We start from the raw sequence: 144,179 nt of genomic DNA on the forward strand, positions 1-144,179 counted from the left end.
TATATGTGTGTGTGCGTTAGTTTTCTTATATATATATATATATATATATAAATATATATATATATATGTATATATATATATATATATATATATATATATATATATATATATATATATATATATATATATATATATATATATACGTCTGATTGAACACGACAGAGTTATTCTTTTTCCCAATTTTTCTGGATATCTTTTCCATTCGCCAAGCGGTCTTTTTTTTTTTATTTCAGCTGGCGTTTGGTATAGAATTGCGCCCAAACGTTGTCATTCAACCATATTCTTCTCAAGCCCTATCTATTCATAAAAATCGGAAAAAGGAATAACTCTGTCGTATTCAATCAGATGTGCCTGAATAATGACTTGCTGGCAAACCACACACACACACACACACACACACACACACACACACACACACACACACACATATATATATATATTTATATATATTTATATATATATATATATATATATGGAAAGAGAGAGAGATTATTATGTGGAAAATGAGAAAGGGGGATAGCGATATTCAACAACTGAATAAGTTGAAGATATCAAAAGAGTCGATAATGTATTGGATAAGTAGAGGTAAGAAAAAGAAAAATGTCAAGAAGATACGAAGATGAAGGTGACGAGGACGGGGTCCGAGGTGATGGATGTGGGTGGGGCACTGGACGAAAATTGATTGTGTGGATAAATTATAAAATTACCGACATTATATGACGATACATTCGCACAGGCAACAGTGAATGAAACTTGCAGAAACAGGGAAGAAGAAAAAAGAATGAAGATGAGTATGTAAAGAGGTAGGATGGGGAGGAGGAAAGAAGAAGGAAAACCAAGGAAACGTAGAAGAAGAACTAGAATGGGTAATAGAAGGCGAGAGAAAAAAGAAATACATATATATATATATATATATATATATATATATATATATATATATATATATATATACAGTTTGACATCATAGACTTTTATCCTTCGATATCCGAAGAAATTTTTAACATTGTCCTAGAATTTGCCGAGGCATACACTGATATATCCTCAGAAGAAATCAACATCATTAAAAAATGTAGAAAATCAGTTCTAATAAATAACAATAACCAATGGATAAAAACTAAAATGAAAAATTCGTTCGATTTGGCGATGGGCATATTTATATATATATATATAAAAAAAGGAAGGAAAAGCTCTACCTTAAACCACTAACCTAGTTCTAAAACAGATCCTTTGTTCGATAAAATGCATGCCCATTGGCTGATAGGAAGGGGCGCAGTGGATACTAGAAAGCTGATTGGCTAACTAGAAATCCTCAACATATATAAAAACAAGAAGCAACCACAGAATTCGCGCATAAGCCTGACGAATCCTATAGTGGATTAAACGCAGAATATTCAGTGTAGCTTAATCGCCATATATATTTTATAAATTACTAACTAGCTCTGCCTACGTATTGAGCACTTTTGAAGTAAATACTTAAAGTTTACGCATAAATCTATATTTTCGTATATTAAATTTATGTGAGTAAATGAAGTAATCACGTTATTAGTAAAGTTAAATATGAAAGAAAAAGAAGGGAAAGAATGATGATAACACTGCTGATGTTGTTGTTGTTGTTGTTGTTGTTGCTGTTGCTGCTGCTGCTGCTGCTGCTGCTGATGATGATGATGATGATGATGATGATGATGATGATGATGATGATGATATAAGAAACAGAAGGAAAGGAAAAGACGAATACGAATAATAATAACAAGAAAAAGAAGACGAATAGAACTACTACTACTACTACTACAGAAGAAGAAGAAGAAGAAGAAGAAGAAGAGGAAGAAGACAGGAAACTTCTAGGTAAACGTAAGTTTAGAAGAAAGAGAAATAGCTGAACAGAAAGTCAGAGACGTACGGAAATCAAGAGAAGCGAAGACAGCGAAAAAAAGGAAGAGGAGATAAAAAGAAACACATGAAAGGAGAAAGTATTTAAAAGGGGAGGTAACTGGTGGCGGACAAAGAAAGGTGACGATGCAAAATACGACAGTTATAGAGAAAAAGGCTGTGACAAGATATAAAGAACATAACCTAGAGAAGAGAGAAAGAGAGAAAGAGAAAGTGTGTGAGAGAGCGTGTGAGAGAGAGACATAGAGAGACAGAGAGAGAGACAGACAGAGAGAGACAGAGAGAGAGACAGACAGAGAGAAAAAGTAAAAAAGAAGTAACCAAAGAAATCGAAAACAGTTTGGGTCTCTCGATTCACAAATTCTAATCGATAAATAAATAAGGCAAATCCGCACAATAACTTGGCGTTTCATACAAAGAAAAAGAAAAGAAAATTATCGACTGATAAAATCTCATTAATTAGACGCGGCGGTTGACACATGATTGTGCAATCAATTCCGGGCAAATTGTCGAGTTGTGCGTGCCAATAATGGACAATCGTTAATTAAGCGAATCTTAAGCAGGAATTAATTACTAGCGCCCCACAATTAACGGAAGCCGTTACATGACAAATCACTATTTAACCCTAAACCACACAATACTTTTATTGTCGCATGATGAGTCATTCACAGGGAAATCATTCGGTTTCGATCTGTTGAGATATTAGCATCATTACCGACATTAAGCTATCCATGCATCTATCCATCTCTCTCTACTATCTCTCTTACTCTCTCTCTCTCTCTCTCTCTCTCTCTCTCTCTCTAATGAGGGGAGGGAGAGTTGTATGTTTTCGTTTCGATTCTAGCTGATGGCACCCAAGTCATATAGATTTTTGTCATTCATTCATTATATATATATATATTTATATATATATATATATATATATATATATATATATACACACACACACACATATATACAGTAGCGGGACAAAATTTTAAAACCTAATATTTGTTAGAAATAACAATTGTGAAAAGCTGAAATTTTGACAACTGGTACTCGTTATCATCCATAATAACATACTAAAATTTGAATCATTTTCAAAGGATAGAAAAAGAATTATAACAATTAGTTATTTATTTTCAAAATAGGAACGTCGAAAAGTAATGGACAAAATTGAGAAATACAATGTAAACAGTATGCAATATTCAAACTTTTTGAATTTCTCTAAATAATAAGTCTTACTTAGTCATTTGTAAACGTTGCATCAGCCGGCACCATGGCGAAACGAAGAAACTTGATTTCTCTGTGAGACAACCTATTGTTAAGCTACACAAGGAAAAGCACACCATTAGAGAGATTTCAGAGAAAGTGAAACGTTCCAAGAGTTTTGTAGGCAGGGTTGTTAAACCCTACAATGATACTGGCAACATAGTGCTTTTAAAACCGGCAGACTCCGCAAAACTTCGGCAAGAGAAGATCGAATAATGCAGCACGTGTCATTAAAGGACCGTTTTAAGTCTTGCACAGGAAGTAAAAGGGTTATGAATAGTACCTCATGTGTTAACGTGTCAAGACAGACTGTTGCTTGACGACTGCAAGAAATAAGGCTGTTTAATTGAACCCCAGGGAAGAAACCACTTGTTAGTTCGAAGAATAAGAAGGGATTAGAGTTTGCAAACACGTATGTAATTTGGACATATGAAAATTGGCCAAAAGTATTTTTTAGTGGTGAAAGTAAGTTTAATTTATTTGAAAATGATGGAAAAAATAATGTAAAGAAACGTATTTGGTGAAAGATTAAGTGTAAAGTGTACTAAGAAAACTGTCAAGTTTGGGGGCGGAAGCGCCACGGTATTTGAAATGTTTTTTAGCCAAGGTACAACGCCTCTTGTCCGGTTACAAACTCGTGTAAACGCGCAGATCTATAAAAACATTGTTCAAAGTCATGTTGTGCCAATCATAGAGAATACAGGTTTCGATAGGGCTACCTTTATGCAAGATAACGCCTCATGTCACAAGGCAAAGGTGGTAATGAGTTACCTTAGCGAGTAAGATTTCGAAATTATGGATTGGCCACTGCAAAATCCTGACTAAATCCAATAGGAAATCTTTAGAAGACCTTAGGAGTGAAAGTTATGGAAAGAAATCCCATTAACGCGGACGATTTGTAGGTGAAGCTTCAAGAAGAATGGTGTAAAATTTGTATCAAGGATTGTCAAGAACTAATAAATCCATTAAAATTAATTTCTCAAACACATACATTTTCTTGATATAAGATGAATGTAAAATATACAAAAAACTTCGATGATTTCTTTGATGAGGCTTCCTCAGAGTCTTAAAAGGTCATCTATTCAGTGTAATCAAATATACATTTATTTTATTTCTTGCGTCCCCTACGTAGGGAATGTCCGGTAAATGCTTTTTAGTGTGCTTCCCAGAGTCGTGCACATGATGACAGACACATGTCTCAAATTCCCTACACAACTTCAGATATGAGTATTTATTGCATTCCAGTGGTTATCATCATCAAGTAGTCCATATTCCTTCCATGCATCGCTGAATGTATGCATAATTTAACCATTTGTAGTTTGGATGTCATTAAACCTTAACGAACCTCTGACATGTTGTAGAAACAATCTCAAAGAAAGGCAGAAAGGCATCAGTATCATTGTTTACTATCACATCTATCCTAGTTCATTTTGTTCTAATTACAGGAGCATTAGCTTCCTCGATATATGGATGAATGTATTTACTGTTTTACTTTTGAAAAGGTTCCAGAATCTTGCGATCATAGTACACGCTCGACCAAATGTGACTTCAGTCTCGGAAGTGACTATGTTGACCAAATTTTCAAGCTGGCGCATCATAAAGCCATATGTTGTTCCTGTGGTGATTTTTATCATCCAGTGCTTTCACAGTTCAACAAGTTCGGGTATGAGCATCGGGGATCTTTGAGGCGAAGATCAGTGTTCAAAACAGATATGCATTCTTCCAAACTTTCTTCGATTACATTATTGACTATATGCTTAATCACACCCTCCAAGGCTAACAGGAAGTTGCAGTTTGACAGGAAGTTTGTGCGTCAGATCTGAATCATGCAGATGACATCATGCTTATGGGTTCGACTGGAGATAAGGTGCAAATTGCACTGAAGCTGGCGTTCTTTCGCGTTGCGTATCAACAGATCGAAGCCCAACGTTCTCCTTTCCTTGGTGTTTCCATATGATTGGAAATCGTTGTCTCTGAATGGTGTTGTATTTGAGGACGTGATGTAATTTGTGTACTACGGTTCCACCATTAATTTACAAACTAGGGATGTGTAAATTGACAGCTGACTGATAATAAATACTATAAGATCTACTGAGAGCATTTTAACGGAAGCCCAGGAACAAGCCACTTGCACTAGGTTAATTAAACACTACATCATCAAAACTGCCGAATAACCGATGTGCAGGATGTGTCATGATATAGAAGAAACATTAGCGCAGATCATATTAGGCAAGCTCAGCATCAATATTAAATATTTGCTCAGCATTAATATTAAATATTAGCTCAACATTAATATAAATTATTAGCTCAACATTAATATAAATATTAGCTCAACATTAATATAAATATTAGCTCAACATTAATATAAAATATTAACTCAGCATTAATATTAAATATTAGCTCAACATTTATATTAAATATTAACTCAGCATTAATATTAAATATTAGCTCAACATTAATATAAATTATTAGCTCAACATTAATATAAAATATTAGCTCAACATTAATATTAAATATTAACTCAACATTAATATTAAATATTAACTCAACATTAATATTAAATATTAGCTCAACATTAATATAAAATATTAGCTCAACATTAATATAAAATATTAGCTCAATATTAATACAAAATATTAGCTCAACATTAATATTAAATATTAGCTCAACATTAATATTAAATATTAGCTCAACATTAATATAAATTTTTAGCTCAACATTAATACAAAATATTAGCTCAACATTTATATTAAATATTAACTCAACATTAATATTAAATATTAGCTCAACATTAATATAAATTATTAGCTCAACATTAATATAAAATATTAGCTCAACATTAATACAAAATATTAGCTCAACATTAATATTAAATATTAGCTCAACATTAATATTAAATATTAGCTCAACATTAATATAAATTTTTAGCTCAACATTAATACAAAATATTAGCTCAACATTAATATTAAATATTAACTCAACATTAATATTAAATATTAGCTCAACATTAATATAAAATATTAACTCAACATTAATATTAAATATTAGCTCAACACTAATATTAAATATGAGCTCAACATTATTATAAAAAAACAGAGACATGACAAAGTCATTCATTTCCTAGACTGGAGTATAGGAAACACTATTAATTGAGCGGCAATGAGAAATCTTGTGAACATAAAACAGAAATTTTACACGAAAACGACAGTGTCAAATTTCTTTGGGGCATACGCATAAAAACTGATAAAGTCCCTTAAAATTTCAAACCGGACATGCATTTTCTAAACAAAAACAAGAGAACTTGTTTAATCATTGGCATAACCTGCCCTTTCGATATGAGAGTGCAAGAGAAAGAACATGAAAAATAAATATCAAAATCTAAAATGGGAATTAAACTACGTAAAGAAATCAAGGTGATTTCCGTTGTAATTGGAACGATTGGGATCATAACGAAACGCCACCATAAATGGCTTAAACAGATTGACGAGAAAAGTTATTCTCCAATTCTGCAAACGGTAGGAACGTCGAAAGTGTTAATGTACAACTTGAATGTCTAAAGTCAAAGGAATTGACCTGAGGTTCAAAGAAAAAAATCCAACTAAAACCTCTAAAAATAAGACTCTTATGAAATAATAATAATAATAATAATAATAATAATAATAATAATAATAATAATAACAATAATAATAATAATAAAAATAAATAAATAAATAAATAATAAAAAATAAATAAAAAATAGATAAAGTAAAAAATACATAAAAAATAAAAACATAAAAATAAAAAATGAAAAAACAAACAAAAAACATCATAAAGTTAAGAATGTTATGAAACAATAATATCAACACCTCAAACTGAACGACAGTCAAGGTGATTCCCATTGAAATTAGCAGCTTCGAAACATAACAAAAAAAGCCACCATAAATGACTTAATCAGACTGATATGACAATTTCTTTTACAATTTTGCATAAGGCTTGCCCGTTGGCAACGGCGATAATGTTAATACAGCTTAAATGTCTAAAGTCAAAGGAATTGGCGTGATGTTTAAGAAAGAAAATCCAACTATAAACATCCAAAAGTTGAGACTACTACTACTACTACTACTACTATAATATTATTATTACCAATAATAATAATAATAATAATAATAATATATGCCGCATTGATTTTTGCTTTCGACAATTAACACTTATAATCTATATATCTATAAAAGTGAAAGTGTCTGTGTGTCTGTGTGTCTGTCTATCTATTTGTGTACATTTCCCTACGCAACATCTCTGTCAATTTTCAATCTACAGACTCGAAATTTGATATACAGGGTAGTGAGATTTGGGAAAATCTTTGTAATCGGTTTTCGGCCAGAAATGTGGCTGTTAAGGGGTCAAACTTCAACGATTTGATCTTTGAAAACTCTACTAAACTCATCCGCCAATTTTGGGTCTAAACACTTGAAATTTTAGATATAGGTACCTTAGACATGGCTCTAACTTAGTAGTTTGATTTGAGCCCAAAACGATAAATGTTAAGAGGTCACAGTATGGGTCAAAGTTTAAAAAATGTACCGCTTTTTTTTTTTTTTTTGCGCTCAGCATACATCTGCAAACACCCGGGCAACGCCGGGCTGAAATGCTAGTAAGAAATAATGATTGTTGGTTGGTTGTTTTTGTTTTACGGCATATCAAGACTTTTCGGGTTATTTAATGCCGAATCCAAAGATTTTGAAGAAAAATTTTTAATAAAATATATTTGTTGTTTTCAAGTTGGTTTCTATTTAACCCATATTTGGGACTCTAACAGGTACTACCACTCCGGGTCAGAGTGGACCTGGGAGCAATGGTAATTAAAGGGTGGCTCCACACTCCCCAAAGCCCGCAAGATGGGGACTCACCACTGGATATAGTTTAAGGTCATATCCAGGACCAAAGAGATAATGATAATAACATTATTGAATACTTGTAATTATATGAACTACAGCAGTGCTTTATACAGGGAAAGAAAGTTAACTGTGATTGTTCACTTTGTATGATGGTGGTACTGGATACAATTGCGAGGTTGTTAGCTGCAGTGCACTGTGGTCGGCGCGTACAAATTAGTAACACTAATAAGGTTGTCTATAATAGACAACTTTGAGTATTTTCTTGTATCCCCCGGTTTAAAATTTGAGCAGTAATTAAGCGATTAATAGTTTTAAACAGTGTATTAATAATGTCAATTATTATGTACATAAATACACACTAATAAAAGTCGAAGTTTATTTTTGCCTAATTTTACCGAGGAAAAAGAGAGAAGTACAAATAAAATTGTTTGAAAAGTGAATAAACCATGGCTCTTAATGATTATAGAAAACCAACTATGAATTGTCCTGACACAACGATATTATTGCATTCAACACTTTAGAGCTAGCATTAAAATTCTAGACATCAATACGAACTTTTTAATCAGGGGAAAAAGCTCTATTCCAGATGTAAGCATCAACAATAATTTTCAAAGTATTGAATGTAATCGATGATTGGTTATCTTTACCATTACCGTTTCAACTTCACTCCCGGTTCTTCCTTCGTTATTACTTTTTTAAGGTATCTTTTGTTTATTCATTTGTTAGGTGAAAGTACAGAATCGATAAAGGAACCATCTCTCCCTATGTGAACAAGGGCTTTTCTAATTAATACCGTTGTTGTTATTATTATTAAAAAAAAAACTTCAACCATGGACCCGCCAAATGAAAAAACGGATCACAATAAAAGCAAACAGGAATTATCCTTGCTGTTCATTGAAATCTGCATAAGAGAAAAATGCTGCCTAAATATACTAATATATATATATATATGTGTGTGTGTGTGTGTGTGTGTGTGTGTGTGTGTGTGTGTGTGTGATCCATATACAGTACTGTTTCGTTGTATCACAACTCATCAGTCCGGCTAGACATACACCTTTTCCAGCCGTGGATCGAACCTAGGGAGAGAGAAAGGAAGAGAAAGAGAAAGAGAGAGAGAGAGAGAGAGAGAGAGAGAGAGCTATTGTTTTCTTTTTCCTTAAAAACAAGGATTCCACATACAAGAGAATTTATCGTAAGCAGTCACACTAGACGTATAAATAACAATACCTCTTTCCTCGATACCACAGAAAATGGTATGATGAAGGAGGGAAAGCGCTAACCAGACTTCGACTTGGTGTTTGCAAAAAGAAGTCAACGGCAATCGACTGTTGCGATAGCGCAAAATCATTTGGAAATATTATCGAAAGAGGTGAAGAATGCTGGAAATCTGAAGAGACATTGTCACCGAGACTCCAGGAAACACTACAGGTTATTATTAGAAATCCGCTATGATGTCTTGTGTAAGACCTAATAATAATGATAATAATAATAATAATAATAATAATAATAATAATAATAAATAATAATATAAAATACATAATAATAAAATAATAATAACACAATAATTATAAACGCAATAATAATAACAATAACAATAATAATATCAAAATAATATTAATAACAATAATAATAATGACAATAATAATAAAAATAACAATAAAAATTAAAATAATCAGAGTAATAATAACGACAATATTAACAACAAAAATAATAATACAAATCACAGCAATAATAATTATAACAACAAAAACAAAAACAAAAACAAAAATGATAATAATAAATAATAATGATAATAATGATAAAAAATGACTAAATAACAATAATAAATAATAATAATCACAATAAAATAATAACACCAAATAATAATAAAAATGACAATAATTATAACAATGAGAATAATAGTATGACAATAATATTAATAAAAACAATAATAACAACAAGAATAATAATAATACAAAAAAGAACAATAATAATTATAACAACAAAAGCAAAAACAAAAATGGTAATAATAATAAATAATAACATAAAATAATAATAATAAATAACAGTAATGACAATAAAATAATAATGACACTAACAATAATAATAACAATTATAATAATAATAAAAATCGCAATAATAAAAACAATAACAATAATATTATACCAATAATATAAATAGCAACAATGATAAAAACAACAATAATAATTATAACAACAAAAACAATAGCAAAATTAATAATAATAAATAATTATAAAATTATAATAAAATAAAAATCACAATAAAATAAAAATAACACCACAATATTAATAATAATAATAATAATAATAATCACAATAATAATAACAATAATAATAATAACAATGATAATAATCATATCACAATAATAATTATAACAACAATAATAATAACAATAATAATAACTCATAATAATCAAAGTAATAATAACAACAATAATTACAGCAACAATAATAATACAAATCACAATAATAATAGTTATAACAAGAATACTAATAATAATAATTATTATTATTATAAAAACAATAACAACAATAATAATAATAATAATAATAATAATAATAATAATAATAATAATAATAATAAATAATAATAATAATAATAATCGTCATAGGTCTTTAAATGACTTACAATTTTCCAGAAAAAAATTTAAATGTTGGAAAATTAAAATGAAAAAAATCATGAAATAATAACAACTATCTAAACAGCAGGCGAATATTGATTCATAAAAGAAATACAAAATACAAAAATAAAATCATGCAAAAGTTGGAAATTTTTAATAAAATGATAAATGAACAACGTTAGAAAGTTATAGATAAAAAAGAACGTAGCATTTGTCAACAAATGCTGCCATTACAAAAGACCGCCATTTTGCTTCTACTTTTTTTTTTTTTTACAGTGTCGCCTTGACTGCGCATGTCAGCAGCGCCATTCTCCTAGGTGTTTTTATATTATCGTCTGCTCGCTGCCAAAAGAGACACAATGGCGCTGTGTTTTATTGTCTGCTGGCGGCCATCTCTGCAGGGACGATCCTCGCGCGTCAACGTAACTATTTTGCATCTCGGCCTTCTTTGAAATCGTAATTTCTATTCCTTATTAAATATGTTAGCCCAGCTTGACTTTTTATTGTTTTTTTTTAGTTCATTTGTTTCATTCGCCTATTTAATTCTTTAGTTTCTTTTTTCCTATTTTATTTATTTTTTTTTTTTATTTCTTGGTTATATTTCGTTGATTTGATTAAATTCTGTATAAAAGAGTGACATTTCTTGCCGCATTGTTTTAGTCATTCAATTATCTTCTTGTGCCGTACAAAAATTATGAACCATAGATGCGTATGTTTTATTCATGCATGGCTTCCGTATTTAAAACATAGTGTGTAACGGGTTGGCCCCTTAACTCTTTGTGGGGTGAGAATCGCATGGGAAAGTTTGTAAGGATTTTTTTTTTAATTGAAGACTCGAAAAACACAAAAGAATTCTTCATTTGGTGTTACAATATAGACACCATACTTTTATCACCGTCTGTGTACCGTACCGTAACGAAGCGGCACTCACTATAAGCCGGTTAGACTGACTGAAGGAGAAAATTTCATAGGAGTATCAAATTAACAGACGGTTCCCATTCACTTGTATACCACCGCCAGGAGAGATAACATTAGGTTTTTGCAGAAAGTTGTTGACATTCTCCTATATGCAACGCCTGGTATTTCCAAACGACAACCCATCTGGCACTCACCAGGTTCGACATTGCTTAACTTGAATGTTCTATCAGGAACCGGCGGATCAACACGATTATACCGTTATATACCGTGTGGGCCCTGAAGTGTAAGTGTATGGAGGCTGCATGCAAATATCGTGTGCGCAGTGACGTCACGGTAAAAAATTTAAAAAAACTATAAAAGAAACGTGCACAAAGCGACGGTCACGTTAGAAACGGGGGTGACGTCACAACCGTAACGAGAAGTCACGTGTGGTTAGAGAATGAGGAATAAAAATATTTTCATAAATTTGAAACAGGAGTTGAAGTTATCGCCTATTCTTTGTCTCCTTTGCGACTGAACCGAAAACGTGTTGGGTTCCGGGTGTCTACGTGTTAGCGCGCGTGTAGACGTGCGTATCGTTGTACAGGATCGCCCACTTACAAGTAGCCCGGCATCTCTAATCTTTCTCTTAACGACCACTTTACACCACCACAAGTCAAAATGTAATTGGCGGTACATGCCACACGTCTCAAAGATCACTGACCTGCTTACGGAAGGGAGAACGATGAGCAAAGGGTTATGGCCACCACATTCCCCGGACTTGTCATAATGTGATTTTTATCTTGAAGAGGGTGGATTTTGAAACAGAAAGTTTATGCAAACAATCCTCACAGTTTAGACCAACTGACGGAGAACATTACCAACGCTATTAAGAAAATCACCAGAGAAGATCTACAGGCAGTATTTGGAAACGTTGTTCAACGTGCCCAGAAATGCATAGGTGTCAACGAAGAGCACTTAGAGCATCTTTTATAACATTACATGGTTATTTAAACAGTGCTACAGGTAATTTAAACTATAAAAGAATGTTCTTCCTCTCTAATACATTTTTTGGGCTACTTTTAAGTGGGCCACCCTGTGAAAATGTCCAGAATCAATCTCTTTCTGTCTAATACATCTATTTCCGTCCTCATTTCCTGTTGTCTGTATGACTTTCTCTGTCTCTCAGTTTTTCTGTCTGTCTGTATGTCCGTCTGTCTGTCTGTCTGTCTGTCTGTCTGTCTGTCTGTCTGTCTCTCTCTCTCTCTCTCTCTCTCTCTCTCTCTCTCTCTCTCTCTCTCTCTCTCCGTAAAAACGCGATACATTAGTAGTCGTGCGAGATTGTTCAGTGGAAGAGGCTTAGACTTCTTAAACTTGGGTCCTGATTTCGAATCTCGCTAGATTCAGCCACTCTGATGAGTCGTAGACGACGAAACACGTGTCAGTGGATAATTATATTTTAAAAATAATACATATGCCGCTTCCTATTTGGGGATACCAAATTGGCCAAAGGGAAAATTATTCCCAACTCGCTTTTAGGTAAAAATGCACTTTCACATAAATAATTGAATTCAGTCAAAAAAGTATCGCTAACTAAAGCAAAATGTGTGCAAAAAGAAGCCATTTTTATGACATTGAATTTTTTTTTTGGTACATATAAAAATAAACACTTTTCAAATATATATAAACATACAAATAGAATACTTTTCAAATACATATAAACATATGCACAAAAATTCACAAATATACATTTTTGTTTTGTTTTAACAAATGTTTGCCAAAAAAAGATACAAAAAAGAAATAATTGACAAATAGGATGTTTACAAAAAAGTTTTAAAAAGTGACTTTTTTTTGTAACAAAAACTGGAAACATTATGTTAGGTATTAGTTGGTTAATTTGGTTAGTAAGGTAGAAATGGTCACAGTTTAACGTCGTGCCCGGGACAATTTACAATTTTTTTTTTTTTTTTTTTTGTGATTTTGACTGTTCATGCTTCTCCTTTTGGGTTTCTGAAAAGAGATTTATTCATAATTAGATTCCAAAAAGTTCTGTTATAAAATGTCTTAATGTTATTCTTTTTATAGATTTAGTGAAAATGTCGGCTATATTATTTTCAGACGTCACATAAGTAAGAGTAATAGATTTTTTCCTTATTTCAACCCTTATAAAATGATATCTGATATCAATATGCTTCGACCTTTGATGAATCATAGAATTATTTGCTAATAAGATACTGCTCTGATTATCACAATGAATTACTATAGGTTTTTTACTTTGATCTGGTTTTAAAATAGATTTTAGAAGAGTGTTCAGAAAAATTGCCTCCTGCGCGGAATGAGTAAGAGTCACATATTCTGCTTCACAAGTAGAAAGGGCAACAATTTGTTGCTTTTTAGTTTTCCAGATCATAGGTCCAGTCTTTAACAGTCTGAAACAATACCTCGCTATACTTTTTCTATCGTCAGAGTTAGCCCAATCTGAATCTGAAAATCCTTCTAAATTTAGAGGATATGTAGACTTTTTAAATCTTAAAGATTGTTCCTTGGTTCCTTTTAGGTAACGAAGGATTTGTTTTGCACGATTAAGGTTTTTAATTGTCGGTTTCGTAAAGTTTTGAGATAGCTTTGTTACAGTGTAACTTATGTCAGGCCTTGTTGCGGTCATCAAGTAGATGAGGCTCCCTACCATTTCCCTGTATATTCGATTATCTATGGATTTTGTTTCAGTCCCTATATTTTTATTTATGTCCATTTCGACGTTGAACGTGGCTTACAATCTTGCATTCCGAACTTGAGCAGAATTTTTTCAATGTATCGTGATTGGTTCATAGTTATAGTTTCATTTTCACAGGTAAATTTTATACCAAGGAACCATGACAGTCGTCCAAGATCGGTCATTTTAAATTTTTTATTCAATTCATTTTTAACATCTTTTAAAGTGTTGTCACAGTTTGAGGCGAGTAATATATCGTCAACCCAAAAAACCAAAATCAACAATTTATTACCTACATTTTTGGTATACATGCACGCGTCTACAGGACATTGTTTGAATTCCTGTTATATTAAATAATTATGGAGTGTTAAATTCCAATTGTGCGCACTTTGTTTTAGTCCATATAACGATTTATTTAATTTCCACACCCAATTTTTATTTTTCATTTTAAATCCCTCTGGAGGGTAAATGTAGATTTCACAGTCAATCGGAGCCTTTAAATAAGCATTTTTTACATCCATTTGATGTATTGTTAACTTGTATTGTACGGCAAGTTGTAATAAAATTCTAATTGTTGTTAAATTTGTCGTTGGTGAAAATGTTGCAAAATATTCTACTCCAGAAATTTGTGAAAAACCTTTTGCCACAAATCTTGCTTTAAAAGTTTCACTGCCAGAAGCTGATTTTTAGGAAAAAACCCCAGCGTGAAGAAATTATATTTTTATCTGTTGGTTTTGCCACTATTTCGTATGTGTTATTTTCAGATAAAGCTTTCAATTCGAATACCATAGCTTGTTCCCATTCTTGGTGATTTTCTGAATTAATCGCTTCATTATAATTTTCCGGTGCGCTGTTCAACGAATAACAGTAATCCACGACGTAATCTTGTATCTTTTCAATTTGTAAGAAGTCTGGCCTTTTTCGCTCCCTTATTGGGTATTGATGTGTCTGGTTAATATTTTCGTCAGAAGTTCTACTGTAATTGTCGTCGTTATTAATATTTTCATTGTGATCGATTAAGATGCTAGCTAATATTTCATGTTTTTCATCCACTGGATCGTCATTTTTTAAATTTAATGTATCGTTGAATTTTACACATCTAACCCTTTTTATGGCATTTTGAGTTGGGAAGTAGATTAAGTATGGCGGAATATTTTTATCGTAACCTTCGAAAGTACCTTTTCCGCTTTTAGTATTTAGTTTACTGGTGTTTTCTATAAATCCAAAACAATCAGAACCAAATATATGCATTCTGTTCATTTTAGGTTTTACACCGCAAAACACTTCATACGGCGGTTTTCCTAGCCTCTTATTGAACGATCTATTTCTGATATATTCTGCTGCCATTAAAGCGTATGTCCATAAACTATGCGCTAATTTCGATTCGATAAGTAGGCATCTTGTCATCTTAAAATGTGTTCGCCATGTCCTTTCAGCGGTGCCATTTTGGAAGGGGGAATACGGCGCTGATTTCTCGTGTTTAATACGGTGGTTAATTAATAGAAGTTCAAGGTCTTTACTAGTAAATTCAGTCCCATTGTCTGAGCCAATACATTTTACTGAACCGTACGGGGAAACATCAGTTAAATATTTCTTAGTGGCAAGGATAGTGTCGGATTTGTTTTTTTTAGAAAATAAACCATAATTAAACCGGAAAAATCATCAATAAAGTTCAAAACGTACCTTAGATTATTTCTCCCCATCGGGCTGATCGGACCTGCTAAGTCACAGTGCACAAGTGACAGAATTTTCGTAGCTTTGTTTAACAGTTGTAAATGGTTTAAAATCAGCTGGAAGTTCCTTGAGGGTCATTGATATCAACAAGCTATCGATTATTATTTCACCTGAGAGTTTTAAGGCATTGGCGGTTGTTTCTGCCCTTATAACGTAGTCGGTAATCGTGTCATCCTCGTTACGTTTCAGAGACGTTAATTCTGTATATAGGGATATTATTTTCGGTTTCCCTTTTGATGGCGGCGTAGTTCAGATCAGTAACGAAGATGGCGGCCAAGAATCAAATGTGGTCCGTGGCGTAGTTAACGGCGAACTGATTGAATCCAAAATTCGAAAATTTTTATAATAATTTTGATACGTTTTCATTGGTTGAAAAAAAATGGAAAGAAAAGAACGATATCAAACTTTCCAGAACGCTCGGAAAAATGTAAACAGAAAAAAAAGAATCGAACGTAAAGAAACGAAATAAAACGGAAATGAATTAGTAAATGGTACCCAAAAATGGAACAAATGACGATGTGAAACTGTCCACAAAGATCGAAAAAAAATGTAAACAGAAAAAGAAAAATCTTAGGGAACGAAGCGAAACGAAACGAAATAAAACGGAAACGGTATAATGTATGGTTTAAAAAAAATGGAAAGAGTGTGAAACTGCGAAAAAAAGTAATCGATATATTTGTCTTCGTGTAAAAATGTGACCCACGTAAAACTAAGCGCCGTTTTAGGTGTAAAATTGATATTTTAGATAACGAAATACGATAATTACGATGGTATAATTAATTTGACTGGAAAATTAATATCTAACTATGGGAGCAGAAAGAGAAAAAAAAAACGCTATCAAACTTACCAGAAAGTTCGTAAGAACGTAAACAGAAAAAGAAAAATCGAACTGAACGAAACCAAATAAAACGGAAATAAATATATAAAAATAACGATGTCAAACTTTCCACAAAGATAGGAAAAATGTCAACAGAAAAATAGAACGGAACGAAACGAAATGTAACGAAAATCATATAATATATGGTTTCCAGAGAAAATAAAGAAATAAAATAAAAATAAAATGGAAAGAATGTGTTTGTAATTTGTTTGTATAAGTGTAAACATGTGTAAAACGTGTAAGTAATTTATTTATATTTCCACGTGTATAAATGTGAACAACGTATAAATAATCCATGTAATTTATTTTTGTTTGTCTTTTTGTTTTTTTTTAGTGTGAAAAAATCCGGCTGTATTAGAAAGAAATAAACGATGTTAAACTTGCGGAAGAAAGAGGAAAAACGGAAAGAGAGAAGAAAGTAATAAACAAAATGTAAAGCTCGTAGAAACAGAAACTGGGGATATAAAAATAAAAATAAATAAATAAAAATGCAAAGAAACGGCGGTGAACTTGCCGAAAAAGAGAGGAAGCACGGAAAGAGAAAAGAAATAAATTTGAGAAAGTGAAAGATCGGGAAAGCGAAAAAACAGAGGGAAGATACATGGACCCCCCCCAAAAAAAAAACCTCAAAGAAAACGATGTTGTAATTGCCGAAGAATGCGAAATAAAACGGAATTGAAGTATCATAATTTTTTATGCACTCTAAGGAAATTTTAAGTTTTTTGGTTTGTGTCTATTTTTTATTTGTAACCAACATAAAAGTAAGCGTGGTGCGTTTCATCTTAATTGCAGTCCAGTTTTTATGTAAACCTAAATCGGCACTCGTCCTTATTTGTCTCCTGTGAATGGTAACGGACGGTGTAAATGAGTGGCGGTGGAAGTATGAATTTTTTTAGAGAGAGATGACTTAACTACTTCCACTGATCGTAACCGGTTTTGGCAGTGAACTCTCACCAGAGATAATATAGGAAGCTCCGATCTGCGAGTTAGTGGATAGCTAATATGCCTATAGCACACCTCAGATATCGTGATGCATTTTGTGCACAGTACATCTGCATAAAATGTTTAGATTCTTAATCCTATTATCGTCAAAGTCAGACGGGAAAAATGAGTTCATTTTATATATATAATATATATATATAATATGTATATATATATATATATAGAGAGAGAGAGAGAGAAAGAAAGATAGAATAGAAAGAAGATAGAAGATAGATAGAAGAAGATAGATAGATAGATAGATAGATAGATAGAAGAATAGATAGAAGAAGAATAGATAGAATAGAGAAGAGAAGAGATTGCCGGTAAAGGTGACTATTGCTTTGAACATATTCGAATAAAAAAGACAATTAAAAGAGTCGTTTTGGCATCGGAAAATATGCACAATTTTTTATGATTCCGATACCCCTAAATGTTCCGATTTTTTCGATGCTCGATTCTGATGCCAATTAATCGGTCCAACACTAATATATATATATATATATATATATATATATATATTTATATATATATTTATATATATATATATATATATATATATATATATAAACCTTAGTTTATGAAGGAAACAAATTTCTATAAATCCATTAAAATTAATTTCTCAAACACATACATTTTCTTGATCTAAGATGAATGTAAAATATACAAAAACATCGACGATTTCTTTGATGAGGCTTCCTCAGTGTCTTAAAAGGTCATCCATTCAGTGTAATCAAATATACATTTATTTTATTTTATTTCTTGCGTCCCCTACGTAGGAAATGTCCGGTAAATGCTTTTTAGTGTGCTTCCCAGAGTCGTGCACATGATGACAGACACATATCTCAAATTCCCTACACAACTTCATTTATTGCATTCCAGTGGTTATCATCATCAAGTAGTCCATATTCCTTCCATGCATCGCTGAATGTATGCATAATTTAACCATTTGTAGTTTGGATGTCATTAAACCTTAACGAACCTCTGACATGTTGTAGAAACAATCTCAAAGAAAGGCACAAAGGCATCAGTATTATTGTTTACTATCACATCTATCCTAGTTCATTTTGTTCTAATTACAGGAGCATTAGCTTCCTTGATATATGGATGAATATATTTACTGTTCTACTTTTGAAAAGGTGCCAGAATCTTGCGATCATAGTACACGCTCGACCAAAGTTTAAAAGAATTACTTAAACCAACATTTGAAGTATTATACATTATAATTTATTTCGTTTCGCCAATGAACGCGAGATTAAAAAAATGTAACACAATGGCTAGTAGATTTTTTGTTGTTTCTTTTTTAAACAACTACCAGCCATTAAATCATATTTGATAAACCGCACGTTGATTAAGAATATGGAATAAATTATAATGTATACAAGCGGGAATGTTGGTTCCGGTTGTTCTTTTTAATTTTTATTCTTGTACAGTATTACATAAGGTTCTATCTATCTATCTATTTATCTCTTTTCTCACTCACTCCAAGTATATATATATATATATATATATACGTATTTATGTGTGTATATTCCTTTTAATCTCTCTGCTTTTGTTTCACTTTTTAGCATATATATATATATATATTTATATATATATATATAGAGAGAGAGAGAGAGAGAAATAAAAAGGAACAAACCCTATTATGTGTTCATCAAGGTTTCGTCTTTATTTCGTCCAGAGAAAGTCTCGAAATAAAGACGAAACCTTGATGAACACATAATACGGTTTGTTCCTTTTTATTTCTCTATTTTGTCGGAAAAATATTTCCATTATTTTCATCATATATATATATATATATATATATATATATATATATATATATATATATATATATATATATATATATATATATATATATATATATATATATAGGAATATATAAATATTCCTTTCTCTCTCTCTCTCTCTCTCTCTCTCTCTCCCTCTCTAGCTATTCTAATATATATATATATATATATATATATATATATATATATATATATATAAACGGCTACATGTCTGTCTGTCTGTCTGTCTGCCTATAGTAGAGAGGTGCTAGGGGCCTCAAATGGTTGAATATTTCATTTGCAACTATTTATTTTGATACTTTTACAGTATTATGTAACAGAGCGCATATGGGCGCGTGTGAGAAAATCAGCAGCAGCTAAAGGATAGCTAGCTAGCGAAAATATTAGCAGCAGTTGTTAAAACACGTATGCAAATTAGCAAGTGGGTGGAGAGCTTGCGTCATAAGAAAAGAAAAATAGATTACGTGGTCGGGAAAAGAAGCAAGTTGCGGGCAGCGGAAGATGGACGTGTGAATACGAAGGCGAGACAGTGCTGGGTAATACCAGCGTGAAACGGCGGGGACAGAGCTTTTTAAAAAGCACATGTATGTGCGAAAAGACTTTTAAAAATAATGAAAACGCATAGTTTTGGAAGAACCACGAATAAATGCATTTTATTTGCACTTTAAAAAAATGCTGAGTTGGAGCTTTTATTTCTTTCCTGATTTATTTGTTTTGTTCCTTTGCAACATTGTCAGACGGCGTGTGGGCCCGAGAGGTTTGAAATATAACGAACACAGTTACAAATATGCTTCGCAAAAAACATAATACAAAAAGATTTTAAAACAAATTCATCAATTTCTTACAGGAAAAAAATGAAAGAAAATATTTCATTTTAAAAGTTAAAGACATTTTTAAAAAAATTATCAGAACCTTCTAAAATTTATGATATTTCTCTCAATAATTTTAGCAGCCTTCTTTCAATAACTCTTAGCAACTTATTGTAAACATCTGATGTTCGATTTGCAATTTTAGAGGCTGGTAAATTGTCGTAGGTTAACTCTCTCACACCATAGAAAACACCACCTATGATAATTAATACATATAATTAGTGACCGCCAGCCGATCGAAAACTGTTTTTTCTAAAGCTTATTAAAATCTATGAAAATCCGTTATTTTTGAACAATTTTGATTTAATCAGAAAAACAAAACCCTGAAGTTTATTATGTTAAAAGCAGAATAATATCATTCTTTTCTACAATTTTTAATAGAATTTTAAGTTTTAAATTTTTCAACAAAAACGTTTAACCAATCTTGAACAGAATGTAAATAAAACATAAATATTGTTTTTTTAAGGTTTTCGACTCAATTAAACCAACTTTTTTATGTCTAAATAAAATGATTGTCTATGAGAATATGCAAATTTCCTTATATTTTAATAAATTCAAATAATTCAATTTTTTATCATGAACTCATACATTTTACCTACTGCCGCCATCTTGGATTGTAGGTGTAGGAACCCAGTCGCGCCTAAATATTTATTTAAACATTTTCATGATTTTTAATGTAACTAGACAAGCAAATACATTTTTTTTTAAATAATTGAATTAAATTAATTTACAAACGCCAGTTATGGTAAAATATATTATTTTTAGCTTTACAATTTTTTCCTTCATAATAATTGATCAATCTAGCTTTAAATTTTTCCTAATACTTATTAAGATTAAAGAAAAACTGCTTTTTTTCTATTTTTACATCAAACATAAATTTTTGACATTATATTTCTCGCCGTAAATTATATTTCTCGCTGTAAATCTTTGACATTATATTTCTCGCTGTTATTATCACTTTTAGTCAGTTTTTAATTTAATGATTATTTTTTGATTTTTTAAAAAAATTTTAATCAATAATAACCAATGAGCCACACTCTTTTTCCATTAACTAGCTTATACTGTATTTTCCACTATTCTTTATTGCATAAATCAAGTTGACAAAGACTTTCATTATAATTTAGTGGTCCTTGAAAGGGCCGTTTCTTGGTACCCCTCTAGGAGGATACATCTTGCTTGTATGTCACAACCATCATCCACAGAAATCCATGTCTTCATAGTTAATTTTTCAAGAAGGGGGATAAAAACTTTTTGTAAATCGTAACGGGCTACCGTATATTGAAAAAAATCTCACGTAAAACAATACTTTATAATTAATGTTATGATTTCCACAACTTATTTTTTTAATCTTTTTTTTTTTTTTTTGGTATCGATTCTTTAAAGCATTTTTTATGTTCTTGTACATGGAAAGTTTACACATTCTAAAATAAAATTTTTAGTCTATTTTTAAAGATGTAGAAGTATGAATAGTTAAGCGTTTTCGTAAAAAAACATTTTATCCTCATCTGAAAAATGATTATTGATAACATATTCAATAAATCTTATGCTTCAAAACGCAAAAATAAAAAAAAAATTAAACACATTCCAATTTCGGATTTCAATCTTCGATATCGAAGCCACCCTGTGAATTTTTTTTGTTTTTTGTTTTTCTACACACATTCACCCTCTTACCACAAAATGTGCGCTTAAGGGAATGCTTGGACTTCAAGGTGTCGAACAAGGGACAAATGTGGCATGAAGTCCCCAAAAATATATTTATACAACGAATATGGAAAAAGGTTAAATCCATATAAAGTGCATTCTTTACTTATTAATCGGTGAAAATGTTATATTTATTGGATAATTACCTGATTTTTGGTAGATTTTTAAAGACAGACTCTGTTACGAAAATCTAAAACATTCCATAAATTTGACGGTCAGTACATATAATCAGTCAATAAATTACATAACAAAACTACATTCAATTCATTTAAGTTACATATCCACATTTGAATTATATTATTAACAGCCATATTTATTTCAAAAAGGATATAAATCATATCATATCTTTTTTAAATATATTAACGGCTATATGACGTAAAAAAGCTTATTCTTTTCACAGCGCTATAACGTTTTTTTTTTTTTAATTTCCAACGATTTGTTTCGTTCTGAAATAGAACTAAGTTTTCACAACAGTATAATTTCAAATACTGCAACGCCTGTTTTTTCGTTCTGAAATAGAACAAAGTCATACTTTTCACAACAAATATATTTTCAAATATTATACTGTTATCTTATTTTGTTCAATTTACTCATCCAGAAGAAGGTTTACAATAAAGACGAGACGTTGATGGACAAATAACTTGGTTTGCTCCTTTTTCATCTCTCTGCCTCGTCAAAATACTACTATATTCTCATCATATATATATATATTATTTTTAAAATATAATTATCCACTGACACGTGTTTCGTCGTCTATGACTCATCGAAGTGGCTGAATCTAGCGAGACTCGAAATCGAGACCCCATGATAAGAAGCCTAAACCTCTACCACGCGGCTGCCTCGCCTGACTACTAAATGTATCGCGCTTTTATGTAGATGTTTTTATTTGTTTTTGTTAGCGATAATTTCTTGAATGAATTCAAGTATTTATACGAAAGTGCATTTTTACCTAAATGCTTGTTGGGAATCCTCTTCCCATTGACCAATCTGGTACGTCTTAATGGGTTTATATATATATATATATATATATATAATTATTTTTTTACTATAATAATTAAATACCTACAGACACTAGTGTTTCATCCTTTCGGGATTCTTCAGTGCAGGGTGTCACAATTACTACCAGTCGAACGATTCGAACCCCGCGACACGAGACATCTCTGGCTCGATTAGCGGACGCCGTATCCATTCGGCTACCATTAATCGTGTGAAATAGCGTTGAATTTTAAACATTTTAATTTAAATGTTCATTACGTCAGACAGACAGTGATCAAATCGTTATACGACGATCTACGCATAAGAGCTAAATTGACCGACTTTTATTCAACAGAAAGTGCTCAACGATAAGAAACGTATTTCTTAAAGGGGCTGTCATAATTATTTTTTTACTATAATAATTAAATACCTACAGACACTAGTGTTTCATCCTTTCGGGATTCTTCAGTGCAGGGTGTCACAATTACTACCAGTCGAACGATTCGAACCCCGCGACACGAGACATCTCTGGCTCGATTAGCGGAGGCCGTATCCATTCGGCTACCATTAATCGTGTGAAATAGCGTTGAATTTTAAACATTTTAATTTAAATGTTCATTACGTCAGACAGACAGTGATCAAATCGTTATACGACGATCTACGCATAAGAGCAAAATTGACCGACTTTTATTCAACAGAAAGTGCTCAACGATAAGAAACGTATTTCTTAAAGGGGCTGTCATAATTATTTTTTTACTATAATAATTAAATACCTACAGACACTAGTGTTTCATCCTTTCGGGATTCTTCAGTGCAGGGTGTCACAATTACTACCAGTCGAACGATTCGAACCCCGCGACATCTCTGGCTCGATTAGCGGAGGCCGTATCCATTCGGCTACCATTAATCGTGTGAAATAGCGTTGAATTTTAAACATTTTAATTTAAATGTTCATTACGTCAGACAGACAGTGATCAAATCGTTATACGACGATCTACGCATAAGAGCTAAATTGACCGACTTTTATTCAACAGAAAGTGCTCAACGATAAGAAACGTATTTCTTAAAGGGGCTGTCATAATTATTTTTTTACTATAATAATTAAATACCTACAGACACTAGTGTTTCATCCTTTCGGGATTCTTCAGTGCAGGGTGTCACAAGTACTACCAGTCGAACGATTCGAACCCCGCGACATCTCTGGCTCGATTAGCGGAGGCCGTATCCATTCGGCTACCATTAATCGTGTGAAATAGCGTTGAATTTTAAACATTTTAATTTAAATGTTCATTACGTCAGACAGACAGTGATCAAATCGTTATACGACGATCTACGCATAAGAGCTAAATTGACCGACTTTTATTCAACAGAAAGTGCTCAACGATAAGAAACGTATTTCTTAAAGGGGCTGTCATAATTATTTTTTTACTATAATAATTAAATACCTACAGACACTAGTGTTTCATCCTTTCGGGATTCTTCAGTGCAGGGTGTCACAATTACTACCAGTCGAACGATTCGAACCCCGCGACATCTCTGGCTCGATTAGCGGAGGCCGTATCCATTCGGCTACCATTAATCGTGTGAAATAGCGTTGAATTTTAAACATTTTAATTTAAATGTTCATTACGTCAGACAGACAGTGATCAAATCGTTATACGACGATCTACGCATAAGAGCTAATATATATATATATATATATATATATATATATATATATATATATATATATATATATATATATATATATATATATATATATATATATATATATATATATATTATATATATATATATATATATATATATATATATATATATATATATATATATATATATATATATAGTAGAACCCCGCAATACGGTGGCCTCGAGGTTTTTTCAGATTATGATATGGAATACGATGTTTTTCCGGACCCTAGTTAGTGGTTACAGTATTTTCCCCGCCTTACGATGTTATTTATAATGTTATTTTATTATATGCATGTGTATTATATATTGTACTGTATTTTGTTACTATGTTTTGATTTTTACTGCATACAATTTTGTTTAGGCCCCTGCATACGGCGATTTCATAAATTCCGAATTGATGATGTCGTATCCAGGGGTTCTACTGTACATATATACTAGATTTATGCTTGGTTAAAAACTGGTTATAAAGTCATTTGCAGAAATGTTGCTTTAGAAAATGATAGTAACTTTTGGGATTCATTTTAACTCCGTCTTTAACTTTAAATGGAACCACGATCTCATTACAACAATCCCAGCTAATATCATGATCCCACCGCCGCCTTTTTGGATTTAAACAATTTTCTTTCCGTTATTTGTTTGCAAACTGACCCTCAAGCCAATCTATCGGGCCCGTCGAGGGTCGTCTTTGATTCGTCTGTAAATAGCACTTTACTGAAAACAGTTTTTGCAATCATCTGTCCGCATGTTTTTTTACGTTAAAATGAGTTTCTTTATAATCGATTTCTTAGTTCAGCAAACCTCCTTAATGTTTTACACCTTGTTTTACTTGAAACCAGGGGAGCCCTGGTGGTCTCAAATATGAACGAACTTGACGTGTTTGCATTTCATATTAATTCTCCTTTGACATGTTATAGATCGTTTTCTTTTTTTTTTTTTTTTACACAGTGATCACCACTTATCAAGGCCCGGAAGCCACTCAGGGATAAGGGTTATTGCAAGTACATTACGTTAGTGAGGAGATTTGCTGAAATGTTTACTTAAGGGGGCGGTTCATTAGGAATTTGTTAACATTGGACTTGAAGACATCCAAGTTGTAGTCCGGAGGGAAGCAGGCAGACGGAACAGAGTTCCACAGGCGTGCAGTTCTAAGAAAGAAGCTTTGTTCATGGAATCTGCGTTTTGATTTAGGCACAGATATAGAGTGGGGGAAATTTTTCACAGTGGATTCAGCTAGACGGGTGTTTTTCGTGAAAAATTGGCGAGGGGGGACCAGAGATTGGAGTTCAGACGAGCATCTGCCATGGAAATAACGATAAAACAAGGACAGGCTCGCAACGTCTCTTATGTGGGAGAGAGGTTGCAGGGTAGAGAAAAGGGCATCCCCCACTAAGCCACGAAGTCTATTTTGTACTCTGTCAAGGCAGGATAGGCTGTTTTTAGCAGCTCCTGCCCAGATATGGCAACAGTATTCCATCCTTGGAAGTACTTGGCTTTTATATAGATAGAGAATTGCATCCGTAGTGAGATATCTTCTGGAGCGGTAGAAGGATCCCACCATCTTTCCAGCGACCTTGGCAACAGACTTGATGTACGTGTTCCATTTCAGATCAGGAGTAAAGGTCAAACCCAGAAGCTTGTCAAAACAAAATCTTCTTTGTTAAATTCCAGAAATCGGCCTTCGACATTTTTTTTCTTTGATTGAATTCCCATTTAATATATTTTCTTGGTTGTTCGATGATCCCTTTCTTTTTTTAAAATCCTTGGAAATTTGAAGCAAAGACTTTCCTTTGCTATTTTTCTTTTAGATAATATAGTTCTTTTTATTCGTTGTAAGTTCTTTTTGTCGAGCCATGGTACTAAATTCTAGTTCTCGCAAATAATCTCTTGACATTGCAAATTGCAATAATTACTGAAAACTACGAAATATCAATCTGAAATTAAAAACTGGAGCTTAATTGCTTTCATGCTTACTCGCTATAAATAATAGTACAAATTATTTTATTTGATAAAACATTTCTATGAATTTTACATAAAATATTTGAAAATGCTCTTCTTCATATAATATCTAGACGCACTTTATATGTGTGTGCGTGTGTATGTGTATGTGTAGGTATATATGTGAGTGTGTTTATGTATGTATGTGGGTATGTGTGTGTAACGTTAATTGTAGAACTCCAGTAGAGTGCTCGATCATGAAGAAAATTTTAAAAAACGAGTGCATAAAATTTATTTATACCTGTTTTACAAAAGATCGGAATAACATCAGTACCGTCGGTTACAAATGAACCCTATCATTTGTCTCATTTACATACTCTCCTGTTTATGTCTCTTCCATCTTTCCCTTATTCTTCATTTCTTTCTCTCTCTCTCTCTCTCTCTTTATTATTTTCTCTCTCTGTCTCTTTGTTTCTATTTCTCTATCTCCTTCCCTCTCTCTTCCCTCTCTCTCCCTCTCCATATATATATATATATATATATATATATATATATATATATATATATATATATATAATAAACCAAACTATCCATTCATGTGAAATCACCTTTTTCTTCACCATATTCCCTCTGCTTCACTTTTTGTTATCAAGTAAGATCTTTGATTTAATTGCAGTTTGTATGCATGTTTAAAAAGGATGTGTCCTACATAGTATCAGACCTGACCGAATGACAACTTGTAGGCATAGACTGATTCATACCATCCAAAAAATTCCAACAAAAACCTTACAGCCAGCCATGGTTCTCCCCAGAATGTGTTGCTGCCATCGCGCACAGAAATCACTTTTTCCATAGCTACCAACGTAATAGATGCACTGAGACTAAAGCTGCCTTCAGGACTGCCAGCAACCACTGCAAAAGAATAATAAAAAATGCAAGAGAGCTATATGCTCAGTCTGTTAAATCCAAAGTAGCTGAGTAGTGGTTTCAACCAGTTTTGGTAAATAGCAAACAGAATCATGAACAGAAGCGTGCGTTCTATCCCAACCGTCATCAATGGACCTGAGGTCATCTTGTCAGCATCACACAAGGCGAAACTATTTGCCAAGAACTTTGCAGCTAATTCTACCCTATGCGATGAAGGCCATCAACTCCCCGTATTTCCTCCTATAACGGACAACACGCTCTGCAACATAAAATATCTGTGCGTGATGTCGCCAAGCTAATCAAGAACCTTGATTCCAGTAAAGCAACTGGGCTTGACGGCATTCCAATCATTGTGCTGAAAAAGCTTCAACTAGAACTTGCCCCCATACTTACAAAGCTCTTTAAGCGTTGCCTTAAAGAGAAGTGCTTCCCAACACCCTGGAAAACCTCATCAGTATGCCCTGTATTTAAGAACTCAGGTGATAAGTCCTCTCCCTCTCAGTGCATACCAATAAGTCTCCTGTGTGTTATGAGTAAGCTGCTGGAATCTATATTAAATAGAGAAGTAGTCAACCACCTCAGCAGAAATAATCTTCTTAGTGACACGCAATATGGTTTCCGTTCTGCTAGATCTACATCAGATGTGCTAACTGTTATATCTCATAGGATTAGCGAATCTCTTGACAAAGGCTTCCTTTCTAGGGCAATTGCTCTTGACATATCAAAGGCCTTCAATAAGGTATGGCATAAGGGCCTAGTTCACAAGATGTCCAGCTACGGTATAACTGGAAATGTTTCCTCGATCATAAAATCATTTCTCTCCGATAGGCTCATAAGAGTAGTAGTTGATGGGCAGAAATCAGAGGCCATCAATTTTAATGCTGGAGTCCCTCAGGGGTCCATCCTAGGCCCAACTCTCTTCCTGATCTACATCAATGATCTCCCAAAACACATACTAAAATCATTCGTTGACATCTATGCTGATGACACGACCATTTACGACAACACATCAAAGGCCGTAAATGACAAACTTCTCTCAGATTCTCTCTCCTCTGATCTTGAGTGCGTGGTACAATGGGGGAGGAGGTTGCTGGTTACTATTAATGCATCTAAAACCAAGCTCCTATCTTTACACCATCAACGGTCTGATCTCCATCTGGCATCAATTGATATGGGTGGCTCTCGTCTTGGGGAAGCTCCATGTTTTGATAAGCTTCTGGGTTTGACCTTTACCCCTGATCTGAAATGGAATACGTACATCAAGTCAGTTGCCAAGATCGCTGGAAAAATGGTAGGATCCTTCTACCGCTCCTGAAGATATCTCACCCCTGATGCAATTCTCTATCTATATAAAAGCCAAGTACGTCCAAGGATGGAGTACTGCTGCCACATCTGGGCAGGAGCTGCTAAAAACAGCCTATCCTGCCTTGACAGAGTACAAAATACTCTTCCTGGCTTAGTGGGTGATGCCCTTTTCTCCTCTCTGCAACCTCTCTCCCACAGGAGAGACGGTGCGAACCTGTCTTTGTTTTATCGTTACTACCATGGCAGGTGCTCGTCTGAGCTCCGATCTCTGCCCCCCCTCGCCAATTTTTCACGAAAAACACCCATCTAGCTGAAACCACTCTCAAAAATTTTTCCCACTCCTTATCTGTGCCAAAGTTAAAATGTAGATTCCATGAACAAAGCTTCTTTCTTAGAACTGCACGCCTGTAGAACTCTGTTCCGGTTTTCTGTTTCCCACCTGGCTACAACCTGGATGTCTTCGAGTCCAATATGAACAAATTCCTGATGAACCGCCTCCTTAAGTAAAACACTTTATCAGATCTCCAAAACTAACGTACTGTACACACAATAACCCTTATCCCCGAGTGGCTGCCGGGACTTGATAAGTGGTGACTACCTTGTAAAAAAAAAGTGCAAAATCCGATCCCGCATTTTGCTAATTCCTACCCTCTGATGAGAAGGAAAGTATTTTTTTCGAAACTTCGCGGATTAAGGACTATCCACTTATTAAGTGTTTCCTTTTCAGATTAAATATGTTTTTATCTCTTTTTCAAAGTGTTTTTTAACATGTTTTATTAACTATTTGCTCTTATATATATATATATATATATATATATATATATATAGAGAGAGAGAGAGAGAGAGAGAGAGAGAGAGAGAGAGAAAAGGAGCGAGAGAGATAGAGACAAAGAAACAGACAGAGAAAATAATAGATAAATATAGGATGAAGAGAGCACTGTAGTGGAAACCAATTGTAATATATATATATATATATATATATATATATATATATATATATATATATATATATATATACTAGCATGGGCGCCCGGCGTTTCCCGGGTGTTTGGATGTGTGTGTTGAGCAAAAATAAAAAGTGGTAGTAGGAAGGCAGGCTCAAACCCGTACCGTAAGGGAGAAAAGAACAGGGGGAAAAAACCTGATGTCCATGCTGTTACGACCACCGCCAAACCGGAAGTGACGTAGGTTTTAATTAAGGCTAGACAATAGAAAGGAGGGGATGAATTTTAAAAATATCGGCAAAAAAAGAGACCCCCTGTAGAAAAGTGTCCAGTTGAAGGTGAAGATATTAATGTTTTTAGCCAATCTTTCGATATTTGTCGTGTGAAAGGTCGAACTTCAAAACGATATTGATCTTGGTAAAATCTGTCGCCTCTGTCGAAGGTTTTAGGCAGACATGCAAACATACATACATACATTTATATATTGGTAGCTCAAATTTTCAACCCAAACCGATTAAAAAGCTTGCCCTATCTCTGAATACCCTTTATGTAAAAATTCAAATGTTTTGACCAGAAATTGTTTGAGTAATTTGGTAGAGACTGTAGAGGTATTTTTTAAACTTTAACCCCTATTATGACCCCTTTAACATTTATTGTTTTGTGCTCAAATTTAGTTATTAAGTTAGATCCATGTTCAAGGAACCGATATCTAAAATTTCAAGTGTTTATACCCAAAATTGGCGGAGGAGTTTGATAGAGTTCTTAACGGTCAAATCGTTGAACTTTGGCTCCTTAACAGCGAAATTTCTCGCCGAAAACCGATCACAAAGATTTTCCATAATCTCAGTACCCTGTATATCAAATTTCGAGTCTGTAGACTGAAAATTGACAGAGTTATTGCGTAGGGAAATGTACATAGACACACAGACAGACACACAGGCACGTTCACTTAAACATCTTTCGATGATTAATTACATTACGATCAGACCTAGAAAAGTGAAAAGGAATAGAGAATACCTCTGAAGTGATTAGAGTTCATAGGCCAGAAGATGAGATGTTGCTATATTTATGAATCCAAGCTTAAATTTGGTTCGCACTGTAGTGTATTATTTATACGTAAAATAGGCCTCCACGCAAAACGTTTTATTTTTTCTTTGATTAAACATCACATGTTGGGAAATATTATTATTCTAATATGTTGTGCACAAGATTGAGTATTATATTCTGAAAGAGAAAAGAAACAAAATTAAAAGTAAGTGTTTAGTGTTAAATTCACACTTCCTTTATAGTGATTCATCTGGAATTTTAATTCACACAACACATTCTAAGCTGAAAAAAAAATTAACATGAGTGTCTAATATATTTTTTACGATATAATCACGGATTATCAAGGCCTGAAGACCACTCAAGGATAAGGGTTATCTACATAAAGTAGTAACATAATGATTAACTATTTTTCACAGCGGAAAGAAATAAAACAAGTCGGGAAATTGGATTTAAAAAGCCAGCGCTTTAGAGGAAGTGTACTCTGACCTGCATAAAATACCTGGACACCATGATCGGCATTTTCTGGTAGGGGCGCTTCAGGCTACTAGCAATAATCTAACTGCCATTGAGTCCCGTACAACATCAATAATTGTTTCTGTCCCAGTACTCACTCCTCTATCGGAATAAGTGCCTATTAAACCTTTAGAATTCAGATTTTGCACAATTCCAAATTACTGAAATTTCTGAACCAAATCAAACATTCTCCTTCTCCGAAATCACCGAATCCCATACAGCATCAATGTTTTGTGTCACAAAACGATTCATACAATTCATATGCGTTTTCTTTGTCTCTGAAATTTTGCTTGCACTACATTGTATGATTTTCTGATAAAATTGGCATCCACGCAAAACGTTTTTTCTTGTGTAGTCCAATTCATCTTCCCAGAAGAAATTGTCTTCCAAGAATTTATCGCATGTACTCATCATTGGCAGATAGGACAAATTCTTGAAAAGCCAATTTCTTCCAGAAATATTAATTGGACTACAGGCTATTTCGGCAAGAAAAGTAAAGTTGATGCAACGATGTCATGGAAGAGTTTTAATTATATGGCGAGAGTCGGATTTTTTGTTACAGTTGATCTCGGCATGTTTGGGGAATCGTTTATATAACTCGAGAGTCGAACTTGTCGTTGTAAGGATACCAATGAAGGTATGGTGTAAGAACACGCCGCAAAGATCCTCAAGAAATTCGCAGCTCTTGACGACCGTAGTCCAAGCGATGCCGTAGGGCCCCTTTTCACCTAGTACTAACACTCACTCTCCTACTCGAATAAGTACCTATTAAACTTTCAGAACATAAATTCTCTTAATTTTTAACCAAATCAAAATCCTCTCCGAAAATTGACTCGCAGTATATGATTTGTTGGTAAAATAGATCTGCACGCAAAACGTTTTGTTTTTTTTTTTCATTGATCATGATATGTTGGGAAGAATATTTTTTTAATACGTTGCGCACAAGGTTGACTGTTATATTCTGAAAAGGAAAAAATTAAAATTAACAGTTTCGATTTTTTAACGTGTGTTCTGTTGTAACCCTAACTCTGTATAAAATGAACGAAATTCAATTGACACATATTTTATTTATTTATTCATTTATTTATTTGTTTTAAGTTCTTGCCTTCGAGCCCTAGTAATTTCTCTTAGTGATAACAAATGATGTACGAATTAATTCGAACATTGCCGTAGAAGTATGAAAGAATTATTCAATCATATGATCCTCCAGTAGCTAGAAGGTCAAAAGAGAAGAAAGAAAGATACATATGGTACATGGTCGTTTATTTTATTGGACGAGTTAGAAGCGTCATTTAACTTTTAGCATAAGTACGGTACAAGGAAACAAAATAGGTGACACTCGATAAAAATTGAACTCAAGTGTAATGAAATACCAGCCGAGATCGTTGACCATTCACGCAACATAGTGCGTATGACAGCGTGGGAAAATATGAGTACCAGCGAAGGATGGTTGGCTTGCGAAGAGATTAGCAGCAGCAGTAGTTGAAAAAAGCACATATGCAAATTAAGAAGTGTTCGTGAGAAGAAAAAAAGAAAAACAGGGAAAAAATGCACGACCTAGTCGACAGAAGCAAACAGTGCGTCGAAGAAAATGGACGTGTAAGTCGAGGACGAGAATGGATCTGCTGTAGCCGTTATGCTGTCGGAAAATGACTAGAGTAGATAGACATGTGGCAGCGAGAAACTTTTTAAGTGGTGTCAGTATGGGCGTAAGGTAATAAAAAACGTTTTTCAAAAAAGAAAAAATGCCGATCGGGATTTTTATTTATTTCTTTTCAGTTTTATTTTTATGAATTACTATAGTAAAGTGTAACGCCACATAACGTTACATTAACGCCAATTTAACGTTAGTAACGTCGTAGCCGTGCTTCCGTGTGGATTCAAATTTTCTTCCTTTCTTTATTCGTTCATATATCTGTTCCGCGTTTTCGTGGTAATCTTAACTTGCTTATTATCACTATCATTTAGAATGTTATCATATATATATATATATATATATATATATATATATATATATATATATATATATATGTGTTTTTATTCTCTGCATTCGTTCCGTTTCGTTTCACAAATCTAGTTTTTCTTTTTGTCTTCAACTTATTCTGTGCATTGTCATTCCTCATCTGCGCTTCATTATTTCCTATTTGGTATTTTGTTTCGTTAACAATTTTATATTTTACACGTTGTTTATTCCGCTATTAAGACCCAACCTTCCCTTCTCCGAGGGAATAGAGATTATAAGAAGAAAAAAAAATAATAAAAGATAAATAAAGAATAGAAGAAAAGGGCACGTCTTTTACGTTCGACTAATTAAGGCCGAGTAAAAGATGAACAGTGGAGGAATTTAATAGCTTTTCAAACGATATCTTACGATATTTTCAAGATGGCCGATGCGTGTCATGGTGGCTGGCGCAAAAACGACAGATAAGAAACTACGGGCGATCGTAGAGGGAAGGGTGGAAGAAGGACGACGGATCGAGAGATCGAAATCGAGAGAAAATAGACTAAACTGAAATGTTAAGACGGCGAAGTGCGGAGTTGATAGAAATATATTTAAAGTGAGAAAAGTGTCGGTGTTTTACGCGGTGTGGAGTTGGACAGAGGAAAGCGGGGAAAGAGCTCAAGAATAAGCTAAATTGGTACGAATTTTATCGATTTATTGTTACGCGCTAATTTGCAGCCGTACTTGTTATTTATTCATTTTTATCTGCCATTTTGTCTATAGTTGTTTCCAATCTATTAATCTGACATATGTACACAACTACATACGTAAATACTTACAACTCACTCACACACACACACACACACATGTATATATATATATATATATATATATATATATATATAGAGAGAGAGAGAGAGACAGACAGACAGACAGACAGACAGAGACAGACAGACAGATAGATAGATTGATAGATAGATGCAGCATTGTTTCATTTAAGCATATTTAATTAAATATAGTCAATTCCTATCTACATACTTTAGAATTCGTTCTTAATGTACTTATCGTTAAACGTCACATTTCTTATCTATCTATCACCTCCTCTCCTCTTCTGATGAGAAGCATTAAGCTTCGAAATACGTAGGTATAATGGGCATATATATTCCGTACTCCTAATCATGTAATTTTCCCATTAAATGAACGATTAAATTTACATGCATTAGTATATATATATATATATATATATATATATATATATATATATATATATATATATATACTAGCAGGGAGACCAGACGTTACCCGGAACTGAATGATGATGAACGCATATTTCAACCTTCAATATTTTTTATTGTCATCGAAATCTGTGAAATCGCCCGGGAGGAAGCTTCACGTGCCTCCATGCAGTAACTTTGTCCAAAATATATGTTATTTTGCATTGCACTCAAGCGAACCTACTGTTTCTTTTATAAAATTATTTTGTATAAACTTCTTTGCAGTTAACGAAAAAAAAACATTAAAAAAACTACGTGCGGGGTTTGAATCAACAGATCACGCGATGCAAAAAAACAAACAAACAAACAAACAAACAAAAAACAAAAAAAAATACGTAAATTTTTAATTCTTATAACATCCTTTGCAGTTAATTAAAAAAAATTCAGAAATTTACGTGCGGAGTTTGAACCTAGAGACCACGTTATGCAAAAAAAAAACAAAAAAAAACACGTTATCAAATTACTCACAGTAGAATTTTTATGGCCCGATGTTCTATCATTGTTGCGCTAAGCCACGATATGGAAAAATAGCTTTACCGATGATAGATAAATTAAAATAACGGTTTCGAATATCGAATATCGATTATTCTGAGACAAAACATAACTAAGGCTCCCGGACTTATGCACTAAAGTTCTGTAAATTTTAAAGAAAATCTGTTCAGCCGTTTCAGAGTCTATAAGGAACGAACTCACACACACACATATATATATGTTGTGTTTTCCTTTTTCTTTCTGTATACAAGCTCCACCTATATATATATATATATATATATATATATATATATATATATATATATATATATATATATATATATATATATATATATACATACTCGGGTTTTTTATATTCAAAAGTAATGGACTAATGAATTCAACGAGGTTGTTAGATAGTGCTCAATAAAAAGAACTGATAATACTTGTTTATTGTTATATAAACATGCTCACATCCCGCTGCTACAAATAGCCACTTGTTTCAATCAAACAACAGATATCATCAGGCAGCGACTTGACTATTCAAAAGTTTAATGAATACTCGTTATTCATTAAACTTTTGAATAGGCAAGTCGCTGCCTGATGATATCTGTTGTTTGATTGAAACAAGTGGCTATTTGTAGCAGCGGGATGTGAGCATGTTTATATAACAATAAACAAGTATATATATATATATATATATATATACATATATATATATATATATATATATACATTATGGATGACTTAAAGTTGTATGCAAAGAACACATTATTATTATTATTATTATTATTATTATTATTGTTGTTGTTGTTGTTGTTATTATTATTATTATTATTATTATTATTATTATTATTATTATTATTATTATATGCCACTGAGCGTCCTCTTAAAGAGAGAGAAGCTGGCGTATAGTTTGACTGGTGGCAGACGCCTTGACCATCTACTGTTTATGGATGATTTTAAGATATTTGGTAGAAATGAGAAGGAAATGGAGAGACTGGTAGAGCTCGTCGGGACAGACTCGGGAGACATCGGGATTAAATTTGGGATTAGTAAATGTATGAAATAAATAAAAGAAACCGAATATAATTATTTAGGAGTGCTGGAGGGTGTAAGCATCATGAGCAGAGAGACGAAAGAGAAAGCCAGGAAGGAGTATCTTAGAAGAGTGAAGCTAATTTCGAAGTCAAAATTGTACGGAGAAAATATGATGAAAGCGGTTAATACATGGGCAATCAATGTTTCGAGGTACAGTGTGGGTATTTTTTTTTCCAAAATAGTCTGACAAAGAGTTGCATGCCATGAATATCAAAACAAGAAAAGTTTTAGCAATGTTTGGTACATTCCACGCTCGAAGTAGCATAACTAGATTGTATCAGAAGGGAAAAGACGGTGGGAGAGGATTGATAAGTGTAAAAGATTGTGTTAGAGCTGAGGAAACGTCGTTGAAGGAGTATGCGGTTAGAAGTGAGGAGTGGATGCTCAAGGTTGTGACCAATGAAGTGGAAGTATGTGAGACCAAGGCTGAGTATGTAAAACGTATAGACAGAGAAAGGGTAGATGAACTGGATGGGAAGAAAATGCACGAAATGTTCTTCCAGGATGTAGCAGATGTGGCTAATGAAAGGTCATGGCAACGACTTAGAGCTGGGTATCTGGCTAAGAGTACTGACGTTTTTGTTTGTGCAGCACGACTAGGCATTGGGAACACGACTGTTCAAAAAAGTTGTTCTAGGAGAATAAGTTACTGAAGAATGCTGGATTTGTGGAAAGGTATCAGAGTCAATTGCGCACCTTGCAGCAGGGTATAGCCGATTGGCTCAGAAAGAGTACCACAAAAGACACGATCGCATGGAGCTCCGGATATACTGAGAGGTTTGTAAGAAAGGTGAAGGTGAAGTGTGCTGGAAAGTGATTCCAGGAGGTTCCTGATGAAGAAAAAACAAGTGATGATAGCAATACAGAGATATTGTGGGACAAAAGTCTCATGACGAGCAAGCAATTAGAACATAATCACCCGGGTTTGATCGTCATTGACAATGTCTCAAAAAACTGGCAAATTGTGGACTTATCAGTACCCTGGGGCAAAAATGTGAGAGAGAAGAAGAGGTGGAGCAATTATGCTCCATTGGCCTTGGAGATAAGGCGTATACACAGGTTTAAAACACAAATAATCCCGGTCGTAGTTGGTATGCTAGGAGTAGTATCAAGCCGTCTGGAAGGACATTTAAAAAAACTACGAATCCCTAATGTTTTGAGCGGCCTTCAGACTTCTGCTATTGTAGGTGCCACCAATATCCTTAGGAAAACTTTTGATCTTTGAAGCTCCTGGTTTGGAGCCGGGATTGAGGGAAGTCCTCTGAGTATGAATCCCATCTCTTTCCAGGGAGACGTTGGTAAACGAAATCAGAATCAATATTTCATATATCTACATACAATTTTATGTATCTCTTTTCAATATTTACTCCCACAGTGCTCGATATATAAATAGAGCTAGGTAGTAAATTTGGAAAATATATATGATTAAGCTACACAGAATTTTTCGCGTCTCATCTTTGTGAGGATTCGTCAATATATATATATGTGTGTGTGTGTGTGTGTGTGTGTGTGTGTGTGTGTGTGTGTGTGTGTGTGTGTGTGTGTGATAAAAGAATGAATAGTAAATAAACGGAGTTGATATATTTATGGTTTTGTTCAAAGGGCGATAACTCTGCTATACTAAAAATTAAATTAAATTTTAACTTTTTTTCGTTCAAGGTAAATTATTGTAATGGATGTATATAGCGAACTGAAATATTTCAACTATATAAAATCGTAGGTTTAGAATTAAGTAATTCTAAGAATTATAATTTATGTAGTAATAAATTTGATTATAACAGGTAAAAGAGCTTAGTTATGTATAGTTTAAAATTCAAATTAATAAATAATTTAATATAACCGGAAATTGAAAAAAAGTTTGTTTCGCATATGTAAACATATGTAATAAATTATAATTATTGATGTTGTTTGGGTAAGCATTGCTATATTAATTATAAATTTACTAATTAATAAATAGAACATTTCTGGCAGAATATACCTAAATTAATAGAATTTGTTAGTACGAATAGATGGGTTTAGTGACTTTATTTATAAATTCAAAATGGCGTAATGTAAACATATAATGAGGTATTTACAGCCTCTCTTTCAATTTTCGGATTTTTAATCATGTCAAAACACACTTTATTTTCCTTTAGATGAATTGATTGTTGCTATTTCTTCTGGTAAGTTAAAGGAAAAATAACTTAACTGATTGATATAGTAATTAAGTGATTGATTTTGCGTTACGAAACATATACTGTCAAGAATTGTAAATGTCAACTGAATTAAAGGAATAAATTGCAAGATGGTCAACATCATGAACTTTTGAATGTAGACTTTTGTCATTCATTCATTATATTGCTCTGTAATTATATTGAGCTTCTTAAATAAGGATTGGTATATATTATAAGGAAATAAAGTATATTTTCACAAATATATACGTGTGTGTGTGTGTGTGTGTGTGTGTGTGTGTGTGTGTGGATTACTCTCTCTCTCTCTCTCTCTCTCTCTCTATATATATATATATATATATATATATATATATATATATATATATATATATATATGGTTACCTTTAATGCATCCAAAACCAAACTCCTATCCTTACATCATCAACGCTCTGATACCCATCTGGCATGAATTGTGATGGATGGCTCTCGTCTGGGAGAGGCCCCGTGTTTTGACAAGCTTCTGGGTTTGACCTTTACTCCTGATCTGAAATGGAACACGTACATCAAGTCTGTTGCCAAGGTCGCTGGAAAGATGGTGGGATCCTTCTACCGCTCCAGAAGATATCTCACTACTGATGCAATTCTCTCTATATATAAAAGCCAAGTACGTCAAAGGATGGAATACTGTTGCCATATCTGGGCAGGAGCTGCAAAACACAGCCTATCCTGCCTTGACAGAGTACAAAATAAACTTCGTGGCTTAGTGGGGGATGCCCTTTTCTCTACCCTGCAACCTCTCTCCCACAGAAGAGACGTTGCGAGCCTATCCTTGTTTTATCGTTATTTCCATGGCAGGTGCTCGTCTGAACTCCTATCTCTGGTCTCCCATCGCCAATCTTTCACGAAAAACATCCGTCTAGCCGAATCCACTGTGAAAAATTTCCCCCGCTCTTTATCTGTGCCTAAATCAAAACGCAGATTCCATGAACAAAGCTTCTTTCTTAGAACTGCACGCCTGTGGAACTCTGTTCCGTCTGCCTGCTTCCCTCCGGACTACAACTTGGTTGTCTTCAAGTCCAATATTAACAAATTCCTAATGAACCGCCCCCTTAAGTAAACATATCAGCAAATCTCCTCACTAACGTAATGTACTTGCAATAACCCTTATCCCTGAGTGGCTTCCGGTCCTTGATAAGTGGTGATCACTGTGTAAATATACACACACACACACACATATATATATATATATATATATATATATATATATATATATATATATATATATATAATGTGGAACGATAATGTTGTCGCCCCAAAGAAAACAATACTACAACTTTATTTTTAAACTTTTATTGAGAAAATCAATTCAGGTTACTTGATTATGCTGTAGAGCTGACATCTATTTAATGTAGCCACCTTCAGCTTCAATCAGCGCCTTGATACGGGTTCGGAACTGGGAGCATACCTTTTTACGTGCGCCGGCGGGAGCTTGGCGAATAATCAGTGGATGGCGGCGATAAGACTGGCTTTGGTGTTATGCAGATCATGTTGTTTATGTTCTTCACGTATGATGAAACGAAGTAGCCGAGAGAGTTAAGGTCGGGGAGAAGGGGGAAGTGAGAGAAGGCTATAAAGTCGTAGCACTCTTTCTGAAGCCTAGCCTGGGTTTCTTTGGAATTGTGGGTCGGCGCCGAGTCCTCCTACCACACCCAGGGTCTGCAAGCGGCCACCTGGTTGCATCAGGGGATCACCACAATCTTCAGTACATCCAAGTACACTTTGTTGATTTTCAACTCCACTTCGAAGATGTGAGGTGGCATGATGTAGCCCTCACTTGAAACCACACCAAAGACCATAACTGTGGCCGGAAACTTTGTGGAGCTGTGCCCTCAAGCGTTGAATTGTCCGGATTTGCATTTTGAGGTTGCTAGCAATGGTCCTCTTTTCATAACTTGGATCGGTAGAGAGCATGAGTTGTACAGCGGCGCATCTATGATCTCGCTCGTTAAACATTGTGTCACTTTCAGAAATGATAGAAGGCTCCTATCGCTCTTGGGATTCGTATACAATGGCCAATTAGTAGATCGTCTGCTACTAAAAAAAAGAACACCGGTTTTTATCAAACGGAAATGAAATCATGTCAACTTTTTAGGGCGATAAATTTATCGTTCCGCCACATATATATAATTATATATATACATAAATATACATACATACATACATACAGGTACATCCGCGTACCCATACAATCTTAATTAATAGTCAAAAACTTTATTTAATAAGGTGCTTTGTAACTTCAGTAGTGGTAACTCCTTCATATGAAACAGCGTATTATTATAGTTTACATAGGCGAATATATGATGTGATGATTGCAACGTCTTGTCAGACGAGTGCCACTCCCTCAGACACTTAAAGTCCATGAGCCCAAAAATGACTTCCATCGCCACAGGACCATTTTTATAGACAAATGCCTGAGGGAGTATCTATACACAGATGATGTTAAAGAGTCTTAGCTTTGTACGACAGCTAAGTCTCTCTCTCGGTTCACAATGTTTAGATCTAGCAACAAGCAAGAGCAAGATAGCCAGCAACAAGTTAAACTGCAGACCAGCTTAATAAGGGTACTGGTCTCCCGCTTTATGGTTTTTTAAATCAGAGACTTGCTTCTCCTAGACAGGTTGCCTTCACCACAGCTTACAGGAGCCCTCTCTCTCCCAACACACACATACATACACACAAACACACACGGTGCTAGTTGGCCGTTGACCCCGAAAAAGGGTTCATTCGCACTTTGGAAGGTCTTGTTTTTAATCCTTCAGGGAGACTAGCCACCCTCCTCATCAAACAAGTTTGGTAGTGGGGTAACCAGTTTAGTCGTCGGTTACATGGTACCAGTAGCATATGACATGACCTGACATATATATATATACATATATATATATATATATATACATATATATATCTAAATACATATATATACATATATATACACATATACACATACATACACATATACATACATATATACTCACACATATATATACATATATACATATACACATACATATACATATATATACATATACATATATATACACATATATATACGTATATATACATATATATACATACACACATATATATATACATATATGTACACATACACACATATATATACACACATACATATACATACATATACATATACACATATACATACATATATACACATATACATACACATACATATACATATATATACATATATATACACATACATATACATATACAGGCGTATACATACATACATACATACACATATACACACATATATACACTCTGGTAATATATACACTATTGTAACTCCCCTATATTAGAAAGCGTATTTTAATAGTTCAGATATACATATATACATATATACATACATATATATACACACATATGTACACTCACACATACATGATACATCTAAATAGATATAGATATGAACGCATTCTATACATAACTTTTTTACCAACACCCTATACGCATAAATATTAATTTAAGTTCTCACAATTATAATACGCGCACCCGCCCGATTGCTATTTCTCGCAAGTTGTACGTTTTTTTCTACATAAAAAAACTTATAGTGAATGCACATTGAAGTCGATACGTCTATCTTCAGAGCAAACAACTACTCCTTCGAGGTTTATACAGATATATAACAATATATAACAACAAATTCAGAACATTTAGGCTATACAAACGGAATATAAAGGTTTATATACTGTTGTACTTACCTTATTCATTCCATGACATTATAGATACACATATACATATCGATATATACACCACATACGCATCTACTTACATACACATACATATATATACAGAATATATATATATATATATATATATATATATATATATACATCCACATGCATACATTATTTTTAGATTTGCCTAACTTTTTATTATCCGTTTGGTTCAGATATACTATTATACAAGTATTTATTCAGGTTAGTAACATTATAACTGCTTGAGAAAATAGAATATTAAGAGACTTATATAATCATGACCTCACTCATTCTTTGTGGGGGAATAGGATGGGGGATAGTTGCTCTTATAGTTATCTTGATTTTCATAACTTAGAGTTCTTTAAGCACATGTATTTTGAAATGTTTGCAGGATATAGCAGTTTCTTGTTTAATATTCAATAGTTTGTCCCTGTCGTTAAACCTAGTTATCTCAAGTTTTTCTGATAAGCATAACAGACATGTCGAGTTTAATAAGTGGCAAGTATTGGCTTTCCTAATAATCTTCCATTCTATCTTAGGTGTTTTATTTTCCCTAACTAGTTTCCAGTAGTATAACGATAACGAGGTGTCTTTTTCATACGTTTGATTATTCATCGAACGTCTATGTCCATAAAATCTATTTTTGAATGTCATTTGGGTACTACCTATGTAGAATTTTTCATCCCTCGGGTTCTCCACTGGGAATATTTTAGCCTGGTATACCACTGATACACACACGCGCGTGCGCGTGTGTGCGTGCGCGTGTGTGCGTGCGTGTGTGTGTGTGTGTTCATTACGCATGCTCTGAAACTAGTCGATAAACTCCCACTAAGGTTAACTGTTTTTTATTCTTACCCCTTAGCAACTATTTTTACCGGTTTAAAACAAATCGAAAGTGTTCCCGTGTTTCGCACAACCTATATATAAAATTACAAGTTTGTAGAATAAATATTAAGAGACGATTTTATATATATATATATATATATATATATATATGTGTGTATATATATATATATATATATATATATATATACTAGGTGTACTCAGCGTTGTCCGGGATTGAACGTGGCGTAAGAAAAAATACTCGAGCTGAAATTGAAACCAAAACCTAAAGATAGTGAGATAAGTACGATAATCATTAGACCAGTTTGTCATAATCTTTTAAAAATATTTTCAAATCTCTTTAAACAATTGATAAACCGATAAAAAAATTCAATAATCTGCCCAAGTGCCATTTTTTTAATATAATTTTGACCCCTTAGCATCCCCTTTCGCAAGATGAAAACCGAATAAAAAGTTTTCCAGATGTCTGAATACGCTATATAACAAATTTCCAGTATGTAGATAAAAAGTCCTTTGAGTATATAGGTTGAGAATTGTCCTCACACACATTCTCAGTTTTTTAGATATATAGATGCATATAAAAATATGTTCATATGCTAAAACGTTTTCATACTAAATTCTATGCAATTATGCAGAATGTCGAAAGTATGAATAGATAGAATTAAACGTATTAGTTAGATAAAAGCCAATCATCCGATAAGAAAACAGAAAAAAATGAATAATTTATTAAGAACGTTCGTTTTATCAAGGAATATGCAAATTAGTTAACCTTCATGTTGTCGCTCACATATCCATAACTGAGCATATTAAGAAGTTCGTTTTAATGATTTTAGATAGAAAAGGTAGGTTTTTAATATCAACGTCAGAGCGAACACAAACTCAACTTTATAGGTATATAGAAGATGGTTACAATAAATATCCGATACAAAGCAAAAAGTTCATTAATTTTTATTACACGAAAACATAAACAATACCAAAGTGCTATTCTAATGTATTTTTGCATGTTAAATACAAATCCCGTATTAAAAATCATAACAAAAATACATTAAAATAACACTTTGTTATTGTTTTTGTCTTGGTGTAATAAAAATGAATTTTTTTTTTTTGCTTTGTATTGGATACTTATTGCAGCCATTGTAGAAAACATTGAAGAATGAAAGTTATGAGATATTTTTTGAAACTTTTTGAGATGAGGATTGATAATTTGTATTATTGGAACTATCCGGACTACTGTTCTCATCTTGAGTGCTATTCTGACAATGTTTCAGCCGATGTAACTTCGACCTTTTTCAGCTGTATCTTGTGCAACTTCGAAGTTTTCCTGGTCGAACTTGGGAATCTTCACGGAATTTCAAATGAAGCATTTTATTTAATTCACAAGGATAGCATGACCGGATAGAAGTCATTCACAATTCTATTTTTAATATCGACCGCAATGAGCATTTTAACCTTCAACCCTCAGATAAGTGCCACTTAGAACTGAATTTTATTTTGTATTTTATCCGCAAGGGCTTGTGACGTAACGCGTAAAGTATTAAGTAAAATTCACTTTATGAATGTCCATATCAGTAAATGTAATCATGTGTATAAATAAAGATATGCCAGAATTCCGGAGTGTTTGTGTGTGTATTTGTGTTTGTGTGTTTGTGTGTTTGTATGTTTGTGTATGTGTGCTTATGTGGTCGTGTGTTTGTGTATTTGTGTATGTGTTTGTGTGTGTGTTTGTGTGTTTGTGTGTGTGTTTGTGTGTGCGTGTATGTGTGTGTATGTGTGTGTGTTTCGCTGCTATGACATATGAAAATGAAACTTGACGTAGATTCGCCAGGTAACTTTTTAACAAATGCGTTTAGAAGGTTCTGAACAAAAAAATAAATAAAATAAAACTTTTTTCTCAAAAGAAAATATTAATAAACATCATTTATAATTATATTATAAAAATATCCAAATTCATTTTTATGCTGCTGACGTGTGTCCGTTTTTTTTTTATTATTATTATTATTATTATTATTATTATTATTATTATTATTATTATTATTATTATTATTATTATTATTATATAATCGACTTTAATCCGATAGGCTCCTGTCCGGTAGAATTTGTCCCGCACTTCTCCATTGAAGAATAAAAAGGTAGACATAAGGTGCGAACAAAACTTTGAACTCTTCCTGTTGAGTTGATAAATGAATCAGCGATATTCGATAATCTGTGTGAGTCACCGAGGTAGTTATTATTATTATCATCGTTGTTATCGAAATGTAGATGTTTTTAAATACAACATATGCAGAGAGAATATTCAACAGAAAAGAGTCTGGAAAAATAAAACAATTGTGTTTTGAGTCGTAATGGGATCAAGCAAGACAAACAACTTTAGGAATTTAGTTTTCATAAATAACAACGTAAATACGTGACAAAGATCAGGTGACTGACGTAGAGAAGAGGCGGAAAGTTAGACAGAGACATACCATTTAGGGGAGTTCGAGTCTGAGAGTTGGAGTTGACAGTCACGCTTCAAGTTATTGGGTGCGAGAATAGATAAATATAGACTACAATAAGCGTTCAGATTCCGGAAGGGGATCCAGACAGAATAACAGACTTGTTTCTCCCAAATCACATTCTAAGATCATTCGTAGACATTTATGCTGATGACATTACCATCTATGGCAACACTTCAAAGGCCGTAAACGACCAAGTTCTCTCTGATTATCTCTCCTCTGATCTTGAGCAGGTGGTGCATGGGGAAAGAGGTGGTTGGTTAATTTTAATGCATCTAAGACTAAATTTCTATCTTTCCATCATCAACGCTCTGATCCTCGTCTGGCATCAATTGAAATGAATGGCTCTCATCTTGAGGAGGCTCCATGTTTTGACAAACTACTGGATTTAACCTTTACTTCTGATCCGAGATGTAATACGTACATCAAATCCGTTGCCAGGGCTGCTGGGAAAATGGTGGGATCGTTCTACTGTTCCAATAAATATCTCACCGCTGATGCAATTCTCTACATGTATAAGATCCAAGTGCGTCCAGTGATAGAGTACTGTTACTGTATATTCAGAACATGAGAGATTATATAATTACTTCCACAGCCAAACAACGTCGCAGGTCACAAGAGCCATGACAGCCAACAAACCGGAAGACCAAGACTCGAGTTTCGCCCTCATTTGAGCTCATCAGTTAGACGTGTCCGAACTCGAGATTCCAAACCCTAGCCTCTTGTATGCGAGGCGAGCTCTCTGCAGCATAAGTAAACGCGCCACACAAAAGAGAGTCTATTAACTAACACAGATCAAGCAAACCGTGACGAAATCTGACTACGAAATCGACCTACTTCGTCTCGAACAAGGAATGTGGTCATCCAACCAAGCTCTAACCCAAGCCGATGTCTCACAAGTAGGAATTTTATACTCATTATAACGATGCCATCCAACATGCTTACCTAGCGAGCAATTAGTAATAGAATTTTCAGAATGTGAGAGATTATATAATTATTTTCACAGCCAAAGTATGTCGGAGCTCACAAGTGTAAAATTCACAAATATTAAATAACTGGCATAAATTACCAAAGCAACATCATCAAACGAACATGGTCGAATCCATCGGCCGAAATGCCTTGGTTCATCTCTAATGATACGTTTGTGTCCTTATTTTTACTGGCTTGTTTACTGCTTATCCATTTTTCCATCGCCAATTTTTATTTCGTATAGCTGATTGTAAATATACAAATAAATACAGAATGGTCTTTACTAGAGAGTCGGAATTTTGTTAGCTTACGTCACCGACCGACAGAGAGAGCAACTTACGAAGATGTTTGGACGCATGCCATTTAAATCTGAAGCATGACATATCGAAAATGTTGCAATTTTTTTACAAAGAAGTCATCACTTATCAAGGTCTGAAAGCCACTTCAGGATAAATGGTGGAAATTTGGTAGAATTTGATTATTTAAGAGGATGGTTTAAGAACTTGTTTATATTGGACTTGAAGGCGGCAATGTAATCAACTGGAAATCAGGTCCGCAGTACAGACTTCCACAGGCGGACAGTTCTAGGGACGAAACTTTGTCCATGGAATTTGTATTTAGATTAGAAGCACATGCAAATAGTAAGGGAAATTGGTGACAGTGCTTGTAGCTATGCGATTGTTTGTTGTAGATGTTTTGCAGAGTAGCACAGATTTAAGCTCAGTCGAACACTTGCCATGAAAATTGATAACATCAACCGGCCGACAGACAGAGCTTCTTAAAGATATGCGTTGGCGTTTCTGAAAAAACGCTCAGAATTTTCTCAATGAATTATGAATTATTAAATGACCCCTATTTGTATAGAACTATTCTCCATTGCATTTAATACCGTGATATGTATTGAACAAGATTACATCCATTTATATGAAATTAGTTTTTAATAGCCAGAATAATCTGCCGAACACTGGAATTCCTTTACGTGCACTAAAATGTAGAACGACCGATGTTTCTCTTGTATTTTCGTTGCCAGCAGCAAATATTTAAATCTCGCATTTTTCACCAAACTCTCGCCTCAGGCGAGATATTCACGTGCTTGTTCGTGCTAGTTACAGATATATATATATATATATATATATATATATATATATATATATATATATATATATATATATATATATATATATATATATATATATATATATATTGCGATTAGATGAAATCAAATAGAGCACCTATTTCAGCAACGATTCAGCAACTTCTCCGACGAGACAAACTTGAATTGCATGAACTTCTCAAATTAAATGAAATCAAATTCTGTCAGGCTGAATGAAGCCACGATTAATCCGTTTTATTGTCATGATAGCATGCCCGTAGACATTATCTGCATCACATTGCAGGAACAAAGTTGTACATATTATTATTATTATTATTATTATTATTATTATTATTGTTGTTGTTGTTGTTGTTATAATCATTATTATTAGTATTAGTATTAGTAGTAGTATTAGTAGTAGTAATAATAGTAGTAGTATATTGATACGATAGCGTGTGTGTTCTTTTGTGTGTCACGCTTACATTTTTTTCCGAGTGACTGTCGTTTAATTGCTATGACCTTCCATTTCTTGTAATAAATAATTTTACCAAGAATTTTTCATAAGTTTTGGTTTTGGTTTCGATTATAGCTGAAGGAACTCGTTATATATATATATATATATATATATATATATATATATATATATATATATATATATATATATATATATATATATATATTTATTCATAAATTTTGGTTTTAGTTTCGATTCAAGCTGATACACCCAAGTCATATCGATATGTTTTTTTTTATTTTTAAAATCACAACTTTATAAAATATAAGAATCGATAGAAAATTGGCTCTACAATAATATATACGAAATCTACATAAATCAAAATATCATATTTAAGCGTATTTTATGATTGGGCTACACGGGGTGTCCCTGCTAGCTTAAATAAATACCTTTGCAGTTTTAATAAAAGAGCTACAATAATATCAAGGCGTCTCCATTTATGCTAAATATCCACAGAATGCCAACATTAATATATTATATATTAAAAAGTCCGCTGTGGAATTTCCACGGGTCCCGCTAGTTATTATTATTATTATTATTATTATTATTATTATTATTATTATTATTATTATTATTATTATCAGTAGTAGTAGTAGCAGTTGTAATAGTAGTAGTAGTATATTCGTTCGTCATAATATCATTCTCCCACGCCTTTACTCCTCATTTCATGGCAGTGGAGAGCAGTGTGATATATATTCGTTTGTCATGATACCATTTTCCCAGGAATTTACTCCTCATTTGATGGGGGTCAGTGTGGTCTATGCTCACTCGACATATATATGTATAAATGTTGTTTTTAAAATAAAAGTATATAGACTTACTGTGACAAACAATCCAGCTTTTGTATAACTAGCAAAAATATGTCCCCTCTCTGCTATTATTGTATATATATATATATATATATATATATATATATATATATATATATATATATATATATATATCCAGAGGAAGTCTCGAAATAAAGACGAAACGTTGATGAACACATAATATGGTTTGTTCCTTTTTATTTCTCTCTCTCTCTCTCTCTCTCTCTCTCTATATATATATATATATATATATATATACTAACAATTATTAATAATTATTATATTAACTGCTATTAGTGTTAGTATATATATATATATATATATATATATATATATATAGTAAGTTATAAAATATATATGGCGATTAAGCTACACTGAATATTCCGCGTTTGTCGACAAACAACCACAAAAATTCGCGCATAAGCCTGAAGAGTCCTAGAGTGGATGAAACGCGGAATATTCAGTGTAGCTTAATCGTCATATATATTTTATAACTTACTAACAAGCTCTACCTACGTATTGAGCACTTTTTAAGTAAATACTTAAAGTTTACGCATAATTTTATACTTTCGTTTGTTTGCTGTAAGCGTAGTGGACTTGTTCTAATGGCGATAACTCTATCATACTTTAAATTAATTTTAACTTTTTACGATTTATTCACTATATATATATATATATATATATATATATATATATATATATATATATATATATATATATTGTCAGCATCCACATAGTGTAATGTAAAGCTCTTTGTAAATAAACAAACAAAGCACTCGGTAGTGCTTCTCGTACAATCCTGAGAAACGTCGGGTCTTCCTGTTAGTTTATCATAAATCCAACACGATTTCTTCCCGGAATGAATGGCGGGTTACAACACGCCTGAAATATGCCTCAAGACAAATGTTTTATTAATGTAACTTGTCAAAAGTTCGAACCTCACCCCAGGCAGTTTTATTGTTGGTTAGTGTTTCAGTATATCTGTGTATGCAGTACGGACGTGAAATATTGACTCCGCCCTCAATAAAGCACCTGAGTACGATGACACTTCTAGTGAGTGAGAGTAATAGACAGAGAAAGGCGGAAGTTAATGGTTCCGTGACGAGAGCCTAAAACGCCAACGGTTGCTTCTTTTTATATTTAAAAAGGAAAAAGAAATATATCGAAGCTTTTAAAACCAATCATAATGACATCATCATCCCCTGCTTAAAAAAGATGACCAATGATAACTACAGCAGCAACAATAACTATAATAATCACTAGCGGCGGCTATTGAAATTCCACAGGAAACTCATTCGTATATAATATATTGATGTTGGCATTCTGTAGATGTTCAGTGTAAATGGAGACGCTCTGATATTATTGTAGCCCTTTTGTTAAAACTGCAAAAGTATATATCTAACTAGAAGCGGCGCGCGGCATAGCCCGGTCGTAAAGTAGTTTGAATATTATATTGTAATTCTTGCAGGTTTCGTATATTAATGTTCTATCGATTTTTATATATTATAAAGTTGCGATTTCAAAAGTAAAAAATATAGTCATATGACTTGGGTGCATCAGCTGGAATCGAAACCAAAGTTATGAATATATGTGTGTGTGTGTGTGTGTGTGTGTGTGTGTGTGTAATGTTGTTACCATTCGGGCTGTGATCATAGCGTAGTATCTTTGTTAACTGCGGCATGCAGGGCCAAGAGTCAAAACATTATTATTATTATTATTATTATTATTATTATTATTATTATTGTTATTATTATTATTGTTATTATTGTTATTATTATTATTATTAATTGATTCGAGCGACGGCGGGTCACTGGATCAATTATTATGATTAGAAAAATAAACAATTAAATTGGGAAAAGATGATTGATATATAATATAATAATATCTCAAAAGGAATGTGAAAATAGAAACTGATGTAATAATAATGATAATGATAATAATAATGATAATGATAATAATAATAATAATAATAATAGTAATGATAATTATAATGATACTACTAATACTAATGCATATAATAATAATAATGATAATAAAAATAATAATGATTGTTATAAATATAATAATAATGATGATGATAATAATAATGATAATAATAATGTAATGATAATGTTAATAATGTAATGATAATAATGATAATAATAATAATAATTATAATAATAATAATGATTATAATGCTAATAATAATAATAATGATAATAATAATGCTAATAATAATAATGATAATAAATATGTTAATGATAATGATAATGATAATAATAATGATAATAATGATAATAATAATGATAATAATAATGCTAATAATAATAATGATAATAAATATAATAATGATAATAATAATGATAATAATAATGATAATAATGATAATGATATTAATAATAATGATAATAATAATGATGATGATAATAATAATGATAATAATTATAATAATAATGATAATAATAATGATAATAATGATAATAATAATGATAATAATAATTATAATAATAATTATAATAATAATAATTATAATAATGATGAAAATAATAATAATTATAATAATAATGAAAATAATAATAAGGATAATAATAATTATAATCATAATGATAATAATAATAATTATTATTATAATGATAATAATAATAATGAAAATAATAATGATAATAATATTAATGATAATAATAATGATAATAATAATAATTGTAATAATAATAATAATGATAGTAATAATAATGCTAATCATAATAATAATGATGGTGAAAATTATAATAATGATAATAATTATTCTAATAATAATAATGATAATAATAATGATAATAATAATGATAATGATAATGATAATAACTATAATAATAATGCTAATAATAATAATGATAATGATAATAATAATAATGATGATAATAATAATAATAATAATAATGATGATGATTATAATAATAATAATGATGGCGATAATTATAATAATGATAATGATAATGATAATAATAATGATAATGGTAATAATAATGATAATAATAATTATGATAATAATAATTATGATAATGATAATAATAATGATAATAATAATGATAGTAATAATGATGACAATAATGATAGTAATAATTATAATAATAATGATGATAATAATAATGATGATAATAATAATAATAAAAATGATTATAATAATAATGATAATAATAATAATTATAATGATAATGATAATAATAATAATAATAATGATAATATTAATAATGATAATAATAATAATAATTATAATTATAATGATAATGATAATAATGATAATAAAAATGATAATAATAAAAATGATAATAATAAAAATGATAATAATAATAATAATAATAATAATAATAATAATAATAATAATAATAATAATAATATGTTTATGGTAATGATTAAGCAATTGAATAAGAAGAAGAAGGAGAAGAAAAAGAAGAAACAGAACGAGGTGCAAACAATAAGAGATACAATCGATGTGTGAACGTTAAATAATAATGGACTTCTTTTTTTTTTACTGCCAGCAAAGTATGATGAGAGATATAAGTACAAAATCGATTAAAAAAGAGAAAAAAAAAGAAATAGATAATAAAAATCAATCCAGTTATAAAAGCTTAAAACTTATGGAATATGAACGTCTTAAAAGGGTGATCATATATATAGTGAGATTTTTTTTTTTAAATGCTGTTGACAGTAAAAGTTTTTGTGTTGGATTATACGAAACATAGCGCTTAAACGAAAGCCGCGTATTCAGTTACCAACTACAGATAATAGCATCGACATGTTTATATAACGAACGGCCAAACTTAAAGAGATAAGAACAAAAGAACAGATGGAAACAACGGGAAGTTAAAAGAGAAGGAAGAATTACACCATAAGCGGTTCATAAGAATCGATTGAAAGACAATCAGATCGAAAGAAAATAAAACGGAAAAAAAACATGGCGTATTGCCCGATTAAATGAAGGTTTTATTGACGGGTGTTATGCATTTACAAGATGGATTTTCCCATCAAACAATGTCCGACTATCGGATAATCACACATTCATTGCGGTGAAGATTATCGGGAAAAGGATTCATCGTGGGCATAAGTATTATGAACAAGAGACTCTCGGATGAGCATGCGCTGTTCGTGCACTGGTTATGCTCGTTGATCATGAGGAATTTATTTACTTCCTCTACGATTGATTAGACACATGGTTAGGTGTGGTTATGAAAAGTCCGCGCATATAGAGAAGCTTACTCTAACCTACTACAAAAATATATAAACAATACCGTCAGCATTTCTCACAGGAGCGCCTCGGGCGATTAGCAATAAACTAATTCCTTCTCGGGGGCTGAAACTCCTAGCATTTCACATAACCACATCTCTGCTCGATAATAATAGAGCTACTGCAAGACTCCTTGTCAAGGGCATATTATTGGATTGGCAGGTGACTCCAGGAGGAGGGACATTCGACGGGTTGCACGCACACAATCCGATTCCATGAAGGAATGCGAGACTTTCCATCATTGTCTATTTAAATGCATAATTTGACCCAGAAATATCTGAGAGTATACCGGTCAAAAGATCCCAGACAATAGATAAAAGTAAATATTAAACATTCCAGGGGAAAAGAATGTTTGTATAAAACATTACAAACATAAAGCGAAGTCAGTCACACAGAACGAGAACAGGCTGACACATTCTTAACTGCCACACATCCAAACCACACAAACGCGCCTTCATTGACGTAAAAAGCACATGTCATAACTTAATTCAAAACTGTTTACGTGTAAAATTAAACAAACAATTATTTTATAGATCAGCTGTGCTGTGTTTTATTCGCTGTCAGTGTGTACATATCGTAGACCAGTGACAAAAGTCGATTTAGGAATTATATAGACTGAAAAGAACATTTGAATCACCGGCTGCAGCGAATATATTACACTATCTTATAAAATTGCCACTAAATGTCTTTATACACGTGTGATATTTTATTGTCGCTCCTCTATTTGTGCGACTTTCGCGTTTTATTCGTTTCTTGGTCTTGTACTGTTTTGTTTTGTTTTGTTTTACGTTAAAGCAACAACTGAATTGTTCATTATGAATACGTTCATGCGTGACAAAAACCTTTTTCTAACAGTTCGAATTTGGAGAGGCAGACACGTTGAGATGAATATACTAATTAGGGTTGGGACCATTAATCGGAATCGAAAAAAAGTCCGAGCTTTTTCGAGTATCGGAATCGGTATCGGAATCAGAAAAAAAATATGCCAATTTTCCGATGACAAAAAACGTTTATTTTTATTGGTTTTCTTTCTTTTTTTTTTTTTGTTGTTTAAAATTTAATTTTCCACGATTCATATTAATGATGAAATCATAATTATTGATTTTTAACTGCCAGTAAAACTAAAATCTGTATGTCAAACCCATAAGTATATTTTTTACATTTGTGAAACTATATTTACATATTACATGGGTCGTTATAATAATCCGACACCCCCCACACACACACATACCCGCACAAAAACAACTCTATATTTAGAAAATTTAAAAGACTCAGAATCGGTAATCTTACCGGATTTTGGAATTTATACAGAATCGGAAATTGTATCGGAATCGGGAAAAATATTGGAATAGTCCTATCACTAGTTATAAGTTTCTATATTAATTAAAAATGCAGGACTTTTTCCTCAAATATGGTGTTGGAAGTGGTGATTGTGTTGAGCGGAAAAGATATATGTATAAAATTTTTGATTGCCTGCCTATGATTGCAGAATTTAGAGAAGAAAATCGAGATCGTTTTATTATGTGTAAATTTAATCATGTCTAATTCTTATATATATACTAGCAGTTCAGCCCAGCTTTGCTCGGGCCCTATGTACTGATCATAAATTTGTCTGAGTAATGTCGTAGAGACCACAGAGATCAATTCTTTTTTTTTTTTTAACTTTGACCTCAATTTTGACCCCTTAACATTTATTATTTTGGTCTCAAATCAAAATAAAAAGTTTTATCCATGTCCAAATTACCTATCTCTGAATACCCTTCCTGTAAAATTTCAAATGTTTAGACCAAAAATTGACTGAGTAATTTGGTAGAGACCGCAGAGGTCAAAATTTTAAAAACTTTGACCTCAATTTTGATTCTTGACTTCAAATCAAGTTCAAAGTTTGATCCATGTCCAAGTAACCTACATTTCAAATTTCAAATGTTTAAACCCAAATAGACGGAGGAGTTTCGTAGAGTTTTCAAAGGTAAAATCGTTAAACTTTGGCCCCTTGACAGCCAAATTTCTGGCCGAAAGCTGATTACAAAGATTTTCCCAAATCTCAATACCCTTTATGTCAAATCTCAAGTCTCTAGATCGAACATTGACAGAGTTATTTGGTAGGGAAATGTACACACACACACACACACACAAACACACACAGGCATTTTCACTTATATATATATATATATATATATATATATATATATATATAATTCTAAACATGGTTTATACACTTTAGCGTTGGGAAATTTTTTTCATAAGGAAACGAATACGGATGGGAAATTCCCTTAATATATTGGCCAGACAGAGTTTGCAATTGTATAATTATTAGAGAAAATCATATTTAGGTCTGAAATCAAGAATCCGATTCATTTTTCTTTTCTATATATATTTGGGATTGCTATGCGTTGTGTGTACCGAGCCGGATCATAGAAATTCCAAGCTGGTATCTGGGGAGGCGTTTAATCCACTGAGAGAGATGCATCTTCATCCTCAGTTTTCGTTAAGACATACAACTTGCAGAAGGAAAAAAAACTCTGATGTAAATCTCAGACTACTGTCTGTTCTCTCTTGTAGTAGCTATTCCGACTGAAATTAGCAGATATATAAACAAATTATCTGTGAGGATTTTTTAAACAACTTTGTTGTTGCGGCGGACCTCATATGCCGAAATCGACAAGAGTATCCATCATATATATATATATATATATATATATATATATATATATATATATATATATATCATTAGTATTATTATTACTATTACTATTATTATATTATATTGAACTCGACATATAGTAATTATTTAAAGAGTTTAAAAAATAACTCGTGCACCATCACCGAGAATCGATACCAAAACGTTTAACTTACGATTTACTTTTTCTTTTGACATTAATGCCTATATATTTGCTAAAAATTAAAACATGAACCAATAGCTATTACGTAACGCATGCATATTTGTAATACCGTCGTTCGACCTTCACTTGACAATTTCTATTCTTTTTATTTTTACACTTTTGCACCGATTTTCCTGGCTAAAACCCAAATATGAAGTTTCGAATAGGTTCGAATTTCCTATGTATTAAGTTGAATGTATGTAGACCAAAAACTGACAAAGTAGTTTTAAAACAAATATGTATACGCATACATAAATATATATAGAAAGAGGTCTGCGTTTACTATAAGCCTTTTACGCAAATATTACGCAAGTTATATTTACATAAAAAGCTTATAGTAAAATGTAGAATATCTGCATTAATATAATTACACGTAATAGTTAACTAAAGATGATCATCCCATAAGAAAACTGAAAAACTACAAAAACAAATAAGAAATTAATTAAAATGAATATTTAAAAGAATATACAAATTAGCTCTAGCTAATTTGCATATTTTTTTTAATATTTTGCAGATGAATGCAATTCCATGACCTATGTATGAGAAAGTTGCATTTCCGTTTTGAATAAATAGAAAAAAGAATTTTTAATATGAATATCAGTAAATACAAACATCACAAATTTATATATATATATAATGATGGCAACGTCTTGTCAGACGAGTGCCACTCCCTCAGGCACTGAAAGTCCGTGAGCTTTAGTCCTGCCGGCATAATTCATACGCTCAAACAGACATGACGCTAAAGACGGTCATTAGTATACATACACATATATATATATATATATATATATATATGAACAAATGATTAATAAAACATGTTAAAAGACATCTTGAAAAAGAGTTGCACGCATACATACACATATACACATAAATACACATACACATACATATAACAAAGATATATGCATACATACATACACAATACATAATACACATACATATACATACATAAACATACACAAGACGGTACTGGCATACACATATATATATGCAAATATACATATATGCACATACACACATACATATCTTAAAACATACACACATATATACATATATACATACACAATGCATAATACACATACATATATATACATACACACGCATGCATACATACACATGTGCATACATATAAATACACACACATATATAAATACATACACACATATACATGCATATGCACATATGTACACATATGCACATATATATACATACACTTACCTACATATACATACATATACATGAATATGCACTCATACACAAACGTGCACATACATACATACACATATACATGCATACATATACATACATACACACATGCAAATATACACATACACATACATGCATATATACACATACACACATGCATATATACACATACAAACAATATATATACATATATACATACACACATACATATATACATATATATACACATATACATACATATACACATAGATATACACACATATACATACACCTGTATATTAACATACATACACCTATACATATATATATGCAGATAATGATGGCAGAGCAATTATTACATGCTTCCTGCATTTCAGACATACATGCTTCACAACTTTTCCATGACTGAGGGAGTATCTATACACAGATGATGTTACAGAGTTTTAGCTGTGTACGACAGCTAAAACTCTCTCTCTCTCTCTCTCTCTCTCTCTCTCTCTCGGTTCAAAATGTCGACATCCAGCAACAAGAGCAAGATAACCAGCAACAAGTCAAACTGCAGACCAGCTTAATGCGGGTACTGGTCTCCCGCTTTACGTTTTATTTTTATCTAAGATTTGCTTCTCCTAGAGAGATTGCTCTCCACCCCACATACACATGACAATAAACACATGCGTACATACAGATGTACGCCAACATACACATGCAACCATAATCATGTAGAGGCACACAAATATGCACATACATACATATGCCTATACATACGTACACACATATATACATGTAAAATACGCATGAAGGAACAATCCAAAAGTCATACATAGAATGTGATCAGCGGCTGGACCGTTTTTGTCCCTCTTCCTTCCTGGTCTTTTTTTTTTTTTTACAAGGTGGTCACGATTTATGAAGACTCGGAAGCCACTCAGGGATAAGGGTTATTGTAAGTACAGTACGTTAGTGTGGATATTTAAAGTATCTACTTAATGGGGCGGTTCATCAGGAATTTGTTTACGTTGGACTTGAAGACATCCAAGTTGTAGTCAGGAGGCAAGCAGGCAGACAGAACAGAGTTCCACGGGCGTGCAGTTCTAAGAAAGAAGCTTTGTTCATGAGATCTACGTTTTGATTTAGGCATAGATAAAGAGTGAGGAAAGTTTTTGACGGTGGATTCAACTAGACGGGTGTTTTTCATAAAAGATTGGCGAGGGGGGGGCAGAGATTGGAGTTCAGATGAGCACCTCCCATGGAAATAACGATAAAACAAAGATAAGCTTGCAACGTCTCTTCTGTGGGAGAGAGATTGCACGGAAGAGAAAAAACGGGCATCCCCCACTAAGCCACGAAGTCTATTTTGTTCTCTGTCAAGGCAGGATAGGCTGTTTTTAGCAGCTCCTGCCCAGATATGGCAGTGGTATTCTAGTATTTTCCTCCTTCCATTTTTTTTGTTTTTTGTTTTAGACTCACACATATACAGTACATGATAATGATTATGATCATGTTGACAAATTCACACATAATTTTCCAAATAAGTCAACGTATATATATATATATATATATATATATATATATATATATATATATATATATATATATATATATATATTAGGTTGGTGCAAAAATAATGTCGTTTTTGACGTTTAAGTATATATAAAAAGAAATTATTTTTCCAATAGCTTGATAGAGAAAGAGTAGAATTATAATAAATATTTATATCAAATATAAAGGAACACAATGTTCAAATCAATGGTCGTGCGTGCGTGCGTGTGTTTATCATTTAAACCTTGGGAGTGTGTGTTTCTATAAACGGGATAAACAAATTATCCAGCCTATGTCGTTAGACAATTTAAGCCAAAATAAATTATAAGAAAAGATTTTGATTGCGCATGGATATTAAAAAAACAAAAGTTGGAGTAATGAGTAGAGAAGGGAAGGAGAGAGCAAGAAAGGAGGAGAATGATGATGTCAAGAATAATGGGGGAAATATGACAAAAAAGGGAGATAGAAAGGATAGGAAGTGTGTAATTTCTGCGTGTCATAAAACGCGATGAAAGGGAAAACAAGTGACGGTTAGCTTAAGTCACCAAAGTTCTAAAAAGTGTTAAAATGCTTACAAAACTCGGCAGCAATGATTATGGTAGGAGGCAGATATAGCCAACATACGTCCTATTTAAGATGCGTCCATAAAATTAATATAAAATAACTGGGGAAATAATTATAGATTTATAATTATAAAGTGATAGATTTATAATTATTAAGAGTAATAAAATGAAAGGGAAACAGTTATAAATTTATTGGGTAGTAATAGAGTTTGAGTCAAGTTTGGCGGGGAAAGAATATAAAAAGATGGAGTTTTTTTGTTTGTTTTTTTTACTGTTTTCGGAACATTTAGAGTTTTAATAAACATGGGTTGGGTGATTTAATTTAAGAAAATTAGAGTAAGGTAAATATCTAATTATAATTATGGATTAAAGTTAAAATAATCTGCTTGGGTGAAATAGTGTTTAGCGGATTAACGTCAGTATCGTGTGAAATTACTGAGGTGGGATTTATAATCCCTGAAAACACTCGACGATTCGTTTCTAATATATAATAATTTGTCTCTATCTCTAAAGTTAGTAATTAAAAAAAATCATGCAGACAAAGAAGGCGAGGGGAATATATAGATTTACAAGAATTGGATGTTTTTTTTTTAAATTTCGCATTTTATAGTGGACGTGAGATTATTTTGAACCAGACTTAATAAGTGGGTAGTTAAAGAGGTTTTGTTCGGGTAGTTAGGTTATTAAAAGAGCATTTGTGGATTCTAAAATGATCTTTAAAGGAGGTCCAGCAAGCCTGATATAGTATTTTTTATTGTTTGGGTTTTCTATTGGTGCAATAGTGGCTTTTTAAACAACTCCAGAATGTAAACATTGTTTTTCCAGTGGACATTCTTCCTTATTCATGCAGTTGCAATTTTTGACGTTACTAATATTAATGCAATTATTATTGTTCTTGTTGCTGCTGCTGCTGCTGCTGCTGCTGTTGTTGTTGTTGTTGTTGTTGTTGTTGTTGTTTAGTATTGTATTATTGTGTTTCGTAATTATTGTTTCTAGATTAGATAATATATATATATTTATATATATATAAGCATACTTTCATTATCTATTGTTATATATATACTATCTAAAGAAGTGGATCGAATTTTCGACTTATCTATGAGACTTTAGTGTTTCCTGCAGTTTCACGGTAATTTCAATTGTCAGAAATGTATTCCACACCACATCCCCGTATACATTTAAATGCTAGTTTTAACTATATGTTGTATATATAAAATTTCCAAACTTTCTAATTATAAATATTTATTCGAGATCATTTTATTTAGAGGATACGATTTCATTTCTCTCGCTTTATGTATTTTGTGTCTATTTTTCATCATTTATTTCCCATACTATTAAACTATTATATATTTGTAACAGAGCGCGGACGTATGCATGCAAATGCATGCAAAATGACGTCACTGGTAATAAAAAAGATTATAAAATGAGAAACAGAGCTTAAAGACGCAGGGGAACGTTCGAAATCACGTTAGATCCGTGAATGGCGTTCAAAAAGACGATCAAGCGGGTGACGTCAGCGTAACAGCGAGGAAATAAATGTCGTTGGTATAAAGAACAGGCGAGTCGAAGTTCTCTTCTATTCTTTGTCTACTTTGCGACTGAGCATACAGCGTGTTGGTCCGTGTGTAACACTACATATTTAGGTATTCCTGTTCTCACTCATTTGTTTTCGTTTTTTGTTAATTTTTTTTTCCTGTTTTCCTTTTTTAATCCGTGCTCTTTTTCATTTCTTCTTTACTCTATTTGGCTCCGTTTTATCCTCTTGAATATAGATGTTCTTATTCATCTCTCTCCCCCACTCTCTCTCTCTCTCTCTCTCTATCTCTCTCTTTCTATCTTTCTATCTATCTACCTGCCTTCGCTCATTCCTTTTCTTATTTTTTAACCCGTCTCCTTTTACTAAAATAAAGGGACGACCTATAGCGACAATAATCGTGCTTACTCCGGGCGATTGTTTGTAAAAAGCAGAAACGGAGAGAGGTAAAGTAAATACAAAGCGCATATATATATATATATATATATATATATATATATATATATATATATATATATATATATATATATGTGTGTGTGTGTGTGTGTGTGTGTGTGTGTGTGTACATATATACATATGTGCATATATATATATATATATTTAATATATGTGCATATATATATGTGTGTATATATATATGTGTGTGTGTGTACATATATACATATGTGTATATATATATATTTAATATATGTGCATATATATATGTGTGTATATATATGTGTGTGTTGTGTGTGTGTGTGTACATATATACATATGTGTATATATATATATATATATATATATATATATTTAATATATGTGCATATATATATATATATATATATATATATATATATATATATATATATATATAAAGAAAAACGAAACGAAAAACGAAACGAAAAACGAAACGAAAGCCTAGTTGAAAAAGAAGCTCAGGTAAGGCAGAAAGACAGGAAGGAAAAAAAAGAGAAACATATATACATCCTTTCGTCTTCTTCTTCTTCTTCTTCTTCTTCTTCTTCTCTTTCTTTGTTCGTTCGGTTGCGTTTTTCAACAAAACTATTGCCGAAGGGCCTCACACGCGTCATTTCTTTAGCATAAACCATCATCTGCCTCTTTTCGCATTTCCGTTGCTGTTCACGACGAAAAAGAACCATGAATTCCATCTTTCTTTGTAGATGAGGACAGAGGCAGTTACTCGCCACTTTGATAACCCGTGCCCTGGTCTTTACGTACCGTCCGCTGGATGATTACACCTAGTCAAGACTCAATTAGCCAGATATTGCACAGATAACTACGTATAACTACTTCGCCCCCCGGCTCTCGCTCGCTCTCGCGAGATATTATCTTTGCTCCGAGATCTTACCCGAGCTTGTTGCAATCGTAATGGAAACAAATCACATAGGTAATGCGAGTATTACAGAGAGTTAAAGCTTTTAACCGTAATATTGTACAACCAGGAGTGGTGGATGGGAAGAATGGAGACTAGAAAGAAAAGGGGGGGATTGGCATTTACGTTTGTTTCTCTTTCCTTCTTTTTTTTTTCTTTTTCCTATCCGCCATTAATATTTTTTCGACTTTTCTCTATTCGTAGATGTAATTTTAGTACTTCTTTACTACCGCCGTTTTCTTTCAGAGTTTCTGTGGATCTTTGTATAATACTTCCCTTCTTGCCCCGACCGGTTCTTTTGCCTTAAACCGCTTTTCTTTTCCTTTGTAAGTTTGCATTTTTTTTTTTCGTTTTTGATTTGTTTTAGTTTTTGTTTTTTATTTATTACGTCTTAAGTTTTTGTTGTTGTTTGAATATTAGTTTCTTTTACGTTTGCTTTTAGCTGCTTTTGTGTTGTTAGTTACAGCAATTTCGATGCATTATTTGTCTTTTTCGCCATTACGATTACCGTGCACCGAGATTATCTATCACAGTCTGTTCAGATCTATCTTTCACACACACACACACACACACACACACACACACACACACACACACACACACATATATATATATATATATATATATATATATATATATATATATATATATATATATAGTCTGTTTTTGTTATATGCGGCACAATCACGTTGGCACACGGGTTCTCGCCAGATCACCGAAGTTAAGCAACGTTGAGTCTGGCCAGTATCACATGGGAAGGCTAGGCGCTCTATATACCGCGCCGAGTCGTAGAAATCTCCAGGTTTGTATCTGGGGGTGCATTAATTCACTGTGGAAGATGCACCCTCAATCTTTGTTAAGACATGCATCTACGAGAAGGAAACTCTGATGTAAAAACCTGCGGTCTGCTGTATACTCTGTCCTGTGGCAGTCATCTGCACCGAAAAATGTTAGTAGCAAGACCAAAATGTGTGGTTGGTTCTACACAAAGCCTTTACCACAATAAACAAATCGTCTGTGTAGATTACCGAGCAACTTAGTTGTTGTGTCGGAAGCTCACACGTCGAAATCAACGGGAGCGTCCATCATATAGTCTGTTTCATATACAAACATTATTGGTTACATATGTGCATACATGTTTCAGTGGAGTCCCAATTCAAAGACACCTTCCTTATCAGACCAAGCAAACGAGAATCAATGTTTATTTGTTGTGCATAAAAATATAATTGTGCGTGGTTTACACTTTGAAAGAAAGGGGGAGGAGTGTGTAGTTTTTGAATGTGGATAATAAAGTTTTTCGAGGGAGGCATGGTAACTAAAGGGAGTAGGAGTGAGAGGGGGAAGAAAGTACGATCCTGCCGGCTAAAGTTGTAAGAACGCAGAGGTATCGGGAGGTATAAAAGTGAGACTGTGTGTGTGTGTGAAGACACTTCTCAACCTGTATAGCCAACGAAATTTTTATCTATAGACTTGAAAGTTGGCATATCGGGTATTCAGACAAGTGGAAAACTTTTTAATCAGTTTTCATCTGGACAAAAGAGCTGCTAAAGGGTCAAAATGGAAAAATTGGTTCGAGGAGGCCGTCGGATTTTTATCTGTTTCCTGTTTCACGACTGCGCATGCGCTAATCTTTCACATTCTGTTCAGAATAAGAAGGTTTGAAAACACCTTTCGGAGATCGTGTTCAGTTATGCTAATGGTTATTGTACTTGATTCACTGTCTTTAGGTTTTTGGTTTCGATCTCAGCTCGAGTAATTTTTTTTTTACTTACAAGAAGTGAACTGTTTAGAAAAACATAATACTCGCATGCACATGTCTCAATTTCTGTCCGTTTTTTAAAGGAATGTAACGTTACGTTTAATATCAGGCAACGCTGGGTACATCTTCTAGTACACACACACACACACACACACACATATATATATATATATATATATATATATATATATATATATATATATATATATATATATACTTATAAATTTTGGGATTATGAGAAACTATATACTATTGAAACATATATTCTATAAATAATATTTGGAATTGTAACAAATATCAAGCTCAATGAAAGATAACTTTGACTTTCAGAGAATGTATATCATAAGTAGGGCCATGACAACAGCATATTCTTTCCATTGTTTTGACTCTCGAGTATATATTCGACTTAGTTAGACACAGTTTATCAACCTAGAACTACATCACTCTATATAAAAGCATATAAACCATCAGGGGATACACACTCAAGAGTCAAAACAATGAAAAGAATATGCTTTTGCCATAACCCTAATCATAAGTTATTATTCGAAAACCACAAGATGTATAAAATTTACAGTCATAATTGTTTATTTGCTCATTTATTTCATACATATTACGTCCTACACGTGTTTCGTTAAATAGCAGAAGACCACTAAGAAAACTCTCAGAGACAAATGTATGTTCCTCAAAATACCTGTTAAAAGTATATTACATGGCATGAAAAAAGAATTGGAGAGGAAAATAGATAAAAAGGGAAATGGAAGTGTGCAAAATCTGCAAAGATATAAATTTAAAGAATAAAAAAAACAATTAATATGTTAATATGCACTCACAAAATTATTGAATTGGAAATGCGCGTGGGAGACGTCTTATGTTGCCATATTGGATTTAAAAAAATATCTGTGTGTGTGTGTGTGTGTGTGTGTGTGTGTGTGTGTGTGTGTGTGTGTGTGTGTGTGCGTGCGTGTGTGTGTGTGTGTATGTGTGTGTTTGTGGAGAGAGAGAGAGAGAGAGAGAGAGAGAGAGAGAGAGAGAGTTCGAATAAAAAATGCGATAAACGCCATTTTCAGAATTATTAAATTACTGGTAAGAAAACTTTTCACAGTGATTCGAAACTCGATCTATTAGAATCAAATCACTATCATTCTTCACATCTCTCCAGATCTTCTATCTATCTATCTATTGATCGATCTATCCATATATATATATATATATATATATATATATATATATATATATATATATATATATATATACTAGCATTTCAGCCCGGCGTTGCCCGGGTGTTTGGATGTGTATGTTGAGCAAAAAAAAAAAGAAAACTCGTAGTAGGAAGGCAGGCTCAAACCCGTACCGCAAAGGAGGAAAAGAACGTGGTAAAACCTAACGTTTATGCTGTTACGACTACCGCCAAACCGGAAGCGACATTTTTTAAAATTAAGGCTAGACAATCTAAAGGAGAGGATAGCTTTAAAAAATATCGGCGAAAAAAGTGACAACCCCCCCCCAGTAGAAAAGTTCCTAGTTGAAGGGGAAGATATTAATGTTTTTAGCCAATTTTTCGATATTTGTCGTATGAAAGGTCGAACTTTAAAACGATACTGATCTTGGGAAAATCCGTCGCCTCTATTGAAAGTTTAAGGCAAACATGCAAACAGACATACATACATACATTTATATATTAGTAACTAAACATTTTCCACCTAAACTGATGAAAAAGCTTGCCCTATCTCTGAATACCCTTTATGTAAAATTTCAAATATTTAGACCAGAAATTGTCTGAGTAATTTGGAAGAGACCGCAGAGGTCAATTTTTTTCAACTTTGACCCCTATTATTACTCCTTAACATTTATTGTTTTGGACTCAAATCAAGTTATTAAGTTAGATCCATGTCCAAGGAATCTATATCTAAATTTTCAAGTGCGTAGACCCAAAATTGTCGGAGGAGTTTGGTAGAGTTCTTAAAGGTCAAATCGTTGAACTTTAAACCTTTAATCGCCAAATTTCTGGCCAAAACTCGATCACGTCGATTTTCCCAAATCTCAGTACCCTGTATATCAAATTTCGAGTCTGTAGACTAAAAATTGACAGAGTTATTGCGTAGGGAAATGTGCACACACACAGACACGTTCACTTCAAGTTAAAAATGTATTACTTGACACAAGGAATATATAGAGGGGGAGTTATGTTAATTTCCTTAGTCCATGGATTTTCAATACTGGCTGATATCATCAGAGGAAATGAAATGCGGTTAGCAAAATGTGCAGCTGTGAATAAACAAGTATTTTGCTTTTCAGCACATATATTGAAAATGTTATTTGAATGGTGAATAATGGTTATAGGAAAAGGAATTTCATACAACCTGGGCAGTCCATTATCGGAAAGAACTCAATATTTTTCGGGGTATTATTACCAGGTCGGAGAAATAGTGGCCCAGGGAAGAAGTCAGCAATCCTACATAACAAGAATGTTTGGTTGCTCCATACTTCTAAAGGGTATACGAAGCGGCCGTCTTCGTCGGTGATTTAAATATGTTTTGGCAGATGAGATCCAAAATTCTTGCAGGTGTGGAGACAGTTTATCAAATATTGAATCAACGTTCCATTCCATAGCATATATTTCCGTCGGTAATGAAATTTGTACGCTGAGTCATATATTCGGGTGCGAGAGTCTTCGAAAATTAATAGGCGTAGATTGATAAATGCTCGGAGAGATGCTCATTCCATCCGATGTGTTAAACGATTAGCTTCTAATAAGCATCCCTCCGAAGATTTATCTTTCTCTGTCTCTCTCTGTATTTTTCTGTCTCAACCTCTTCTCTCTCTCTCTCTCTCTCTCTCTCTCTCTCTTTCTCTCTCTCAAACACACATTGTTTCTGTCGATCTGTCTCTCTCTACTTCTTTCTCTCTATCACGCGCACACACATAATCTCTCGTTCTCGATCTCTGCCTCCTTCTCTTTCTTTCTTTCCCAGTCTCTCTCACACACATTGTTTCATTTCACATTTATTCGTCGTAGAAATAAAATAAAAGTCTTCACCGTCTCTCTCTCTCTCTCTCTCTCTCTCTCTCTCTCTCTCTCTCTCTCTCTCTCTCTCTCTCTCTCTATCTATCTATCTATTGATCTGTTTACGTCTCTCTCGACTTCTCACACGCACATACTTTCTCAGTCTGTTTCTCGCCTCCATCTCTTCGTTTCTCTCTCTCTTTCTCTCTCTCTCTCTCTCTCTCTCTCTCTCTCTCTCATTCAACATTCAAAATTCAACCATACTCGACCAAAACATCTCATCTGTTTAAACCCCTACCCATATCATGTTCCTGTCCGAATCAATCGCTAGTCACAGTCACACGAAACATCAATCAATATCGATTCTTCTTATGCCGTTTTCTTTACGTCAAGAAGAGACCGCTAATAGACCAACTATCTAATCAGACGACGCTGATCAATGTCATCTACCAACTTCGTCACCAGAATCACCAGAATCACCACCAGTATCATCATCAGCAGCAGCAGTTAAACGATTAGAAAAACTTTAGATTTATTAACACTTTTATTTTTCTTTGAGGCTTGGTGTATTTGGGTGGGGGCGCTATTCTGGAGAAATATCCAGTTTTGACAGACAGTTATCGATTATTTCCCATTGAACGAAATATATCTGTAAACAGTGTCCAAGGTTCTGTACAACGGTGTTATTTTGCATCGAACCCACGCGTTGTTTTTTTTCAACCAGACCCATGTTGTCGTGCATTTGTAAAGATGCCCCTCCCCCACCACTACATTAATTCTATTATTCATTTATTTATTTAAATGTAGTTGCAGCGCGGACATCGCAAAGATTTAATTTTCGTTTTAAACAACAGATAATATCAAAGATTCGTTATGCAAATTTTTCACCTTCGGATGTTCTAAGTGATACATTTTGGTTCTTCGATTTGCGAACATCGTATAAATAACCATGCGTGTGCCATGAATGTAAATGATGTCATGTTTACGATCTTGAGTAAGTTGTCCTCACCCTGTCATCTAAAAATTCTAGAAACTATTTTTATTAAGTCATTCAGACCTTCTCTTTGCAAGCAAATAAAAAAAATCTTTTAGGACTTAATTTAATTTTCCCCGTTTATTTTTCGTTTTTTTTGTTTTTTTTTTTGTTTTTTTTGTTTTTTTTCTTTGTTTTTTTACTCCTCCGCCCTCTATGACTATTTTCTTTAATAGTATTTTCCTTGATTTAGCTCTGTTGAGTGAGGAACGAAACCTGGTTAGCTAACCTTTATTTTAATTTTTTTTTAATTTTTAATCAGCATGTTAATTAGTCTGTATTAAGCCATAATTAAATGTTGTACCCCCTCAAAAATTTCTCTCTCTCTCTCTCTCTCTCTCTCTATATATATATATATATATATATATATATATATATATATATATATATATATATGTACAAACGGTCGGGTTTCAATCCTGGCTTGAGGTAGTTGCCTGTCTAGCCGCACTGATGAGCTGTGAAACAGCGAAACAGTACTGTATGTGGATGACTATATATATATATATATATATATATATACATATTGTTTTTAAAATATGATTATCCACTGACACGTGTTTCGTCGTCTACGACTCATCAGGGTGGCTGAATCTAACGAGAGTCGAAATCGGGACACTACGGTAAGATTAACCCCTTACCGCTTATCTATCTTGCACGATTGTTTGGATATATCGTGATTTACTTACATGTTTGTTTTTGTTTTTGCGATACTTTTTTAATGAATTTAACTATATATATATATATATATATATATATATATATATATATATATTTATATATATATTTATATATATATATTAATGTATATATATTAATGTATATATATATATTTATGTATATATATATATGTATTTAAGTATATATATGTATGTATGTATATATATATATTAATGTATATATATTAATGTATATATATATATTTATGTATATATATATATGTATTTAAGTATATATATGTATGTATGTATATATATATATATATATATATATATATATATATATATATATATATATATATATATATAGGGTACTAAGGTATCTGAGGACACTCGTACAAAAACAGATGTAATATTAATCAACGTTTTATTCTTTACGTACTCTCTTTCGGCTTCTATCAATAACTCAAATTAAGTTCAAAAACGACTGCAATCTTTCATGAGGTGGTTTTTATTTGTGTCCTCAATTGCTCGGGCTATTGATTCAATCAAATAGGATTTGGTGTAATAAGGATGATTATTAACTCCCTTTTCAATGACGCACCACACGTAATAATTCAAAGGAGTAAGGTTTAGTGAGTTAGGAGACCATAAGTTTGATATGACATGATCATCGAAGAAAAACCAAACAGACTTCTGTTCTTCTGTGTGCCTCGTTTGATTTAAGGGTGGTTTTGCACGCAATAGTCGGTTCTCTTGAAAATTTGTTGACATGAACTGACCTCGACCAAGAACGTATAATTTTTATCTGAAGTCTTGATAAACAACATTCCTTATTGTTTCTTCAGACACTTGAAAATCTTTTGGCAAAATGTCGCATTGATATCCCAGGATTTTCGTCCATCGTGTCAGGCAGTCAGGCACCCTTCTGACAAACTCAGGTGTTCTAAGTGAGTCAGAACGTTGGCAATCCTGTTTTCTCTTGCTCGTGACTAGTTCATCACGTTTGTTTTTATTTAACTCCTTTATGACTTAGCAAACGAAAGATCTGGCGACTTTTAGAAGTTTCTGAATTTCTGTGTTTCGCTTTTATAGACACTATTACAGCGTGTCTTTTCATTTCATTTGTTATAGAAGTATCTGCCACAGGGTTTCCTGAAAGCAAAAAAAAAGAACAAAAAAAACATAATTCGTATATTTTTAATTTAAATTACAAAAATATAAGTTTCTTCAAATACCTTACACACCCTGAATACAGGTTGGAACGATAGAATTGTCGCACAAGAAAAGACAACATGATTCCATTTCCGTTTGATGAAAACCAGTTTTCTTTTATTGTTGCAGACCATCTACTAGTTGGTCAGTTGTGTAAAATTACAAGAGCGATAGGAACCTTCTAGCATATCTGAAAATGACACAATGTTCAACGAACAAGATCGGAGATGCGACGCTGTACAACTTATGCTCTCTACTGATCCAAGTTATGACAACAGGACCATTGCAAGCAACCTTAAAATGCATCGCTAGATTGCCACTAATAACTGGGACGCGTACCCAGGGTGAAGAAAACAAAGTTTCTGGCCACGGTTATGCTCTTTGGTGTGATTTTAAGTGAGAGCCACATCATGCCAACTCATATCTTCGGAGTCTGCTTGAAAGTCAACACCTGACTGTGCTGAAGAGTGTGGTGACCCCCTGGTGAAATCAGGTGGCCGCTGGCAAACCCTGGGTGTGGCAGCAGAACTCGGCGCCGGCCCACAAGTCCAAAGAGACTCAGGCTTGGCTTCAGAAGGCGTGCTACGAATTCGTACTCTTCTCTTATTCCCTCCTCTTCTACCCGGATTTGAACCCGCTGAGCTACTCGTTTGGTCATACGTCGAGAATATCACTAACATGACCTCCCACAACACCAAAGTCATCCTGATCGCCGCCATCCGCTAAGTATTCGCCGAGCTCCGCTTGTGAAAAAGACATGCTCCGAGTTTTGGACCCATATCGAGGTGATGATTGAGGATGAAGTCAGCGCTACCACATAATCAAGTTGCCTGGATTGACTTTTTGAATAAACGTTTTAAAATAAAGCTGCAGTGACGTCTTCTTAAGGGCGAGATTTTTATCGCTCCTCTCTCTCTCTCTCTCTCTCTCTCTCTCTATATATATATATATATATATATATATATATATATATATATATATATTATTTTGTAACAATGCGTTGTTTTGGCTTCAAACGTATATAATACGTATCTTATTTAATTTAAATTCAACCAGCGTTTCTAAGGAACAAAATCTTAACGTGAATCTCGTTTGACCAAACGCACCGTTCCGAGACTTAAAAAAAACTACCGAGACTTAAAAAAAACTAACAACGAACGGCTAATTCTCTACTCCAACAACATGGGGGAAAAAACGACATACTGTAGATGAAGGTTTCCTTCAAAATATATTCATGAACTTTAACATAAATTTCAAACAAAATAGATATGTTTATTTTGTAACAATGCGTTGTTTTGGCTTCAAACGTATATAATACGTATCTTATTTAATATATATATATATATATATATATATATATATATATATATATATATATATATATAAAGCGTACAGTTACATAGGAACGGTTCTGCATGTGAATTACACTGGACATTAAATTTTGTCTCATTTTATCCTAGAGTACACTCAATTACCGATAGACTAGGTTCCAAGAACTAAAGTTGGTTTACTTTTTAACTTTCTTATTTTTAATTTTATTATTTTTAATTTTCTCTCTCTTAATATTTTCTTAATTCTTTGTAATGAATTTGTCGTGATTTATTTATACTTCAGAATTTCATTTTTTTATCAAAAATTTCTTTTTATTTTTTAAATTTTGGGGAAATTTCTGAAATTTTTAAAAAGAAATTGTGAAGATTTTAAGGAATTTTAAGAAGGTTTTTTTTTAATTTTATAAATTTAAAAGATCTTCTTAGTACTTCATTTTCTTGTATATCGTTTTGTATGTTCTATTGCGTTTATTATTTTTTTCCTTTCCCTTCTCTCGTTTTCTCCATCATATCGCCTTCTATAAAATAATTCAATCCCTTTTTTTTCCATTTCTCATCTGAATGTTTTCAAAGTCGGTGTTTTCCATTTACCATTACTTTTCTATAATGCCGACTTTTACTCCTCTTCTGAAGAGAAGCGTTTAGCTTTGGAATGTCATGGACTAAAAAGATTTTTGTCTTATTCCTATTTTTGTGATCATACTTGAATTGATAATATAATAAAGTTCCTTTACATTTACGCTTTAACTTCTTAACTTATCATATTGTTTGCTCCTCTTAACCGGGTAGAGCTTATTATCTAATCTAGATAGGTTTGCCTTACCATTGAAAATTTATTTTTTGGCTTACTTTTCATTATATATATATATATATATATATATATATATATATATATATGTGTGTGTGTGTGTGTGTGTGTGTGTATGTGTGTGTGTGTGTGTGTGTGCGTGTGTGTATCACTTTGCAAAGTAAATACTTCATTCCTAATTTTGTTGTAAAAACAAACAGAATATAAATTAAATTTACTTTTCGCTTACAATTTAGAAATAAATCGCAACTCGTTGAAACTCAAGGTAACTCCTCTTAGTAAAGCGCATCCGAACCTCAAATGCAAAATATTTGTCTCGGAAATACAGTATAAATATTGCAAAACAGAATTATATAAGATAATAAAATTTAAAAAAAACATCGATGAATTAAAACAAAAACAAAAAAAGAAAACAGTTGATTAATAAAATGTGTTTTTTTTAATTTAATATGCAAATTAGTTAACTTTGTGGCTTATATGGCATTTAAGTAAGCATTAAATAAAACTATTGTACATCTATAATCGTTTTATTTAATGCTTATTTAATGCCCGACACTGATGATCAGGGTGCAAGTCTCACAGACCTTTCTCCTACAACTTGTCCTAAGCCATGTTCATCTTCCGTTCTATCCCCACTGGGATCTTCTGATCACTATGTTGTTTCCTTTAAGATAAAAACAAAATGTAATAAGTTCTCAAACGTGTTTCTCCACCATACAGTATATCGATACTCTATGGCTGACTGGGATAGCTTTCGTACATATATATCAGATCTACCTCTACGTTCCATGTTTAAAAAAAAAACTTGTCCTCCATAGTATCAAACTTGACGGAATGATTAATTGTAGGTATAGACCGCTTCATACCCTCCCAAAAAATCCAGCAAAACCCCAACAGCCAACTGTGGTTCTCTCCAGAATGTGTTGCTGTCATTGTACACAAAAATCACTATTTTCATTTCTTCCAACGTAATAGATATACTGAGACTAAATCCGCCTTCACGACTGCCAGCAACCACTGTAAAAGGGTAATAAAGAACGCAAGAGAGCTGTATGCTCAGTCTGTCAAGTCCAAAGAAGCTGACCAGTGGCTTAATTTCCACCAATTCCGTTTTGATAATTATTGTATCGCTTAAAAAGTTCCATTGAGATTGGATCGTCTGCGTGTGAGAATCCTAACCCTAACCTTAATCATAAACTCTTATTTTAACCCTAACCTTAAGCCTACGATCTTAACCCTAACCCTAACCTAACTCGTTTTGTTATGCACCGTAATAGAGAGCAACAATAAGTTCATCTTAGTATAGTTTGAAATTTGAATTTCCAAGGTTTATACCAGGCATTCGCTGCCTGTTTATATTTATTAAGGGCAAGAGTTCATTAGCTTGTATTTATAGGTTTATTTTTATTCTGAAAAATGATGGAGTTATTTTTTTTTCAGAATTCCTATTTTTGCATTCTTGGTGGAAATTTTCTAAAAAAGATCCGTAGTGAAGCGATAATGGCTGGAAGAATTTTAGTACATTATTCTGAAGTGGTTTAGTAAATTAATTGAGCATTAAAAGATAATGCAATAGAAGGATTAGTGTAGTTTCGACATCATGCAGGCAGATGCCAAATCTCCATTAATAATTCAATCCTGTTAACAAATGAACGGTAAATGATGGTGCTAACTTCGAGATACCAACGCTACGCTTCTTCGTCTTCAAACGTTAATTTCATTGTTAATAGGCGCCATCTTTGGCCCACAACTGGCAACAAAGAGTTCGCCAGTCATCGCACAACGTGCCTGTCACTTCGTTTATTCGATGGCAGACGACGATGGCGTCTCTTGAACCATTGTTGTACATTAATGAGAAGCGCCGCTTTTCGTAAAAGTTGAGACGGAAAGACGGTAAAAAAGGACAGGAGAAATCAAGAAAAATAAAGAAAAAATAGAGAAATAAATCGATTGACAGACAAAAAAAAAATGAGAGACGGGCAAAAAAAAAAGTTTATCTCTGACATTTCAATAGACGTTGATCTATTGAAAAAGAGGCATATTGAGACGTGAACGGACAAACAAACCAAAATGGTGCTTTTATCGTTTTCGACATCTTAGATTTTAAAAGAACACAGCGGGGCGGAGCGTGCTAAATTTCTGCCCAATGTCTGTTATAGTTTGATTTAGGAGAGTAGGATCATATAAATGTCGGATTAAGCTTGAGTGTAATACGTCAGACATTTCAGGATGCTGCCTTTTTTTTTACTTAGAGAGTCACCACTTATCAAGGCTCAAAGGCAACTCGAGGATAAAGATTAATGCGTGTCAGGTTACCGGTAGGGCAACACCGTGATAATAAGTAATTGTGGAAATTATTCATAATTTGATTATTTAAGAGGACAGCTCGACACGAATTGTTTACATTGGATCATGTTTTAGTCAGCTGGAAAGCAGGCCCGCCGTACAAAGTTCTCCATGCGGATAGTTCTAGGAAAGAAAGAAAGTTTGTTCATGGAATTTGTGCTTAATTTTAGGCATTAATAGAGAGTAAGAGAAATAGTTGCCAGCAGATAGTCAAGTGTTTGTTGTGAGTCTTTAATTTCATTTTAATTTTTTTATCCCAGTTTTTCTTTTTAAATCCCATAAATACTTTCCATTTTTTCTTTAGCTCTTAAATTTATCAACTAAAACAGTAAACAGGCTAACAAAAAAAGAAAGAATTTTGATGAAAACGACCATGTTATACTTAGCAGGGAAGCAGTCCCGCGTTACTGTGTTGTACAGGCGGGCAGTTCTAAGAAAAAAAAATCTCAAGGAAGTTTTGTTTAGTTTAAGGCAGAGAGATAGGGAGAGACGACGAAATTATTAACAGTGGTTGTAGGTAGACGAGTTTTGTTGTGAATATTTTACTGGGCAGAGAGGGCATTGAAGCTCATCGAGTACCTGACATGAAAGTAACGATGGGGCAGAGAAAACCATAGCAACTTCTCTTCAGTGAGAAAGAAACGTTGTGAAGGGAGGAAAAAGCATTGCTCTCTAGATACCGAAGCCGCTTTATGATGCACATCCAAATACTTAAAAACGGTGAGAAGCATTACTTAGATATCCAATTGGTATATATATTCGCCTTGGGTGTATTTATCTACTTTTCGCAAGCAGGAAAATGTGGCAAAAGATCGGACAGTGTGATTTGAAACCAGTGCCCTAGAGGAAGAGCACTCTGACCGGAATAAAATTGACGAAGCCTCGGGCAATTAGTAATAAATTAACCCATTCTCAAATGGTGAGAAAGCAAAGCCTGGGAAGGCGGACATCTTCGATCTACAGAGGACCATATTTAACGCCGACGGATATGCACTGTAAGAGCAGATTTAGAGACAGGGTTAAAAAAGAAAAAAAAGTTAAATAGATCCCACACTGTCTATCAAGATCCATCCCCTGTCCCATCGTTACAATGCTGCATCCTTGTGCGTGTTTTACAAATACTTCAATAGCATATGTTCGACAAAACTGCTGCACTTATGCCCCCACAAGATAAATAAACCCGACCAACGCGACTTATGCTTCCACAAGATAGATAAACCCGACAATATGCAAAATTCCACCCCTTCACTAGAGGTGTCCAGATACCAGATAGCTTTCTACTCTACTAATTCCATTTTTATCAGGCTGCACACTGTTTTCCCGACTTCAACAGTATGCAGATATTTAAATGTAATGTGAATAAATATTTTGCTGCACAACTCCCGACTGAGAATGAGCCTATAAATATGGCCTCTAACTCACAGTAGTCCCTTACATCTCCGTGGCAATGTGCTTTGTTAGGCGGGGGGGGGAAATAGACTTTATATATATATATATATTTATGTAAAATAAATGCGAATGGAAATTTAACTAATTTTCTTGGATTTACATTTTTGGATTTTACCGTCATTGAATACTTTACCTTTCACCAGACTATCCATTCACATGAAATCACCTTTTTCTTCACCCTATTCCCTATGCTTCACTTTTTGTTATCAAGTAAGATCTTTGAATTACTTGCAGTTTCATCAAATACTTTTGCATGCAAAATCTGATCCCGCATTTTGCTCATTCCTACCCTCTGATGAGAAGGAAAGTATTTCTTCAAAACTCCGCGGATGAAGGACTATCCATTTATTTAATGTTTCCTTTTCAAATTAAATATGTTTTTAACTCTTTTTCAAAGTGTTTTAACATGTTTTATTAACTATTTGCTCTTATACACACACACACACACTCATATATATATATATATATATATATATATATATATATATATATATATATATATATATATATGGCAAAAAGTCTATATTCAAAATTTCAAGATGTTGTCCATCTTACCGTTTATTTCTTTCAACATGTAAAAATATTTAATTCTTGGCAGCACCTGTTTCGTAGCGCAGGATCATCCATGCAATTATTATGTCATTTTTTTTATTTATTTCGCCCTTATCTCATCAGAAGAATAGGAATTCATCAACTTTGAAAGAAAATAAAAGGAATATGGGCATGATTTCAAAATCCGAAAAATCGTATTTGCAATTCTGTTTTGTTTTAGTTACGGATAGCTTTCTACTCTAGTAGTTTCATTTTTATCGATCTGGCTGCACCCTGTTTGTCTTGACTGGCGTTCCTTTTGTTTTCTTTCAAAGTTGATGAGTTCCTGTACTTCTGGTGAGTAAGGGCTGAATAAATTTAAAAATTGACATAATAATTACATGAATTATTTGCTCTACGAAACAGGTGATGTCAAGAACTGAACATTTTAACATGCTGAAAAAAATAAACGGTAAGATGGACAACATCTCGGAATTTGGAATATAGACTTTTTGTGATTTATTTGTAGATGCTCTGTAGTTACATCGAGCTTCATAAATTAAAGGATTGTTATCAATAAAAAGTGAAATATAATTGATTAAACATATTTGTCCATTATATATATATATATATATATATATATATATATATATATATATATATATATATATGCGAGATGACAAAACGAAATAACAATCTAAACCTTATCAGCGACAATTGAAAAAAAAAACATATAAGGCAGGTCGATACGTTTCGGTATTTTAAGGCAAATTTTTCACATATTGGGGGCAAAATTACTTTATAATTTTGTTATGTTAACAGACGATAGAATTGCAATACTATGACGTCTACTAGATGCAATGCCAGTTTTTAGTGCTAATAAGAAGTGAACCAAATCTTGAGTAAGACGTTATGATAATTCGTTATCTTCTTCTTCTCTTCTTCTTCTCTTCTTCTTCTTCTTCTTCTCTTCTTCTCTTCTATATAAATAAAATGAACTCATTTTTCCCGTCTGATTTTGACATTAATAGGATTAAAAATCAAGATATTTCATGCAAATATAATATGCACAAACGGCAGAACAATATCTGAGGCTTATTATTTCTCAAATTCCTCGATAATCTTAGATTTCTATACTTTTTCTGCTGAGAAGTCACGGCCAAAATCGGTTAAGATCAATGGAAGTGGTAAAATATTTTCTCTCTTATAAATTCCTCCTCCAACTGCCACCACTTAACACCGTTTGGGGATCGTTCACAAGGAACAATTGAGAAGAGAACACCGGTTTGGCTTCGTAGTTCTTTCATGTGAAGTTATTTAAAATCACTAAACTAAGCTGCAGTGCTCTGTGGCGTAGTGGTTAGCGTGCTGGACAATTCACATTATATTTTCACGTTCGCGCCGACCTACCGTAGTCGTTTTTTTTTTGTTTGTTTTTTCCTAAACAACTGGAATGGACTTTTCTTGGTGGCCGAACTGTTAACGTTGCAGATGTTTTTTTTTTTGTTTTTTTTTCACACTTTATTTTCCTACTTTTACTCATGACTCCGGGTTTGATCCTTCCTACTTACCTACCATAACATTTTTTAAAACTCCCCCCCCCCGTCCCAGAGACAAACACTCGGGCAACGCCGGGTACCCCCGCTAGTAATATAATGAAACAAGAAAGGGTTTTTTTTTTAACCTGTAGCGCGAGGCGTTTTGTAACCGCAATATATCCCACAATGCTAATTCAGCACTGACAAACGGATATTTTGTTCTCACGCTTTATCTATTAACTAACTCCAATCTCTAGTATCCCCTTTAAAACATTCACAGCAGGAACTTGTCTCTTTACAATCACAGTAAAGAAAATTCCTTCCTTCCCCCCCCCCTCTCTCTCTCTCTCTCTCTCTCTCTCTCTCTCCCTATCAACAAAAATTAAAAAAAGTTCATTTCCTAGGGCTTTCCATCTGTGGAAAAGGGCACTATGAGTCTGCTTTCTTTGGTTACAACATGGTCGTTATCAAGTTGAGCCATCCTCCTGGATAATCGATTCCGCTAGAGTCATCTTCTATCCGTCCAACCCATTTCTTCTCGATAAACTTGTAGAGACGAGTAGAGGCGATTATAGTTCTACTTATGATCTCTTCAACTCTTATCCTTAAGTCGCCCCCATGCCTTGAGAAGTGGTGATACATTGCTAAAAAAATCTACTTGATTTATTCATCAAATATCAATTGAAGGATACGTCCATGCCAATCAGTCTAACAGAGTCTGGGACATTTGTTAGATGGCCCTTTCGCTACAAAAAAAGTATGTTACAGAAGTACACTTCATGATTCTGGGACCATAACTGCCATGATCGCTACATCGGTTTTAGATATAACTATATTTATAGTTTCTAGGTAAGTCTATTATCCCTTAAATGGGTAAATCAGCTTATTTTATAAAATATCTTAAATAAATTAGTCATTCCAATAATTCCATTTCTTAGTGCAGTAGTTCTGCAACCGTACGCAGTTAAGGTTTTTAGCCATTAAACGACTTCTTAATTTCAATCTACCGCCTGGTTACCCAAAGAGGCTTTCTGTCGGTTTTATGTTTGTGGTTTTATGGGCATCATTCGCGAGATTCCATGCCAGCCAACATGTACACCGCTGGTTTACTGGTGGTAAAAGGATGGATTATTTCAAATTAAGTAAATTTAAAATAGTTGGCGATAGACATGAAATATGTGACACGATCAGCCGGTCACTGGTGGGTGACCGACCCACGTGTTACACTAAATGTCTTAGAAACGGTCCCATAGCGATGTGATGATGAGCCAGTCATTAGGGTCTGAGTATTAAAAGAAAAAGAATACCTGAAATATTGGCTGTAAGTGTGTGGCTCCTTCTTCTGCCAGTAAAAGATTTTGATCTCTGATGTCATTTTGGTTTAAACCTTCCTTGTTCTCAGACCCGCTTCATTCGACTTAAGACATTAAGACACGGTGCGCAATATATATGAAAAATATAATTAACCATTTATTTTATAAAATGTATACAATATATATATATATATATATATATATATATATATATATATATATATATATATATATATATATTATAATATTAGCATACAATTTACAGATCATACCATTACTTCTTTGAAACTACCTAACTAACCTTAACTAGTGTTGAGGGAGAGGGGAAGTCACCCCTTCACTTACGGAGAGACGAAAATAGCTGTCTGGAAGAAAAAGAGATCGAGAAAAAGAAGAGAATTGTGGGATTGCATTCTGGTCGCTTATGTATCCCTCCGCCTACAGCCAAATCACCTCCTGCCTGGACGGGGGAGGGTGTAACAACCACCACAACCGGGGCACTAAAATATAGTGCTACAAATACAGTGATGATCATGTGGATAGCTCTTTCTCTTGGTAACCTGCAGAAAATATCACGCAACCAAATTGTGATAGTGTGTTGAATTAATATGATAAATATTTACGTCACCTTTAGTCAAAACTACATCCACAATACTAGATAGATGAAATCCAAGATGAAGACTCGACTCCATCCACACGTGAAGGATACAAATTAATCCATTACATACAATTGGACGCTTTCAACTATGGGTAAAAATGGGCGGACAATGATAGGGGGGACCTAGTTTTGAAAGCCGATTTATCATCATTTTTTGTAGGTTCTCGACTACTCTTTGATTGTATTTGAAAGATTAAGGACTAAACGTTATTTACGTAAGGAAAAAAATATTTGAACACGGGGAAAAAAAAGTTATGAAAATTTTTTTCACGGCGTGCTAACCCATTCAGGTTTTTTCATTGTAAAAATCCTTTAAAATATGAATATTAATTTTCTGGGTCTATTTCAAAGATAATTAGTAAAGTCCTCAGATATCGAATTAAATTTTAAAAAATCATCTTGTTTGTACAAAACATGAATTAATTAGCCCAAAACCGAGTGATTCTGCCGTTCGCAAAATGTAACAAACTAAAGTTTTTCTCAACATGGAATATACAGAGGCCCAAAATTTCAGCCAGTCGAAAGACTGTGAAAATGACGCCATGTAATTAAAAGGGAGGAAGGGGCGTGATATATATATTTTTTCTAGACGTGCATCCTAACATTCCTATTTTGAACGTTTGTATAAATTTTTCCATTATTTAATTTAATTATTTTTCTATGTTCCTATTTTTAAATTAATTTTTTAATTATTATTGCTCAGTACTATATAATAAATATGTTACGCCGAAAGTTTCACCTTCTTGCATATAAAAATTATGGGAAACCTGTAATTAAAAATAAAGTAGAAATATTTTTTGCAATTATAATTTTTCTGTGTGAAAATGTTACATAAACAATACTTAATTCAATGGTAATATCGGTAGTTCGAGAAATTCATTTTTCTTCATGTTATTTTGAATTCATTAATGCGGACTTTAGGGGCTTTTTTCGTAATGTTCCTGTAAAAATTATTTTATTTTATTTTATTTTTATTGTTACAAATTAGGATGCGTTATGTATATAACAAAAAGCAAAAATAAATTCTTGCGTATTTTATTTACTACTGAAAACCATAACTTTAGTAAAGGTATTTTTGTTTAAATCAAAATAATACATTGTCACTAAGATTTAAATAAAAATAATTCGTTCAGTATATTCTGCGATCATTATTTGAAAAATACTGAAAATTTCATTAAAATTGGTTAATTTCCTGATTTTTGGTGAGTTTTTAAATAAAGGGAGGGTCATTAAAATGTTTATACATTTTGAGCATCGGCATTCATTTTGCCTGTACCTAGTTTTCAGTTGATATTTAAGATTACTTGTTCATGGCAGCAATATTTGTTGTCTGTAGCAATTGTTTTTTGCTTGATGAATTTTCGTAATTTTTGGATATATCATTATTTCCGACAATTAAGTATGTAATATTGTTTTTGCTTTCAACTCTTTTAACGCGTATTTGCTTTTATTGTATTCTTATATACCAAAAAAAAAATAAATAAATAAAATGGGATCTTCAGTGTTACCCTTACTGGTTCATATGTTTTAAATATGATCTAATCGTACATCTGTAACTATTGATTATTGATTTTAAATTCTTTGATTTGTATTTGTTTTTGTTTTGTTTTTTTTGTTTTTTTGCGGTAAAAGTGTTTACCATGATAGGTAGTCGTATTATTTGGTTTCTGCGGACTACTGTTCTCATCTTTTTTTATTTTTTTAATTTTTTACATAGTAGTCACCACTAATCAAGGCCAGGAAGCCACTCGGAGATAAGGGTTATTGCGTGTACAGTAATCAATGGGATAGTATCGTAGTAATCGTTAGTATTGGAGAGTTGATAAAGTGTCTTACTTAAGGAGACGGTTCATTAGGAATTTGTTTATGTTGGACTTGAAGACATCCAGGTTGTAGTCAGGTGGGAAACAGGCAAACGGAAGACAGTTCCACAGGCATGCACGTCTAAGAAAGAAGCTTTGTTCATGGAATCTACGTTTTGGTTTTGACACAGATAAAGAGGGGGCATTTTTGACAGTGATTTCAGCTAGACGGGTGTTTTTCGTGAAAGATTGGCGAGGGGGACCAGAGGTTGGAGCTCAGACGAGCACTTGCCATGGAAGTGACGATAAAACAAAAACAGGTTCGCAACGTCTCTTCTTTGGGAGAGAGGTTGCAGAGAAGAGAAACGGGTATCCTCCATTAAGCCACGAAGCCTATTTTATACTCTGTCAAGGTATGATATGCTATTTTAGCAGCTCCTGCCCAGATGTGGCAGCAGTACTCCACCGTTGGATGTACTTGGTTTTTATATAGATAGAGAATTGCATCAGCAGTGAGATATCTTCTAAAGCGGTAGAAGGATCCTACCATTTTTCCAGCGACCTTGGCAACTGACTTGATGTACGTGTTCCATGTCAGGTCAGGAGTAATGGTCAAACCCAGAAGCTTATCAAAACATGGAGCTTCCCCTAGACGAGAGCCATCCATTTCAATTGATGCCAGATGAAAATCAGAGCGTTGATGATGTAGAGAGAGAAGCTTGTTTTTAGATGCATTAAAAGTAACCAGCCACGTCTTCCCCCGCTGTACCACGCGCTCTAGATCAGAGGAGAGAGAATCAGAGAGAACTTTGTCATTTACAGCCTTTGATGTGTTGCCATAGATGACCGTGTCATCGGCATAGATGTCAATGAATGATTTAAGTATGTCTTTTGGGAGATCATTAATGTAGATCAGGAAGAAATTTGGGCCCAGGATGGACCCCTGGGGGACTCCAGCATTAATACTGTGGGGCTCTTATTTCTACCCATCAACCATTACTCTTATGAGCCTATCAGAGAGAAATGATTTAATTATTGAGAAAACATTTCCAGTTATACCGTAGCTGGAAATCTTGTGAAGTAGACCTTTATGCCATACCTTTGATATGTCAAGAGCAGTTGCCCTAGAAAGGAAGCCTTTGTCGAGAGATTCACTAATCCTATGAGATATAACCGTTGTCACATCTGCTGTAGATCTGGCAGAATGGAAACCATATTGCATATCACTAAGGAGGTAATTTCTGCTGAGGTGGTTAACTACTTCTCTATTTACTATGGATTCCAGCAACTTACTCATGACACACAGGAGATTTATTGGTCTGTACTGAATCCAAGGTTCGGGTCCCTGACAATCAAGCGGATAACCTCAGCCCAGATGAAACGTTTACCTCCAGCACCCTTACTAGTGACATGGCCACAAGGATAAACATAGAAACAGAAAATTTCCGACATCTCAGGCTACTGTTCGCGAAGCACTGCCGACATGGAAAGCAGCTTTTTCTTCATCCATTGTCAGAAAAATCACTCATTGGAAATGAGGACTGAGGGACAAATAAGGAAAAACGAGAGTAATGAGAGCTGCCGATAACGCATCCACAATGCGTTGTCTACTCTCCATTAAAAAAAAAAGATTCAAAGGACTTATTAATATTTACTTAGTATAAGTCCGTAGCTCTAATTCGAAATTAAAGGTATTTGAAGATAAATTTCCCTCCCATATTTATGAATGAAATGAAAATGGAATACATTACTGTAATTTAGAATAGTTACTCCCCAGGAAAACCTGCCCCGGAGTTATGAGTCTAATTGAATATTTGGTAGTTCTTTATATTAATGTTGTCTTCTTCAGGAAGGTTTCTTTAAGGCAGGTTATCGTTGGGTTGAAGTGTGAAATAAGAATTAGGAGTTTGGTATAGTTTGACTTTAGTCTATGACAATTCCATAGGATGATTCGTTGTGTTATTCTATTTCTATCCATGAATTGCAGCGTATTTTGGTATTCTATTATCTTTTTTGCTTCTGAGAAAGTCTTGTAGGTGCTTACAAATATTCATCCACTTCTATTTTTTTAGTGTTATTTTCACAACGTTTCGGTCGATATAATCGCCGACCTTCTTCAGGTGTATCTTGTTTAACTCGATAATTTGCGTTGGATTTCGAACGGAACTTGTTAAAAATAACTCTCGAGACGAGAGCAATAGTCCGAAGACTCCAAATAATCGAAATTATTAATTCTCATCTCAAAAGTTCAGAATCGTAATATGATTAATAGTAGTTTCCATTTAGGGTACTTTTGCATAATTTGACCCGGATTCTCCGAAATTTCGGTCAAGCATGGATCGGGCGAGACCGGTAATCATCGGTTTCAGCCGAGCGTTGTTCAAATGTTGAAACGCTAAATCGACTTTTATTTTTTTTTATTTGTATCACCGACAAGGGGTGTTTTTACGTATTTTCTTTAATATATATATATATATATATATATATATATATATATATATATATATATATATATATATATATATAATATCTGTGGAGCCCCCCCCCCGAAAACAATTGACTGAACGCAACTCGATAAAAAAAAAACTCGTACTTACACCTAACAATTTCCGGTTAAAAAAATAGTAAGCCTTTCATCTTTTCTTGAAGAAAAAAGAAGAAAAAAAACTTTTCATTGATGAATATTTTGGAAAAAATAAAAAATAAAATAGAATAAAATAAAAAGATTTTCAGTTCTTTAAAAGTGGGTTTTTGTTATTTCTTATTATTTGCATTTGTTTTGTTATTTTATTTTTTCGGTGTGTATGTTTTTACATAAGTCTGCGTCTGTTAAAATGCTCGGCTTAAACCGATTGCCGATCTCTCCCGATCCATGCTTGACGGGAATTCCAAGAATCCGAGTCAAATTATGCATTTAGGAAGATGCCCCTTTGAATTTTTAAGATACGTGCTTTATCAAATTAATAAAGCATTTGACTGTTTGTGTAAGGTTTTCACTAATTAAACCAATGTCTTTATGTATAAGTATTTTATTGTTCCTCTTCTACGTAAATTTCGCGTTTAATCTTTTTCTTCTTCTTAGAATAATAAACAGCAAGTTTAAATGTCCGTTATAGATATAATAATTCTTTTCTTCTTCATTACTGACTGCCTTTACCGTTTATCTTCGTTTAGTGGTTCTTGCATGATTCGTTTCATTTTCTTCTTCTATCCTTGGCTGTAGTCCATTATCAATGTTACTGTAGAAATAAAACAACTCCTTTTGACGCGAGAATAAATACAGAAACGTTCCTTGGAGTTTCTAATATTTTATTTCTGGAGAAAATTGACTCACAGAGAAATAGAGAGACAGAGAGATAGAGAGACAGAGACAAATAGAGAGAGAGAGACTAAAATTCTTTCAACTAATTACACTGTGCAACAAATTTGAATTGAAAAAAAAGTACAAGACATATAAGACCTATTTCGGTGTAAGAAAAGTATGCTGATTCCAAATCTGACATTTATTTCTCTGGATTAGGTACCATTTTCATGTACTTTATTATTAATTATTTTGAAAAAAAAAACACACCGAATTCACCAGTTTAAACAACATTTGTCCTCTTAACTCTCTTGTGTAGAGTGTCATCATCCTTTTTTAAATTCCAGCAGTAGTCTGCCAACATACCAGTGTTCCATTTTCCTTTAAAACGTTTTTCTATTAATGAAATATCTTGATGGAACCTTTCGCCATGTTCATCACTCACATGGCCAAGATTCTCAGCAAAAAAATCCAAATGAGAGTGGAGCACATGAACTTTTAGAGACATGTTACATCCCATATCATGAAAATGATGCAATAGATCATTCACAACTTGCACATAGTCTTCTGAACGATGTTTTCCCAGGAAGTTATCACAAACTTTCTTGAATGACTCAAAGGCACATTTTTCTTTTCTCGTGAGATGTGTGTTAAAAGTTTCATCAAGAACAATTTTTCGAATTTGGGGACCTATGAAGATACCTTCTTTTATTTTAGCTCGACTTAATGAAGGAAACTTTTCTGCAAGATATGCAAATGCCAAGGAATCCTTATCTAGTGCTTTCACAAACATAAGTCATTTAGAGCATCTTGAGAAAATAGTATTGGTTTATTATTGCTTTCTGAATTAGAAAATTCTACTGTTTCATCACTGTAATGTTCATCCCCACTGCTTGAACTCCACATTTCCTGATCAGGGGTTTTGGTACAGGTAATTCTTTTGAGTGCTCAACTGGGCGCATTGCTGATTGCAAATTTGGGTAAACAATGTGTTTCTTTTTTTTTGTTTGCTGTTGTACAGCCCGTATAGTCTTGCTGACAAAAATAGCAATCATTAGAATGATCTTTCTGCTCTCGCCAAATCATTGGCACACCAAACTTCATGTGAACATTCTTTTTTGCATACCATGCGCTCAATGTTTTCACACATGTAAGGCAACAGGCATGAGGAGCCCATGACTTGTCTTGGTCTCCTATATCAAAATGAAAGTACACCTTGTACAATTTCTTGATATGGCTGGTAATGCTGCGCCTTTCTTTAGCAAATGTTAATTTGCCACATATGTAGCAGAATTTGCTTGGATCATTTTTGCACTGTCTTGAAGTCATCGTCAAAGCCTATACTGCATCTAAAGAATAAAGACAAGAAAAAAAGTAAATTGTTTTATAAAGAAAAATAAGGATTCCATAATGTGAACATGTTAAGCCATTATAAACGCCCACTAGCAAGTTATTAGATTCTTTCGTACATAAAGTAAGGGGTTGATAAAATTTCATTTCTATTTTTTGCATTTAATTTAGTAAATTTTCAGAAAAGAATGTATAAAATGCCCCTTTATGTTTAAAACATTAAAATACACAATAATCCGGTCTTTATATTAGTTTTTAGTTAAAAAATACTTTATTAAATGGATATCTATTTTTAACCCTCAGATTTTTTTCCCGTGCCCTACAAATAAGGTTCTGGGGCAGGTTTTAGCTTCTTTTCCTTGATTTGTTTAGCCTACATTAAAAAATGCCTTTCTTGACGAATACCATGGCTTTTCGGAAGGTGGTGAACACCAAACCATGTGCTACAGCATTATGTTTTTACTTTTGAAAAAATTAGCCCTTGGTCTAGAAAATATTATGCTAACCAAGCTAGCTCTGTCATCTAGCTCTCTTAAATCTGGAAAAATAGCTCATTTCGGCTGACTTTAGCAAATAAATGATTCAAATAAATGATTTAACAAATAATGTACATAATATGCGTATATTAAACTGTGTTTTTCTCTTAAGATTTATAATTTAATACACATAATATGTGACTGCAAAGTCGTCAGTAACCCATTTTTGACGTTTTTACTGAAATTTACGACTGTGGCAATTTTGCACAAATTATACCTAATTCAACAAAAAGAAAGCCAGAAATAAAATTTCCACGTTACTAGGTATACAAAAATTGCTGCAGATATCCTGTACTTTTTTTAGTGTTGCACAGTGTTATTTAGTTAACTCACCAACTTATTTAGACATGCGAACAGAGATCTTTGAGAGGTATTTCGCTTTTGGCGATATTCGAGGCTTTCTGTATACCATTATCGGCGGTGTGTCCCGTACCTGCTTCCACAGACAATTCCTTTTATTGGCAGTCCTTTTCACGCGGCTTTAATAGACAAACTCATTTGAAACCTTTTGCTCTCAGCTTGATAAAACGTGACGTCATGACATTACTTTCCGTTTATTTCCTGTTGTATCTACCCTGTTTGTTCTGTTGCTTTGTGCTATAGCCTTACTGGTCATTAATCTATGATTTCTTCTCTGGGAATGATTCTCTTTTGCAAATTTAGTGTCATCATGACCTGCACTCAGTGCCCCTATGTCACACATACTAGGGGACTCACTCACTAATAACATAAGGTCACTAACATTTGTATTAACATTTGTCCATTAATATACACGTTTTCTAATTGCTTAGAAATTTAGTTTAACTTTTAGACTGTTGATTGAAGCCAATAAAGACAGTAGATAGTAAAGTATAATTTTCTTTCATGACTTCAAGAACTTTTTTTTATTTCATTCCATTGACTTTTTCAGACTACTGTAATAGTCTCTATATTTGCTTTCAGAAAATTATATTTTACCACATACTACGTGTTTTGACTGTCGATTTTATTAGAGATACGGAAAATAATCCTTTATTGGCTTCGATCAATTGTCTGAAAGTTAAAATGAGTCCTTCAGGAATCGGAAAAATCGAATTGTTAAATTCATTTTCTCTTTCAAACAAGCCTCGCTAATTTCAGATCTGGTTCAATTAATTTTGTATTTGTTCAACAATTCTTTTAATCAAATTTTTCTTTCTAAAATAGAAATATCATACACTTGCAAGCAAATAAATACAGCTCTTAATTTGTGCACACTAAACTTCTAAGTCTACTAATATGGCGGCCATTCCTATAATGAGTTTAGGTTCCTCACTGTTTGACCACAAAAATGCATAATAATCATTACGGGTGCCATTGAATTCTTCAAATTTAAAATTTTCGTTGCGGATTTCTTTTACAGCAAATTCAAATGCAATTTCTTCAATTTCATTCTATCGTTTATTTTCAAAGGCCGACATTTTTCATGAGGACACTTTTAATTAGTGCCACAAAAACATCCATCAATTAAAAACTTATCAGCTTTTGATCAATTTTCTCATCATTAAATTATTATTACTTGCTTGACCAAGTGCTGAATCTTTGCATCCGCAATCATCAGCTTGACAGGCAGTAATTCCGAAATGATAACAACTTCAATACAGACAATGAAACATCGTTGAAAAAATATTTCTTTGGAACAAAAAGCGCTCATTAGTAAAAGTATGGTACAGATCTCCTCTTCCTGCAAAACAGCCGAATGTCATTTCTTTTATGCATTTTTTGACAAAATTATTCACTGTGTGAGTAGTATTTTTTTTTTATTTGAGCATGAAATTTCCACCGTTCAAATCATAATTCTAAGTTAGAGTAAATTTGTTTACATAGGTTTATAATATAACTTTTTTCTGTAGTCACTCTTTATTAATCAATAAATTTTGTCAATTGGTGAATAATTATTGCCTTTCGAAAAAAACAAACCGAAAATTGGTTAAATCTGTTATTCAAATGCACAATTTTCTTTTCAATATGAACACCTAATGGACAAACATTTCTTGCCTGATGAGCACTTATTAATTGATAAATATAGCTCGAAACATTATCATGCCAATGTAAGCGTGTACATAACTGTATAAATATATGTTGACACACACACACACACACATATATATATATATATATATATATATATATATATAAAAATACGCATCAAGTGCGCTTGACAGCCAAATCACAACGCAATATTAGGAAAATAAACAAATATTTTACCTGCTTGAAATTTATAATTTAAATATATTTCGACGTCAAACTCCATCTTCAGTGTATTGATTTCTTTCTAACCCCCCTCCCGACAAACCTGACAAACAACAAAGTCCCACCCCTACACAGTAGTGATACCTGGATGTAAGGAAGCCTTCTACTCTAATAGTTTCTTCCATAGAACTGCTAGACTTTGGAATTCCCTTGCGGTTTCCTGCTTCAACAACTGTACTTACATGCATAAGCTCAAGTGTAATGTAAACAGACATCTTACTGCTCAGCTTATGTCCCTGATAGTAGACCCCTACATCAAACTGGCACTGTGCCTTGTTTGGGGGTGAAAAAGTAATTTAAAAAAAACGATACAGACATAGTCGGAAAAGTCTGACAAGCTTTTTTGTTACGTTTCTAAATTTTGAGACGACGCCCTAATTCGTATTTTTCGGATTACTGTATTCATCTTGATTGTCATTTTTAAAACTTTTGTGTGTGTGACCGAAAATGCAATAGCGAATTACTTAAGACCTCTATCCATTCATGGCTTACGTGAAGTAAATAAAGAGTTCCATTCGAAATATAGTAATTAATACGGTAGCGTGTGTGTTAGTTTCTGTGTCACGCTTACATACGGATCGTTTAATTTTTATGTACTTCCATTTCTTGTCATAAATAATTTTACCAAGAATTCTTCATAAGTTTTAGTTTCGGTTTCGATTATAGCTGATGGCACTAAAGTCACTTACTTTTCTTTTTTTTTTTTTGTAAATAATTTTATCAAGAATTCTTCATAAGTTTTGGTTATGGTTTCGATTATGCCTAAAGGAACTCAAGATATATATATATATATATATATATATATATATATATATATATATATATATATAAGTTTTTATTTCGATTTCGATTCAAGCTAATACACCAAGCCATATGGATATATTTTTTTTTACTTTTTGAAATCGCAACTTTATAATATATAAAGATGGATAGAACATTAACTCTATAATAATGTATACGAAATCTGAAAGATTTAAAATATTATACTTAAGCGTATTTTATGACCGGGCTTTGCGTGGCGTCCCTGCTAGATTAGATAAATACTTTTGCAGTTTTAACAAAAAAAAAAGCTACAATGATATCAAAGCCTCTTCATTTACACTGAACATCTACAGAGTGCCAACATCAATATATTATATACGAATGAATCCCCTGTGGAATTTCCACAAGTCCCGCTAGTATGCAGTGATAATATATGATGTTTTCATCTACAAATAAATAGGTTTAATGCTCGTAAAATTCGTACTAGAATTGTCCGAAAGTGGCGCAGAATTTAGAAAAATCAATTGTAAAAAGTTATATTCTCCTGAAGGTTGAAAGTTGTAGTCGACCGAAAAATGCAACTGCGAATTACTTAGGACCTCTATCCAGTCGTGGCTGATGGAACGAGAGCATGCTACCCCCGTGAAGTAAATAAAAGGGTTCCGTGCAGATTCCCGAGTTCGACAGAAACATTCCCAAGTTCGACAAGATACACTTGAAGAAGATCGGAGGTTACATCGAACGGAATGTTTTGAAAATTATCCTAATGATGAGAACAACACCCCGAAGAATAATGCGAACATTTTCTGTATATTCCTTTTCTTGTACAATATATTCTTTTCTACCTATCGTTGTTCGAGTCTTTCTTTACGACTCTCTCATAGGCCCACAAAACACACACACACACACACACACACGCACACACACACACATGTATAAATATACTTATTTACTATATACGGATACTAGTGTTTCTTCATTTCGGGAATCACCAGTACAGGGTGTAACGATTAACACCAGTCGATAGATCCGAACCCGGCGACATCCCTGGCTTCATTAGCAAAGACCCAATCCAATTGGCTACCGTAAACCGCGAGAAATGCTGTGTTGAATTTAACCATTTATTTCTTAAATGCTTTTTAACGTCTGTCATAATGATCTAATCATTATATGATGATCTGTACATAAGAGCTAAATTGACCGATTTTAATTCAACTGAAAGTTCTCAACGATAAGAAACGAGTTTCTAATATATATATATATATATATATATATATATACTAGCTGTACCCTGTCACGCGTTGCTGTGGCTCAAATTGGCGCAATGGAAAAAGTTCCAAAATGAGAAAAAGCATGTTTTTTATAGGTTTAATTTTCCATTTTCATGGGTACACAGTTTTTGTTGTTCCATTTTCTTAGCTGATATAGAGATTTTCCGGTTTGGTGACTCTTGAATACGTAATATAAATTGTCCATGTGAAAAAACAGTTAGTGTGTAACTGTAAGGCCCACAATTGTAAAGATTGTTCCGTGTGCTTTGTTGATGGTTATTGCAAATGACAATAAAATTGGAAAGTTCAATTTCCTAAAGTGTAATGATGTATCCGGTGGAATCATAGGAATGCATGGAATGAAGATATATTAATCTGTGAAAGCTCCTATTAAGATTGTTGTTTCTATGATATTGTTTGTTATTTTTTTTACTGCAAGCTATGTGCCATTGCAAAGCTTGGATTGGTTTATATTTTACAACATGATAATTAGTACACCAAATTTCAGTTGCAATACATGTGGTGGCATCCCTGGCAAATATAGCTGTTGTATAATTAACCACATTATCTGCTTTCACAACAGTGTCGATGGATTTGTATTTGACTACCTCACTTGGAATTTTACATTGAATAATAGCGTTAAGTTCATGGGCATCTTTGTATTGACCTGCAAGAATAGCTCATTCACTCAGTAAAATGGAATTCTTATAATTTGAATATCTGCAAAAACCTTTTAAACTAACTATTCTTTTGATGAAATAAAATTACAGAAATTACAGAAGTTAAAAGTCAAAGAATTTTGCCCTTAACTCTGATCAGCTGGCACTTTTTCGTACCCAATTTCCCACAAGTGATGCAAAAGTTTTTGTGCGGATCGAACAGTCGGCAACTGTACATGCATATTTTGAGTTAAGTTTAATGTCTTCACATGGAACAAAAAAGTAAAGTAGTTGAGGCAAGCATTTATTTCATCTGCTGGTGTTGATTGAAGAATAACGGGTAACATTTATCTGAAATCTCATGCAAGCAATATTACTGCATTCCCAAATGGTCTGACATTGCCATGCAAATCTTGCAAGGATCGACCAAGAGCCTAAAGTGATTTTTTGCGTACCATTGTGCATTCATCCTAAACAATAAGTTTACATTTCTGCAATATTTTTCCCCATATTGGATGTTTTGGAGATGTCGAACATGAGATTTTTGAAAAATTGAATGTTTTAAAGTAGAATAAATAATTCTTCTACTTAGCAGCAAGGTCGCAGGTATTCCTCATGCAGCAAGAGCTAAGGCTATGTCATTTTGTTAACAAATGGCTGCCAAAATCAATTTAATTAGAAAGGTTTTACCAGTTATGTCTGGTTCTGTTCATGATAGCAGTAATTTCCAAATAACTTCTATTCTCACAGTCAGTAAATTAGGTGACTAAAATAGGATTTATCCATGTTTTGACAATGCCTTATTCACTGTAATTAATTTAGGAGACTAAAATAGGATGAGGGATTAGAGATGGACAGATAGAGAGGAAGATATATAGATAGAAAAGAGAAAGTGAGAGGAAAATAGAGAAAGAGAAGGAGATAGAGAGATAAAGGGATTGATAGATAAACAGAGAGAGGGGGAGAGTTAGAAAAAGAGAGGGATGAGACAGAGGAAAGGAGAGAGATAGAGGGAGTTAGAGAGAGAAAGGGGCTCAAAGAGAGATGGAGAGGGTGATATAGAGAGAAAGATAGATTGAGAGAGGGAAAGGGAGAGATGGATAGAGAGAGATATTAAGAGAGGAAGAGAGAGGGGGAGAGAAACAGAAGGTGAACTACACTTCACCGTTTGTTCCCTCGTTCAGTAGAGAAAAAATCTTTCGAGACTGAGGCAATTTTAATGTTTTGTTATTATCCAGAGTACCCCTTTTTTTTGGGGGGGGGGGTCTAGATTTTCCTCACGTTAGAAACCGACCGGGTTATCTGTACTTTCACTTAACAAATTAATAAAAGAAAAACATATTGTAAAATTGGAATTTAACATGAAAATACTATTTTAAAAAATAGCACGATAACATAAGTGCATAAGTGCCACTTTAGGTACTCCTTAGGTGTTGAGTTCCATGGCGACCAGCATAATTATTTAATGGTCGCTCCCTTAGCCCCCCCCTCCCTAGTCAAGGCTAATGCATGCGCATGTAACATTTTTTTTATTTACTGACGTTGGCTTAGTAACGAAACGATTTATTGATAATTTCGTAACCCTTAAACGCATGCCGGAAGATTTAAACTGGTTCATTATTGTTGTAATGAAAAAAAAAAGTTTCATTCAACACAAAACCGAAAACACATATTAATGATAAATGATTTATTATTGTATTCATTGAAATTTACTAATTTTTAAATAAAAAAGTAAAAAAAAAAGTTAATAAAAAAATAGCTGCTTATGTGCGCCTAAAAAATTTTTTTTAGAGCATTTGGGGGGATATTTTAAAAAAAAAGTCGATGAAAGTCGTCATTTAAAAAGAAATTTAAAATCAAATGTTTGTAAAAGTGAGAAATTATTAATTAATTAATTAATTAATTAATAGTAAAATTTTTCGGTGCTAATGCAGAGAGTGATCCGCGCTATTTTTTAAATCGTGTTTTTTTTATTCCGACCAATCTTATATCGAAAAACAAAAAAAACTCAAAAAGCAAGCGAAAAACTTTTTTTTTCGCCTCATATAATAAAGAAAAAAATGTGTAAATTAAAAAATTTGGAAGATAAACAAATGAAGTATGTTTTTTTTGTTTGTTTGTTTTTTTACTAACTAAATAGAAAATGAAATCTGTCGTCAATTCGTGGCTGTGAAATGAATCGAACCGGAAGTTCAGTTTTATCAACAGAACAGATTCGCACCACGGTTAAAAAATATATTTATTTTATTTAATATTTTAATAATTCGCGAGGTAAATTTATTTTAATAACATAAAAACATGCCTCGACTCTAAAGATGGGTTGTGTGAAAATTTCAAATAAATTGGTAACGTAGAAATATGGTTTTATTCGTTTGGAACGAACCAAATTTACATTTATATATATATATATATATATATATATATATATATATATATATATATATACATATATATACATATATATACATATATATACATATATATATATATATATATATATATATATATATATATATATATATATATATATATATATATATATATATATATATATATATATATATATAAAAACAAATCGAGCAGAGGTAGTTCGGACGATGTCAAAAGAGCGTTAAACTCCTGACTCACGCAGCAGCCGCCAATGGTTAGGATCCTTGACTGTCGTACAAACGGTCGGGTTTCAACCCTGGCTGGAGGTAGTTGCCTGTCTAGCCGCACTGATGAGCTGCGAAACAGTAATGTATGTGGATGATTATATTTATATCAGTTTTGAGACGATTAATCGGAATCGAAGTCGGGAATCGGAAAAATCGGAACTTTGGGATATTGGAATCCGTATCGGAATCGAAAAAAAATTGTTCCTATTTTCCGATGCCAAAAACGATTCTTTTAGTTGTCTTTTTTATTTTATTTTGTTTTAAGCAAAATCTTCCACTACTGGTCGTAATAACAACATAATAATTATTAATTGATTTGAAATTACTAGTAAAACTTAAATCAATAGATCATCTTCCACAAGTGCATTTTAACGTTTGAGAAAATATCCGCACATTTAATGTGTTTTTACGATAATCGGAAATAAATAACAACTCTATTGTTAAGCATTTAGAGATTTATAAAGAATCGAAATCGGAATCAGTAATTGTATCGGAATTGGGAATTTAGTACGGAATCGGTAATTGTATCAGAATCGGGAAAACATTTTGGGAATCGCCCAATCACTAAGATATATATATATATATATATATATATATATATATATATATATATATATATATATATATATATATATATATATATATATATATATATGCATATGCGTAGATCATCGTATAACGATTTGATCACTGTCTGTCTGACGTAATGAACATTTAAATTAAAATGTTTAAAAATTCAACGCTATTTCACATGATTAATGGTAGCCGAATGGATACGGCCTCCGCTAATCGAGCCAGAGATGTCTCGTGTCGCGGGGTTCGAATCGTTCGACTGGTAGTAATCGTGACACCCTGCACTGATGAATCCCGAAAGGATGAAACACTAGTGTCTGTAGGTATTTAATTATTATAGTAAAAAAATAATTATGACAGCCCCTTTAAGAAATACGTTTCTTATCGTTGAGCACTTTCTGTTGAATTAAAAAGTCGGTCAATTTAGCTCTTATGCGTAGATCATCGTATAACGATTTGATCACTGTCTGTCTGACGTAATGAACATTTAAATTAAAATGTTTAAAAATTCAACGCTATTTCACATGATTAATGGTAGCCGAATGGATACGGCCTCCGCTAATCGAGCCAGAGATGTCTCGTGTCGCGGGGTTCGAATCGTTCGACTGGTAGTAATCGTGACACCCTGCACTGAAGAATCCCGAAAGGATGAAACACTAGTGTCTGTAGGTATTTAATTATTATAGTAAAAAAATAATTATGACAGCCCCTTTAAGAAATACGTTTCTTATCGTTGAGCACTTTCTGTTGAATTAAAAAGTCGGTCAATTTAGCTCTTATGCGTAGATCATCGTATAACGATTTGATCACTGTCTGTCTGACGTAATGAACATTTAAATTAAAATGTTTAAAAATTCAACGCTATTTCACATGATTAATGGTAGCCGAATGGATACGGCCTCCGCTAATCGAGCCAGAGATGTCTCGTGTCGCGGGGTTCGAATCGTTCGACTGGTAGTAATCGTGACACCCTGCACTGAAGAATCCCGAAAGGATGAAACACTAGTGTCTGTAGGTATTTAATTATTATAGTAAAAAAATAATTATATATATATATATATATATATATATATATATATATATATATAGAGAGAGAGAGAGAGAGAGAGAGAGAGAGAGAGAGAGAGAGAGGGGAGGGGAGTACAGACAGATAAACGAAGAATCTAATAGCTATAAATAATCACAGAATGGAATAGATAATTAGAAAGATGCGCACATGTGTATCTGTATTCTGACGCTGTGTCCATTTATTTCGACACGGCCATATATTTTCTGCAATTTAATTACACTCGTTCCTTGACTCGTAAAATGCAAATAGTCAAATGAACCCCCACAAGAAACCGGTATTTTCATTTCTGGTTCCATTGCACTTTCCTCTGTTCCGCCCATCTCCACTCATTGGAATTCCATCGATGTTGTCGTCTGTCAAGTTAGTTAATTAATCCCAGTTGTGTCATCAATTTTTACCGGCATTTCCGACGCTTGCAACTACGTCAGATTCTTGTTCGTTATTACGTTCGACTAACAGGCACTCATTATTAACATTAGCGTCAATATCAAATAGCTGAGATATCAACGTACTTTATTTCTCTTTGCTTATGTTTTGTCTAGCAACGTGCTCAATGTTGCCCGGGTGATAAAATACATTGTTATTACGTTCAATTAGAAAGATATTTGTTAGCATCGTGTGTGTATATATATATATATATATATATATATATATATATATATATATATATTCAGGTATGAGATTTCAAAAGTCGGGACTAATGAAAACAGCAAGGTTGTTAGATAGTGTTCAATAAAAAAGAGCAAAATATTTTTTATTTGAGAGTAAACAGTTGCATATGGTCGCTACAAATAGCCATCTGTTTCAGTCAATGAGACTTCCTCAGGCGACCCGGAACCCTTCGACGCCACAAATAAAAATGGAAAAAAATTCAAAGAAATTGAACAAAATTGAAAAAAAAGGAAAAAAGAGCTCTTCAATAAAAAAAAATATAAAAAGATCATAAAAAGTTGCGAGCTCTCTAAAAGGGATAAAAAATAGAGAGAGCGCATTTCTACCTATTTGGAGATTATTAAAAAATAGTTTAATAACTGGGTATAAATCTGAAATGATTAAAGTGGGTCATAATTTTACTGGAACTGTAGATTGTATAGGAGAGTGGGTATGAGGGGTCTGTTTATAGACTTATTTTCACGTGTCAGGAAAAGAAGTCTACAAATGTGTTCGTTGACATCATGAGTTGCGTATCGGTATAAGTTAAGTGGGGGTAGGATTATAGAGAGAGGAGAAAGAAAAAGAGCGTAGTCACTATAATGGAGAGTGAAAAGTTAATAGACTAATGCAGACATAGGCATACCAAGATACACATCCATATAGATACATACGCACAAAATATACATATACATACATACGTGTGTACACACTGACACACACACATATATATACATACAAGAATATACACATACACACGAATAACCAACTATATGTATAGATACACAAACAATCACAAGTATATATATATATATATATATATATATATATATATATATATATATATATATATATATATATATATATACAAGTAGAAAAATAAAATTATGACCCACTTTAATCATTTCAGATTTATAGTCAGTTGTTAAACTATTTTTGAATAATCTCCCAATAAGTTGAAATGCGGTCTCTTCATTTTTTTTATTCTTTTTTATCCTCTTTTTTAGAGAGTTCGCACGTTTTTATGATCTTTTTATGTTTCTAAAGAGCTTTGTTTTCATTATTTTCAATTTCTTTCCATTTTTTCCATTTTTTTTTTTTTGTGTGGCGACGAGGAGTTCCAGGTCGCCTGAGGAAGTCTCATTGACTGAAACAGATGGTCATTTGTAGCGACCATTATATAACTATTTACCCTCAAATAAATAAGTATATATATATATATATATATATATATATATATATATATATATATATATATATATATATATTGTGGTGGCACCCACTTATTTACATATGTGGATAAAATTACACATAAATAGCAAGACTCGGTTAGTCTGAGTGTGTGTTAACCAGAAACCACCGAAGGCCGAGCCGAGAGCAGATATGTTTTCCAGCGAAGACTCTCTTACTTGACAACCATTATGTAAATATACTGTAAATATACTTTTCCTAATACACTTCTTATTGAGCTACCTTTGTTTTGTTGAGTCTTCATTTGTATTGCTTTATACGTTATTTGGTTCAACCTGCAAACATAACAGTTGGCGACGAAGATGAAGGTCAAACATAACAATATATATATATATATATATATATATATATATATATATATATATATATATATATATTGTTGATTAACCCCGACACTAACAGAAAAATTAGTGTGTAAAAACATTCCCCTAATCATATGCAGTCTGGGCAAGCGCATTTAACCTAGTTTTTTGAGCGGTATATAGATTAGATTCGGGTGGGGCATTTAAACATCGGTCCTCGTAAGGTCATCAAAGTTAAGCGGAGTGAGTGATCATTTGGTAATATCAAGAGCTTTATATTGGAAGACGTCGACAAATACTGCCCAGATTTGCAAAATCAAAGTTCGTCATTTCCCTTGGCCGGGATATACACGTGATTGAAGATCGCTTGTGAACTTCGAACTTCCTCCTTCGGAAAAATCGGGCTCAACCTGTCTAAGTTGAATACGCCTAGCTTTTTCTTTTATAGAAAGAGTGTTCGGGATTAAGTGACGGTTAGGGTTAGAGTTGTACATAAAGTATGTTGTATATCGAGATACATTATAAAACGTATCATATGTTGTATGTGAATATATATTCCATAACGGCGTACACGTTTAATAGTTGGGTTTATTTTTCTTCTGTATAATTGTGTACGTGTAAATGCGTGTATGTATATTTTACGTTGTATCATTTAGTTGATCGTCTAGTGTGTATATTTTAACATTTATGGAATAGTTCTAACATGGACCGATTGACGTGGACGTATCGAAACAGTTGTAGAAAAACAGTTCTTTTAACAGATATAAATAACACAACACATACCTGAATTATTTATGAACATTCATTCTCATGATCTGGCCAGCATTTTCAAAGATTACACGCTTTTACGTTTTGGCTGTCCGAAGTGACGCTGCTTCCTACGTCATCTTGGTCGTCTGTTTTCTCCAATGTTCAGCTAACGACTCCTAGAATCTCCCCAAATCTGATACATCATGTGTTTCTTTACGTCACATCATTACGTGTCTCAGACCAACCTAATGTCCCCAATCTAGTTATTTGTTTATGCAAACCCAAAAATAATGTTTACATCTATTTTCTATTTTCACATTCCTTTTGCGATTTATATGTCAATCATCTTTTCCCCAATTTAATTGTTTATTCTTTTAATCATAATAATTGATCCAGCGACCAGCTGTCGCTCAAATCAATTAATAATAATAATAATAATAATAATAATAATAATAATAATAATAATAATGTTTTGGTCCTTGGCCCTGCTTGCCACAGTTAACACAGATATTAAGCTACGATTACAGCCTAAAGGGTCATAACATTACAAGCATAATAGAAGGAAAGTAAATAGTAAACCTTGGGTTTACTTTTAACAACCTCGTGACTCTCACTTCTCTTATTTTGTCCTTTAGTCCTCACATTCCATGCACGAGTTTTTAAATATAGGGAGAAGAATTACTATTTTCTGGGTCAGAATTTATTCATCCAACATTTTTATCTTAAATTAGTATTTTAACTACGTATATAAAGTGGCTTCAAGTCTCGTCTGAGGCGATTTCCGTTACAAAATAAATAAATGAATCTACGGACAGTTGTGGGTAAATATAGAAATAGTAGAAATAGGAGGGAAACAATGTTTTGTCTTCTAATACTCAATGACATTAATATATTAAATCTGAAAATTTTAAATCCAGGGGTGATGGCCCCTAAACGAGAAAAGTGTACGTCCGATCTCGTTGTCGATTGCATTAAAGTCATATATGGTCGATTTGTATCACGTGGTTAGCGCGAAATTTAATAGGAAATAGTCACGTTTTTTGAAAGCAGGTTAAATATGAAAACTGAAGAAAACACCAACAAAATGAGAAAACTGTTACAATCTTATTTTATGACTGGCGGTGGGGGGGGGCTTGCCTTGTCGTAAGATACGCTTAAATATATTTTAATTCATGCAGATTTCGTATTCATTATCACAAAGTCAATTATCTATTGAATATTATATTGTACCTAATACATAGTGATTTCAAAAGTAAAAAAAAAGACTTGGGTGACATCAGCTAGTATCGAAACCAAAACATTTTGCACTCCAGTCGCGACCCCTACCGTTTCAGTTATCGGCAAATAGATGATAAAGATTTAAAATTAACAACTTCAAGCTATAAATTAATTTGCGCATGCGTAAAACTAACAGCAATATGTTAGCAAGTTTAGATTAACATTTTTGCATTTCAATTTGCTGACATATTTCTGTATGCGTTATTCATCCATCCAAGCAAAGATTTTACACGTTATAAACCATCCTTGGTGTATGATTATTATTTCCTGTTAATTTCAGTGTTATGTGAGCAGTAATTTAAGAGTTTATCGGTTAAATATTTTTACACACACACGCGCACACATACATAAATCTAGTGTTTTATTTATAGAAATTTGGGTGGATGCCACTGAAAGTCTAGGGAAAAATATTTTCTTTTTTTTTTCATTTAATAAAAACATATGCAGCATTACTTTGTTTTCTAAAGTTTTTAAATTTAACTAAAATGATGTTTACACAAGATCTAATTCATGGATGGCCTTCTCTTGAATAAATCGGTTTCTTTTTTTAGTATTTTTTTTTACTTGGGAGTCACCATTTATCAAGGCCTCTCGAGGATAAAAGTTAATGAATGTAAGGTGGTAGTGAAGTAACCTTTAATGATGTAAATTGAGTGGAATTTGATTATCTATGAGGACGACCTAACAGGAATTTGTTTACATTAGATTTGAAGACTACCATGTTGTATTCAACAGGGAAGCATGCCAGTGGAACAGTGTTTCAAAGGCGGTCAGTTCTGGAAAAGAAGCTTTGTTTATAGAATCTGTGTTGATATTTAGGCACAGATAGAGAGTGGGGAAAATATTTCTTTTTTCTTTTTTTTTGTCTTTATGTTATTTACTACAATCGCCATTTTGTTTTTTAGGGGTGGTGGGAGTATGTTTTACAAAATACAAAAGATCTATTTTTTTTTCGTGACAAACTCTTTCTTAAATCTTTAAAAAAAAAAACAAATCGGGGATTACCAAAATATAAATGCTCACTTCGAGTACTGAACGCTTCGTCAAAAGCAAAATCATCACAAGTTGTTGCCTCACTTTTTTGTTGAGAAAATGAAAACTTGTACCTATTTACTATGCCTCCCCACGGGACAGAGTTAGACACCAGGGTCGTTTTTTAACGTGGAGAAAAGGTACAAAAATAAAAAAAAAAATTGTCTCAGTCGTGAAGGACTGATCCTCCACAGAAAGAGAACAAGAAATGGAAGTGCAGCATCTGAAGAACAGATGGTATTTATTTGCTCCCCCACCGAGCAAATTAGGCACAAGGCCGATTTTTAATGTGAGGAGTGAAGGGAGGTGGAAGGGTAAAAGGGGACCAGCTCCCGAGAGGTGGGAAATGGGAGCTGGTTAAAGGTCAGGCATGTGGGGTTGCCCCCACATCTGGTCTTTGCTAGTCATAGCTAGTCATAGCTTGCAGCATCTGCCGGAACAGATGGTATTTATTTGCTCCCCCACCGAGCAAATTAGGCACAAGGCCAATTTTTAATGTAAGGAGTGAAGGGAGGGGGAAGGGAAAAAGGGGACCAGCTCCCGAGAGGTGGGAAATGGGAGCTGGTTAATGGTCAGGCATGTGGGGTTGCCCCCACATCTGGTCTTTGCTAGTCATAGCTGGTCATAGCTAGTCATAGCTTGCAGTATCTGCCGGAACAGATGGTGTTTATTTGCTCCCCCACCGAGCAAATTAGGCACAAGGCCGATTTTTAATGTGAGGAGTGAAGGGAGGGGGAAGGGAAAAAGGGGACCAGCTCCCGAGAGGTGGGAAATGGGAGCTGGTTAATGGTCAGGCATGTGGGGTTGCCCCCACATCTGGTCTTTGCTAGTCATAGCTGGTCATAGCTAGTCATAGCTTGCAGTATCTGCCGGAACAGATGGTATTTATTTGCTCCCCCACCAAGCAAATTAGGCACAAGGCCGATTTTTAATGTGAGGAGTGAAGGGAGGGGGAAGGGAAAAAGGGGACCAGCTCCCGAGAGGTGGGAAATGGGAGCTGGTTAAAGGTCAGGCATGTGGGGTTGCCCCCACATCTGGTCTTTGCTAGTCATAGCTAGTCATAGCTTGCAGTATCTGCCGGAACAGATACTACACTTTGATCTTGACCAAAAGGCCAACTTGTAAATTGTTATCGGAATCAGTAAAGAAAAGATAAAAAGTTAACACAAGCTAAAAGTTTGAAATTAAAAAGAATTCTTTTTGCAGAATATAGAAAGAACGATTTGTTATGTCTGAAATAGAAGAAGAAGAAGAAGAAGAAGAAGAAGAAGAAGAAGAAGGAGGAGAAGAAGAAGAAGAAGAAGAAGAAGAAGAAGAGCAGGGACAACAACAAAAAGAATAAAGACAAGAATAAGAATTCGTTATAGTTCTGAGATCAAAGAAGAAGAAGACTACGCAAGCGAATCTAATGAATTGTAAAAAACGGAACACAAATCAAAATAACAAATGAAATAAAGCAAGCGAAAAAAAAAATGAAAAGAATAGTAAAAAAAAAACGAAAGAAAGATCTGCGTAAAAATCACAAACCTAAAAAAAAGTGAATAGAAAAATGTTGAAAGTGAACGAATATTTTGATTCCCATCTTCATACTAAACATTAAATTCGATGCCATTGATATCATCCTCTTTCGGTATCACAAATTTTGCCAAAATCTGTGAAAGATTTTTTTCTTCTTAAATAGAAAAACAAAAAAAAAATAATAAATAAATTAAAATCTCTGAATGAAGAAGTTATTCAGAAATCCAGGGTAATTACCCGGTCGTGCGCATAAACGCACGGGCACACGTACGGACACGCAAATACACACTGTGATACACACAAGTACAACAACAAACGCACACATAATACGTACACACACATTCATTGATAAAAAGGAATATCGCTTACATGAGAAAGAAGAAAGAGGGGAAAGAAAAAAAAATCAGATGGTTCTCTAATTAGTCCATTGGGACTGTTTTCTATGTCGTCCGCTGGAGGAATTAATTAAGTCCCGTTAACAGGACTAGAACTACGAAATGGTTTTACGGAAGAAGGAATAGGGAATGGTTTTACGGGAAGGGGTATCCAATTTTTTTTTCTTTTATTATCATCAATAACAGCAGCATTATTATAATCATCATCAACTGTTATCATTATTATCATTCACTTGTAGTTCCAAGTGATTTTTACCCACCTCCCAAATATTCCTGCCTCTATGCGTTTTATAAAATGAAACTCATGCAACCCAATACTACTGCAAATAACCTACACATAAGAATCAACGATAAATAACCATTCACGGTACTAAATGGTCTAAAAGGATCAATATGCCGTTAAAACCAACCAGCCAACGAGCCAAGCCAGCGGATGAAGTGAACCATTTTTTGTTTGTTTGTTTGCTTTTTTTGTTTTTTAATCAGCGAGCAATCACTTACAGTTCTTTATTTTTCTTTTCTTTTTTTTTTACATTTTCACTCCAAACAAGGCACATTGCCATTTTGTTGTAGGATGCTACTATCAGGTACATAAGCATCACCTGTGTAGGGAGTTGAGCAGCAAGATGTCGATTCACGTTACACTTGAACTTCTGCATGTCAGTACAGTTGGGGAAGCAGGGACCCGGAAAGGAATTCCAAAGTCTAGCGGTTCTGGGGAAGAAACTACTGGAGTAGAAGGCTCTCTTACATCTAGGGATCTCCACCGTGAAGTGGTGGGATTTTGCTGCTTGTCAGGTTTGTCGGGGTATTTACGTCGAGGGTTCACAAGTGCTTGCAGTTCGTCAGAACATTCACCGTTAAAGTACTTGTAGCACAGGCAGAAGGATGCAACATTTCGTCGATGGGACAGAAGCTGAAGCTTGGATGACAGTTCAGGACCTATGAGATTGGCGACTCTCTTTTGAACCTTGTCTAGGAGCGAGAGACTAGTGGCAGATGCACCAGCCCAAATATGACAACAATACTCCATGCATGGGCGAATGGTGGCCTTATAGAGGTATAGGATACTTTCGGGCGTTAATAGCTTTCTAGCACGGTGTTAAAGAGCATCTCTCCTCTCTCTCTCTCTCTCTCTCTCTCTCTCTCTCTCTCTCTCTCTCTCTGGCTCTTTCATACTCTCTCTATCTTCTCTCCCTGTGTCTCTATTAGATAGTAGATCGAGAGAGAGAGGGAGAGGGTGGGAGGAGGTCAGAGAGATATTTTTGTAGTTAATCCACGTTGCAGGAAGTGACGTTTCATCTAACCGAATGTCATGTGATGCTACGTGGCAAGGTTGGTGAAACGTTGAGTCTCTCAGAAAATGCCGAGCCGAGCAGAAGTCTAAAATGGTTCTCTCCTAAGTAAGGGGGGAGATGCGCGCCCCAGACGTGGGACGTGGTAGGTACCCATAGTGGAGACCATCGATGGCGACATCTGCAGATCATGTCTGGGAGAATAAAAGGTTGAAAACCCAACATCTGTCTTCATCTTGTGTATTCCGGCGAAAACAGCAAGAGAGCTCCACCCAGATGAAGACTCTCCCAGAGCAGCGGACCAGGTATGAATCTTCTTTAATTCAAACACATACATTCACAACAAGTGTCCTAACTACTAGACAAACGGTTTAAGGGATCTTGGGTCCCGTTCTCTCGTCTCTTAACACTTGTAATATCTCTCTCTCATCGTCGTAAACTTCTTCTCTTCATTAGTAAAATGGACACGTCATCACCAGGGTACCAGTATCCCTCAAGTAAAGTGTCCAACTCAAATCCTCTTCTTCTCCCTCCCTTATGTAACAACGGTAGAGAGAACCCACCTTCTTCGCAGCGGTCCTGGCAATGTTCTCAATGTAATTGTTCCAACTCATGTTTCCTGTGAACGTTAGGCCGAGAAGTTTAAAAGATGTACCTTCAGATAAAGAGTCATTGGCCATTGCTATTAGTGGTAGGGGAGGTTTCTTGTAATTTTTGAAGAAAACAAGTTTAGTCTGGGCAACATTGAATGTGACCATCCATTTTTGTCCCCTTTCCACTACGGATCGGAGATCATCCTCTACTGTTTCTGTCATTTCTTTAGATATGTGTTTATTTGTTTTCCTGTCGTGTCTGTTATAGAGCGTGGTGTCGTCAGCATATATACCCATCTCACAGACAATTTTGTCAGGAAGGTCATTTATGAATATTAGGAATAACAGAAGTCCAAGGATAGACCCCTGAGGCACTCCCGCGTTTATATAATATTGTTTAGATGTACGACCGTCAAGAACAACCTGAATTTTTCTCTTATCTAAGAAGGATTTAATTATGTTATGTATTCTTCCAGTGATACCATATGTTCTGATTTTCTTGAGAAGACCCTCATGCCATACGTTGTCAAAAGCCTTAGATATATCTAGAGCTACCGCTCTACCCTCCCCCGCTTTGTCCAGTGAATGGTATATACGTTCTGAGATTACAGTAAGGATGTCTGCTGTGGAACGGGCTTGCCTAAATCCATATTGTTGGTCAGTAAGAAGTTTAGTATCTGTAAGGTGATGGACTAGAGCTTGGTGAATTATGGTCTCCTATATTTTGGCGAAAAGTGGGAGGAGGCTAATGGGGCGATAATTTACTGGGTCAGCTCTTTCGCCAGAATTCTTGAAAACTGGTATTACAGAAGCAGTTTTCCAGCAGTCAGGGAAACAAGATTCATTAAGGCATTTGTTGTAAAGTTTGGAGAGAACTGGAGCTCTTACACCAATCGTTCCAAGTGATTGCTCGCTAATAAAATAAAAATCCAAAGAGACCCAGAAGAAGTGCTACGATGTTTTACCCTTCTCTCACTGCCCCCTCCTCCCCGACCTGAATCCGCTGGACTACTTCGTTTGGTCATATGCCATGAACATCACCAACATGACCTCTCACAACACTAAAGCCAGCCTGATAGCTGCCATCCGCCGAATATTCGCCAAGTTCCTGCTGGCGCTAATGGAAAAGCATGCTCCCAGTTCCGGACCAGTATCAATACGATGATTGACGCTGAAGGCGGGTACATTTAATAGATGTCAGCTCTACTACATAACCAAGTTACCTGAATTGATTTTTTCAATAAAAGTTTTAAAATTAAGCTGTAGTGTTGTTTTCTTTAAGGCAACAACTTTACCCCGTATTTTTGCAAATTTTTTATCGTGCTTCAGTTTCTTATCTACGTAGACAGACATATTCAAGGTAATACCTTCATTGTATCGATGAGGGTGGGTCTCCTTGCTGCTTCGGCTGCTTGAAGACTTGGGTAGAAAGTACCAGTCAAAAATCCGTTCTTGACAATCAGGCTGACTGGTGCGGGACCAGAAACTGGCCCAATACATATCGGACTGAAATAAGCCGCCTGGATATTACCTAGAAGGTGCACTCTCCCAAGTCTTGCCACCGGCTTTCGAGAAGTAAGTTTATTGCTTGTTGCCTGAAGCACCCCTACCGGAGAATGCCGATGGAGATGCCTAGTCAATTTTTGTTTGGTCAGAGTGTTACTCCTTTAGGGGGGGCTACTTTCTGACCTTGTGTCACATCTTGCTTAGTTGGTCAGCAAGTAAATATAAATCCCATTTATTCTAATTTCTCTAATCTTTGCAACAAAAAAGATGCTGATAATCAATATTTTGATATACTTTTTCAACTACATATGATGATGATGTTCGTCAATCGCTTGCGAAGATGACCGTGATCATTTTATTGTTCTGTGGGTCCGGGGATGGCTTTTCAGTTCGATCCGAGCTCTCAAGTATCTCCCGCATGAAGGATACCAATGGGATGATTATGAAGCAAAGGTGTTGACTGTTCTGTCTTGTCTAAGAGCACGTTTGATTCTCGCGTTCTCCACTGCGTACAGATTCAGCAATCATAGTCCGTTTGTGGCTTGTAGTACGTCAGGAACATCTGTTTTGGGGGAGGTTTTCTTCCGGGTCGAAATAAACCGCACTATTTGAGATATTTTAAAGCTGTCTTTGAACAGTTTCGTCTATCCTTTCTACTGTTCTTTTTTCCTTTGAATAGCTCGCCGTAAAAAAAAAAAGCTGTTTTGAGGAGTTTTGAATCTCGGACGATCCAACAAACATTGCACTGCAGACATAAGCGGGCCGAAATCTCTGTCACGTGTCCTTTCGTTCCACTTGATTTTCATCAATCTATGGAGACAGGTCATGCGGAAATGATTCAGTTTCCTGGCCTGCCTGGCACATACACTCCTCCAAGTTTTACAGACATACATTAGGATAGTAAGAATCACAGTTCTGTATACGAGTAGCGTTCCAAAAGTAATACATCCTTTTTATTTCGCCAGAATGGATAATAGGGGATTGCTAATTGCATTGTTATGATGACTAAACCTATGCATTTATAATCTGAAAGTTTCGTCTCTCTGTTGCAGATATTGACAGTGTGAGATTCTAAGAAAGTAACCTTTGTCATAGGCGTGCTTCAGAAACAGAGATGCGCTATTAAATTCCTGGCAAACCTGCATTGAGAATGGTGGTGATTATGTCGAAAAAAAATTCCGGAGCACAAAAAGTTGCTCATTTTAATGGTACCACTCCAGTCTTCGTAACTCTTTAACTTTTTAGTTTAAAAAATAGGCTTTACTTTTGGAACGGCTCTCGTATGATAAATCCCATGCACAGCCATCGTTCATCGCTAACAAAAGTGTACCGAGAATGATGATGGCTATGTAGAAAAATAAATTCTAGAGCATCAAAGTGCGTTCTTTTTTATGGTACCACTTTCGTTTTCGTAGCTTTTCTTTGGAGTTAAAAAAATAGGAGGCTTTACTATTGAAACGATCCTCATACTTAAAGTTTGATTTGTAGCCAAATCCCCCACGTTCCCACATAATGGATCGCAGATGTCCAAAAGCAGTAAACACAGACGATAAAGTCTATTGATAAAGTCAAGTCTATAGGACTATAGCACATATAAATCCAATATGGTCAACTTCCTGCCAATAACTGGTGCATGTTTCTGGAGATTATCAGCAATTTTTCTTCGATTTTATTATTTCCAACATTATTTTTGTATTTCATTTCTTTTTATGCACTAAAAATTCTCATACAAGACATACCTGTAGTCGCTAATTAGCATGAGCAGAATGCGTTTCTTGGAGTGTAAGTGACAACAAGGCTTCCCCAGATTTACTGTACTCCCAGCTTCTTTCGATCGCGATTTCAAATAGCTTTCTGTTCTCGCGCAATCTGTTTATCAACGAGTTATCTCTGATGATAGCCAATAATTTCCTCTGGAATTTTGGTGGAAATAAGTATTCTCAAAATTCCAGTGCCCTCCGTATACTTCTAGCCTATGTTCCTTCTCGTTTTTTTTTTCATACTCTCGGGTCCTCTACTCTCATTATATGTTGTTTACAACAGATGTTTATTCAGACATTTTGCTTTCTTTGCTAAACACAGCATAGTTTAACGTTTATACTTATCAAGCTGATCATTTCGGTAATCAATTTGTGCTAATTCCACCATCGTCCCAATCCTCTTATCAGATTGTACATCATCTAACTGACAATTTATCCTCTTGTAACTTTTTGCCTTGGTAGGTAGTGACTCTTTAAATTTAAAAAAAAGTGTTTATCAGAGGTCAGTCAGTCTGTTACGATTTAATTTGAATATTATCAATGAAGAGGAGGTGAAAGTACGAGGTGTTTTCAATGAGTTTCCAAAAATGTTTTTGTATAGCCGTTTTTATTGATAGTACACACATGAAACTCTAGCCCCCTATCAAAGTAATCTCCTCCGGCTGCAATGCACTTTTTATATCGTTCCAACAACTTCTGGAAGGCCCCATGGAAGTTCTGCTGTGTGAGTGTATCAATGACTCTCGTTACAGCCTCTTTCATCTCCTCAATTGTCTCATAACTAAGATTTTCCTTGAGCTTAGAGAATAACCAAAAGTCACAGGGAACAATATCTGGACAATACGGAGGGTGAGGAACTGTCTTGATGCATATTTTGGCCAAAATCGTCTGTGACAAGGATGGAGTTGTGGACAGATGCATTCGCGCAATTCGCAAATCTTCCGCATCTTTAGTTCCTCACAAATAATTATGTATACAGTTCCCACACTGACCTCAAACTATGCACTTATTGCACACGACGGTCCTTATCCATGAAATTCTTTATTTGGCCAATCAACTCGGATGTTCTGACTTTCTTCGTCCTCCCACACCTCTCATCATCTCTGTCTTCCTTGAATCTCTCATGACCCTCAAAAACTGATTCATGCAAGATGGTTCAAAAGCAGTCTGAAACATTCCATATGTTTCTGTGGCATTTTCCAAATTTTAAATAGAATTTTATTTCATATCATTCTAATAAAGTGTCTTCACGTCCAGATTACATTTTTGAAATTCACCAGCTGTGATAATCAGGTTTTAGTAGGGTGCATTCCAGTTGCTGTTGTAGCTTTACATTTGAACCTGAAATCATAAAAATTGGTCAGTCATCTCATAAGATGTATAGCAATAACATTCGATAATTTTAAATGCGTGTGCATAAAAGTCTGGAAACTTATCATAGACACATCGTACATTTACCAATATCATATATTGTGTTACTATCGCTTGCCAGGGAGAATGACTTTGTCTGTCCGTGTCGTGGAAATGTTTCTGGAACGGCTGTTATATCCTGGCCACGGCAAGCAGTTCCCTGGTTGGTAAATGATAACCCATATACGATAACCACATCCTCTTTATATCGTGCGTTATTTCTGCTTAACAGGTCTTCTCTTCAAGTTATTTGCATTATTAGTGGCAGCGTTTTCACCGTCATTAATTTTCTGTATTAGGACCTTTGCTGTTGGGATTGTACATTATATACAATAAGTGAACAACACAGATTTTTTTAATAAAAATAGAAATTTATTTTAATATTGAAGGAGCATTTTAAAACTCAAAACACTTAGCTGGCACGATCCGTTCGTCACCGATAAAAATCGGATACTAACTTTTGCGACCGACTCGAACAAAGTCTATGTTCCAATTGAATTACGAATCTTCCCTCGTGGCGAAAAAAACGAGAGAAAGAAAGAGAGAGAGAGAGAGAGAGAGAGAGAGAGAGGAAGAAAGGAAAAGAGAGGGGAGAGAGTGCTTGAATACATTCATTGTTATTAGATTTCGACAGGTTGTTCTGAATTTTAACTTTTAGGAAGTTGATATCAGTCAACATTGATCCGATCTTTTTTTTTAACCTGGCTGCCTTCACTTTTTTTCAACAATTGTCAGCCTGAGTCAAGCGAAGGGTTGCTGTATTCGCCATGTTTTCCATGATTGCATTTTTAAATATACTTTTTCCCCTGGGAGTAAAAAGGTCAAATAGAAGGCTTTTAAATGCGGTGAGCTCCGGCTCTCTCCCAAGGGGCTTCTAATCATTGTACCAAAATAAGCGCCATCATAAGGTTGTACATGGAGTATTGTTACTATATCTGAGCTGGTGCACTAACCATCACTCCCCTCTCCCTCTCTCTCTCTCTCTCTCCTTCCCTCTCTCTCTCTTACTCTCTCTCTCTTTCTCTCTTTCTCACTCTCTCTCTCTCTCTCTCTCTCTCTCTTTCTCTCTCTATGTATATATATATATATATACACCTTGGAGAGGTCCCGAACAGTCTACCAAGCGCCAGTTCCTGTCGTATTGTTGAATATTCTTTGATGAACTTACCGCACTCCTTCCTCCACGTAAATATTCCCGACCCCATTGCTTAGCAGCAAAATCCCATTCATTCACTGTAAGGATCACTAGATATCAGAATTTTCACTACTCTAATAGCTTCTGTCCTCGAATCGACTTCCTTTGGAATTCCCTCCCGGCTCTCTGTTTCTTCGATTATACTACCATACAGAAATCTAAATGTAATGTGAGCAAATATTTTGCTGCTTAACACCTCACCAAACTTGTCACTATAAATATGGCTCTTATCACAGTAGCTCCTCGTATCTCAGTAATAATATTCCTGGTTTAGGCTGAACAACGAGTTGTTAAAGCATTTTAAGTGAGTAGTTTATTAGATGTGTCCACACATCTCCATGCGAGGTCCTGTCCATCTGCCAAGCTCAAGTTTGAATTTGACATTTTCAGCGTTAAATGCGTCTTAAGAAATTATCTTCTTATTCCCGTTCGCTGTGATCGTTCTGGATGAAAAAAAAAAGAGAGAGAAAGTCCCTTCTTTTATCTACGGGTGAGTTTGATACGGGTTTTCACAAGCGACAGACGGGAAAATGGTTGGTGGTCCGCGGATCAGGCACGCGTCGGTAAATGTGGTACAAGTTGTTTGTCCGCTACCACCATTTAAATCAATACCCAAACGTCCATGTTTATGGGGGGAGGAGCTTATCATGGGACCTCTTTCTTTTCTTTCCTTTATTTTTTTACCAGACATGCATTTAGCACTTTTGATTTTTTGGACAACCAACAACTACATAGGGGAATTGTCAATTATTGGCGTATTAGACTTGAATTAATCTATTATGTCGAGGAAAATCATATTGCTGTCTCTCTACCCCTTTATCTGTCTATCTGCGTATGTACGTATGTATGTCTGACTAAAACCCGGAAACTACTCAAGTACACTTTGTATACATTATTTGAACTATTTTTCTAATCTTGGATGCTATTTTCACAATGTTTCGGCCGATATAACCTCTGGCCTTCTTCAAGTATGTCTTCTTATTTGGCGCTTTTGATTTTTTGAAAAACAAGCATCCACATTCAAAAATAGTTAATTATTAGTGTATTACACTTGAATTAATCTATAAGGAAAAGTCATATTTCTTTCTTTCTTTCTTTCTGTCTGTCTGTCTGTCTGTCTGCTTATGTACGTATGTATGTCCGGCTAAAATTCGGAAACTACTAAAGTACATTATGTATTATATGCATTAATTTGAACTTCTGTTATTCTTACAGCGTTTCGGTCGATCTAACCCCCGACCTTCTTCAGGTGCGTCTTGTCAAATTCGGCAATTTTTACGTCGAACTCGGAAATCTATATAGTGATGAAGATTTCAGAAATCGACAATATGCACCCGAAAGGAGGTCGGAAATTACATCGACCAAAACGTTATGAGAATAACATTCAAACTGAGAAAAGTACTTCGAATACTACAAATTATTGATGTTCATCTTAAAATATTTCGAAAGATGATACTAAATTTCCCATGTTCTTATCTAGTATGATCCCGAGCTGGTTATGTTAAATAAGAAATGATATAATATGATGTGAATCTCTAAGGATAAAATTGATACCAAAAATTAATTTAAAAAACACTTTCATTTCTACTGGAAGTTATTAAGAAAATAAAACTGAAACTAGTTCAAACTCTTTGCTTGCGATGACTTTGTTTATTTTTAGTATTATAGAGAGCCCGCTGGCAGTCATGGAGAAAATTTTGCTTAAAAAAAGTAATATCGCTGAGAATTACTGTCTGCGAAATTATAACTAAGGCAGTTAGCTAGCGTCTATGCAATGTTCACGACTTCGACTCATGCGAACACTCTAGATTGTCATTGTATTCGCCCGAATTCAAAGTTTTATAATTCTTAATTCCCTTCATTCTCGTGAAGTAACAATTCAATAAATGGGGCAGAAGGTAGTATCGTGAGTTCGAATCTCATGACCTACACTGATGTATACTGAAACATGAAACACGAGTGTCTGTAGGTAAAAATTAATGATTATTATTTAATTATAATTATACATATATATATATATATATATATATATATATATATATATATATATATATATATATACTAGCAGGGAGACCCGGCGTCGACCGGAATCGAATGATGATCAACGAATGTTTCACACCCCCATATGTTTATTGTCATCGAAATCTGTGAAATCGCCCATTTTTTTTTTTTCAATCAAATCGATTAAAGCTCCACATGTTTCCTCGCAGTGACTTAGTCCACAATACATTGTAGTCTACATTGCACTGTAGAGAATTTAATGCCGATGTTATAAAATTATTTTATATATAATGGTTTCTTTGAATTAAAGTTTAAAATGAAAAATCAAGTATCACGATCAATTGTACCCTACATAAAAACATCCATTTCGAACGGGCCCCTGTCATATCAAAACACTGTTAAATTTATATGCAAAGTCTTTTTGCTTGTGTGGTAATAAAACTTCTCAGACGCACTTGCGATGTTAGACGATATAAGGTGTGGACTTTGATTGGATTGTTTCGATTATCGGTTATCGATTATCGATACTTATCAAAGATATTCCGATACGAAATCTATCTAAGCACACCGCCAGGTACATAAAGTACATTTGTACAATGAACACACATACACAATTAGATAGATAGATAGATAGATAGATAGATAGATAGATAGATAGATAGATAGATAGAAAAAAGTGTGTAAAAATATACATGTTGCGACCTGGGTGGATCACTAAGGAAAAAACGGATATGGGTTAGAAAAAGGTATTGTATTGAAACAAAGCAGAATATACACAGAGTAATAGTCTTAGCACGTAACGCCAAGATGGCGTACTACGAAAGTACTCAGGCCACGGCATTTTCCTCTCTCCCATCACAAAATTCGAGCAAGTTTGGCTCATATATATACAAGTTAGAAAAGCATTTCATCTTATTTTATATAATGTGCATTCTGTTGCACTTTTTAAAAAAATCATTGAAAATTTTATATCTATATCATTAATTTCTTGATGAAAGATAATGTTTTTAAATTACAACAAAATTTACATTACATAAAATGAATCCAAGGTAATTTTTTTATTCAATTTAAATTAAATTTTTATACCTTACTTTGTAAAATTTATAAAAAATGCAATTTGAAAAAAAATAAATTTCAAATTGAATCTTGTACCTTTATTTTTAAAGTTTATAGTAAAAACATTTTGTTTAGCAATTTTCATGCCGTGGATGAAATGCTTTTCTCACTTGTATCTTATCCTTTTAAGATTATATTTTAAAACTCTCCTTCTCTCTATTTCAGTTTGTATTTCTCCTCACACCACAACTCATTTTTGCAACCCTCTCTTTGTATAGGTCTGAATATTCGCTCTGTCTCAGTTTGTATTTCTCCTCAGACTACAACTCATTTTTGCAACCCCCTCTTTGTATTATTACAGGTCTGAATATTCTCTCTGTTTCAGTTTGTATTTCTCCTCACATCACAACTTATTTTTGCAACTCCGTCTTTGTAATACAGGTCTGAATAATGAGAAAATCTGAATTTTTTTGACAAAAACATTAAAATAACTTTTTAGATTAAATGTTTTAAAACTTCTTTCAGAATAGAAAATCTTTAAAATTTAATAAGGAACATATTTCATATAGGTTTTGTTAACAAATATTTAGTACATAACAAGAAAAATAGAGATGAAAATTTCAAAAGGACTGTATAACTGGTTACGGTCAATAGTAGTCCTTGCCAGCGAAAGTCATTGTTATTGTTATTCTATTATTTATTATTATTATTTAAAACATTTTGTGTACAGGGTTTGTCAGGATAGTATGTCAAGAGGATATTTTTTTGTAAAAGTAAACTCTGACCAAATATTCAAGATTACACAATATTGCGATCCAAATAAGATCCCTTCCAATGATGCACCTTCTTCAAATGATGTTAGATCAAGTAGCAACACAGAGCTAGATACTCCACCAGACTAACTGAATTATTGTCTTGGAATCCAGTGACGCCAAGAGACAAAATAGAAAGATATACTATAACATATTTAAAAGGTCAATTGGGGAGAGGAAAATTATGTCCTCAACTTCTTTAATAACTCAATATTTGAGAGGCCAAGGGGAAATTTAATAGCCTATTCGAATATCTATGTATCTCAGATAGTGTTGGTTCCAAAAAAGGGGGCTCTTTGATTTCTGGGAACTTCGGCTAGATTAAAATGAAACAAAAAAGGAGGAGAATGTGTGTGGGGGGGGTATGTGTGTGTGTGTGTGTGTGTGTGTGTGTGTGTGTGTGTGTGTGTGTGTGTGTGTGTGTGTGTGAAAAGATCATACTTGAATGAAGGTATTAATTCCTATTAGGTTAACTGGTGTTCTTTTTCTGGATGTTTTCGCAGCAGTGTTGAATGTCGTTTTTCTCTTTTCCAATCAAAAGAACCGAATGCAAAATGAGAGTCGGAATTCCCGCTTTAAACAAAAACTGCACGACTTCCTCTCAAAGACCCAAAGATCTGAAGCCATTGCAGAGCTGCAATTGAAAAACGGGAGACAATCATCTGGGAATTATTTCGATTGGTGTGTGTGTGTCTCTCTCTATCTCTATTTCCCACTACTTACTATTTGCTTACATATATATATATATATATATATATATATATATATATATATATATATATATATATATATATATATATATATATATATATATATATATATATATATATATATATATATATTATATATATATATTATATATATATATTATATATACATATATATATATAGGTAATTAGAGAGAGAGAGGTATATACAGAGACACAAATATATAATTACAAAGATTGATGTAATGTTTATATTAAAAACTACTGAGATGACAGAAAGCTCAATACACTAGATAAAATAATTGTTTAATATATATATATATATATTATTTTTTAATTTCAGGTAAACAAAATTACCCTAAGTCGCTACAATAAATTTATTGTTTTCGTCTTAAAAGACGTCGTCAGGGGAAAAGAGACCTCTGATCTCATTCGAGGCCAGTCATTTAATGAAAATGAAAACCTAAATTGAATAAAATAATATCTTGCTCTTTTTAATTGAGCGTAATCAACAACATCGTTGAAGTTCAATGATTTTTATTTTTGGATATTTTTAACCCGAAATGAATTAATATATACGTGTGTGTGTGTGTGTGTGTGTGTGTGTGTGTGTGTGTGTGTGTGTGTGTGTGTGTGTGTGTGTGTGTGTGTGTGTGTGTGTGTGTGTGTGTGTGTGTGTGTGTGCGTGTGTGTGTGATTAAAGCTTCACCTTAGATACACGGGTTCTCATATACGCACGAACACTGGCAAAAACACGCTATCACACATACACGTACTATACTTTACATAGGCTTTCTAAGACTAAGCCATGCTTTATCTTTATCTGTCTCTCTCTCTCTCTCTCTCTCTCTCTATATATATATATATATATATATATATATATATATATATATATATATATATATATATATCGTTTGTGCTGCTGTTTCCACCGACACACATCGTTGCCACGCCAATCATTGCATCGGTTTTCCACTGTTTGAAAAACCGGAATCCCGCTCGCAAAAACGAATCATGTCGATCTGGTAACGAGAGAAAAAAGAGATAACACGACAAATAATTGCGTCCATTTACGATTTAAAGAGAATGTCGAAAGAGACAAGTAGACCAGATGAAAAGATTCAAAGAGTCGAGATCGATAAGAAGAACGATGATAAAAATGGAAACGAGGTTAATGGACGTAATTGTTGGTCATCGCAAGAATACGGATATCTATCTATACTCCTATAAATTTGGGGGTTTTGTTTGTTTGTGTATTGATATTCATATTTAGTGCCCTTTTCTATTTATTTAAAAAGAAAATACAACTTCGTTATATATGAGTCGTTGAATTGCATTCATCAGGAAAAGATCTAGCTAATTTGCATATTCTTTTAAGCATTCATTTTAATTAATTTCCTATTAATTTTTTATCGCTTTATTTATGGGATGATCATCTTTAGTTAACTATTACGTGTAATTATATTCATGCAGATAATCTACATGATTTATATTTGCGTATATTTGTGTCTCAGAAAAATTGCTACACGAGGAAATAAATATATGAAATATTCGTTAAATAACCAGGTACGAATTTTGTTAAGGTTTTTGTTTGTTTTGGTACTATAGAAAAAGTAAATCAACGAATTGTGTTGTTTCTGAAAAAATTGATTTTGTCATTAAGTAATTCAATACTGTCAAAAAAAATGGACGATTTTGCAAAACAAATTTTGGAAATTGTGAAATACCAACAAAGTCAACAATTAGAACTTGAAAAAGGGTTCAGAGAAGAGCAATTAGCAATACAGAAACTAAACGGAGAGAAACAATTAGCAATACAGAAACTAAACGAAGAGAAACAATTAGCAATACAGAAACTAAACGGAGAGAAACAATTAGCAATACAGAAACTAAACGAAGAGAAACAATTAGCAATACAGAAACTAAACGGAGAGAAACAATTAGCAATACAGAAACTAAACGGAGAGAAACAATTAGCAATACAGAAACTAAACGAAGAGAAACAATTAGCAATACAGAAACTAAACGGAGAGAAACAATTAGCAATACAGAAACTAAACGAAGAGAAACAATTAGCAATACAGAAACTAAACGAAGAGAAACAATTAGCAATACAGAAACTAAACGAAGAGAAACAATTAGCAATACAGAAACTAAACGGAGAGAAACAATTAGCAACACAGAAACTAAACGGAGAGAAACAATTGGTAATACAGAAACAAAACGAAGACAAGCAGTTAAATTTAATAAAATATCTCTAAGAAAAACGAGGAAGAGAAAAGAAAGAAATGAACGAACAAATATTGGAAAAGCAGTTAGATTTAATGAAATTCTTCGAGGATAAACAGGAAAGAGAAAGGAAAGAAATGTATGAACAAATATTGGAATTGAAAAAATTACATTTAGAGCGACAAAACCAGTCAGATAAAAAATATGGATTTGATAACGCAAGTTTTAGTGAATAAGGACAGTGGAGAAGAAACTAGTACGGCTATTTCCCAAAATACGATCTCGTCAGCTATTGATACATTTCACTATGCTCCTGAGGAAGACCTAACGTTTGAGGCATATTTGAGAAGATTTGAAGACCTTTTTAAAATTGATTGCAGTGCATGGACGGATCAAAAGAGGGTTCATTTATTGCTACGGAAGTTAGGTACATCCGAACATAACAAATTCGTGGGCTATATTTTACCAAGAAAAACCACGAATTGTCGTTTGACGAGGCAGTCAAACTATTAATGGGGTTATACTGTCCAAAAACAAGCTTTTTCATAAAAGATGGAAATGCATGAATCTTACACGTAAGAAGAGTCAGGACTATACGACTTTTGCGTCTAAAGTTAATAAGCACTGTGACGATTTCAAATTGTCGTCATTAACGACGGACAATTTCAAATGCTTAATATTCACACAAACCACAACCACAAATGACGCCAATATAAGACGTTGTGCTCTAAATAAATTGGAATTAGAACCTAATTTGACGCTTCAGAAACGGGCTAAAGATCGTCAGCGGTTCGTGGCAATGAAGCAAGATTCCCAAAACATAGAGGAAGCAGGTATCGCGCACATTAAAAAAATACGCTTCAAAAATAAAGGACACCCGCCCGCCAGCAATTACCAACCAAGAGGCAAAAAGTCCCCCTCACAAAATTATCAGGATAGACAAAATCCTAGGACACCGTGTAGCAAATGTGGAGGACCTCATGGGTACAATGCATGTCAGTACCAAAGGAAAATAACATGTGACCCATGCAAGCGAGCAGACATAAGACCTCATATTGCAAAGCAAAAGTAGCAAAAAATGAGCTACGTAAAAACTGCAAAAATGGACCTTCACCAACAGAGAACATAAGGAAATATGTTACGGTGAGAATTAAAATTAAAAAAGTAAAACTGCAGCTCGATTTACGGTTGGATTTATCAATTATAAATTTTCACAGGTGGAAGAGAATAGGAAAGCCCACGACGACAAAGACAAATAAAGTCGCAAGATCGGTAACTGGCGAAAAAATAAATTTTGAGGGTGAGCTAGTTATTAATGTGCCACTAAAAAGAACGACAAAAAAGCTAAAAGTGTTCGTTCTAAGGAACGCAACGAACTTCTTCGGGACCGATTGTGTTATATATAAGGGTGTTATTATTATTATTATTATTATTATTATTATTATTATTATTATTATTATTATTAGACGAAGGAACCACTTGTGCGCGTATGTTACGTGAGTTCTTATTTAGTGTTCTTGTTTGTAAAGATAAGCGCCTTAGAGTGATAGACAGTTTTCGGAGAATTCATGTTGTAAGTGTTCATATTGTAAGACATTAACACATTAGTGAAATATATATAAATAGAGAGAGAGTTTATAATTGAGAGAGATTGCATATACATACATTTTGAGAAGGTGTTTTCATATCTATATAGACAGACCGATAATTGAGAGGTTTGCATTTATGCCGATGATTTGACAGGTTGGCATTTATGCTTTGACAGTTCGTATGAACGGGAGTGTTTGTATAACATAAATAGACACATTTACTTTCTAACACATATATTTTTTAGATGATGAATTTCAAATAGTTTGTACACATAAATAGACAATACCTTTTTCATGTAATGATGGACACAGGAGACGGCAGTTATAAAAACACGATGCATTTATTCTTCCACTGACCGGCTGGTGGCTTTGCGTTCAGGAATTCAAAGCTTCATATATTAAGTTTCAAAAGTGATCGTCTCGCTTCTAGACGATTGAACCCATGTCTGCACCCAGACTATCGTCTGACTCCCTCTCAGACTTCTCACTAACTAACTAACTAACTAACTCTCACTTCCTATATTGAGAAATCCATGCATGTCCGGCCAACGTGACCACAATTCACGTGCCATCAACATGCGCGACCTGCACGTTTCCGACATTCTGATTTCCTAATAACCTATTTTTCTTTTGTTGTTTTCACAAAGGAATTCAACCTGCATATCTAATTCATTTAACCCATATTTTATTATCCACATTCTTTTAACAATGAATAGTTTATTTATTATTTATTTCATCAGAATTAACAATTTACTGGACATTCCATTTAAACCAATTGTTCTTTAAAACTTATTTCCAGGGTTCGATTTCTGCTTTCTCTCATTTTATTTTCATTTTAACTAAGCTCTCTATTTTTATACTTACATGAAAAGGGGACAGCCCTTATCATGTAACAATTGGATTCAGGAATTTGAATTATGGGACTCGCCAATTAGTGATTTTTATCACAAAGTCGAAACCCTAACGACCGAAGCGGACAAACTCCAAAAAGATATCAAAAAATCTTTCCCAAGTGTTTTCTCCGAAAAGCTTGCATATTGAACAAAAATAAAGGCGAGATTCGAATTGCTGTACGAAGCAAAACCAATATTCAAAAAGCCACGGAGCGTAACATTCGCTTCGAGAGTAAAAATTGGAAAAGAATTGGAAAGCCTAGTTAACACTGGGATTTTAACCTCTATTAACTATAGTGACTGAGCAGCCCCCACCGTATATGCGAAAAAAATCTAAAGAGATTATGATATGTGCGGATTTTCGACCGGATTGAATGCGGAGCTCAAGGACCATCACTTCCCGCTGCCAGACCGAGATGAAATATTCGCTAAGTTAAATGGCGGAAAATATTTTTCCAAAATAGACTTAAGCGAGGCGTACCTACAAATACCAGTAGAGGAAGATAGCTCGAAACATTTGTGTATCTCAACGGACAAAGGACTTTATAAATTCAATAGATTTGGTGTAAAAGCAGCACCTGCAATTTTCCAACAGGTAATTGATATTTTGCTAAGCGGTTTGGATTTCGCAATAGGTTATCTGGACGATATTCTTATGCGTAGTCAAAATGTTGAACAAAATAGAGATCATGTATTTCAAGTGTTTGACAATAAAAGAATACGGCTTCACATTGAAGGAAGCAAAATTAAACGAATTAAATACCTGGGTCATATCATAGATAAGGACGGAAGGAAACCCGATCCAGACATGCACACAGCTATAAAAGACATGCCAGAACCTCATAATGTAACTACATTGCAAAGTTTTTTAGGGTTCACGAACTATTATCAACCGTTCATTAAGAACATGTATGAATTGCGTGCGCCATTGAATGTACTATTAAAAAAGGACAAAAAATGTGACTGGACGCCTGAGTGCCAGTGTTTAAAAAATTAAAAGATGTATTAACGTCAGATTTATCCCTGACTCATTTCAATCCGAAACAAGAGAATATTGATGTGCAATGAGGTACTGTTGTACAGAGACAGAGTAGTAATCCCACCTACACTACAAAAGAAAAATCTAAAGGATTTTCATACGGGGTACCCTGGGGCTACGCGAATGAAGAGCCTCATGAGGTGCTACGTTTACTGGAAGAATATGGACACTGATATTGAAGGCACGGTAAAGTCGTGTAAGGGATACGCATTAGCTGCAAAAGCGCCACCAATACAATTTAGCCCGTGGCCTAAAGTGGACCACCTATGGAAAAGAATACACGTAGATTACGCAGGCCCACTGGGTGAAATCTATTATTTAATAGTGGTATACAGTTTTTCAAAATGGCATGAATTAATTCGATGTAAAAGTTCAACGACGGATTTTATAATCAGTGCTCTTCACGAATTGTTCGCTAGGTTTGGTGTGGTTGATTGTCTAGTGTCAGACAATGGCACACAATTCACTTCAGTAGATTTTAAAAGCTTCTACGAGGATTTCCAGGTTAACAACATAACGACGCCAAACTATCATCCACGATCGAACAGTCAGGTAGAAAGGTTTGTAGACACGTTGAAAAGAGCCCTGGAGAAGGCTAAAGGAACGCCATCAGAAAAGAAGTTACAACAGTTTTTACAAGTTTACCGAATTACGCCAAATGAAAGCACTCCATCGAAGATGTCGCCAGCAGAGTTAATGTTCACGAGAAAAATTAGGCCGGTCTTCGAGAAACTTTTACCAAAACAGGTGAAACCGCCAAATACTATAGTTCCTAAAAAGAAGTATTTACCTGGTGAAAAGTATTTTTCCAGCTACACAAAAATAATAGCACGATGTGGGAACGAGGAAAAGTCCAAAAAAGGATCGGGCGGATGGCCTATATTATCGAAGGTCCAAGATTTACGCACAAGAAACATTTAAACCAAATTCGGAAACGTATAACCGATGACGAAAGACAACCGCCTGCTGAACAAGAAGTAATGGACCAGATATATGATACGTTTGACTTGGTAACACCACAAGCAGCCGGACAACGCCGGTCCTCCAGGAAAAGGAAAATGACCGACCCGATAGAGATCAACCCCAGGAAAAAGAGCTATACGATCATCCCAGGGGAATGAAAAGCTCGGGAGGGGGTGTTGTGGGGGTACTAATCACCTCTATTTGAGTACTAGGTGGAATCAACCAGTCCTGTGAATAACACTGGTTTCAGAGACTAAATGGAGACATTCATACCATGTTTAACCGCATGCTACGAACACCTTCCTCTAATACTCTTTTAGTGGCTCCTGTATTCTTTATGATAAATACATATTATATTTTATACACTTTACACTACTTGTGGTTTCTTTCATTTGTAACCTCTAGCACGGGTCTACAACATCGTAGCAAGATATGACTATATTTACATAACGAACAATAAAATGTATATGTGTGTGTGTTTGTGTGGGTTTGTGTGCGTGTGTGTGCAAAGTGACAAAGAGGGTCCAGTTAGGTTTCTGTTGTTCCCAAAGACAAATAAGCCTTTGGGTCTTAAATTGATGAACTTTCTGGATTCAATAATAAAATATGTTTTTCTTGATTTGCAAGCCTATTGTTAAATCAGAAAGGTCTTGTTGTTTGGTAAAGAACACATTTGTATCTTTACAAAATTAAAACATTGTTATTCACTGTTACGGTTTTGTTCGGAAAGAGAACCCTTCGTTTTCAGCAGTGACCGAGACAACGCGTTTGACGGGAAGACTATTGTTAAAATCGAGCTCCGAATCCGGATGAAGACAACGTAAAGACGACGAGGGCCTGTGCCGTGAATGCGCACAGAAACACATCTACATCTGTATTTTTGATGAGTTCTTTTTCTAATCCTATTTCAAATTGAACCGAGACAGATGAACGGACAGAAATAGCAGGCTATAGAGATATTAGAATTTTAATCTTTTTTCACTACAAACAATGCATATTGCTACTTGGACGTAAGGAGCTACTATTTGGGATCGTGTCTAATATGGAACTGTAGGGAGTTGCGCAAATAAATACCTATTTACATTACATTTAAACGTATGCAGTTTTGTACAATCCGAGAAACAGAAAACAGGCAGAGAATTTCAAATCTAGCAATTCAATACAAAATATCTATTATAGAAGGCTTTCTGGCCTTTAGGGAACTCATTAATGAATAGGTGGAATTTTGTTGCTTTTTTGGTTTAGTCAGAAATATGTATGTTGAGTGGGGCTCGCCTGCTAGGAGTCCATTGGGGCATATTCCATTAAAGTACTTAGAAAACAGGCACAGGGTACAACATTGCGGCGATGGAATAGACGTTGGAGCTTGGCCGATAGTACAGTGCTGTTAGATTTGAGACTCTTTCGGGGACCCTAAACTAAAGTTCGTTGATTAAGTCTGCGCGTTTAGCACTGATAGCGGGCAGACTGAGCTTATTATTTTGAGATGCATGGACAGTCAGATTGACAGAACCTTTTAGAGAGCTGCATGTGCGCATCTGATAACCACACGGTTGGTGTCAAGACATCACCGTAAGTAATAGTGAATTAAAGAAACATGGCGAAAATTGTTCTTTCAAACATGGACGATTTCTCTGTACGTGTTCTGCGTAGAAAGCAAAGCAGAAGATAGGATAGCTATAGTCTAATGTTTCCAGAAGGTGCAATGTAATCAGTGTGCAACCCTGGGGATCTATTAAAATTCGAAATGCATGGCTCGTGCTGGACGCTCTTATGATTTTGACAAAACCGAAAACAGATTTTCTTTTTCTGTTCTATAAAAAGTTCGGCTTATATTTTTCATTTTAATCGACTTGTTTACCGCTATCAAATTACTACGAGAACCGAACCACCGTTCACAAGAAACGGAACGTGAAAAGTTGACATTTGATGAGCAAGAGGGACTATATTTTTACGCCTGTCTAATGGGACCATGATTTCGTTTAGTAAACGGGTCTGCGGGAAATTTTGCAAATAAATATTTTTGTTGTTGTTGTTGTTGTTGTTGTTGTTGTTGTTGTTGTTTTTGTTTCTCTGGGTATTTTTTTTTTTTGTATTTTTAATTTTTCTTTTGTTTTTGTTTTTGTTTTTTTTATGTATTGGCTATTTTTTTATTATATTTTATTTTGTTCATTTATTGCATGTCTGCTATCTGACATTACTGTCAACCGCATCACGATTGTGTGCGCAGTGTATAACCATGCACCGCTATCAAGTCTAACATAACACAAAGCGCGTCCTCCATTTTGTGTTGCAGTTTTTTGTTGTCGTGGTTGTTGTTGTTTGTTGTTGTTGTTGTCCTTGTTTTTATGTTTTGTTTTGGTTTTGCTGTTTTCTTTTTTGTTGTTGCTTTTGTTTTTATGTTGTTTTTTTGTTGTTGTTTGTCTGTTGTCTTTTTTTTTGCTGTTGTTTGTTTTTTGTTTGTTTTTTGTTTTTGTTTTTTTTTTTTTTTTTTTTTTTTTTTTTTTTTTTAGTACAAAAGGAATACAATAGCAGCCAATTAATTCGCTGTGAAACGGTTTGGGGTTCGAGAAAAAGAAAAATGAAAGCGGAAAGAGCAAATAAAGGAACAAGAACGCGGCCATTGTAGTTCGAGATTTCAGTGATAGAAGCCGAAACAAACATCCAAAAAAGAAAAGGGGGAAAAATTGGTAAAAAAAAAAAAATTAAAAAATAGCACCAAGCAAAACCGCCATTTCCCACTGGTCATATCAATTCACTCTAACTCTAATAGACTAACAATTAAATTGTCTTCAGTACATTTGACGCGCCGGCCAACTTACGTAGTAATCCGATGCCTACAAATACGATACTAATAGGGAAATCAGAATTATTATTAGTAAACAATGCGCCAATGTTTGCTTTACAGTGTTTTCGTGCTTCTGTTAGTGAAGAAGCTTTTCAATTTCGTTTTTTATAGACTTTTTTAAATCTTTTTTTCTAAAGAGCGATGTTCAAGTCCGTAATGAGAAACCAGAAAAGATTTTCATTTCTTTTCGATTCTCGGTACGTTGAGAAACCACGACAAAGGATCGATGACAAACATTACAAGTGGCGTTCCTAACAATCAGAAAATGGCGCTCGATAACCGAGAGGTGGGGTGTAATGGGGTGGGATAGGGACAATTGCGATTGCATATTGGTATGCATAATAAGGGTGGCAGGCGCAAAACTTAAAGTGAATATGACAAGAATTTGCATAATCTATTTCGTTTTGTATATCTATTTTGACTAGGTGTATCGGTCGTGGACATTTCACTAGAGTGACGTATCGCAATAGTTTACGTGGGTGAATAGTTACGATGATAGGTGTGTAGGTAGGTAAATAGGTAGCTACAGTAATATAGATATTCAATAGAAACACTGCCACCGAGATATAGAAGGCATGTTAACTGAAAAATGCTTGCAGGCAATGTAGGTAAGATTTGTCAAACTGTCACTGTCGATACAATATGAGGGCATTTTTAAAAAGAGCATTAAAACATGTTAAAAAAAAGAAAAGAAAGAAACCCAATTCGATTAATAATGAAACTGAACTTTATTCAATATAAAATATGAATATTGTCTATGTAAAATTACGTAATTTTAAAACAATATACAATCTAATACTGATAAAACTGAATTATAAATTTAGGGTACAAGCAATTAAAGAAACATAAAACACAAACAAGTTTTGGCCTTCTGGTGCCACAATTCACCTTTTCTGTCCTCGGCCGGTGGAGGAGAAATCCTTCATGACTAAGACAATTTTTATTTTTCTTTCTATCCAGAGTGTCCCCTATTGGGGAGCTGGATTATTCCCACAAGATTACATGTTGAAATATTTAAATAACTATTACTTTTAATACCAAAATTATATTTAAAGTTGGTAAAATCCATTGAAAGCGGTCGGTGGTTCTATGAGAAAATAAATCTGTGTACGCATTATAAATGTTTCTTTTCTGTGTCTTACGTTATACATTAGTACGTTAGGGGTCATTTCGAGTTAAAAGTTTATTTACTGCACTCATCTGGACTAGAGAAAATCATTATTTAAATGTGTATGTCTCGTCTAAATCACTAACGATAATTCTCTGATATGGCCGACCAGACGGGTGATCAAAAAGTCAGATCGAGCGTACCGGAAAACGAAATGAGACTAACGAAATGAGACCTCAGTTGATCTCATTTCGTTTTCCGGTACGCGGTACGCTCGATCTGACTTTTTGATCACCCGTCTGGTCGGCCATATCAGAGAATTATCGTTAGTTATTTAGACGAGACATACACATTTAAATCATGATTTTCTCTAATCCAAATGAGTGCAGTAAATTAACTTTTAACTCGAAATGACCCCTAATGTACTAATATATAACGTAAGACACAGAAAAGAAACATTTATAATGCGTACACAGCTTTATTTTCTCATAGAACCACCGACCGCTTTCAATGGATTTTACCTTAAAGTTTTGGTTTTCTGTTCTTCTATGTTCATTTTCTCCCATGTTTTTCGTCAAAATGTGTAGCGTATTTTCATCAGTTACATGGTTAGGAATCTTATATTCTGTTATAGTCTTCATTTTCATATCAGTGCAGAATACATGAACACAAAATAAAGTTCACAAAATCTAAAAAAAAAAACAAAAAAACAATCATACCATGATGTGAACATTGGTTAAAAACTAAGAAAATATAGAAAACATCTACAATATTAAATTAGGGTGTTGGTGAATTTGGAAGGGAAAATTATTATTATTATTATTATTATTATTATTATTATTATTATTATTATTATTTATTATTATCATTATTATTATTATTATTATCATTATTATCATTATTATTATTATTATTATTATTATTATTATCATTATTCCACTCATTAGGAGTTGTCTCACAGGCCATCATCGGCGATCGCTTACTGGCAGTAACCTGTGGTATTTGCTGGAGACCGAGTGACAAAAAGTCTCACCAGATTTCCAGTGTTCTCCACCTCTTGACCACTCGTGCAGATGATTACACGTTATCGCAACAGCCGTTTGCCATTGATTTCTCGTTGGCATCGACCATTGGTGTTTTCTGAGGTTTGGGTAGCCAAAATGCCTCCCCAATGTACCAAATTTGAACTGCACACATCCAGTGGAGATCTGGTAAGTACACTCCCACCTCGGACTTTCCATACTTCCTGACCCTCCACAACTAGCTGGTGTGGCGCCAGCCGATGTCATCTACAGTTTTTTTTTTGGGGGGGTGTACTTCCCGGGAACCATGGACCTGCGTAAACGGGTTTTAATTTCATGGCTGCTCGCTGAGGTTTTCTTTCATTTTCTTCGTATCTAACTCATTCACTTTTTTGTAATCGAGCGTGTGTTTATTTTATTTTTGGATTTTTTTTTTTATTTCTTTAATTAAATTTTATTTCGTGCTTGTTTTTATTTTATTTTCATTTTATTTTAATTTATTTTTATTATTATATTTTCCACACGAAATATTTTTATTTTTGTTACATTTATTTCTCATACATATTCAAATAATGCTTTTGGCCTTTTTTTTTTGCCTCAAATAGTGCATTCAAAAAAGTTTTCGTGATTAAATAAACCAATGAAAACCTTTTGCGCATGCGCTTTTTAGGGAGCAACCATTAAATTAAAACATGTTTACGTCGGGTTCACGTTCCCCGTGAAGTACCTTTTTTACTATTATTGTTGTTATAATAATAGTAATAGTAGTAGTAGTAATAATAATAATAATAATAATAATAATAATAATAATAATAATAATAATAATAATAATAATAGTGCTGCGCAGTGTACGCACCCTGCTATATTTTAGATAGGATTTTCAACTTAAATTAAATTTTTATTGTATCTTTCTTTTCATTAAATTGCTGTAGAATCATTAGAAAGCCCCCATCCCTGTTAAAAATGTTTTTCTAAATAACGTTAATATTTCAGCACGGTGCGTACACGGCACAGATATCAAACAATATTTATTTACAAGATAAACACAAGAAAATATGTTAACTAAAATTTAATGTGTTCTTTATTTTTAGATCATATCAAAACTTTAATTAAACGCAATAACCCTTATCCCGGAGTGGCCTTTGGGCCTTGATAAGTGGTGACCTCCATGTAAAAAAAAAACAACTTATTTTTAAGATAAATTTGTGTTGTTCATATATCTTGGGAGAGAATATAGAATTTCGTATTCATTTCCCATTTCAGTCATGTAAATTATTTACAGATAAAATGTTATAAAACAAACAAAAACTTTTAAAAGTTTTAAATATATTTCAAAGCAATAAATTACGCCCGTTGCTACAATATTGAATTAATCGATCGTTTTAGTTTAAAAAAAAACTGTCGTGAAAATAATTCTAACTTTTAAATATTTAGAAATACTTAATGAAAAGATTTATTTATTATTAAAAGAACGGACTGGAAAATATTCTCATATGAAAATTGCTTGTTTTGCAGTATAAAAAATAAATACGATGAAATATTTGACTTTCTTCGATAGAAATAAAAGTTCAAAAACAAGTTCACTTATTGTTATATTTTGTCAGATTAAAATTATCCCAATGTGCAATTATAATAATTGCAATTATATAATTATCCAGATGGAGAATTGTTTTTTCTCTTTAGGAGAAGAAAATACATGCACATTTGGACTACCTTCATAAATTTACCACAGTCATTCTCTAAGGCAATGAAAAATATTTTTTATGGCCACGTGGTCGAATACAGGAAACTTTAGGCACCGTTTACCTACATGTTGCTCTGGTAATGACGTCACGCTGTCATGTTCACCGGCCACCGCTCTCAGTAGCCATGGTGTAACCCCGGGATACGATGGCCCTAGGAAACGTGTTTTTTTTTAGGTTGATGTTAAATACGATGTTTTTTTTTTTCGGTCCCTGATTACGGAATTTACCCCGTCATACAATGTTATTTATGATGTTATTTGATTATATACATGTGTATTACATACTGTTCTGTATTTTGCTACTAATTTTTAATGCTGTATCCCGGGGTTCTACTGCACATCGAAAAGGGAGATCATTTCTGATGTGCTTATTAGATTTTAACTCTTGAGTCGCCGCTTGGGTTGTTCATTGATCTCGAGTTAGGTTGTGAACTCTGAAAATTATAGTATGCATTTTTTCGGAGTTGGCGCTATAAATTCTATGTTATGACGCCAGAATATACTGTCCGGTTCCTTTGACATATACACGAGGAACGTTCCAAAAGTAATGTCTCCGGTTTTTATTCGCCCGAATATACCATAGAGCATTGCAAATTACATTGCTATGATGACTGAACTTATGTATTCATGACCTGAGAGTTTCATCTCCCTATTGCAGATATTGACGGTATGAGACACTAAGAAAGCAACCAGTGTCATAGACATGTGTCAGATGTTGGAATGCGTCATTGAATTCTTTGGTGTAGAAAATAACGATCAACATTCATTTACGAAGCCGGTGCAGTTGATGCCAGCACAATTAGGAGAGGGATTCGTCGATTTTACAGTGGAGACAGAGATGCTATTGAAAAGGCGTGCTGCGGACTTCTACTATACAGGCATCATAAGAGCTTGGCAAAGGTGCATTGAGAATAGTGGTGACTAGGTTAAAAAAATAGATTCTGGAGCACAAAATATCGCTAGTTTTAAAGGTACCACTCCCATCTTTGTAGCTCTTCAATGTTTTAGTTTTGTTGTTTTTTGGTAAAAAATAAGCGTTACTTCTAGATTGACCGCCGTCTGTAGTATTTATTTGCGATCTCGTATGTAGCATCATTAGTTAGCGCGCTTTAAATATGTGTCTTGGTGCGGAATTCGAAATCGCGCGACGTGAATAATTATTTCTACACTATTGATTACGGAATGACGAAACGTATATATATGTAGAAAATATTTAAATATTATTAAATAACATATATATATATATATATATATATATATATATATATATATATATATATATATAGTTTTGCAAATGTAATGATCGTTACACAGAAGCTATATTTCATCTTCATAGGGAATCTTCAGGCTATGTGCCCTTAGCCTAGTGATTCCCTGCGGAAATTAAATATGGACGCTTCTGTGTAGCTTAATTGCCATAAATATTTTAATATCTTACAACCTAGCTCTACTTATCTATTGAGCACTGTTGAAGTAACTATTGACAATCTATACGCACACACACACACGCACACACATATATATATATATATATATATATATATATATATATATATATATATATATATATATATAGTATGCTTATTAACAAACATTATTCATTACATATGTGCATGCATGTTTCATTCTAAAAGGACCCACCTCATCAGACCGAAAAAATAACGACATTGAAAATAAAATAAAGGTTCATTCATTTTGTATATACATCAATATTATCGTCGCTACCTATTTCCCCACCTGCATACCTACCATTGTAACTGTTCACCCACGTAAACTATTGCAATATCTGGATGTGATTTAAACCTCGTGGGGACGGGTAGGTGGGGTGAAAAAGTAAAGGTGCGGCAAAGAAAGGAATGGGGGTGAGAGGGAGAAGGGAAATATAATCCAGTCTGGTCAAGGAATCTCGGGGGTACGGCTATACTTTAGTTTTAGGACTTCAGTGTCTATAACTTTGATCTGAAGTGGTTTCAGTTGGATCTTTTTTATTTTCATTGGTCCGTTTCTTAATTGTAGACTTCATACTTGGCGCATGATACTTGACTTTTTGTATTTTAAACTTTAATTCAAGCAATTATAATTTTTTAATAATTTTATAATTTTATAAAATGAGCAATATGTTCTCTACAGTGCAGTGCAGACCTTAATGTATTATAGACTAAGACGCTGTGGAGAGGCATGTGAAGCTCCATTCCAGTGCACCACGATGGGTCCCCAACTAGAGCAAGTAACCGATTGATTTGTTATTTGAAAATATGAGAAGGTGAAACATTCATTGATCATCATTCAATTCCGGGGAACATACATACATACATGTATATATATATATATATATATATATATATATATATATATATACATGTATATATATACATGTATATATATACATGTATATATATACATGTATATATGTATACATGCATATATATACATGTATATGCTCATATATATATATACTCATATATATATATACTCATATATATACTCATATATATATACTCATATATATATATACTCATATATATACTCATATATATATACTCATATATATATATACATACTCATATATATATATATACTCATATATATATACTCATATATGTATATATATATATATATATACTCATATATAGCACCTTTTTGATTTCCTAGGGCTGTACTTCATCCCCCTGTCCACTACTGACCATTTTAATTCAAAATTCTCATTATTTCTGCTAAGTTCCCTAATCCAATCACCTAATGCAGTTGTGTTTCTGTTTTTGTTTTTATTTTTAATGCTTATTTTTGTGCCCATCCCCTTACTGTCGTTCACGCCATCTCTATTAGTTTCTGTTCTAGGTTCCTTTTTAAATGATACAGCTCCAACAATAGAAAAATCAGCAAAATAAGGAACAACAACGAACTAGCATCAAACACGAGTATCCTAAATAGAAATTGTAACTGCAGAATACCTAAAAATTGTCCGTTGGATGGGAAATGTCTAACCTCAGAAATAGTGTATAAATGCGAGATAAAAACCGACAATACTAAGAAGATATGTCTGGGGAGCCACGGGAACAGAGTTTAAGGACAGATATAGAAACCACGTAGTATCATTTAAAAAGGAATCTGGGACAGAAACTAATAGGGATGGCGTGAACGACAGTAAGGGGGTCGGCACAAAAACAAGCATTAAAAATAAAAACAAAAAGAGAAACACAACTGCCTTAGGTGATTGGATTAGGGAACTTAGCAGAAATAATGAATATTTTGAATTAAAATTGTCAGTAGTGGACAGGGGGATGAAGTACAGCCCTGGGAAATCAAAAAGGTGCAATCTATGTTTATTGGAAGCCTTCTATACTCCTATATATATACTCATATATATATGCTCATATATATATATAGATATATGTATATATACGCGCATATATATATATATATATATATATATATATATATATATATATATATATATATATATATATATATATATAATATAAAAATTATAACACGGAAATTACATAATTGTCGATGCAATAATTTATTTCAACCTTATGGTATTTTCAAGCATCTAAATCAGACAATTACATTTTTGATACTGAAAAAGAAAAGAAAAGATCGGGCTTCGACCCTCAAAAAACCAAAGGTGGTGGTAGTAGCAATCCACTTAATACATTTATAGAGAGGGTGGTAGGGATTTAAAAAAATAAAAATTAAAAATTAAAAATAACAAATAAAAATATTAGATTAGACACTTATAAGCGGCAGCTCGATGTAACCATAGATACACACACACACACACACACTCACACACACACATACGCAACACATACACATACACCTACACCCACATACACACACACACGCCTCTAAGATGTACGTTCTGACATGTAAATGCCTTGACACGCGTTTACTAACCTAGGAAGAAGGGGCGAAAGTATACGGATATATAGTGAAAGAAATAGAACAGCGCGTAATGGAAAAAAGAAGAAAAAAAGAGGAAGAAAAGAAGAGGATACAGTGATCTAATCTTAACTGTCATATTAGTCTAGAAACTCTGAGAAAAGTAAGGGAAATAAACTGGATGTTTGTACACGCGTCCTATAGTTAATTGAGTCATGGAAAGTAGGTCTATTAAAAGATAAATAAATTAATAAAAACATAAATAAAAAAAAAATAAATAAAAAAATAAGAAAATAAAAATAAAAAGAATATAATATATAAAGTTTTAAAACTATCTATATGTTATTATGTAAAAATTAGTTAGAAATAAATATTATCTTATAATTCATTTAAATATTGTATTTGTAATATAATACTATGAATTTAAAAATTGAGTCTTATGTATTTAATATTTTATATATTTTCATGTAAATAATTTTATTGGTGATTATAGCGGTCGTTGTAATTAATATTTCAATTCTTAATTGATTAAGAAGTGGGAAATTGTAACATTGATCGCCCCCAATTCGATAGGACGTATCTAGTTTCGGTTAATATATACTTTTATTCACTCCGTACAACAAAATTATTCTCATGCACGCATAAAGAAATAAGTAAAATAATTATATTTTTGTGTTGATTTGTATCAAATCTAATAATATCTAGTTTTAGTATTTGGTCTTTTTGACTTAACTCAGTTTAATAACTAATGTATTAGCTGCAGAGAAAAATTATTATCTTAAGGCTATCTCATTTATTTATAAGTAATTTGGATAAACCAGGTACTTCGGGGAAAGAATATATATATATATATATATATATATATATATATATATATATATATATATATATATATATATATATATATATATATATATATATATATGTGCCTAGCTTAGATTTCGGACAACAAATCGTAAAGTAGTTATTATCGAGTATATACCGGACAACACTATAATTGCCAGTGGGGTGGGGTAGGATGGTTTATCGTAATTAACCTAGTGGTGTTAGATTCGGTGTCTTTACCATTATAGAATTCTCTGTTCGTCGGATCTAGAGTTATTGGTTATTTTAAATTTACATTTATGTCTACATCTGGCCATCAGTTCATCTCGTTTGTTTAGGAGATTACTGTGTTGGTACTTCAGGATTCTTTTTTTTTTTTTTTTATATATATATATATATATATATATATATATATATTAGTAGTGAACACTCTCTGGCTAAAATGATGACAAAATGTGCTTCGCCAGTGTTAGTACGCGCAATCTATCCAGATAGATTACAAGAATATTCATATAAAATTACTCTAGTCATTTAATTTTTCATATATAAATTATTGTCATCATTTCTCATGACCCTTAAGAAATAAAAATCACCCATCGTTTAATTATTATTATTATTATAGAATGATTGATTTTCCCTCCGATATAATTTCAGGTGGCGGAGTAAGTATGAACTTCTTGCTTGACTTGTCATTTGTTTTCTAGCTCCTCCTCAGCATTTACAATGGTGTGGTCTGGAAGCGAGAAAAAATAAATGCGTTGCTGAATCTTTCTTCTCTAGTAGCTGTAAGATGATCTCTGTGGTACCAGTGTACAAGAATTATAGTGAAAGGATTGACCCTCTAACTTATCAGTCTCCTCCCTTCTTCACAAAAATCTTTCTGACCTGAATTAATCAAGCATTAGTCCACCACCCCGCAAAAGTTAATCTCTCTGATAAAGAGTATGGATTTAGGCAATGTGGTTCTACTGCAAATAGTTTAAGTCATCTCTGAACGCATATACCATGCACTGGATGAGGCTGTAGTCCTTGATATATTCAAGACCTTTGACAAAGTCTGACACGAATGGCTGTTAATGCAAATTAATTCGTATATTGAACTTATACGAAATATAATTAGATCCTTCTTAGATAATAGGACCATCCAGGTTTTCATTGATGAATGTACATCCAAACAGCATAACATTAATGCAGGAGTGCCTCAGAGGTCGATCCTTGGAACACTGTTATTCCTGATATTCATTAACGACCTCTCTGATAATATTGTGTCCGAGATGGGTATATTTCCTTCAAACTCATTGGTTTAACATCCATGAACTAGAACATTGAGGACATTGCGGAGGCTGCTGTGGAGAAGGTGGGCTCCCTCTTTCAGGCTAGAAAACTACTCACACGTGAGAGCATCATGTACCTCTACAAAGCCACCATCCACCCATGCATGAAGTGTTGTTATCATATCTGGGATGGAACATCTACTACTAGTCTCCTCCTCTTGGATAGGGTCCAAAAAAGTATTCAATCTAATAGGTCCCACTTTGTCAACTAAGCTCCAACCCCTGTCCCATCGCCGCAATGTTGCATCTCTATGCCTGTGTTACAAGTATTTTAATGGAATTTACTCTGATGAACACGTTGCATTTATGCCCCCATCGACGTGCATATCATCTACAAACTCACTTAGAAACAATATCACACCCCTTCACTGTTGAGGTCCCTAAATGCCAGAAAGCTTTCTACTGTAATATATTTCTTCCCTCGAGCAGCTAGACTTTGAAATTCCCTTTCTGCTTCCTACTTCCTTGACACTACTGACATGCAGAAGTTTAAATGTCACTTAAACCAACATCTTGTTAATCTTTTTCTAGAAATAGTCCCCAAATAGTAGTCCCATTACGTCTAAGTGGCGATATGCTTTGTTAGGGGGTGAACGTGAGTAACAAAAAAAAAATGGGTTCGTCTTTTTATTAGAAAAATTTTATGTCACCTATACGTGCGCGCGGGCGAGCACACATACAAGCACACACACACGCACACACACATACATGAAAACACACACACATAAATATATATATATGAATTTGTGTGAAAATATATAAAAGGTTATATATTTTTTAATTTGTACGTGCATAGCAATACTAAATGTCTTTCTTAAAGAACCGATTTTTAGTGTATTGAGCTATTCTTTTTCTAGGTGAGATTGTTCTATATACAATTACCTCCTAAAAATAATTTGCAAGACGCGATAATACACGATTCATTAATCTGTGTTTCTATTCACCTCAGAATTCTAAGATATATATATATATATGTATATCTTCTTATAATATAAAGCTGCACGTGTGTGTGTGTGTGTGTGTGTGTGTGTGTGTGTGTGTGTGTGTGTGTGTGTGTGTGTGTGTGTGTGTGTGTGTGTGCAGTGGGAGGTGGTGGCAGCCTATGAGATGAAGAGATGCTTAAATCTTACTAGTGTGTATTCCCTCCGCAGCCGGGAGATTTTTTCCCCCTAAACATCCAAATCAACAGAGATTAGCCCATTTCTGTAATAACGTGTTCCCTGTTGATTGCGATGTAATGTTGGTTCTGTGCAGTTCTAGGAGGTCCATTTTCCAAGGCTTTGGCTTCTCTCTTTAAGAAAGAGTTAGTTTATTGCTAATCACCTGAGGCGCCCCTTCTCTGGAGCGCTTACTTTTCAATCCCACTTTCCAACCCTTGTGTCACACTTCTCGTGGTGGAAGAGAAATAAATATCCTCTGATCACATCATAAATCTTCATTCCCAAATAAGTCAGCAACATGGGTGGTGCTGAGGAGATTTTCCAAAATATTATTGGATAGAGAATCATAAATTTTAGAATGATATTCTGGGTTAATATATACCAATCTTTTAAAAATTAGAAAAAATCCAAGCTCATTGAATGTCTTTTTGTTGGATTCCAGACCATCTTTGTAACCGAGAAGGAGCGGCAAGGTGTGTCGGTGACATAAATAATGTAAGTTGTTCAAAATGGTGTTTTTTATAGATTTTTTTAAATAAACACTTGAAAGGTACGTGCAGCAATTACATAATTTTGCAGTCATAACACGAAACAATATTGTAATAATGGATACCTTTTGAAAAGTAATAAATGACCAACTGAGAAAACTTGATATTTGGAACTTGGAGAATTATTATAATGCAGTATATATATATATATATATATATATATATATATATATATATATATATATATAGCCATATTGATGAGTTGTGATACAGCGGAACAGTACTATATGTGGATGACTCTCTCTCAAAATAGACTCTCTCTCTCTCTCTATATATATATATATATAGAGAGAGAGAGAGAGGGGGGGAGAGGGAGATAGATATCAAATTACTGTACTAACCTATTTGTTGTGTGGAAATATATATGTTAAAAGAAAACGCACCGGAAGCTTAGCCCGATTTCATTATGAACTTATTTCAAACCAATACGGCCTTTTCAAATGAGAGAGCTGGTCGATATATGCCGTCCTACAGAAATTTTTTTATCCTTTATGAATATATCTCCTCTCTCTTTCTCTCTCTCTCTCTCTCTCTCTATATATATATATATATATATATATATATATATATATATATATGTATATATATATATATATATATATGTATATGTATATATATATATATATATATATATATATATAGCGTATTCCTGTTTCTTTGGTTGTTTATTAACAGTATACATCATATACGACGTCATTTGCTATGACGTCGTATAAGATAACGTCAGCTGACTTCCAAATGACATCAAGTAAAAATGGACAGTTCAAAAAGGAGGGAACTAAAATGAAAGTAAAGATTTCCGGGCAATACCCGATAGATTATCAAGTATATATATATATATATATATATATATATATATATATATATATATATATATATATATATATATATATATATCCTTTTCAAATTAACATCAAAATAGTATCTCATTCTATATACCTTGGGTCTGTTGTGTCTGATGATACTAAATTTGAAAAGGACATCTAAAGTAGAATTAATAAAGCCAGTGAGGAATTTATTAGGTTGCGATACACTCTGGAACAGCCACGGTGTGTCTCTAAAAGTGAAGGTGGTAGTCTACAAATCTATTGTTCTGCCTACTCTTCTGTATGGTGCCGAAACGTGGACCTTGATTTCTTCCATATGAGATGTCTGCGTTCTATTTGCAATGTTGGATGGCGGGATCGGTTCCAAATGGTGAATTACTGGAGAGACGGGAAATCACTGGTATTGAATCATTTTTGGTTAGGATACAAATGCGATGGCTGGGTCATCTTGTGAGAATTGATGACTCAAGAGTTCCTAAGCAAAACTTTTATGGGCAACTGACAAATTCTTGCTGCCCAATAGGGTGTTCCCTGCTTCGTTACAAAGATAAACTAAAAGACAACCTGAAGCGTTGTGAATTTTCTCTGAGCTCCTGTGCGTGTGCAGCAGGGGATCGCAGCGAACGGAGGAAGATGTGTTTTCTAGGAGCTAGAGAATTTGAACATAACCGCTTTCGTCATAGGGACGCCCTTCGTGCAAATATGAAGGTAAAGCACCAAAGAAATCTGCCAAAAAATGAATATGTATGCCACTGTGACTTCAAAGCACGAAGCAAAGAAGGATTATCTGTTCAATCAATAAGTTCACAATCTGCAGAGGAGTGTGCCGGACGTCTGCAGGATTGGAATTATACATGCGGTATCGCAAAGGTTAGGAGCTGCTGAAAATTGCATACTGAACCCTCATTCATTGTCTTCGATGAGAGAATCCACCACAGCCTGGGCTAAACAAACATGGTTACGGGATTTAGCAGTCGTCTTATACAACAGATATATGATAAATTTATTAAAATTTACTCCAATTTTGTACCTCGTCTTATCTGACGGTCGCCTTATACGCTGAAATATACGGCATATTTTCATTATATAATGGAGAATATATAAGTAGTAATGTTACACATGTGATCAAGAGCAAGTTCATAACTCCTGAAATTCATGTCATAATTATCCACTCAAATCTGTAGCGTTAAAGGCGTTTATTAACACTCAGTTCTAAGTGAAAGTCTTCTCTCGGTTAAAGACTCGGCCCTAACTACAGACGGTAATAGTTGAGAATACCATAAAAAATTAACACTAATACACGATCATGCTTGTTTATCTATATTAATATAATAAAGCGTTCAGTTCGAAATTCTGTATTGGTTTATTAGTTCATCGTACTTAATTCCAAGTTTAAACAAATGGTCATGAAGAAGATCGAGGGTTACATGAACCGATTCGAGAATAGTAACCCGAGTAAGCCAGAGAAAAAAAATTACACTGTCCACCACACATTTCATATTTTGCTCATGGGAAGCTAAAAGGTAATTTGGATATAACACTAAATCCAAAAATACTGTCCATTTTTTTTTTCTCCCCGGGTCAGATATTTTGTGTACCGGAAATGAAATTACTCAATTTTGTATATTTTTTCCTGAAATTTGAATTGTATAAATTTTTTATTTCTTCAAATTAATAGATAAAATCTCGCCATTTTTTTTCAAGTTGTATCCCCTCCCTCCCATAGTAAACCATACTCATAATTTATCATAGACTAGCGGTGGGGGGCGACTTTTCCCAGGTGTAAAATACGCTTAAATATGATATTTTGACTTGTGCAGATTTCGTATATATTATTATAGAGTTGTGATTTCAAAAGTAAAAAAAAAAGTATTTGGGAGCCATCAGCTAGAATCGAAACTGTGGCATTTAAAGCTGCTGACGTTACCACTGTACGAACGTGACACGCATATAAACATATTCAAAATTAAAAATTAAAAGCTAAAATAAGAGTAATATACAAAATGTTTAACGATTTTTTTTTTTTTTTTTACTTTGACACATTTTTGACCCCTTAAAACTATTTTAACCGGCTAAAGGCTCTTCAAAGAACGGCCCGAAAAAAATCAAATCATTTGAGGCCCCCAGCGCCGCTCTGCGACTTTTAGTTTCGGAGGAGATAGAGTTTAAAAATATGGAGACAGACAGACAGACAGACATATAGTCGTTTATATATTAGATTACACATCACGATCATGTTTCTTTTTAACAAAACGACACAAAAACTGTAGCAGTCATCATAATGGTTTTCTGCTTTTCCAAACTTTTTCAACGATAAATCTTAAACCATTCCTGAAATTTGTGCATTCATCTTTTTAGCTGATAGTTATCCTCATCTTCATAGTCGTTGTTTCACCACATTTCAGCCAACTCACACTCAGGCCTTCTTCAGATGATTAACCGCGACGGGATAGAAATGCTGAGTCTCGTAACTGTATCCCCAGTAATTACTGCCTTCCATGGTTGTCTAACCACGTTTTCGCCAACTAATTCTCTGGTCTGCTTGGGTAGGATTGAATCATAGAGACTCAATGCGTCTATGCTCGTGGCGTAATGGATAGAGGCGTTGAGTCTCTATGGCTCCGGATGAGCATTGTCTGAAGATAGCGGTTTCAATCCTACCCAAGCAGGTCAGATAATAAATTTTTGTTTGGAAAAATTATAATTTTCTGAATGAAATTTACGTATAAAATACTATAGGTTTTATATATATATATATATATATATATATATATATATATATATATATATATATATATATATATATATATTATGGCATTAAAAATTAGTAATAAAATACAGTACACTATATAATACACATGTATATAATTGTTGTTGTTGCAAGGTTGAACAATAATTAGTAAGGAAATACAATGAAGACGCAAACAAGATAACGCAATAATAAGTGTATTAAAGAAAAGGTATATTTACAATATGTACAAATGACGGTGTCGAGTCAGAGAGTCTTGGTGGGAGGACATATACGCTCTTCGGCGTCACTTCCGGTGGCATTTGAGTAAGACACACCAAGGCCAACCTAGGCTTGTCATTTATAGTGTTATGTTATTCGCATATGCAAATAAGTGGTTGCCACCACAACACCCCCCTCCCAAGATTTGAAGTCACACAGATTTCAATATCTTTTTCTTTTTGGGTTTACCATTAATGGTTCATTCACTTTTCTTTTCCTACCTGATCTTCGGGGTTCAGGTGCATTTTGAGGCGGTTCCAAATTAAAAGATTCGTATATGATATCTATGGTGTCCTCCTCTTCGACTGTTGTCGTATCATCATCATCTTGGATATGACGTTTTTTATCTGATTTAGGTGCCTTTTATGTATATTCTGTGGACCTTTAATCATGTATGTACAATCACCAATGCGTTTATCCACTACTCCACATTCCCAGTAAGATGTGTTATTTCTGTAGCACTTAAAATATACTCGATCTCCCGAGTTATATTTCTTTCTTCTCGTGTGTGTAGTGTTTCGGATAATTGCCTGCCTTGGCAATAGTTTGTCAAACGCTGATTTTAACTTTCTGGCAAACATTAGATCAGCTGGTGATATGTTTGATGGTGTACTAGGATGTGGTGTAATCCTATATACTTGCAAGAATTGTTGCAAAGCTTTTTCTGTTGGTGTTCCAATGGATTTCTTTAACGCTCGTTTTAGCGTGTCCACGAACCTTTCCGCGAGGCCGTTCGACCTTGGATGATACGGCGGAGTCGTGATGTGTTTCACTTGGAACGCGTCGCAAAATTCCTTAAACTCTGCGGATGTGAACTGCGTTCCGTTGTCAGTGACCAGTGTGTCTGGCACACCGAATCTTGCAAACAACTCGTGTAGGAACCCTATTGAGTTGTTCGTTGTTGGATTCCTGCAACGCATTACCTCCGGCCATTTTGTGAAACTATCCACTACAATTAAATAATAGTTTTCACCTACTGGACCAGCGAAGTCCATGTGGATTCTCGACCATGGTTGGTCGGTTTTCGGCCAAGGTTTGTGTACTATAGGTGGAGATTTTGCCGCTAACTGGCATCCTTTACATTTATCAATTGTTGTCGCTATGTCAGTGTCCATGTTACGCCAGTACACGTAGCTTCTCATTAACGACTTCATTCGATTTATCCCCGGATGTCCTGTGTGGAAATCTCTTAACATCCTATTCTGCAATGTTTTGGGTATTACCACTCTCTCGCTGTACAGTAACACATCGTCACATATGGAGAAAACTTCCTGCACCTTTGTGTCCGTTATAATTTTCTCTTTTATGTCCTTTATATATTCGTCTTTCTCGGCTTCCCTTTTAATGTCCGACAAAGTTACGGGTAGTTCCTTAATGATGTTTGCTACCATATTTTTTACTTCAACATTTGTCCGAATTGCTGCAATGACTGATTCTTCCAGATTGTGTTTCTGTGGTATCAGTCTTGACAGTCCATCCGCATGGCAAATCTTTTTTGATGCTAGATGTTGTAGCTGGAAATCGTAATTAAGTAGTATTGTACCCCAGCGCAGCAATCTATTTGCGGTGTATACCGGCAATCCTTTTTTTGATCCATAGATCGTGACTAACGGTTTATGGTCGGTTTCAAGTATGAATTGTCTACCATATAAATATCGGTGAAATTTAGTCACGGCAAAGATTATGCTCAACGCTTCTTTTTCGATTTGTGAATATGCCCTTTCGGCTGGTATCAGCGTTCTCGAAGCGTTCGCTATTGGTTTTCTAGACCCATCCGGCATAATATGTTGAATGCATGCTCCTAAGCCGTAGGAGCTAGCGTCACTAGCGACGACTATTTTTAAGTTTGTGTCAAAGTGCGTTAAGAATAATTCGGATGTTAGTGCGCTCTTTATTTTGTCAAAAGCGGTTTGACATTCTTGCGTCCAGTTCCACGGTGTATCCTTTTTAAGCAGATTATTTAAGGGGGCTCGCAAGTTATGCATTCCTTCAATAAAAGATTGGTAATAATTTGCGAGTCCTAAGAAACTCTGCAAGGTTGTTACATTATCGGGTGCTGGCACATTTTTTATTGTCGCAGATCTGTCTGGGTATGGACGTCGTCCATGTTTGTTTATTATGTGTCCAAGATACTTAATCTCGCTCATACAAAAGTCACATTTACTTTCTTTTACTTTAAAGCCGAATTCTTGTATTCGAGTAAATACTTGTTTCAAATGTTCCTTATGTTCTTCTAGGGATTTGCTCCTGACAACAATGTCGTCCAGGTATGCACATGCGCACTCAATACCACTTAGCATGGTGTCCATCGCTTGCTGAAAGATGGCAGGCGCTACTTTGATGCCAAAAGGCAATCGGTTGTATTTGTATAATGCCTTATGCGTATTGATGCATAGTATTTTTGAGCAATTCTCCTTGACCGGTATTTGCAAATACGCGTCGCTCAAGTCTATCTTGGAGAAGATATTACCCCCATTCAACTTCGTGAATATTTCCTCTGGGCTTAGTAGGGGGTAATAGTGATCTTTTAATAGGGAGTTGACCCCGGTCGAAAAGTCTGCGCACACTCTAACTTCGTCATTCTTTTTCTTTACGTATACTGTAGGGGCTGCCCACTCGCTGTGTTCTATTTTTGATAGAATTCCCGTCTGTTCCAATCTATTTAATTCTTTATCAATCTTTTCCAACCCAGCGAACGGAACATTTCGCTTTTTTCTAAAAATTGGGCTGGCGTTTTCTTTAAGTTCAAACGAGGCCTTGAATTTATTGCAGCGACCTAAGTTAGTCGTGAATGCCTCAGGAAATAATTCTTTTAAATCGTCTTTTATATTTACTGTTGTTGGAGAAGAACATTCTAATTTTTTACAGAATGTATTGATTGGCTTATCCCATAGTCCGAATTTCTCAATTAAATCTATTCCAAACAGATTTTCACTATTTTTTAGTACGAATATTTTTAATTTCTTCGAAATCCCTTTCAATTTTATCGGGAGGACAACTTCTCCTTCAAATTTTATACCACCACCAGTTACCGTCCGGGCTGCTTTACTTGTTTTCATCATGGCCGGTTTTCCCAACTTTTTCCACGTATTCAGGTTTATTATAGAAACATCGGAGCCGGAGTCGAGTTGTAACTTTATTGATGTTTTAAATATTTCCACTTTTACGTATTTTCGCCGATCTTTGTCTAATTTTGTATTTGATTTTGTTTGCTGTACTCTCTTTCTGGTGTAATCTTTATATCTGCAGCAATCGCTTTTGTGTCCCACCTTCTTACAAATGTAGCATTTTTTCTTCTTATAAGGACAATCTGATTCCCAATGCTTTTCTGCACATCTCTTACAGTTATATCTAGGAAGGGGCTTGTTATATTATGTACTATATTTATGGTTATTATCTTTGGAATATCCCGTTCCATTGCTTTTCTTTGTAAAGTTCTTGGTTGGTGCGTATGGTTTTCTAACTTTTCT

Source organism: Euprymna scolopes, chromosome 6, assembly GCF_053919585.1.
Source record: "Euprymna scolopes isolate OS-2025 chromosome 6, ASM5391958v1, whole genome shotgun sequence".
NCBI classification, from domain to species: domain Eukaryota; kingdom Metazoa; phylum Mollusca; class Cephalopoda; order Sepiida; family Sepiolidae; genus Euprymna; species Euprymna scolopes.